The sequence below is a fragment of the Dermacentor albipictus genome, unplaced genomic scaffold (assembly GCF_038994185.2).
Source record: "Dermacentor albipictus isolate Rhodes 1998 colony unplaced genomic scaffold, USDA_Dalb.pri_finalv2 scaffold_15, whole genome shotgun sequence".
Lineage (NCBI taxonomy): Eukaryota > Metazoa > Arthropoda > Arachnida > Ixodida > Ixodidae > Dermacentor > Dermacentor albipictus.
The window spans coordinates 5,822,501-5,940,000 of NW_027225569.1; the positions used below are offsets into that span (position 1 = coordinate 5,822,501).

Below are 117,500 nucleotides of genomic sequence, written 5' to 3' on the forward strand. Positions count from 1 at the left end.
AATCGGGGAGACTATCGCCCCCTGCGGTGTTCCTTTGTTCGGCACGTCGATCGTATCCGATCGAGTCTTGCCTATTCCGATGGTTGCCGTCCGGCGGCCCGTCAGGAACGATTTAACGTAATTAAAGATGCGCTCTCCGCAGTTGATGTTGTTCAGTCCCTTGAGAATGGCCTCGTGAGAGATGTTATCAAAGGCCCCTTTTAGGTCGAGTGCGAGCAGGAGGTGTTCTCCTCCCTTCGGGATGCCCTTGAGAACTTCTTCCCTTAGGATTAGGAACGCATTTTGAGCCGAAAGTCCCGGCCTGAAGCCAAGCATGGTGTGCGGGAAGAGGTCACCCTCCTCTATGTAATGTTGGAGGCGGGTTTCGATGACCCTCTCGTACAGCTTGCCGAGGCACGAAGTCAGCGAGATGGGACGCAGGGTGTCGATCGCGGGCTTCTTGCCGGGTTTGGGTTTGGGTTTGGGAATGGTCACGATTTCCGCGTGTTTGCACTCGTTTGGTACGTGGCCCTTGCTCCAGAGTTCCTCGTTTAGGTATTCGGTCAAGTCCTGGATGTGCATCGGGCTCAGGTTTCTAATCATGGCATTGGTGATTTTCTCAACTCCGGGAGCTGTGTTGCGCTGTGAGGCTCGTGCCGCGGCGTACACCTCTTCCTCCGTGATGGGAGCGTCCAGTTCTGCTCTTGGTTCTCCTTCATATTTTAGGAGGCAGGGTTGTATGGGGTCGCTACCCAGGTATCTGGTTTTTAGGGTGTCGATCAAATCCTGGTTGTTTCCGGGGAACTTGTGAGCGATTTCTAGAAGCGTCCGACTAGTTGTCGATTTCGCCTTGTCGGGCTCGATCAGGCAGCGTAGGATGGCCCACGTCTGCGCCGTACTCAGGGTACCCTTGAGCGAGGTGCAAAACTGTACCGAATTTTGCTGCGTCAGCTCGTTTGCGTAATTTCTGGCTTCGTCTGTTATTTTCTCGATTCGAAGACGTAGCTTCCGGTTTAACCGCTGTCGCTTCCACCGTTTGAGGAGGCCCTCACGGGCTTCCCACAGGTGTAAGAGCCGGCGGTCGACTTCGGGCGTCTCGACCGTGCGCTGGATGGTTTTAGTGGTTTGGATGTGGACGTCCCGGAGGTGCTGCATCCATTCCGCTATGTCTGTTATACCGTTTTCGGGCGGGGGGCACTGCCTGAATGCCTCCCAGTTCGTAAGCCTAATTTCGCCAATTGTTCTCTTGAGTTTCGGCGTGGATACCGAGATGCTGAGGATATAGTGATCGCTGTCCAATGTTTCGCCCAGGTGCGCCCATGAGTATTCCCTTACGTTTTTGACAAATGACAGGTCCGGAAACGTGTCTCGACTTACACTGTTGCCTACTCGGGTTGGTCGCGATTCAAAATGTGATTGTGCCTCACTAGTTTTACCTTCATTGCGATGCAGTCGCTATCATGCATTCATGGTCAGATCGCCATGGTAATGCCGCCGTGGTCATGGCATCATCGTCACTTCAGCCTCTTCATCCGACTTTCATTGTGCGGTAGTCTTCATGCCACCGTCGCCATACAGCTTTCGTAATATTCATTGCTCCGCCAATGCCATCATGCACTCTTCGTCATCCCATTGTCTTCGTGCGAATGTCATGCCAAAGCCATCATACAGTGCATGGATTTGCTGTCAAAGTGTTGGCGTCATGGTCGTTCCAATCATCACTGTAACTTCGACATCCGATTCTTTTATGCCGTTATCGCCATACCGTTGTCGCGAGCGCGGTCGTTTCACCATCGTCATCACTTCGGTGTCGTCATGCCACTGCTGTTATGCCATCGTCGTGAGACCCACACGGCGATCTGTCGACGTGATTCCTTGTTGGTAGAGTTATCGTAACCATGCTTTCATCATTCAGTGGTAATTAGTCCACCATTGTCATCTCATGCTCGTCACTGTGTCGTCGTTACAGACACTACCATGCATGCGTTGTCGTACCATCGACGCCATGCTGTCTTGGTTATGCCGGCCTCGGGATTCCCACCTGATTTGCTTGTCGTGTTACCGCCGTCGTCATCTCACTCTCCTCACGTCGTCGTCGTAACGTGATCGTCGTTACTCCATTGTTATAATTTAAGAATCTAAATCGCATTGTCACCATGCTGTCTTCGTTATACATGTAATGAGATTTCATTATAAAGGTTATAGTCATTGTATATTAGCCTAACAGCAACTAACAGCACAAGCTCTCTCGCAATCACGGCACGGGTCGTCATCATCATCGAGCTTCCCCAGAAAACACAAGGCGCGTTTCATGGCGGTAAGTACTAACGGGGCTGAGATCCTAGAAGCAACGGAAAGAGAAGCCACATCAGGTGTCATCGGCGAGTGGGAGAGTGCGTCAGTATCGGAAAGCTTTCGTCAGGAGCGGTTACGACACGAATATCGTATTCCTGCATGCGAATCACCCAGCGGCGGAGGCGACGTGATGGGGGTTTCAAGGAGGAGAGCCAATAAAGGCCGTCATGTTCATTGATGACGCTGAAAGGTCGACCGTAGAGGTAAGGCCAAAACTTGCTCAATGCCGAAATAATGGCTAAGCATTTCTTCCCCATGACGGATTAACTCGGCTTTCTTAAGGTTACGGCTCGCATAAGCGACGATGTATTCGGCATTCGTGGATTTCCGTTGGGTGCAGACCGCACCAAGGTCGACACCACTGGCGTCGGTGTGAACATCTGTTGGCGTAGTTGGGTTCCAGTGGCGAAGAATCGATGCAGTCAACAACATGCATAACTTTTCAATGGCTTCATCGCATGCTGATGACACGCGGAAATGCCTTTGTAAGCAAGTTCATCAAGGGTGTTGTTATATAAAGACGAAGTTCTGGACGAAGCGCCGAAAATAGTAGCATAGGCCTATGAAACTTCGCAGGGCTTTAATAGATGTGGGATTTAGAAACTGAGTGCCTACGCGAAGCTTGCCGGGGTCGGGAATATTGCCATCTTCCGAGACAGCGTGATGCAAGGTAGGTAATTTTCGGGCAGCGAAAATTAACTCGACACGTCAATAAAATTCTACGGGGAAAACTAAAGTCTGGGAAAGTTCGACGAGCTTTCCGGAACTGGGCTAATCAGTTTCCCTCGACCACGCATAGGCGACAGTGACCATCCACGTCGATAACGAGGACGGCGACTGTCTGAGCGGCTGTCGAGATCACAGGGTCTCGGCGGCAAGCCAGCGGCATCTCGGGAACAAATTTCGGTGGCATGTTGCGGCGCGTAATAAAACTGGACGAAGACGTAATGGTTAGAGTGGATGTTACGATGACAGAAGCACACAACGTGACCAGCAATTCCACAGGCGAAGCAAACATGCTTGTTGTCTGGCCTGCGCCAACTATTGGCTCAGCAACGAAGCTGGAGTGACTGCCGTGGAATAACACTAAGGGGTACCCGGTGCGTTGGCTGTGGGCCGAAAAAATCACCGTTTTAGCAGCCTTGCGATCGCATTAACATCCTTGAGTGGGGTAGGCGTGACCGGAGATGCGTAGTCAGCATAAAAGGGCTGTGCGATCACAGAAGCTTGTGGGTGAATGGGGGGGGGGGGGGGGTGCGTAAGATATCTGGGCATGCATGGGTTCCATGGCCGGAGCCAGTGTTGGGGTGGGCTCCTGGCTACGAGGAAGCAGTCATAGCTGGGGCGCCACTTCCTTACGATTGAGATCCTTCAGCTGAAGTACAAGAGCAGAAGCATTCGCATGGCCAGCGGCAGCTGCAATGGCACAGATGGAGTCAGCCTGTTCGACGTTTTGGGACGCGATGCAATTTGAGTTGGCGGTGCAATTTGACGAACTCTGACAAAGGTTGAACAGCATGGAGACAATGGTTGGACGCTTGGCAATCAGCACTACGAACCGTGTCGTCCTCAATGCCCATCAGAATATGTTTGGTCTACTAATCCTCGATCATTGCTGGTCTAACATGACTGCAGAGGTCGATTATATCCTCAATATAGCTGGGAAAAGCCTCACCCGGCTGCTCATCTTGCTAACGTATACGTTGTTTGTCGTGTAGCTTGCGGACAGGGGAGCGGCCAAACAGTGTGCGAAAATGTGTCCTGAATGCGGGCGAACTCGAGATGTCAGGTTTGTAGTTCTTAAAAAACAGCGTCGCGACGTCAGCAACGTACAATATGATGTTGTTAAGTTTCATGTGGTCGTCCAACATATTGTGAACGCTTACACGTTCACAGGAGGACAGCACAGTCTTCAACGTCTTGTTCCCCGGTTCCGCTGAAGTTCGCTGACGCAGAATGCCGACGGGAGTGACAGTGACAGCCATGGGTTCTGTTGGCGCGTTGGTCACATCAGTAATGGTGTTGGTGGGCAGCCTAATAGTGAGGAGCTCTGGGGTTACTTAACGGATTCAGCAACCTCCACATAATGTAAGGAGGTTGCTGCAAATATAAGGAAGTTTGCTTAATTACATAGGTGATAATCGTTGGAGATCAGCCTAGTAGCCGAGAACAGCACGAGCTCTTTCATGCTCACAGCACGGGCCGTAGTCGTCGTCTTCGACCTGCCACCAAAAACACGAGGAATCTACATTAATTACATATTGTCGCAGCACTGCGCGGCTGCGGCTGAGGCAGAGAAAGACGAAGTAGAGTGTGCGCGCGTGACCTCGCGGTACTCTGCGCCGGCTGGGCCTGGCCTGTAGCTTCCCTCTCGGACCTCGTTTCACCGTTTCGCCCTGTAAATAAACATCATTCGTAACATCTTTGGTGGAGGTGCGGGGTAAATCTTGGACGATCCTGGACGACCCAGCTCTACCAACTGTCCGACGGAGTAGGCGCTTGGCCGGTTTACGACCACAAGCAGTGGACATGGCCGATTCCGGAGAAGGCAATGACGACCCCATCTGCGGCGGACCAGACAGCAATCACGCAGGTCAGGCTGGCTACTGGACACCGCTGCGAGAGCCACCCACCTTTTCGAGGAAGGCCAACGAAGACGTCGACGACTGGCTGAAACACTACAACAGAGTGAGTCGCCACAACCACTGGGACACTACGAAGCAGCTCGATAACGTGATTTTTTTTCTCGCTGGAATCGCGCTCCTCTGGTTTGAAAACCACGAGAGCGTTCTAACAAGCTGGGCCGCGCATTCACGATAGTGACTGACCATCATTCACTCTGTTGGCTGGTTGGGCTGCTTGACCCATCTCGCCGGTTGGCCCGCTGGGCTTTGCGCCTTCAAGAGTACAGCTTTTCCGTTAAATACAAGAGCGGACGCTGTCACACCGATGCAGATTGCCTATCCCGTCTCCCTTCGCCGCACACTAAAGCTGAGGATGATGACTTCGACGACTACCTAGTTTCCATCTCTTCCGACTTTCCAGACCTGCGTACCTTCGAGAGCGAGCAACATTGCAGACCTTACCTTGGAATCCCTACGGGCAGCTGCACGTGAGCCAGCAGGCACAACATCGTTTACTTTTCGTAATGGTTTGCTGTACAAAAAAAAATTACTCGGCTGATGGTCCCCCATTGCTTCTAGTTGTGCCCGAAAACCTCCGCCCTGCTGTCCTTCGTTCTATGCATGACGATATCACGTCCGGGCACCTTGGCTTTACACGCACACTGCACCGACTTAGACAGAGATTTTTCTGGCCCAAGCTCTGGAAAACAACGAAACAGTATGTCGCAAGCTGTACTGTTTGCCAGCGCCACAAGCAAACGACGACGGCCCCAGCAGGCTATTTACAACCAGTTAACCCACTGACGTTACCTTTTTAAAAAGTGGGCATCGACTTGCTTGGCCCGCTCCCACAGACGTCAGCTGGCTACCGCTGGATTATAGTATGCGTAGATTATCTTACTCGCTACACGGAAACGGCGGCACTTGCATCTGCCACTGCAGCAGATGTCTCTTCATTTTTGTTACATCACGTCATACTCCGTCACGGCGCTCCCCGTGTTGTCATCAGTGACCGTGGACGGCAATTCACCGCCGACGTCGTTGAAGAACTTTTGCGGCTTTGTGGTTCTGCATATCGTCATGCCACTCCTTGCCACCCGCAAACCAATGGCCTCACGGAGCGGACAAATCGAACCCTTACCAACATGTTATCAATGTATGTCGCTGCTGACCACAAGAACTGGGACGCCGTCTTACATTTTGTAACGTACTCGTACAATAGTGCCAAGCACGAAGTTACTGGATATGCACCGTTCTTTCTGCTGTACGCACGCGCTCCCCAGAGCTTTCTGGACACTATTCTACGTTTATCGTGCCAAGAAGATCCTTCCATCGCCCAAACTCTGTGTCGCGCTGAGGAAGCACGTCGACTGGCGCATCTTAGGACGTTGTCCTCACAAGGCAACAGCAAGATTCGCTATGATGCGCGGCATATCCCCGTCAGTTTTTCTCCCGGTGATTATGTTTGGTTGTGGACACCTGTTCGCAAAAAGGGATTGTACCGCAAGTCTCTCGCCACTTACACTGGACCATTCGTTATACTCAACCGCTTGAGCGATGTGACCTATGTCGTCGCCAAAATGACGGCAAGTAATCGGCGTTCACGGGCGACGCAAGTTGTTCACGTGGCCAGACTCAAGCAGTGCCATCACAGGTCCCTTTAACTCGCTCAGCGAGCTTCGTCTTCCCCCGGGGAAAATGTCGCAGCACTGCGCGGCTGCGGCTGAGGCAGAGAAAGACGAAGTAGAGTGTGCGCGCGTGACCTGGCGGTACTCTGCGCCGGCTGGGCCTGGCCTGTAGCTACCCTCTCGGACCTCGTTTCACTGTTTCACCCTGTAAATAAACATAATTCGTAACAATATATCTTTGTAATTCCATCTTTGCAATAAGAATACTCGGCATGGTAATCGAATCTACTGGCTCTAACGCGCAAACGATAATCAAGCTCACGACCAAGACGGACAACGCAGTACGTCTCATCCGAAGTGTGGCTAACCGCCATCATGGCCTTAAAGAAGATAACCTGTTACGGTTGGTTAACGCATTTGTGCTTTGCCGCTTTGCCTACGTGGCGGCTATGCACAGATGGCAAAGAGCAGAGAGGAACAAACTCAACACGTTGCTCAGGAAAATAACTAAGCGAGCCCTGGGTATACCGATCTTCACCAACACCAATCGCCTCCTCCAGCTAGGTGTGCATAACACTCTGGAGGAGATTGCAGAGGCTCAGGAAAGAGCGCAACTTGCCAGACTCTCCACGACCGCCGCCGGCAGGAGGATATTACAAGAGCTCGGCTACCCGCCATCTGCAGAAGCACCAAGAAAATGCCAGTTAGCACGGGACATACGAGATTTGATCTCCGTATCGCCGATACCAAGAAATGTACACCCTGAATTTAACAAGGGTAAAAGGAAAGCAAGAGCTTCAAACATACTCAAACAGATCCAGACAGAGGGGCGTAGAGCCTGCTTTGTTGACGCGGCCGCATATCAAAAGGGGTGCTCCTTTTCTGCAGTAGTGTTGGATTCCAAACAGCGACTCACGAACTGCGCATCTGTACGAACCGGAGATCCGGCGATAGCCGAGCAGGTGGCCATTGCCTTGGCGATGCTTGATGACAGCAGCGACGTCATCTACAGTGACTCACGGTCAGCCATTAGGGCATTTCAGTGTGGAGTGATCTCAGAACAGGCTTTTGGGCTGCTTCGTAAGGCAGGTTCGGATAAAATCAAGCATCACTTGCTTACTTGGTTCCCAGCCCACGTTGGGCACATGTCGGATGTCCCAACGAACCTCAATGAGACGGCCCACGCTGCCGCGCGCGCACTGACTGACCGCGCTGGCGCTGTAACGGCCGAAGAGAGGGTTACGCATGGTAGGGACGCGCCTGCCACTTATAATGAACTTCTTAAACACTTCTATCTCTCGCGGCGACAATACCCTCCTCCTCACCCCAAGCTCACTAGGCCTCAGGCACTGACATTCAGACTGTTGCAGACAGAAACTTATCCCAACCTGTCCACGTTACATGCGATATATCCGGAGATTTACACTGATGACGCGTGCCCTGCTTGCGGGGATAAATCAACACTTTCGCACATGCTCTGGGGATGTATCTCTATAGCAAGCCCTGACCTCAGCTCAGCTAGGTGGGAGGCGGCCCTCCGCAACCCACTCCTGGCTGAGCAACGTTGGGCTGTCCAGCAGGCCCACGATGCGGCTGGCAGGCTAGGCCTGTCGGTCCCGACGTGGGAGCGGCCCGCGACGTGCTAATACGCGTTCTGCAGGACTGTAAAATAAAAGTTACTCAATCAATCAATCAATCAATCAATCAATCAATCAATCAATCAATCGATGTCAGTCCTTCTTCATCATTCTATCATCACTGCGTCGGCGTCATACGGTCTACATGCTTCCATTCTTATGGGTGCCATTAGCAAGCTAGTAGCATAGCAAAGGGGCACATAACCGAAGCAACAAAAGTCTCCTAATTACCATGGCACGTGTTAAATATACTTGAATTAAAGAACATCGTCTGTCACTACAATACGCGATTGCTATTCGCATTATCGTCGACAGTTATCGTGAGATAAGTTGTCCTAATTCCTTTCATGCAAGAATTTCGCTTCTTCAGCGTAGCTGTGGTTCTGCTTGTCTAGTAGTCCACTCAAGCTTAACAAATCTGTTGAGCCCCTCACCATTTCCCTGGTTAGCTTATTACGCGAAACCATTAATACCCTATGAAGCCGAAAATCCGGCGAGCGTCCGGCGCTAACTGCCGACGGTAAGAAAACCCACATGACCTAATGATCACGCCAGGTTCCCGGCTTCGGACTTGCGGCGGCTCGCACTGCCAAATTCCACGATGAACAGCCATGGCGTGAGACGAATAACGTGCCCCCCCCCCCAAAAAAAAACACAGCGCCTATGCACCCCGTAGAGATGGTAAACCAGCGAAGCTGAATTGTGCAGCCTCGGTGTTGTTTATGTTGACGTCGACGTTGTGGTTGATCTGCCTCGCGGATCCGAACCATATATAGGGATCCTCGTCCCTACGTCACCGCTGGCGATTTCACTCGGCCGCGACGTCGGCGGCGTAACGTTGCCGCTTTCGCTGCACTTCGCGAACTATCTCGGCGGCACGAGCCGCCGGGTCGGCCCGACATTGCCACTTGCCCTCCGCATCACCGCCCCGATCATCTGCCTAGGCGTTGGCGCAACGCCGCCGAGCTCTCTCCCGCTCCTGCTCTCGGCGCTGTTGCTCGCAGGCAAGTTGCTCCTCGGGAGAACGAACGATGCGTGGCCGTCCCGCAGCAAAGTCAGAGAGACTGCTGCGCGCGCCCTCTCCTCAGTGTTGCCAGGTCGGACAAGCCGGCGTAGCCCAAAGCTACATAAATGGTAGCCGAATTGTAGCCAGAGACAAAAAAGAGCGAAACAAATTTGTAGTCAAATATAGCCATTTTCATTTGCAGTTTTATATGTATATACATTTACATATTTGACTGCGCTAATCCCTTTTTGCGCAACCCGTCGTAACAAAATGTCCTTGACGCCGTGACGGCTGACCCTTCGACATCGTGCTTGCACACAGAACACTTTTTGGTTGGCCCCGGCATCTGAAGTTTTAGCGTATTGCAGCAGAGGGCGAACCTCTCGAAATGAATCTCGAATGTAAGAAAACAAAAAAACTTTGTGGATGCTTTAAGGGGCTGACAACTGGCGAGAATGTGTTGTTAGACGTTGATGGAAATTAAATGACCCTGATTTATAGTGATAGAATCTAGCAGGCTGTTCGCGATTGAAGCAGGGATTATAATTTTAAATAGACAAAGAAAATCTGAAAATCCAGTAAATGACGAGGCCTGTCACATAAATCTTGTTAGTTCGGATGGTAGTGGATGAGATTGCTGTGCGTAAGTCGGCTGTTATTAAGCACACCATAATAATTGCTTAAAATTGCAGCTGCTATATTATTAGACACTTGCGTATTATTCTATGCTTCGGAAATCAAAAGTGCACGCATAGCTACCGCAACACGCTGAACTGCGTACCACGTGTAAAATTGTCCTTTTCGTTTCTGATTCAATTGGCTTCGTTTTGACAATTGAAATGCCAAAGCAGGAGAAAACACCATGAAAACACGTAGGTTTTACTGCAGAAAACACTTAACACTTTGGTAAACATCAATCGCAGAAACGTTGACTTGATAGACAAAATAATACTTTCTCACGGTTATCATGTCGGCGTCGATATCGCTCTCACCCATCACAACTTTCAGCATGCTTCTACTGAACGACTGCATCCTCACTGCAGACCGAAAAATTCTGATAAAAACATTTTCCACTACGTTTTCCGCGTTACTACTTCATGATTCGACACTCTGACCGGTAAGCTTTCCATTGCATTAAAAATGATTGCAATGAAAATTGATTCTCAGTCCCTTTAAGCATTAAAAAATCTTTGCTTCTCACGCCTCCCGTGAACCACAACAAGACGGCGAACTCGGCCGCGCGAGGACTAACGAACCGCGCATCTGCAAGCACGGCCGACTCGGAGTGTTGGTCGCGGTGCAGTGCCAACGACAAGATGACCAGCTTCAACGAAATAGTGAAGTGGTACAGACTGAACAGACAGACTGACGGTGAATAGCAGTGGATCGATTGTATCTCCCTGTCTGACGCCTTTTTTATTGGTTTTTTTTTGCTTTCTGCATGGAGGACCACGGTGGCTGTGGAGCCGCTATAAATACCATTCACTGTTTTTACATATGGCTCATCTACACACTGATTCCGTAATGCTTCAATGACTGCTGAGGTTTCGACTGAATCAAACGCTTTTTCGTAATCAATGAAAGCTACATATAAGGGTTGGTTATATTCAGCACATTTCTCTATCACCTGATTGAAAGTGTGAATATGGTCTATTGTTAAGTAGCCTTTACGGAATCCTGCCTGGTGCTTTGGTTGACAGAAATCTAAGGTGTTCTTGATTCTATTTGCGATTGCCTTAGTAAATACTTTGTCGGTAACGGACAGTAAGCTGATCGGTCTATAATTTTTAAGTCATTGGCGTCCCCTTTCTTACGGATTAGGATTATGTTAGCGTTCTTCCAAGATTCCGGTACGCTCGAGGTCATGAGGCATTGCGTATACAGGGTGGCCAGTCTTTCTAGAACAATGTTCCCACCATCCTTCAACAAATCTGCTGTTACCTGGTCCTCCCCAGCTGCCGTCCCCCTTTGCAAAGCTCCCAAGGCGTTCTTTACTTCTTCCGGCGTTACTTGTGGCATTTCAACTTCCTCTAGACTATTCTCTCTCCTACTATCGTCGTAGGTGCTACTGGTACTGTATAAATCTCTATAGGACTTCTCAGCCACTTTAACTATCTCATCCATATTAGTAATGGTATTGCCGGCTTTGTCTCTTAAAGAATACATCTGATTCTTGCATATTCCTAGTTTCTTCACCACTGCTTTTAGGCTTCCTCCATTCCTAAGAGCATGTTCAATTCTATCCATACTATAGTTCCTTATGTCAGCTGTCTTAAGCTTATTGATTAACTTAGAAAGTTCTGCCAGTTCTATTCTAGCTGTAGGGTAAGAGGCTTTCATACATTGGCGTTTCTTGATCAGACCTTTCGTCTCCTGCGATAGCTTACTGGTAACCTGTCAAACGGAGTTACCACCGACTTCTATTGCATACACCTTAATGATGCCCATAAGATTGTCGTTCATTGCTTCAACACTAAGGTCCTCTTCCTAAGTTAAAGCCGAATACCTGTTCTGTAGCTTGATCCGGAATTCCTTGATTTTCCCCCTTATCGCTAACTCATTGATTGGTTTCTTCTTCATCATCATCATCATCATCATCATCATCAGCCTGGTTACGCCCACTGCAGGGCAAAGGCCTCTCCCATATTTCTCCAACAACCCTGGTCATGTACTAATTGTTACCATGCCGTCCCTGCAAATTTCTTAATCTCATCCGCCCACCTAACTTTCTGCCGTCCCCTGCTACGCTTCCCTTCCCTTGGAATCCAGTCCGTAACCCTTAATGACCATCGGTTATCTTCCCTCCTCATTACATGTCCTGCCCATGCCCATTTCTTTTTCTTGATTTCAACTAAGATGTCATTAACTCGCGTTTGTTCCCTCACCCAATCTGCTCTTTTCTTATCCCTTAACGTTACACCTATCATTCTTCTTTCCATAGCTCGTTGCGTCGTCCTCAATTTGAGTAGAACCCTTTTCGTAAGCCTCCAGGTTTCTGCCCCGTAGCTGAGTGCTGGTAAGACACAGCTATTATATACTTTTCTTTTGAGGGATAATGGCAACCTGCTGTTCATGATCTGAGAATGCCTGCCAAACGCACCCCAGCCCATTCTTATTCTTCTGATTATTTCTGTCTCATGATCCGGATCCGCAGTCACTACCTGCCCTAAGTAGATGTATTCCCTTACGACTTCCAGTGCCTCGCTGCCTATTGTAAACTGCTGTTCTCTTCCGAAACTGTTAAACATTACTTTAGTTTTCTGCAGATTAATTTTTAGACCCACTCTTCTGCTTTGCCTCTCCATGTCAGTGAGCATGCATTGCAGTTGGTCCCCTGAGTTACTAAGCAAGGCAATATCATCAGCGAATCGCAAGTTACTAAGGTATTCTCCATTAACTTTTATCCCCATTTCTTCCCAATCCAGGTCTCTGAATACCTCCTGTAAACACGCTGTGAATAGCATTAGAGCGATCGTATCTCCCTGCCTGACGCCTTTCTTTATTGGGATTTTGTTGCTTTCTTTATGGAGGACTACGGTGGCTGTGGAGCCACTATAGATATTTTTCAGTATTTTTACATATGGCTCGTCTACACCCTGATTCCGTAATGCCTCCATGACTGCTGAGGTTTCGACAGAATCAAATGCTTTCTCGTAATCAATGAAAGCTATATATAAGGGTTGGTTATATTACGCACATTTCGCTATCACCTGATTGATAGTGTGAATATGATCTATTGTTGAGTAGCCTTTACGGAATCCTGCCTGGTCCTTTGCTTGACAGAAGTCTAAGGTGTTCCTGATTCTATTTGCGATTACCTTAGTAAATAGTTTGTAGGCAACGGACAGTAAGCTGATCGGTCTATAATTTTTCAAGTCTTTGGCATCCCCTTTCTTATGGATTAGGATTATGTTAGCGTTATTCCAAGATTCCGGTACGCTCGACGTTATGAGGCATTGCGTATACAGGGTGGCCAGTTTCTCTAGAACAATCTGCCCGCCATCCTTCAGTAAATCTGCTGTTACCTGATCCTCCCCAGCTGCCTTCCCCCTTTGCATATCTCCCAAGGCTTTCTTTACTTCTTCCGGCATTACGTGTGGGATTTCGAATTCCTCTAGACTATTTTCTCTTTCATTATTATCGTGGGTGGCACTGGTACTGTATAAATCTCTATAGAACTCTTCAGCCACTTGTACTATCTCATCCATATTAGTAATGATATTGCCGGCTTTGTCTCTTAACGCATACATCTGATTCTTGCCAATTCCTAGTTTCTTCTTCACTGTTTTTAGGCTTCCTCCGTTCCTGAGAGCATGTTCAATTCTATCCATATTATACTTCCTTATGTCAGCTGTCTTACGCTTGTTGATTAACTTCGAAAGTTCTGCCAGTTCTGTTCTAGCTGTAGGGTTAGAGGCTTTCATACATTGGCGTTTCTTGATGAGATCTTTCGTCTCCTGCGATAGTTTACTGGTATCCTGCCTAACGGAGTTACGACCGACTTCCACTGCACACTCCTTAATGATGTCCATAAGATTGTCGTTCATTGCTTCAACACTATGGTCCTCTTCCTGAGTTAAAGCTGAATACCTGTTCTGAAGCTTGATCTGGAATTCCTCTATTTCCCTCTTACCGCTAACTCATTGATCGGCTTCTTAGGTACCAGTTTCTTCCGTTCCCTTCTCAGGTCTAGGCTAATTCGAGTTCTTACCATCCTGTGGTCACTGCAGCACACCTTGCCGAGCACGTCCACATCTTGTATGATGCCAGGGTTAGCGCAGAGTATGAAGTCCATTTCACTTCTAGTCTCGCCGTTCGGGCCCCTCCACGTCCACTTTCGGCTATCCCGTTTGCGGAAGAAGGTATTCATTATCCTCATATTATTCTGTTCCGCAAACTCTACTAATAACTCCCCCCTGATATTCCTAGTGCCTATGCCATATTCCCCCACTGCCTTGTCTCCAGCCTGCTTTTTGCCTACCTTGGCATTAAAGTCACCCATTAGTATAGTGTATTTAGTTTTCACTCTACCCATCGCCGATTCCACGTCTTCATAGAAGCTTTCGACTTCCTGGTCATCAAGACTGGATGTAGGGGCGTATACCTGTACAATCTTCATTTTGTACCTCTTATTAAGTTTCACAACAAGACCTGCCACGCTCTCGTTAATGCTATAGAATTCCTGTATGTTACCAGCTATATTCTTATTAATCAGGAATCCGACGCCTAGTTCTCGTCTCTCCGCTAAGCCCCGGTAACACAGGACGTGCCCGCTTTTTTGCACTATATATGCTTCTTTTGTCCTCCTAATCTCACTGAGCCCTATTATATCCCATTTACTACCCTCTAATTCCTCTAATAGCACTGCTAGACCCGCCTCACTAGATAACGTTCTAGCGTTAAACGTTGCGAGGTTCATATTCCAATGGCGGCCTGTCCGGAGCCAGTGATTCTTAGCACCCTCTGCAGCGTCGCAGGTCTCACCGCCGCCGTGGTCAGTTGCGTCGCAGCTGCTGTGGACTGAGGGCCGGGGTTTGATTGTGTTGTTCATATAGGAGGTTGTGGCCAAGTACTGCACCAGGGTGGCCAATCCTGCTCTGGTGAGGGAGTGCGTTACCGGTTCTGGTCACCGGGATCAGGCCACACTCCAGGCCTGTTTATGCAATTTTATCAACACGCGGATTTTTTTTTTAATCCGGTGGAAAATTGCCTGCACCGGGATTCGAACCATGGACCTCTTGCACGCGAGGCGGGTGTTCTACCTCTACGCCACCGCTGCACAACATTGGTTTCTTATGTACCAGCTTCTTCCGTTCCCGCCCCAAGTCTAGGCTTATTCGAGTTTCTACCATCCTATGGTCACTGCAGCGCACCTTGCCGAGCACGTTCACAACTTGTATGATGCCAGTGTTTGCGCAGAGTATAAAGTCTACTTCATTTATAGTCTCGCCGTTCGGGCTTCTCCACGTCCACTTTTGGCTAACCCGCTTGCGGAAGAAGGTATTCATTATCCGCATATTATTTTGTTCTGTAAACTCTACTCATAACTCTCCCCTGCTATTACTAGAGCCTTTGCCATATTACCCCACTGACTTCTCTCCAGCCTGCTTCTTGCCTACCCTGGCATTGAAGTCGCCCTTCAGTATAGTGTGTTTTGTTTTGACTTTACCCATCGCCAATTCCACGTCTTGATAAAAGGTGTCAACTTCCTGGTCATCATGACTGGATGTAGGGGCGTAGACCTGTACGACCTTCAATTTGTACCTCTTATTAAGTTTCGCAACAAGACCTGCCACCCTCTCGTTAATGTTATAGAATTCCTGTATGTTACCAGCTATAACCTTATTAATCAGGAATCCGACTCCTAGTTCTCGTCTCTCCGCTAAGCCCCGGTAGCACAGGGCGTGCCCGCTTTTTAGCACTATATATGCTTCTTTTGTCCTCCTAATCTCACTGAGCCCTATTATATCCCATTTACTACCCTCTAATTCCTCTAATAGCACTGCTAGACCCGCCTCACTAGATAACGTTCAACGTGGCCAGGTTCAGATTCCAACGGCGGCCTGTCCGGAGCGAGGGATTCTTAGCACCCTCTGCTGCGTCACAGATCTGACCGCCGCCGTAGTCAGTTGCTCCGCGGCTGCTGGGGACTGAGGGCCGGGGTTTGATTCTTGTATTCATATAGGAGGTTGTGGCCAAGTACTGCACCAGGGTGGCCAATCCTGCTCTGGTTAGAGAGTGCGTTACCGGTTCTGGTCACCGGGATGAGGCTGCAGTCAGGCTTGTTTATGCAATTTTCTCAACACACGGATATTTTTTCCGGTGGAAGATTGCGCGGCACCGGGATTCGAAACACGGACCTCTTGCACGTGAGGCGGATACTCTACCGCCACCGCAGGAGTTGTACGCCTCATTTAACCTACAGTGGTGCCTTCTTCGATCAGTCAAGGTGGACCAATCTCAGCTCGGTTAAACCGCACAGATGGCACTCAACTGGAGAAACCTGGTAGTTTATGACCAGCGCATGAGTGGCCATACATATTAAAGGAGAATTTCTCTTTAAGAGGGTCCCCGTGTGGACGGTCGTGGCGCAGATATGCAATTCCCTCTCATAGTAATACACTAGAAGAAAGGAGATAAAAAAAGGAGGCAAGAAGGAAGAGAACAGGGGATTTGAACTCATAACCCTTGGACGTTACCCGGAGAGATAGCTCAGTCGGTTGGCCCGCCAGGCCCCAGGTTACAGTGAAGCGCCATAGCTCCTGTCCAGAGCCTCGTACTTACGTGGAAATAGACTGATGTTGTCCGTGATGGTCGATTTTTGCTATTCCAAGTGGTTGGAAGGCATACATCTTGGAAAACATGGCCGCCCGTCGATGAGAGGGAACTCGAGCGGCTCTAGAGACTAGGACAAGCTTAAGCATGTGCGAGCGCGTCACACACAGCGTGGGAAGCTGGCCCGAGTAACTCCATATGAAATGTATATTCGGCATAAGCCGACCCCGTTTGGTTTGTAACGCCAAGTGAAAAAAGAAATTGTGGCTGGTGACGTTACGATGCACGTAGAGCGGATCCAGTCTAAAGTTGTCTAACAGAAACAACCGATGAAGTTGTGCAATCCGAGATGATAAACCGTGCAGCCAGGTGCTACATTCGCACACTGTTATTAAGTATTCCCTCTCGTGAAGAACTCTTGACACCAGAATAAATGACAAAATTGTGAGCAAACAATTTTACCTTAATATTTAAATACAATTTTTTGTTAATATCATTTATGCAGATAAGAAACAGCAGAGACCTCAACAGAGACCCCTGTTATACCCCAGGCCAAACCCCCAAGTTTGCATGTTTAACACTATGAGTCTCCAAAAACTGCTCACAATTTTATAAGTGGGGCTGAATGCAATGCCCCTATGTTCCTGGTAGTCGAAATATTTTAAGCGTTTCCACTAAAATAGCATGCGGTATACAATGAAATGTCTTTGGTAGGATAATAATTATTGTGTAAACCTACTGGCGATTCTTTATAGGTCTGCCAGAGTTCTGTAGTACAGAAATAAATTGAATTGTTAATGTAAGTAGTTTATAAAAAACATGCTGGGAAGCAAAAATTTTTTTCTCCTGGTGTCCAGGTATGCGAGTAGAAAAATATGCTCGAAGAGCTTACAAAAAGCGCTTATTAGAAAAATAGGTCTATAATTGCCTGAATAAGGTTTATCGTATGCTTCAAACGTACACCTGATATTCTTAGCTTCTATTTGAAAAAACTGTCATTTGTTGCAGTCGCGTTTATTTTCCACTACAATTGCAACATATGGCTTTACCCGACGCTCAGTCATAAACCACAAGCAAAGGTTTATTTATTTATTTATTCCTCAAATGCCCCTGGAGAGGGGCATTTGAGGAGGCTTTGTATACAATGTGCGGGACTTCACATCAGCAGCGCACGTTGATAAAGCTGTGTGATATTGCGGTTACTGATAACTTTGTGTGCCGAAACTTGATCAATAGCAGCACTGTTTTGAAGCGTAAACATTCGAGAGCTACTCCTCTTTGAAATAGCCATTGCAACGTGATGCAATGCCCAGCAATCTTATCCTTGTGGTGAAGATAGGCAATGGCAAATGCTGCAAGTTGGTTATTACATCGATTGTGCCTGTCCCACACACTTTGTAGGGCTACTTTAGAATCTGTGAATACAATCCATGTCTTTGGCGGCTGCTGTCGAAGCACGTACTCAAGCGCACTCTTAATGCCATATAGCTCAGCTGACGTTGAAGGTGTCGCTCGCTCTAGACGAAACGAGAATCGTTGTCCCGTAGAGGCATCTGTTAAAATGTGCGTTGCGGTTGCGATTTCTTCGTGCATATGTTCCAAATAAGTCTGATCCGTTGTTTCCCGAGGCATTTTCTTTTTTGCACTGATTCTAGGGATATATGACACAACTTGCAGTGGTGACAGTGTCCAGGGTGATATGTTTCGTGGCAGGATTTGTGACAACTGAGCAGGAATCGAAATAGATGTGCTTACGACAGCCTGCCGAAAGCTAGATGCAACACGGGTCCTAGAAATATCGTTTAAAAATTGGGTCATCGTATGACCGACGTTTCTGAGGTGAATGCCAAGTGCCCCCTGCGAAGTTAGCCGGCATCCAGCTTCTGCTACAGTTCCTCAGCAGGACGACCCTTACAGAGGGCCAAGACAAACTCAAAAACAATTGCTTCATGCTGCCTCAAGTTTTTCTTGCTTGTGCGAGACATTTTGTGCAGGATCGGTAGGCAATAGAGTAGTGTTGCGTCAACGTAGGCCCTATGGAGGAGCGCCATTGATCGACAGTTCCTGCCCCAAAATGATCCGGCTAAAAAGTGGAATGCGTGCGACGCCGAGGAAATCTTGTCACTCAGTTTTTTTAACTTGAGGCGACCACGTGAGATTCCTATCGATCATCACTCCAACAAATCTTTGCCATGAAGTGTGAAAGGGTGTGACCACGCAAGACCTGTGGATATTTTTTTCAAACACCTCCGCGGGAAACCATAGCAACGCTTTTGTCGGGGGACCATTTCAGACCCCTTGAATCTAGACAGTCCGACATATTAGTCAGCGCTCTCTGGAAACGTTTTTGGGCCGCACTCTATATGCAGATTCCATCTACATACAGTGTGGTGCTGACGCCACGGGGCAGGTTTCTTTTAAGGTGGACGAGGTTTAAATTAAATAATAGCGGGCTTAACATTGCTGCTTGTGGCACTCCCTTTTCTTCGGCATAAAGCGCCGCGGGGCCATACGGAGTACACATGAAAAGTTGGTGCCCTTGAAGATAGTCTGCAATCTATGCGCAAAGCCGTCCTCCATAATCAAGGGTTTCCAAAGTGTCAGCTATTGCTTTGTGACAGACGGAGCCATATGCGGCCTTAACGCCAAAAAATAATGCAGTAGGTGTGTCTCCACGAACTAATCACTCTTCTATTGATGAGAAAAAGGCAATGACAAAGTCATTCATTTCCCACGGGCAAGCGTTCGTAGTTTCCAGGAACCAATTTGGTCGTTCGTGAATCATTTTTATACAATAGCTTCCCCACGCAACTAAGCAGATATGTGGTTCTGAAGGAGGCGTAATTTCTTGGCTGTTTCCCCGGCTTCAATATAGAAATCTTTCGCAAGCTTCGATTCAGTAGGAATGTCCACATTTATCCATGAGGCGTTATAGTACTCCAGAAGACGTACGCGAGCTGTGCGGCACAGATTTGCGCGGGTTTCATAACTCACAACGTCATGGCTAGGCGATGATCGCTTGTTTGTGACACCGACTTCGACCGTGAGCTCTTCAAATGTAAATGGTAATTCTCAGTCAGGAAGGGTCGCTCGAGATGGAATAGGCTGATGACTTGTAATTTGTAAGAAAGCTTTTGCCCCGCTGGAAATGAGCTAACAATACTGTTCTGCCACCTCTTTCTGCGATGCGCACTCATGTGATGACAGCGCGATAAAAGGGTAAAGCTGTTGGGGCTCTTTGAGAATGCCACTAACGACTCGCCAGACTTTCTCAACGGTATTCGTATGTACAGCGTCGCACAAAAGTACCTCCATCTTTTTCAGTTCATTTTGCTGATTTAAGGCCGTATGTGTATGGCACTCGCCGACAAGTTCTGAGGTCCTCGATATATTTAGCACGCAGAGCCTTCATTTAGGCACGCCTTCGAATGGCACACAAACTTTCGAATTATTCCTCGTTAGTAGGTACATTGCAACGCTTAGTGGCAGAGTTGGTACGCGATTTCAGGCAGTGAGCTATTGTCGGCATTAATTCTGCATTCGTAGTCGAGGCTGTGATCCCGTTGCCTACGACTGCTGTGTAAGCTTACCAGTCTACCAACTTCAGTTTTACTTTTCTGGGCGTCGTCCGGAAATAAAGGGCAGAGACTAGGATCCGGTAGTGATCGCTACCCCTAGTCTCGAATTCTGTACACCAGCCGAACAGAGAGACAACCTGACTCGATGCGAACGTAATGTCAATGCAGCTAACAGTTTTCGGGTTTTTCAAATATGATATGCTGCCGTCAATTAAGGCCTCTATATTGTGTCTGCAAGAAGGTCACATACGTGTGCAAGATGCACATTTATGTGAGCTGCCCCAGACGCCGCTGTGTGCGTTAACACCACCACAAATAATATGTGGGGATTGAGTGCTTGTCAAACAAGTTTGGGATACTTGACACATCGAAAGGTGAGCCTGGTTCCAAGTAGACGCCACCCAGGGTGAAGACTTTGTAAGAAATCACTGGGGTTGAGCAAAGATATTCATTCTTCTCATGTGGTGCTATATAAATCCCAGAGGCAGGCACGTCGTTTAGAAATCCAACGAGGAGTCTGCAGATTCCATTTTCTCACCATGAATGATGAAAGTAACAACCCTTTATCCTGAACTGCTCTGCGACGCGAGACTCGGAAATGACTATAAAGTGGGATCGTTACACTCGTGCAGGCAATAAAGAAAGGTAGCAGAACTGATAGTTGGGCGAGTTGGTACGAATTCATAGTAAAATATTCTTGCGCGCACAATTGACAAGGACACAGTGAAGGGGACGGTGTGTCCCCTTCACTGTGTCCTTGTCAATTGTGCGCGCAAGAATATTTTACTATGAATAAAGAAAGGTGTCAGGCAGGGAGATACGATATCTCCAATGCTATTCACAGCGTGCTTACAGGAGGTATTCAGAGACCTGGATTGGGAAGAACTGGGGATAAAAGTTAATGGCGAATACCTTAGTAACTTGCGATTCGCGGATAATATTGCCTTGCTTAGTAACTCAGGGGACCAATTGCAATGCATGCTCACTGACCTGGAGAGGCAAAGCAGAAGAGTGGGTCTAAAAATTAATCTGCAGAAAACTAAAATAATGCTTAACAGTCTCGGTAGAGAACAGCAATTTACAATAGGCAGCGAGGCACTGGAAGTCGTAAGGGAATACATCTACTTAGGGCAGGTAGTGACGGCGGATCCGGATCATGAGAAGGAAATAATCAGAAGAATAAGAATGGGCTCGGGAGCATTTGGCAGGCATTCTCAGATCATGAACAGCAGGTTGCCATTATCCCTCAAGAGAAAAGTATATAAAAGCTGTGTCTTACCAGTACTCACCTGCGGGGCAGAAACCTGGAGGCTTACGAAAAGGGTTCCACTCAAATTGAGGACGACGCAATGAGCTATGGAAAGAAGAATGATAGGTGTAACGTTAAGGGATAAGAAAAGAGCAGATTGGGTGAGGAAACAAACGCTAGTTAATGACATCTTAGTTGAAATCAAGAAAAAGAAATGGGCATGGGCAGGACATGTAATGAGGAGGGAAGATAACCGTTGGTCATTAAGGGTTACGGACTGGATCCCAAGGGAAGGGAAGCGTAGCAGGGGGCGACAGAAAGTTAGGTGGGCGGATGAGATTAAGAAGTTTGCAGGCACGGCATGGCCACAATTAGTACGTGACCGGTGTTGTTGGAGGATTGCAGGATCGAGGGGGCCATCGTCACGGCCACCCGCGGTCACGCACGCCGTATCTTGAAAGCGATCTGCCGACGGCTCGTACCTTTGTGGGTGCTGCTGTCGCCGCTCTTGCGTTGCAGCGCTGGGCAGCACGAAGGTCACTTCGAGGGTTGCTGCCGCCGCGCTTGCTCACACCAGCCTTTTGACAACGAGTGTCCTCGCCCACCGAGTGTGATGTATTCATGTTTGCTTGAGCGCGCTGAAACCATGCTTGGTAATTCACTCAGTAAACGAATGTTTAGAAGTTTATACAGCTGATAAAAGTACTATCCTTACTTCGTGTAGGTGTCTAGAAGTTTGCTATCGCAATCAACGCTTTGCTTTTTGAGCGAAACTGCGACACTTGTTTCTAAACACAGCCAGTAAACACCTTACTGAACTCACTCACTAAACATTCCCCTTCCGCTGAATCTCCAGTTAAGACCACGAATTTGACGGGGGGGGGGGGGGGGAGGGAGGGGCGTTCAACTACCTATAGTATTACTTTCTCTAAACATGTTCAAAACGCTTGACATTTGTCTTGATCCCACATTGAATGATGCAGGTCGATGACACGAAGAGCGGCACCTATTTCGCCCGTGTACTACGTAGCCGGGCCGACTTCACGCTTTACTCACACCAGCCGCGCCACACCTGCTAGCTCAACCACGACATGGGTACGTTAAAGAAAATGTGACATTGCTACTAGCAAAAAATGTGAAATATAGAAGAAATATTTTGCGTGACTTAGCTACTCATCATGGAGAGCGAAGACCTGTTATGACTCGAGTATATACATGATAGCGTGTGTAAGCGCAACTGAACGAGGACGTAGAATGAAACAGACACACAGAGACAGGGCTAACTTTCAACTGTAGATTTTATTTTTGCGCGCATCGCTAAATATACGTCGTACGTGCGTAAGCAAACCAGGCAGCAAAAAAACAACATTCAGTGGTGCATGTCGATGAACCGCACACGTGTCCAAGGCACGGTCAAAACACACTCTGCAATAGTTACACTTTCATAGGCCTCCACAATCGTCCTTGTCATCTTGCTATGAACCCTATACAAAATAGATGTACTGTCAAACATTGGTTTCCCGGGACAATCTCGACAATGAAGGCCCAAGTCACCCGAGATTACCATAGTGACATTGTACTGATGCTATTTTAGTCTCTCATTGATGCATGTGCCAGTTCTTCCAACACACATTCTTCCGCACGAAAGCGGAATGGCATAGACAACGTTATGAGTGCAGGCTACAAATTGCGACGTTGAGTAGAACATGCGTTCCTGAACATCTAAAAAAATGTATAACCTGCACGCATAACGTTGTCTGTGCCATTCCGCTTTCGAGCGGAAGAACGTATGTTGGTCAAAGCCGGGATGTTGAAACATGCTGTGCCTATTACGTTGCTTTTCGCGTTTTGTGCATGGTTAGAGTGGCGCTTAGGCCGCGTTATCATGGCACTTTTGTTATCCATGTGATCAGGCGGCCTTGAAGGAGGGGTAATAACGGTGGCGTAGAGAGGAAGCGATAGCTGTAAAGCCACGAAACATGCCTTTGGTGCTCCTTCCGTACCATTACCAAGGTGATGCGCTGTGTCTTCGGGTTTCCGACAGGCAATGCAGTTTGCTTTCAATCAGCTCATTTGAGGGCGTTGCCTTATTATGCGGGTGGGAGTGGAGTCACGTGGTAATTTTATATTTCATGAGGATTTTTTTGCCAGTAAGCAAAAAATTGCGCGCATTTAGTATGTCGGTGAAAACACACCATTTAGGTGTCATTTGAGGGTGCCTGGGGTACCTACAAATTCCTCATTAACACTTTGATTGTTAGGAGAGTACTTCTAGAATTAGATAATTACCTGCGATTGTAGAATTAAATTTCAGGAATGAAAGAATTACTGGTGGCTACTAATTTCAGGAATGAAAGAATTACTGGTGGTTACTCCATTGTACTGGAAACAATATGCACTAGGTTTTCTTCGAGTAACGCAACTGTTCTTTAAGTCTTGGTGCATGATAGTAACCGAAATGGGGCCAAGCCGGATTCACATGCAATAGGAATCAATAGCAGTCATGCGCAGGAGCGCTTATACTCGGACTCAAAGCAAAAGAAAAAGAAAAGACAGAAAGAGGCTGCAGTTTGGCCGGCAAGGCGAAGCAGTATAAGTGATAGCGAAGTATACGGCAATTACTCGAGCGTAGATTACACCACCGAGAGACGTCAGGTTCTTGGTGGTGGGAGAGGACTCGGTCTGTGAAATTAACCTTTCTCCTACTATGAAGTCTTGTAAATTCTCATATGAGGCCGTCACTTCAGTGAACAATTCTTCGAGGTCACAGGCAGTTTCTTCATGTGCAATAAATATACAGGGTGTCCCACATAACTAGAGCCAAGAATTTAAAAATGAAAGGCGCGTCGCAAGCAAGTTTAACCGAACACATACTATTCGCAATAACCTATATTAACTCAGAATTTTTCCCCTATAACACACCAATTAAGTTTTATCACCCAACCTTTTAATTATTGGCTGAGGACCCCAAGCATGATACGCTGTTGATACGCAGCATGAGAGCACCTTCAGAAACAACGGATCGAGTTGTTTCCTTTACGATACGTCTCACCTAGTCCTTCTTTCCGGGTTGCAAAGCATATTTAAAAAATCACGTGACTGAGCGCTTTCGCACTTGTAGCGTGCGAGAGCTCTCCAGCGTGCATTCGGTGAACAAGATCGGCTCCCGTCGGATGACGGCTAAAAAAATTGGAGGACGCTTAAGCTTCGCCTTCAAGAGTGGAACGCGATAGCGTTCCCGTCGACCCGCCAATGGGTGTAAGACAATGGGCTACAGGGCAGCCATCACTTACGAGGCGCCCCGAATCAGACGCGGTGAGCGTCGAGCCATATGGTCGAGCAACGCGGCGTTCGGCGCAGCAACGAAACGTGCGCCTGAGCAAGCGGAGCGAACCAAAGAACTCGGTGTCCCGGAGGGGGAAATGATGCACGCCAGCCAAATGCCGTGATCGGCACGGGCAGAGAGATAGAGAGATAGTGATCTAAAGAAAGGAAGGACGCTTGATTCTACAGAGGGAGCCAGGCGAAGCGTTGTCAGGGGAGAGAGTCCGAGCAGCGCCTCCTCTATAGAGGAGGCGCTGGTCCGAGCCGCGACAGCTCCAATGCGCGCGTGGCGCGCCATCTGTCGGGGCAGCGCCGTACATGGAGAGGAGGGGGTCTTCTGTGTTTGCCGCAAGATGGCTCTCCGTGTGCGGAAAGCGCAGAAGAAATGCAGCGAAACGCACATCGCTACTCGTGTAATTGCGACTTCTGTAAGTTACATGTTCATAATTACCGATATACACCACAGTATAACTTTCCACGGCTCGTTTCGAAGGCAACACCGCATTCACTAGAGGCGCGTTTGTACCTTTTGGAAGCATCGAAATCGTGGCTGAGTGGTAGCGTCTCCGCCTCACACTCCGGAGACCCTGGTTCGATTCCCACCCAGCCCATCTTTGAAGTTGCTTTTATTTATGGAGTGCCTGCCGTGATTTATCGCTCACGGTCAACGCCGCAAAACGCTGACGCCGACACCGACGCCGACACCGACGCCGACGACACCGGCTTTTCTGCGACACGAGCTCCTTAACGCTATCGCGTTAATACACGCTGCTGGCCGAGCGTTGCCGAGGAGATAAAGAACGCCCGGCCGCTTCCTCGTCGCCAGTCACGATGCAGCCGACCTTGTTAGACGAAGGCACGCTTGAGAGCAGCACGCTAACACTGCGCAAGCGCTCCGTCACGTGGTTTTTTTTTTTCATATTTAACGGGCTTTCTTTGCAATCCGGAAGAAAGAACTACGTGAGAGGTATTGTAAACGGAACAACTCCATCCATTCCTTCTGAAGGTGCTTTACAAATCTGCGCATCATGGTTCGGGTCCTCCGCCAATAATTAAAAAGTTGGGTAAAACAACTTCACTATTGAGGTTTCTGGGAAAGAAAACATCGACTGGGTTACTATATGCTATTGCGGATAGCATGCGTTTGCTTCAATGCACTTCCGGCACGCCTGTCATTTTTAAATAATTCGCTCAAGTTATGGGGGGACACCATATATATATATATATATATATATATATATATATATATATATATATATATATATATATGGACGCATGTTGTCCCAGGTAACTTGGCCCAAGATTTTAAAAATAGCCAAGAGCTCTAGACTACTATGCAGTACCGACTGCATAGTAGCCGTATTCGTATGTACTTACGGCCAGCATTTTTTTTATCACACAGTCTTAATTAATTATTTTAATCAGTGAACATCTTAATAATTTCTTGAATCGCAAACATATGAGAGATAGGAAAGAGAGGAAAGTTGTACAACGTTACAAAGTTGTAGGGCACCTTAAATAACCTCCGAAACAAGCATTTCGTGCTGAAGTGGTCCTGGTTGTTGTTGTTTTTTTTTTTCAAGAAAAAACAAAACCCGCGAAATACGGAATAGGCGCTCGCGCGCCCCTACTCAAGCACTATCAAGCGAATAGCCGCGGATACACGGCGTTACTAGCGGCGACCACTCGATACAGGGCTTCACGCTATTTGATGGTCGCGACAATCAAAAGACCACGCCGCTGACGCATTGATAAGCGTTTCGGGGCCTTGTACCATGCGGTCATAAGAGGACGCAGCCGTATATCTTTCAATGGTTGCTTGTAGGCGCTTGAGTAGCGGCGTGCGAGTGCGCATCTATTTCGTATTTCGCAGGCTTTAGTTCTTCCTTGGAATAAACAATAATAATAATATTTGGGATTTTACGTGCCAAAACCACTTTCTGATTATGAGGCACGCCGTAGTGGAGGACTCCGGAAATTTTGACCACCTGGGGTTCTTTAACGTGCACCTAAATCTAAGCACACGGGTGTTTTCGCATTTCGCCCCCATCGAAATGCGGCCGCCGTGGCCGGGATTCGATCCCGCGACCTCGTGCTCAGCAGCCCAACACCATAGCCACTGAGCAACCACGGCGGGTACTTGGAATGAACAACCAGGACCACTTCGCACGACATAAATGCTTGCTTCCGAGGGTACTTAAGGTACCCTAGAACATTGTAATTGATATGTTTGCGAGTCAAGCAACAATTAAAAAGTTATTACGTAATATTTCGTTATGAAAAATACGCTGGCTTAAGCACATACGATTACGGATACTATACGGTCGGTACGATCTCTCCGGAGCAACCGGGTATTTTCAAAATCTTGTTCCAAGTTAGCTGGGACACCCTGTGTGTGTGTGTGTGTGTGTGTGTGTGTGTGTGTGTGTGTGTGTGTGTGTGTGTGTGTGTGTGTGTGTGTGTGTGTGTGTGTGTGTGTGTGTGTGTGTGTGTGTGTGTGTGTGTGTGTGTGTGTGTGTGTGTGTGTGTGTGTGTGTGTGTGTGTGTGTGTGTGTGTGTGTGTGTGTGTGTGTGTGTGTGTGTGTGTGTGTGTGTGTGTGTGTGTGTGTGTGTGTGTGTGTGTGTGTGTGTGTGTGTGTGTGTGTGTGTGTGTGTGTGTGTGTGTGTGTGTGTGTGTGTGTGTGTGTGTGTGTGTGTGTGTGTGTGTGTGTGTGTGTGTGTGTGTGTGTGTGTGTGTGTGTGTGTGTGTGTGTGTGTGTGTGTGTGTGTGTGTGTGTGTGTGTGTGTGTGTGTGTGTGTGTGTGTGTGTGTGTGTGTGTGTGTGTGTGTGTGTGTGTGTGTGTGTGTGTGTGTGTGTGTGTGTGTGTGTGTGTGTGTGTGTGTGTGTGTGTGTGTGTGTGTGTGTGTGTGTGTGTGTGTGTGTGTGTGTGTGTGTGTGTGTGTGTGTGTGTGTGTGTGTGTGTGTGTGTGTGTGTGTGTGTGTGTGTGTGTGTGTGTGTGTGTGTGTGTGTGTGTGTGTGTGTGTGTGTGTGTGTGTGTGTGTGTGTGTGTGTGTGTGTGTGTGTGTGTGTGTGTGTGTGTGTGTGTGTGTGTGTGTGTGTGTGTGTGTGTGTGTGTGTGTGTGTGTGTGTGTGTGTGTGTGTGTGTGTGTGTGTGTGTGTGTGTGTGTGTGTGTGTGTGTGTGTGTGTGTGTGTGTGTGTGTGTGTGTGTGTGTGTGTGTGTGTGTGTGTGTGTGTGTGTGTGTGTGTGCGCGTGTGCGCGTGTGCGCGTGTGCGCGTGTGTGCGTGTGTGCGTGTGTGCGTGTGTGTGTGTTTGTGTGTGTGTGTGTGTGTGTGTGTGTGTGTGTGTGTGTGTGTGTGTGTGTGTGTGTGTGTGTGTTTGCGCGCGTGTGTGTGTCTATATATATATTTATATGGTGTTTGAAAGGCTGGTTGGGCCCCTCCATGGACAAATGAAGACTTTATTCGTATGTGGATGCTCGTATTTCAGAGGATGTTAGGCAATTTACGGTTCCCATATGTATTCCTAAAGCTCATATAAATATCATGGCGTCTGTCTATCTCGTGATCTTACATGGTCGTCTCAAGTAATTAACATAACAAATGATGCTAACTGCACCCTAGCTAATTTACCTCGCAACTTGCATCACACCCCGCACTATGTAAAAATACTTGCGTACCAAACACGGGAGCGACACAAACTCGAGTACGCCCGCGCCATTTGGGGCCCCATCAGATTACCCTATCAAACATGATGCAATCAGTCCAAATCATGCTGCAAGGTGAATTTATTCAGAATGCGCTGCCTGCAGATTTTTTATTCTGATTCTGATCTAACACGCATCACTGCACCTAAATGCCGGGCCAACCTTCTCAGTCATGAATGCCACCGCAAAATTTCGAGGCTTGCCACTTTTCACAGTTTTTATCACGGGTCAATGAGCCGAGCCGTAATCACTCCCGCCCACCGATTATCGCTTCTCATCAGTCACCAAAAAGCCGTTTATTCCTCACATGCGCATAATTCTGCGCATATGACTCCATTTTTCGCCAAAACAGCAAAAGGTCGAAGCAAGTTATCCGTAGGTGGTGTAAGCAACCCGTCCCCTCATAAATTTAAAGCCGGTCCGGCGGACTTTATTAAATAGTGCTGTGCCTTGCTCGCTCTTTACCTGTTGAAACGCGCGGCATTGAAATCTTTATATGTATGCATCAAGTGAACGAACATTTCTATTTTATGCACTAAATGTTACATACGTCGACACCTACTTATTTTACTGCTGTATGCGTTGTACTGTCTACCCGTTTGTATTTGTTATTCATAGGTATTTTGCGTTCCCGTAATCAGCGTTTCTTTCCTGTTGATAAGTTATTCCTATGTACGCTTAAGCATTCCTCATGTAAAACCACAGAACAGGGGTATTTTGAGGTACTCGAAATAACAAACTCGGGAAAACAAAATGGCAAATGGCAGTATGGGCTCTACTTAGTGTTAAATTCTTGATGTTTCATTGACAACAAAAATACTTACTGTGATAATTCTAATCTCAATTGTATTGCGCATTATTTACTCGCTGTCCGCCTGCATTTTACACGTCAGGTTTGTCCTTTGTAATGTTGCCCTTAACTCAGAGTTTTTGTCTTTTCTCTGCTGACTTCTCACTCCCTAATAGGGCTTGATTTCTCCGAGCACTCGATCGAACCCTTCGATGATTCGCCTCGCCGCCGCAGTGGCAGCCGCCACAGCGATTCTGCTGGGCACATGCGTTCTGGTTCTCTTCAGCGTTCTAGACTTCTGGGGAGAATGGGACAGCATGCTGTGCACCACTCCGGCCTGCAGCGAGTTCGACAAGCTCATCGCCGACAGTGTAGACCAGTCAGTAGATCCCTGCAGCAACTTCGACGCGTATGTCTGCAGTGGTTGGCGGACCAAGCGAAAGTACTCTGTGAACGCAGAGCTAGTCATGAATGCGGTAGACGTCCTAACCAAGGTCGTCAGCAAGGACGCGGGACCGGACACAACCGTACAGAGCAACGTCGACAAGGCCGGGCGCTTTTACCACTCCTGCGACGTGGTGCGGCGCGGCGGACGCGACGAGCTGCCCGTGATCCGCGAGTACATCCAACGTGCGGGTATCATATGGCCTCGCAGATCGGCGACGCCTAACGTTGCGCGTACGCTACTGAGCCTGAGCATCGAGCTAAACTGGCCAGCATTTGTTAGTGTGTTTGTGTCAAAGCAGACTATGTCGATTAGGGTTCCCAGCTCCTATTTCGCGGCTGCGGAAGAAAGAGGCACGTTACAGAACGAGGAAAGCCGGAAACGAAGCTTCCAGTTAATCAAAACGCACTTCTTCGATGGCCTTGAAGACGATACTGTCACATTCGAGGACACCACTGAATTGGACGAGGCGTTCTTTCGTCCCCTCGTAGACGTCCGGAAGTACACTGCTGAACCAGTCATGAATTATACCGATGAACACAAGTGGAATTACTTGCTCGCGGAATTCAACCTGACGGCAGTAAGCAGATTCCAGAGCGACAGCGTCGATTACGTGACTGGTGGCCTCATTTCGATGGAAGCCAATGCAAAAGCGCCAATTTAACTTAGATTTAGGTGCAAGACAAGGAAACCCCAGGTTGTCGTAAATATTCCGACGTAGCCTGCAACGCATGCCTCATAATAGAATCCTGTTTTTGGCACGTAATACGCCAGAGTTTGAATTAACATTCCCTGCATTCGCTGAGTACGCTGAGCAGGATTTCAAAGGAAATAAGCATGAGAAAGCCAGGCGAGTATTTTTATTATACAGGGCATCAGTGAATCAGTTTTCAAAATGCGGTATATTAAGCCAGAACAGCGTCGAGCTCAAAACTTAGCAGGGCGAGAATATTTTTTTTGGCACGCAAGTGGTCTGTCTTCCCAAGTGCACTTACGCGTTGAAGTGGCCGCACACCTGAAACAGTTTGAAAGGAAAACATGGTAATCGCTGCACGATAGTAAACATGCTTTATTTTGATGCACTGATAATTGTTCGGCTTTTCTTAAGGCAATCAGAGAAACTATTTCTGATCGTCGCACAGATAGGTTAGCAGCTAGGGGCTACCATCGCGTAAAACATCAAACCACAGGTCTCACACGAAGCTTTATCATAATACATATGTGCCAGCGCGACAGTGTTCATGTTTTTTTCTCTTCACAGGTTCATGGCTCCTAGGAAGCCATTGTTACTATACACCAACCGCATACTAGTGCCTTCTGTTCCCGGATCCCTAATTTAAAGATCCACCAGGCTGAAGACAGAGTTCCGTGCCTTCTCACAATGCCAACAGACGAAAGTTCTATGTTCCATTAAATATACCCCAGTTCGAATGACTTGTAATAAAGTTCAAGATGAATACAAGATGCAACAAGGCCCAAGGGGGCTCCGTTCTAGATTTGTCTTTTGTAGAGTATGACCAGTGCAGAGCGAATTGCTAGGCTATGCAATACGAACTACTGCCTCTATACTACTCTTATACATACCCCATTATGCACAAGAAAAGAAGATGTGCGGTAAAGCTGGTTGCCACAAGGCCGGAGGAGGCGAACGGCCATGTATCTTCCATCTTTCTCCTTCTGCCCTGGTGTGGCACTGATATGCGACAGTTCCGTCTAGCGACGACTATGAACTATCATCATGCTTGCTTTGCCATTCATGGTCTGGTTGGCACTCTCAGTTCAGCACTCTCACGGTCTCTTTACGACTACTCTCAGGTTTCATTCATTGACGCAGGTGCTTGTACACATCTTACCGGCAAATCAATTGCGTGTTGCGCTGGATTTCAACTAGAAAGAACTGACTTGGCAGGGTCTTACTCTGTCGTCCTAGTCTGAAGCTCCGATACTTTTCTCGATTCAGTACCTGTGGTTTCTTCTGTTGAAGTGGACTCTGGGAATTTATAGAAGTGTGCGACGACCTCTCTGTCTCTGTATCAATCGTGCTTGATTGCCGTCATTTCATGTGGTCGATGTGGCGCCTGAACAACCTGCCAACACCTGTCATGACATTTTAAGATCCCTTTACATACTTCCACTTAAAATCAGGCGGTAGCCATGCTGGTTAACAGAAAACATTCTTAATCTTTACTAAATCACCGGCGGTGCCAAGTATTCTTTTCCAACCATTCCTGATATGTCATTCCATCCTCGTCGTCCGTGTTGCAGCTGCTTTATTACTTCACAACACCGGCGGAGGTGAACCGACATCAGCTGCGTATCTTCCCTCTCTTCTGACATGCCAATGCTAAGGTTTGTTTGGCGGCTTTAAGAAATTTCACTACCCTAATTGTACAGACACGTAGCGAAACCAAGGAATCAAAAGGCCGCATATCCATTGCATCGGCCATTTTATTGGCAGCAAACTCGTCTGTTATTTATACATGTATTCTGTTGCATACTTTCTTGTAGAGATGGACGATTTCTTATCATTGCGCAATTGACGAATTTACATCGCAACAGAAGGTCTAGCAATGAATGACTGGTCACACGGTTGCATACACAGTATGTACATGCGAATTTGTTGGTAAGTTGCTTCTCCTTATTCGTTAGGAGGAAAGCATGGAGTAGCGTCCGGTTAATTGTATACCACAGAAACAGTATTCGTTTCAATATTGGACAAATTGTCTCTGCGAGAAAACCAATTTGCGGTTCTCGCTTTGAATACTGAAAGGCAGGATTGCCTCACTGTGGTGCTGATGTACACGCACTGTGGGTAGAATGGTGGCCTACTGGATATTTACGGACACGAGTAAATTATCATTTCATCAATCTATTTCCGGGGAGCGCCTTTTACGCGCTAAGAACTCAAATGTGTCGATCAATGGAGGGAGCGAATTACATGCATCGGGAGTTTCTTGAATGCTGTCGTTGATTCTATTTGTTGTCCATGTTGTCGCCGAAACTTGTGCAATCAGAATGCATGCGCGACACGAATAATGCTGTACTTTCTTGACGGCACGCAGGCACGAGCGATAGCGCTGGAACACTCAACGAATCACGTACAAAAGAGGACGCGCTTGACCCGCAAATGACCCGCCGACTGTGCTCACTATTGTTGCGCTTTAGTGTTTATTTATTTATTTATTTATTTATTTATTTATTTATTTATTTATTTATTTACTTACATACCTACAGCGCCCAATGTTGGGCATTAGAGTAGGGGGAAGGAGTATACAAATGATGGAAATACAGATGATTGATGTTACAAAAGGATAGATCTAATACACAATACAACAAAATATTGATATTGAAAACACAGTACTTAACACAACATTACACTAGAGGTTATTATGAAATACAATATAAATACACTTTAGTACATAATACGACCCAATGATAATATTAATAATAATTATAATTAGAATAATGTAATGAAAAAAAAGAACAGCGAGTAAGGCAAAAAGCCGCGGACAGGAAAGGTTAATCTCCTATTCTGTCCGAAGCGAAACACATTTTAGAACTAAAGATATAAATGTTTCGACAACAAAGTTACGAACACAGATGGCGTTGCTGTAACAATTTCGAGCGGCAGTTTATTCCAATCATGTACAGTTTTTGGAAAGAAGGAATGCTTATACAGGTTGATACGGCATTTGTACTCTTGCACCTTTAGCGAATGATCTGTTCTAGGCGATATGTAGCTTGGGTTCTTTATGTATGTGTCCCTGCACAAACCAGTCTTGCCTGTGTAAATATTGAAGAAAAGTTTAAGCCGCAAATATTTCCGTCGGTTCTCGAGAAGTGGCCATCCCAAGTTAACACGTATTTGTGATGAGCTCTGAGTGAAATCATAGTTGGCAGTAACGAACCGGGCGGCGCGTTTTTGTATTCGTTCCAGTTGGTTAATGGCTGTGTTTGTCTCTGGGTCCCAGGCAGAGCTGCCGTACTCTAACATCGGACGAACGTTTGTTAAATAAAGCGTTTCCTTTACCTTATGGGGGGCTCTCCAGAAATTACGTTTTAGAAAATGTAACATACGACTAGCCTTTAACGCCACGCTCTCTATATGGTCATTCCAAGAAAGATTATATTTAAAGACAACGCCTAAGTACTTGTAACTATTTACCTCGATCAATGGTTCACTGTTTAGAAAGTAATCTTTAGCAAGTGGTACCCTCTTGTTAGTGAAGCGAATGACATTGCACTTGGCAGAGTTTAATTTCATGCTCCAGCTGTCGCACCACGTGGACACTGTTAGAAGGTCATTTTGTAAGATACATGAATCGGCAGGGGACGTAATGGTGCGATATATGCAACAATCATCAGCATACAGGCGTATGTGACTGGAAAGATGCGTTCCTATGTCATTTATAAATATTAGAAATAACAGTGGGCCCAAGACGGACCCCTGTGGAACGCCCGATAAGACTTCAGTCTCTGATGAGGTCAGTCCTTCAAGCACAACACGCTGCTTTCTACCAGTAAGATACGCCTCAAGCCATTTCATGAGGGATGCTGGAATTTTGATGGTAGACAATTTTATGAGTAGAAGGTTATGTGCAACAGAATCAAAAGCTTTCTGAAAATCCAGAAATACGCAGTCGACCTGGTGTCCGTTATTTATTGATGATGCGATATCATGGGTGAACTCGATTAGCTGAGTGTCACATGAGAATCCCCGGCGAAACCCATGTTGCGTGGGGCAAAAGAATCCGTTGCTCTGTAAGTGACTCATTAAGTTGGTATAAATTATATGCTCTAGTAGCTTACATGAGACGCTAATTAGTGAAATAGGTCTGTAATTTTTTGTCTTTGTCTTGTCGCCGCCTTTGAATACAGGTACTACGTTACCACTTTTCCAATCTTTAGGCAGGGACCCCTCTTCGATAGATGCCTGAAAAAGAATTACTAAAAATGGGGCGACAGATGCAGCACAGTTCTTTAAGACATAGTTTGGAATGTGGTCAGGACCAGATGCGGAGCTAACTTTAACGTTCTTGAGCAGTGAAGCAACTCCCTGTTCTGTTATTTCTATGTTTTCCATTTGTTCGAAGTCGGTAGGAATTGGTAAGTCTTTCACAATAGCAGCAGTGCCGGAAAATATTGATTGGAAGTAGTGATTGAAGTGCTCAGTTTTGCTGGTTACGTCATCACCGTAATTTACGTCATCTATAGTATCAGGCACAGTTACTTTGTTGTTCCCTTTACTTTTGACATACTTCCAGAGATCTTTCGGATTAGATTTTATTTTATCACCTAATGTGCGCAGGTATGTAGCCTCAGCGTTCCTCATCTCTTTGTTGATAGTCTTGCTTAGGTATTTCATCTTAAGATACGTGTCGGAATCCGGGCATGTGCAATATTTGCGATATAATCGGTGCCTCCTGTTAATAATTGATCGAAGGTTGCGGTTCATCCATGGCTTATCAGATTGCCGTCGGGACGATACAATGCGTGATGGGACGTAAACTTGAACTAATGACAATAGCTTAGCTTTAAACAAACACCAGGCAGAATTAACGTCGATGTTTGAGGTGTGTCGACGAAATTCAGGTAGAAAGCCGTCAAGTTCCATATATAGCGATGAGTAATCTGCTTTATTATAAAAGAACACCTTCCGTGGCGGTGGGCTTTTTCGGCGCATAGCAGTACACGTTAGTTTTGCAGTAACGACTTCGTGGTCGCTTATACCGGGAATTACGGTGACGCTGGACACAAGATCTCGATCGTTACAGAGGAACAGATCAATTATGCTTTCATTAGCTGATCCTAACCTTGTTGAGCGCTCAACAAACTGGAACAGAGAGTTGGCTTTTATCAGCTCGCAAAATGCTGTGGAAATAAGAGACGAGGAATTGTTTTGCGGTTGAAAGTTTTCCCATTTAATATGGGGAAAGTTAAAGTCGCCACCAAGAATAATATATGTCGTGTTTAACGAGAGCACGATGTCATTAATTTGAAACAAAGGCTTCGGTGAACTGCAGTTTGGGGGCCTGTAGAACGATCCGATTGCTACAGAGTGGCCGTTTGCGAGCATCACCCTACACCAGACCGTTTCGCAAAGGCAGCTTTCTATGTTGATGGGAGTGCTGCTGAGACTGCTGTGGATCAAAACAAAAACGCCACCACCGTGGCAGTTGCGGTCTTTTCTGTAAACAGTGTAGTCTGACGGAAATAGTTCGCTGTTGTAGACTGAACTATCTAGCCATGACTCTGTGCCAATGACTACATGTGGTTTTGTCGATTCCAAAAGAGATTCAAACTCATGTTTTTTTGTTTTTTAGACTTCGACAATTCACGACAATGAAATTCAGGTTGTGAGCCGTCTTCTGAGATGTAGCGAACTGTGATGGCTATCCGTCTAACTCGATTACGTTATCGGAATCAGCATTGTACTTGTATGTCTTTTTACCTATTTTGAGCTTATTGAAGATAAGCTTGAAATCACTGCCACGTGATTTAGCAAACTGAAGCAACTTCTTGCGCTCAAAGCAAACCTTCTTAGAGTAGTCTTCACTAATGCCAAATCCTGTTCCCTTTAGTCTTGAGGCGGCCTCAAGGACGCGTTGTCTTTCTTTAAATGATATGAATTTTACTATTAATGGTCTTTTCTTGTGCTCAGAGTACCGCCCTATTCTATGTGCTCTCTCCATAGATTGTAGTTCAAGTGACACATTTAATTTCTCTGCACAGAAGGACGTAATCTTTTCTTCTGATTCAGCCCATGTTTCCTTCGCGGTGTCGGGAAGGCCGAAAAAAATCAAGTTATTCCGTCGAGACCTATTTTCTAGGTCGTCTTGGCTATCACGCATTGAGGCAAGTGCAGAAGTGGCCGAGTCAACACGACATGAAATCCTTTCTATCGTGGCATGCAGTGATGTGACGCGTGATGCGGTTTCCTCAGCGAGTTGAACTTTGACACTCAAATCGTTTATCTTTTGTTCCATTGCTTGCTGATTAGCTCGAAGGCAGCGGATCTCATCTAGTATCTCGGACTGCCCTTGCATCATCAATGGAATTTTCATAATAGCTTGAAACATTTGCTGTTCTTGTTCAGTAGAAAGGGGTCCTGGATTTTGTTCTCCATCTCCAGAGAGCAGTAAGTAAATCTTAGACAGACAACCAGGGCTAAAAATGCAACTTAACCCAAAATAACACAGTTTGCTTGCAGCGAACAGTAAGCATGCAATGGGATCTGACGCCGATTTTTTAAATGGCTTGCCATTCACGAAACGGTAGGAGTAACTAACCTGCATAAACAGTAGGCGTAAGTTTCTGGTGGCCATGTCGGCGCCAGATCCCAGAGTGGCATAGCGAGGCCGCTGCTTATGTAGTTTTCTGTCCAGGGCTGACCCCTGTTGCCAGCAGACGAGTTGTTCAACCATAGGTGTCGCTGTGGTGTCCAGTGTGCCTTGTGGATCCGAGAAGCGAAGAGTCGGGCAGGTGCCGTCAAAGTCGAAAGGTGTCGTGATCAGCGCTCCGCGTCCATCCGGAAAGCGAAGGGCCGTACTGCTGTCGGTCAATCCGGCGCTCTCGGCGCTCAGGGGACACGTCAAGTTGGCGAACACGTAAGCAGCGTACGTCATCTGCATAAACAGTAGGCGTAAGTTTCTGGTGGCCATGTCGGCGCCAGATCCCAGAGTGGCATAGCGAGGCAGCTGCTTATGTAGTTTTCTGTCCAGGGCTGACCCCTGTTGCCAGCAGACGAGTTGTTCAACCATAGGTGTCGCTGTGGTGTCCAGTGTGCCTTGTGGATCCGAGAAGCGAAGAGTCGGGCAGGTGCCGTCAAAGTCGAAAGGTGTCGTGATCAGCGCTCCGCGTCCATCCGGAAAGCGAAGGGCCGTACTGCTGTCGGTCAATCCGGCGCTCTCGGCGCTCAGGGGACACGTCAAGTTCGCGAACACGTAAGCAGCGTACGTCATCTGCATAAACAGTAGGCGTAAGTTTCTGGTGGCCATGTCGGCGCCAGCCACAAGTTCACCCATTAACGAGGTAGGTTCATGACTCGTAGTTATGTCACCATCTTATTTTTAATGTGGCCACAATATGAGAATATGGGCCCTAGAACGCAAAACTATTCCAATATGTTTCTATTCCAATCTCCTGACGTCAAATTTGCGTAACCACCGACGCAAGCACCGGGCGGTCACCCGCAGGGTTGTCTGTACAGACCAATCAACCACTCTCCTAGTTCATAGGAGGTCCCTTTGTTTGCTTGAAAAACGAATAACATTGCCTACACTGAGCGGCTTGTCGTATCTAATTGGGTGACAAGAGGCGAGGAGAACGCTCAAGTAAAGAGGGATCCGCTGGGGCAGAGCCAGTGCACTGAAAATCGATAACCGGATGAAGAGGGCGGTGCCGGCGCCTGCGATTGGTTGGCTTTCCCTTACTTAGCTTGTGGTGGCTGGTCGAAAATCACGACGGCATGCAACGGAAGCTTAAGAATGACGCTAAAACTGACACTCAGCAAAGAAGAGTTGGCAGAATGAGGTGGTAAACGTGCCGAAAGTGCTCGAAAACGTTACACGGCCACGCAAGAAGTTTTATTATACGCAATTACACCCATGCTCCCTGGCAGGTGCGAATAGCCAGCGTCTCAGCGATCGGCGGCAGCCATCTTTTATTCCTTTCGGAACGGGGCAGCCTGCGGCTATTCCAAAGAAAATTCAGTTTTGTTCGGCCTATTAATGCATCTTTATCGCGCACACATTACTTTGATGCGGTGAGTTTGTGCTGTTTTGTGACGTTGCGTGACAGGCAGATGAAGTGGGTGCAGCCCGAAAACATTTTACTAATTGCCGAGAGCTAATGGCGAAAAGGGGTCAAATCAGAAATAACTGTTTTTTCTTTTTTCTGTCGAATCATGCATAATCAGCGTGTACACATCATATCAGATGGGGAGCTGTCGAGGTTTTCGTGACGTCGAGCGACAGACAGGTGAAGCGAGGGTGGTCGAAAAACGTTTTTGACCAATCGTGGAGGGCTGATAGCAGAATTGGAATAGAACATTTTGGAATAGTTTTACGTTATAGCGCCCTATCATTCTGTAGACAATCATCAGTCAAAGTGGTTCATGTGGTGCTAGTTAGGCCTTGCGGCGATTCCTGACGCTCGAGGCGTATTCACACCGTCGGCGCCGCCACGTTCACTGTCATGCGGACCCACTAGAGGGAGCTCGCGCTGCTTTTCTTTTTAACCAGAATTGAAGCACTGCCAAAGACCAGAGACGACAGAAGTAATATGGACTGACGCCCTTATGTGCCCGTGAGTATACCTGTATATCTAGTCTGTGTTCCACCAGAAATTAATTAGTGTGTATGTTCATTCTGTGGTCCCTGTTCTTTTGCTTCGCCATAATCCTAGTAAGAAAAAAATCAAGCCCCCCCTCCCTGCTAAGTGTTTCATGTCGACGAACTGCTCGCGCACGTAGGGTTAGATGGTCTCTGGAGACATGAAGTTTGCAGGAGGGGTTGTTGTGCGGGTGCCTGTGTGTCTCTGTCGCTCCACTTCTCCGCATTTATTCCCAGCATTGTTCTTCCCTTTACATCTCGCTAGTGTAGGTTAACAAAACCGATGTTTCTGTTCTGCTAAGCTTCCCTGCTTTTCTTTATTTTTTACATCTCGTTTCTCTCTCTGCGCTTTATTGACACTGCAGTATTCTAATATTATTTACCGGAAATTCCTGTATACGCAAGAATTCACCACGGCTACTAGTACGAATACAGCCACCTCGACAACTCGATCCTCGGCTGCTGACGAGCGTGTAACGTGAACTCCAGAGTTGATAGAAAAAACACTTAATAGAAAAAAATAGAAAAATAAATGGTTACTCACGCCAGGTACAAGAGCTTACTTAGCACCGCGTTAGTATGATGGTGAACTCACGATTCTCAGATCTACCACTTTGTTGGGCAGAGGGAAGGCGTTCAGGCCACTCAGTGGTATCTCGGGTGCATTGCGCCAGGGCCAGTTTGTGATCACGGGCACCTTTACTTGGTGTTCCGCGTTCGTGAAGATGTATCCCAGCCTGTATACCTTAAGAAGGCAAGCAGTAAGGCCTGCAGAATCAATCCTTCCCACTTCTTTGTCGAGTATCTTCAAGTAAATTCTGGAATACAAGAAAATCACCGTATCTACTTTACTGCGAATACATGTTGTACAACATGTCCGTTCCGTAAAGGTTCTTACGTCCTGTTGACTGGGTAACGCAAGACCTTCCTTGCATTGCTCGGTGAACGTTGTGTTAAATATTCGTATAGTAAATTCGTATAGTATATTCGTATAGTAAATATTCGTATAGTTCCTGCAACTGCTTGAACACCCGCCGTGGTTGCTCAGTGGCAATGGTGTTGGGCTGCTGAGCACGAGGTCGCGGGATCGAATCCCGGCCACGGCGGCACCATTTCGATGAAGAGAAATGTGAAAACACCCGTGTGCTTACATTTACATGCACGTTAACGAACCCCAGGTGGTCAAAATTTCCGGAGTCCCGCAGTACGGCATGCCTCATGATCAGAATATGGTTTTGGCACGTCAAAATCCCGTATTTTTTAACTGCTTCAACGGAATACCTAGATATGTTTCAAATTTGAATGAGCAGTACGTATTACTTTTCTATCGTAGAAAGAACCGACAATATCAACTGCAACCCTCAGGCGTTTTGTACAAAGGTGGTCATGCTGAGGGCATTGCATAGTCTCCTCTTAAATGGCCGTATCAGTGGAGATCCGGAGTTTCCTGAGGGTTAATCAGTATGTCTTATCTACTCCGGCTGCGACTACGTATAGTGCTGCTGACCGCAGCCCCGTGGGCCCTATTTTGAAAGCCATCTGCGGTGGGCACAGATTCTAGGCGGTTTAGGCGCGATGAGTACGCGCTGTATTCTCGACACTTGGTTCACAGTTGAAGCGAAAGGCATCACGAAGAGCATTTCGCTCGTTGCTGCTGCCATTCTTCCTCACGCCAGCGCCCTTACACTGAGTGTCCCCGGTCATTGAGTGCGTGTTCTCATGTTTTCCTGCAACTGATGTTTAGCGTTTTGGTCGAAACCGCGGCATTTTTATTATAATCCGAAAAAGTTTTGGAAAGTAATTAACCCTAAGCACTCTTCCCAATCCACTATACCAATCGTTAATAACGGTGTGCTACTCTCACCATCTGAAGCTGCGACTGAATTAAACTCGTTTTTCAGCTCTGTCTTCACAAACGAAAATCCAATTCCACCTGACCTTACGTTTCCTTCAATTAACTCATCTATGAATGATCTCATAATTACACCAGAGGGAATAGAATCGGCCATCGATCGACTTTCGAATAACTCAGCGCCAGGTCCAGACGGCATCTGCACAAAGATGCTCAAAATGACTAAACCTATAATATCTCCCGTATTAGCCGCTCTTTTCCAGCAATCAATAGATACAGGAATTGTACCAGATGACTGGAAGGTCGGTCGTATCACTCCCATATACAAATCAGGTGACCGATCAGTGCCCTCAAACTATAGACCTATATCCTTGACTAGTATTCCATGTAAATTACTTGAGCATATCATATCTTCCGCAGTTATGAAATATTTATCTGAACATAACTTTTTTTCTAACAATCAACATGGTTTTCAGAAAGGACGCTCATGTGAAACACAGCTTTTTGAACTTATAACTGATCTTCATCAAGCTGTTCACGATTCCATAAAAATCGATGCCATATTTATTGACTTCAAGAAAGCATTCGACAAAGTTCCCCATTCTCGCATAGTAATGAAACTTAGCCGGCTTAACATACATGGTAAAATTGTTAATTGGATCTCAAGTTTTTTAACCAATCGCTACCAATTTGTTTCCGTAAATGATCGCTTTTCCGCTTTAGCACAAGTTAAATCTGGCGTTCCTCAGGGATCCGTACTTTGCCCAATCTTATTCTTAATTTACATTAATGACATCAGTAACAACCTGACCTCAACAGTTCGATTGTTTGCAGATGACTGCGTTCTTTACAGACAAATTATCACCTCTGAAGACACTAATATTTTACAGGCCGACCTAAACAAAATTTCACTTTGGTGCGAGCAATGGCAAATGGAAATTAATGTTTCTAGAACAAAAACAATGACATTTACCAGAGCCAGTAACGTTCACTTAAGTTCATATTTTATGAACAGCATATGCATAGAGAATGTGTCTACATTAAAATATTTGGGAGTCCATTTAACTTCTAACCTTACATGGAATGATCACATTGATGAAATAATTTCGAAAGCAAATAAAACACTTGGATTCATTAGGCGAAATTTGTATTTAGCAAATCAGTCAACTAAATTATTAGCTTACACAGCTCTAGTTCGCTCAAAGATTGAATACGCTTCCATAATATCGAATCCAAATCAGACTTACCTAATAAACAAGCTGGAATCTTTACAAAATAAAGCAGCACGCTTCATCACTAAAACATACTCTAGAACATCCAGCATCACGGCTATCAAAGAGTCCCTCCAATTACCGTCTCTAGAAACACGACGACTGTTAGCACTACTTTCCCACTTCCACAGATTGTATCATACCCCGTCATCCTTTACAGCATCCCATATCAAACCCCCACAAAAGATTTTCGCCCGCCTCGACCATCCCTTCAAAGTGCGTCCCATGTTTGCGCGTACGAATCTCCTGCGACAATCACCGCTCTTTCTAGCTATTCATCACTGGAATAAGCTGCCAAAAGAAATTGTTTCTATACGTGATCATGACTCATTTGTAAGTAATTTGAAGCGCAGTTTTACGCATGTTGCGTAAAAGCAAAAATTTATGCCTTTGACGCATTGTAAGTGTATCTACATGCTTTGTACGGAGTGTTGTTGTTGTTGTTGGTTTTTTTTTTCATCAATGTATGCAATTCTCTCCTTTTTTTATTTTTATATTTTCTTGTTGTATTCGGTGATCTTTACTACGTTGTTCTATATTGCCTTGCCCCCCTAATTGTGTTTGAAATATCCTGTTGTTAACCCCCCCCCCCCTATGTAATGCCCACAAGGGCCTTTAGGGTATCTGAATAAAAAGAAAAAAAATTCCTTCGACTGCGCTTCGAGCTTGATGCGGTTCGGTGTCTTGCAGAATATTGCGCGTCGTAATAGGGTACCAGAGCAAGGGTATAGGAGGGGGAGCATGACATGTGAACAATAATTAATTCGTGCATGCGAGAGCAGCGTGAAAGATGGAATACCTCAGTGGCAGTGCCGAGTGCGGTCAGTGACTTGTGGAGTACGGGAGAACACGCCCTGCCTTTCCATCCTTTGTCCGGTGTAGCATAGTGTACATCCATTCGTGAAAGTGTTACAATGCCTAAGTCACTTTTGCGAGGAAGAATTCTATTGAATAATTACTCGCATATTTCAGATGGTTAATAACGTAGGCATTCGCCGTGGTGACGCAATGACTATGAGGCTGACACGTCATTCATGGTACCGGGAATGCAGGACTGTTTGAAAACAGCCATGGACAGGTTTAATTAGGTAAAGTTGCTGAAGTAACTCAGAGCCTAACTTTGCGCCCATTTAATTATTTGATTAGATAAAGCGAGAACTACACATTGTATGTTTAGTAGGGCTATGGTGACACTTTCAAAGTGTACAATCCCAAATGTAATAGAGTCACACGAGTGTTTACTGTGCAATTTTTCTTCAAAGCCTCTTTGTACGTTGCAGGATGAAAACCACTAAATGGGAGAACTATATTTGTGGTCAAGAAACTTGGAGACAAATATCTTCATATTGATGTTATTCCAGGCATGCCGGCAAAATGACTTGCTTTTTCATTCATCCACTTACTTTCATGAGCGCCGGGAACGTTCATATATGCAAAATATTTCAGCGACTGAACACTATAGAATGACAAAAATACTGACATTCCTTGCACGTTGCTACATAAAGTAAGCTCAACTGTATCGTGCTACGTTTTAATTATATTTATATTATTTGAATCACCGAATGCAAGGCCTCACAGATAAATGCCAAAATGGTCGGGGTGACTTCTCCCTGCATATACAAAGGACACCTGTCCACTATTTTCTTGGGTTAGAGGCTGTGTAAAACTCACATGATGTTTCTTGGCCATTCGGCTAAGTATAAAGCGCACCCGCCTATTACGATCGAGATGTTTTCGTGCTTGAAGGTGAACAGGCCCTGTAATAGAAGGAAAAAAGTTGCGCTTGCACACTTCTGCTGGAGTATTTGTTGTTTTTTTCGCTCACACGCCACGACAGTTCTTGTAACGCTTTTTGTGAGACAGCACCCTACCACCAGCAGTACTTTCATTGTTACGTTTGCGGCGGAAAATAGCCAGAAAGCTTCGTCATGCAAGAATACTTTGACGAAGCTGTTGCATCACGAATTCGCGGTAGTATGAAAAGCGCTACGAGTTGCTTCTCCAATAAATGGTGAACACGGAAACTTTTCTTACTAAAAGAATTCGAATATATTCTTACACTGCGCCTTGATATAACGAGAAATTGAACAAGACAAAGAAACACAAAAGAACGAGCAAAAATTAAAACAAAAATATCTAAACAAGCCAGAAAAAACATTGTCACCAGAGATTTCTCTCACAGAAAAACACTGAAGGGATTCAGCATTTGTTTCCAAATGTTCAGGGGAAAATGCAGCCATAAGATTACCTTTCCAGATAATAGTCGTTAATGTATTAGGATGCCTATGCATTGAACAAAAGTAAATAGACATGCATGCGGTTAAGTTCCTATAGACCACTATAGACCAAGTAAGCCTTTCTTATTGTTAAGGGAAGCTTTATGGCTTTATCACTGAGTTTCCATTTTCTGTCCTTGACACATCTTCATAAGTGGCTAAAAGTATTTATTGACGCATCAAAGGAAAGAAAACGAGCTGTCATTAGCTGATACTGCAAGAAGATTTCGAGGCCAAATTGTGCTCACACGTTGCGTCTTTCTATAAGAATTTACCGTATGTTTATGCTTGGGTTGTTCTTGTGGAGTAAACAGTTATCACCTTCCATGATGCGAAAAATTTGAAGCTATTACTTGCTTGTTTATCATATTATTTGAAAATGTTTAGTTTTAGTACGGCGTAAGATTCTTGTGTCAGCGTTAGCATGCGCTGAAACGATGACTATCCTGCACTGGAAAGCACGGCTCAAAGCTAACTTTTTCAATATGGCCTAACGGAAACGACAGGAGTGCTAACGTAAACGAGAGCGGTTATATTGCCACGTAAAGCCTTCCAGTTGCTTGTTTAAATGTTCTTTTCCGGATTGTCGTGAGTGAATGCAGCGTGCACAGCATGAACCACACTCAGGATTCTGAGGTTCACTGTTGATGAAGATCATAATAAAATACCTGTGGTGCCACCAAGTGTACAAAAAACTAAGTAGAAAACAAATCTATGTAGTATATTACATCTGAGATCTGGTAGCGTTCGGGGCTAACCGGGAGCGCCTACGAATTTCAGAGGACAGTACAGCCAGTAGAATCTACTTCATTAATTCGCAGAAAAATTTGAAACGAATATTGGGAATAACTCTAAATTGGTTCTGATACACTGCAGCCAAAGCATCATGACAGAAAAACATAAGCAAACACAGTGATACCCGGTGAAACCTGAAGCGAGTGGCACCCCCTTTGGCAGACGTTCCCAAAGAAGACAAACATATATATATATATATATATATATATATATATATATATATATATATATATATATATATATATATATATATATATATATATATATATATATATATATATATATATATGTTGGTCTTATTTTAGCACCTGTGTTCCGTCAAATGAAAACTGGTTGCTAGTCAGCACCCTTGTGTTTCTTTGTCCTGTCGTTTAGCGCACCACCAAACCAGATCTATCGCAGAGTGAAGAGGAACCTCCCCGTGTTCATTCCCGGTCTCGCGGTGCCATATGGATTTAAATCACGTAAACCTACCTATGCAGACAGTCCTTGGCTAACTTTCAGTAGTCTATGAACCGTATTCGCGCGCGTAGCACTCTCTTGGCTTCGCGTCATGTTTGAATCAATGTTTACAGCACTCTTTATTGTTTGTGTTCTTATATTTTCTTTCTTCAATGTTTTTGACTGCAGTGGTATACTTGTAACATGTTTGGCGCCAATAAGTCTTTATTTATTTAGGAGTCAGTGTCGTGTGCGTCTATCATTCTTTTCCTGTACCTATGTTCGTGGTGGCGCGCTGATCGTGCTACGCACACAATCTGATTCAAAGGCACCGACCGGCTTCGCTGCCGTTGAGCAGCTGACAAAAGCAGCGTGAATAGTCAGCGTGATAGAGACACTTACCTAGCAGTCAGAGGTATGTCATTTTGTTCTTGTTTCAGCTATTGAAATCCGCTTTGTGATCCTATAGAAAACTTGGAGGTGAACTAGATGCCGCATTGAGATCGAGCCCTTATGCAGAAAAAATATTACTCCTTTACAGTACATAACACGGCGACATGTCAAGTGTTCCAAGGGGAATAGAAATTCTACACGAGCACACTAAAATGATTAAGTCTGTGAAAATCGAATCCACAGACCACTCTGTTTTATCAATTTTGTTAAGTGCCTACCATTCTCTTCATAGCCTCTAAAGGGTCTGTCATGTTGCAGTGGCTCTCCCAGAAGACGAACGGGGCCTTGCCCGGCTTCTCTGTGTAAAATACGCGCATCCACTGCGGCTGATTGAGCGGCTTGTCGCCGGGAAACAACAGCTCGCCATCCAAGTACACCTGCCAAAGAAAGCATTTACCTGTTGCTACCCTTACGCCGGTAAAATACTCATATTCATAGTTGGCGGTCGAGACTTAGAGTAAGAAGGATACCTACTACAATATGATTTTCAGAAGTGAAATGGGTACGACGTTGATCTTCTCACAACGCCATTTTAGATGGAACTTTGGTTATGTAAAAAATAAAGATGGAGCATTTATGAGCTGCAGATGTTTCATAGAGACTGGGCAGTGACCAGTGGTTACCCTCTTCCCTTTCGTGTACGGCTCCCGAATATTTTTTGTAAGATACAGTTTGCGTACCTTGAGTACATTCGTTTTGCACAAATATACTTAATATAGTTTGCTCGAGCCTGTGTATTTTATTTCTAGCATGGTGGGGGGACCTATTTTATGTAACACTTTTTTTGTATTTGACACTGACGAACGTGAAGGACAGGACCCTGACGTACGTAGCGCAAGTGCGTACGTCCTACGTACGTAGCGCAAGTGCGTACGTCCTACGTACGCACGCAAGACGTACTTCCTCTACGTACGTCCGAGTCCTGTCCTTCACGTTCATCAGTGTAACACTAAGCGTGATATCATCATGAACGTCCGCCAACTAGCCCCATTCATTGCTTTTCTTTCGTGTTCACGAGCATTTTAATACGTCTACCTTCGTGTGCACATTATTCTAACCTGTCTTCAGCAAGTTTCATTATTCCCGCGGGGTCTTATATTTCAGGAGACATACTTCATCCCTTTGCTAGCATAAGTCGGCACTTATGACATTAACAAAAATGACGAATAGGACTGACTTATTAGGAAGCACCCACCTGTATAGAGCTTGCAGTTCGCCTGTATTCCACGACGTGGAATCCCAGTATGGCAGAGCTCACTTTGTTTACAGTAACTGGTACCAACCCGCCGTCGTATCTATGTTCAAATGCGTAGTCGGTGGAAAAATCAATCCTCAGGTAAGTTTGATCATGCCTGTTGTACAGGCCGTAGAATATTGGATATTTTTCGCTGAAAGACAAAAAAGCTTGAGATAATTCTAATATATAAGTATATAACGTGCAAATATTGAGTAGCCACTAGGAAAGAACTTTGCAGAAAAAAAAACATCAAGATTCGAAGCACATGTTCGAATCTGCGTCAATCAAATCTTTCGTTAATCAAATGGTATCTCCCTGTGGTGAATTTCTGGGTCACTAAGCAAATTCTGCCTAAAGATATCACCCTGCGTACGATCGCTGATTTTGCCGTCAACGCTTCCTGTGAGCCTTTCCGGTGTGCGAATTGTACTGACAACGACATTCGGAAAATGGTCACCCCGAATGTCACACCTGCGGAAGCTGAAGAGCTCTGCAGTCTATAGCTTTCGTACAAGGACATATTCTACCAGAACAACCGACGCTTTGGCCTGACGTCACTTGTCAAACATCGCATACATACAGGCGATAATGCACCTATCCATCGGTGACCCTACCGAGTTTTAAGTTCGGAGCGCCACGTCATCAAAACGGAAGTAGACAAGATGTTAGTGAAAGACATCATTGAGCCATCGTAAAATCCCTCGCGTCACGTTTCATTCAGGTCAAAAACAAGAATAGTGCATGGCGATTCTGCGTCGATTACCGCCACCTCAACCGCATCACGAAGAAGGCCGCCTACGCATTGCCTCGTATCGATGACGCCCTCGATTGCTTATACGCGGCACAGAATTTCGTCCATTGACCTACGGTCCGGATATAGACAAATGGGTGATGTCGATCGTGAAAAGACCGCCTATATAACGCCTGATGACCTTTACCACTTAAATGGTATGCCTTTTGGTTTATGCAACGCTCCGGCTACGTTTTAGCGTATTATGGACTCATTACTCCAAGGATTTAAGCGGTCGACTTGTCTCCGCTACCTGGATCATGTTATTGTGTTCTCGCCCTCATTAAAAACACACATTACGCTCTTTTCCGCTGCACTTGCTGTTTTTCGCAAGACGGGTCTACAGCTCAACTCCAAGAAATGTAACTTCGACCACCGTGAGATTACTGTCCTTGGACACGTCAATGCGAATGGCATCCGACTCGATAGTTTCCTGTTCCCCATTTCGCAAAAGAGGTCCAAAGTTTCGTGAGCCTTTGCTCTTATTCCACCACTTTGTTAAAGGCTTTGCCACCATAGCAAGCCCTCTAACACAGCTCCTGAATAAAAGTTCGCCGTTTTCATGGGGAGCCTCTAAGGCCACCGCCTTTTCTCGCCTTACCACCATGTTCACCACCCCAGGGCTCCTAGGACACTTCGCTCCTTCAGCCCTTACAGAGGTGCGCACCGCTGCCAGTGGCCACAGAATCGGTACCGACTTGGCACATGTTCAACACGGCCATGAAGGTGTCATCGCGTACGCTAGCCGTCTTTTGTCCCCTGTGGAGCGGAATTACTCTATTACCGAGCGCGAAGTTCGGCCCTTCTGTGGTCAGTAGCGAAATTCCGCCCCTATTTATAAGGCAGGCCTTTTTCTATTGTAACGGACTACAACGCCTTCTGTTACTTTCCGTCCATAAAAGATGCCACAGGGAGGGTTGGACGATGGGCTTTCCGGCTACAAGAGTATTCCTCTTCGGTGGTGTATAGGTCTGGTCGCCAACACAAGGACGCCAACGGTTTGCCTCGTTACAGGTGCCCGCCAACGCCGACACGCACGCACGCTTCCGCAAGTGCTCTTTCCATTTCTCATCTTTTGGACATGGCCAACGAGCAACGCCATGTCGCTACTTTGAGGATCCTGATTGGCCAAATGGAATCTGCTCCTACTGATCCAGCGTTACGGTGGTTCGTCCTCAGCCACGGGATATTGTACGGACGCAATTTTCGTCCTCATGGTCCTCCCCTTCTCTTTGTTGTTCGTCAACGCATCCCCTCAACCATGCTTCAGGAGCTTCATGAAGCCTCAACTGCTGGACACCTTGGGTTTGCTCGCACTTACGACCGCGTGCACTGCCGCTTCTACTGGCCCGGCCTCGCGCGCTCCCTACGGGGCTATTTAGCTGCTTGCAAGTCCTGTCAACATCGGAAAAAGGCAGCTTTGCTTCTTGCCGGGTACTTACAGCCGATCGACATTCCACCTGAGCCATTCTTTCACGTGGGTTTGGATCTCCTTTGCCGTTTCCCAGAGTCTAGCTCCGGCAACAGATATATCGCCTTCACTACTGATTACGTGACGAGCTATGCCTTCACTCGGGCACTTCCCACAAGCACCGCAAACGACGTCGCAGATTTCCTACTCCGGGATATCATTTGAGTACATAGCGTCCTGCGACAGCTCCTCAGCGACCGCTGCCGCAATTTCCTCTCCGAATTCCTCACCGATATCTACGCTCATGTTCTACCAAGCACAAACTGGTTACCTCCTATCGTCCCCAGACCAACGGCATTACTGAGCGACTTAATCGGACCATTACTCACATGCTATCAAAATACGTTTCACCCGACCACAAGGACTGGGATGTGGCGTTGCCTTATGTCACGTTCACTTATAATTAATCACGCCATGATACTGCTTACTATTTCCCCTTTCACTTGCTTTTCGTTCGTGACCCTGTATTAACATTGGGTACTTCACTCTCTTGGTACGAGATTCGAGGGCCGAGTATGTCCGCGACGCCATCGTCCACGCCGACCATGTGCGCCAGCTTGCTCGTTCTCGTTTGTTGACATCGCAGGAAACTCAACGGCGCGCTTACTAACTGCCGCCATCATGACACACACTCTTGACCAGGCTTTCTCCTACTTCTTTCGTCCCCTTGCTGCCGAGTGGGGCTCTTCGAGAAACTCCTTGCGTGCTACAAAGGCCCTTACACGTTCTACGGCAAGCGAACAATGTCACTTACGGGATAATCCCCGTGACCTCCGTCATGGCAAGCGGTCCCACTTTACCGTACACGCCTGTCGGCTTAAGAATTAGTATGCCCTTACCGATGGCCCGTCTGAAGAACCGGGACGGTGTTTTTTCCACCGGGGTTCCTGTTACGGTGGAAAAAGAGCACAATGTCCACGATGGTGAAGACGGCTAAGTGGCAACAACCTGTCGGGATTCTCTGCTGATGTTTGTGTATTTCTTGTAACTACATCGAGTAAATAGTTTTATATCTGTGTCAATGTTTACGCTTTCGTTATTCTTCTGAGTGCGCGATTGGAGGACCCGTTCTGCTCGCTCTCGGCCATCGGGGCTCGAGCAGGTCTCTCAGAGTCACCGACGTAACTCACCTCATGACGTCAAGGCCTGTTCGCGGTTCTGAAACCAGGTACGAGCGCTGTACTCGAGGCTGAAATACACGTTCCTTAATTTCGCCTTGTCGTACCACTCGTTCAAAGCTGCTACTTGCTCAAATTACTCCAGCCAGTCTTCCGCACCTTCAGAAAGGTCGCCGTGGAAGGAACCTGCATCGCAGGTTCTGCAGCGTGTAATGAGCTAATAGTGTCACGTCCATACTGTCCACCCTGTCCATTGTCCTCCCTGATGATGGGCGATCTTGGGGCCTAGTTCACGAATTCTCCTGCTGGCACGGTGCATTCGTGTAAGCTTCGGCATGCCGCTGATATTCTTGCTGCTCTGAGAGGCTTGTTGCATAGGTCAAGGTTAGCCAGCACCTCCACGAGAAATGTCACGTTCTCAGCTAACAGGCGAGCTCTAATTCAAGTGTTGAGCCCCATCTCTAACCGTCGACTGCGTGGACGAAAAACTGAAGCGCCCGCACATGGATTAGAAAGTTTCCGTCTGCCTCCTCACTGGCACCCGTCAAAGCAGGTGCCTACGTATGGCGCGTGGCCTGGTACGCGTTTTCTTCGCTTTCTAATTCTGCGGCACCTGTTCCAAGGTGTGACAATGTTGTTAATGAATTTATTAATACATTTATGAAGCATTCACTCGAACCTCAATTCTAAGCGCCGGCGATGAGACCATTAAACATCGACTTGATGCTCAGTTCCTGTTGTTGTAATCAGGGGGGGGGGGAGAAAATATTCGCTCCGTGGTTAATATTGGCGTGAACACATCGACTGGCACCGATGGTTTGCCTAACAACTTTCTTTGACGCTACTCCAAAATAATTTCTGAGTAACTGTACATTATCTTGATTGGGAAGGAACAGCGCCAACTAAGACGATCACAAGAGGGGAGAACGACACAGGACAAGCGCCATCCTGTGGCGCTTGTCCTGTGTCGTTCTCCCCTCTTGTGATCGTCTTAGTTGGCGCTGTTCCTTGCTAATTCAAGTATGCACCATCTAGCCCAAATGAATGTTCTCCTGAATTATGTTGATTGTAAATCTGAAAAAGTGTTTAACACCTCACGATTGGCTAACTGCCAAGTAAATACTGGGGCGCTATAACGTAAAACTATTCCAAACTTTTCTATTCCAATTCTGTTATCAGCCCTCCACGATTGGTCAAAAACTTTTTTCGACCACCCCCACTTCACCTGTCTGTCACGCGACGTCACGAAAACCGCGATACCTCCCCATCTGATATGAAGTGTACACACTGATTATGCATGATTTGACAGGAAAAGGAAAAGCAGCTACTTCTGATTCGACCCCTTTTCGCCATTAGTCCTCGGCTACTGGTAAAAAGCTTCGGGCTGCACCCACTTCACCTGCCTGTCACGCGACGTCACAAAACCGCAAGAACTCACCGCGTCAAAGTGACGTGTACACGATAAAGATGCATTAATATGCCGAACAAAACTGAATTTTCTTCGGAATAACCGCAGGCTGCCCCGTTCCGAAAGGAATAAAAGATCACTGCCGCCGATCGCTCAGACGCTGGCTACTCGCACTTGCCGGAGAGCATGGGTGTATTTGCGTATAATACAACTTCTTGCGTGGCCGTGTAACGTTTTCGAGCACTTTTGGCACATTTACCCCCTCATTCTGCCAACTCTTCTTTGCTGAGGGTCCGTTTTAGCGTCATTCTTGAGCTTCCGTTGCATGCCGCCGCGATTTTCGACCAGCCACCGGAAGGTAAGTAAGGGAAAGCCGGCCAATCGTAGACGCCGGCACCACCCTCTTCATCCGGTTATCGACTTTCAATGCAGTGGCTCGGCCCCATCGAATCCCTCTCCACTTGAGCGTTCTCCTCGCCTCTTGTCAGCCAATTAGATACGACAAGCCGCTCAGTGTAGGCAATGTTATTCGTTTTTCAAGCAAACAAAAGTGATCTCCTATGAACGAGGAGAGCGTTTGATTGGTATGTTCATACAACCCTGCGGGTAACCGCCTGGTGCTTGCGTTGGTGGTTACGCAAATTTGACGTCAGAAGATTGGAATAGAAACATATTGGAATAGTTTTACGTTATAGGGCCCCTGGTGTTTAAACCAGGCGATGAACCTAATCTTGACAATTATATACCATTTCGCTAATAAGCGCATGTTGTAAGGTCTTGGAGCATACTATGGCTTTTCACAAATCTAACCACCTGGAGTACAAAAAAAAACAAGTTTAACCGAGAACCAGCATGATTTTCCTCGAAAAATGTTACCAACTCAGTTGTGCGTCATACGCGATTTTTCCAGTCCTGTAAACGATCGGCTCCAAATTGATGCCACATTTTTGTACATATGAAAGGCATTTTACAGGGTACCGCATGCTGCCTTAATTGAAACGCTTATACTCCTTCAACTAATCGAAAAGGTAGTGCGTTGGTTCAAGGCCGGCTTAAAAGATTGTGAGCAGATTGCGGAAATTCGTAGTGTCAAATCTGAAAACTTGTCTGTTTTGTCTGGTGAGACAGAGGGGTGAGTATTGTGACCCCGGTTGTTTTCAATCTATATAAATATTATTGTTAAATATTTGCATCGAAATGTCAAGGTGAAATTATTCGCAGGTTACTATACATAATTTGTTCTCTTGTCAAGAGTTCTTCTTGCCAAGACACACTTAATAACAGACTTTGTAAAGCCGCGGACTGGTGCAACAAAAGGGAAGACCAGATAAGTTTTTCTAAATCAGTTTCAATAAAACTAACAATAAAAATAAAACCATTATATTACACTTATCACATTGGAGGTCGAAACAATAAATCTGTCACCTGTGCTAAATACTTCTGTTTATTATTTACCAAAAACCTTAGATTGGACACCGAAACGAATAGCATTTGCAACAAAGCATTAAAAAGCTCACCTTTTGACATAAAAAGTTATTCCCCTTCAATTTCCAAGTTGCAAGCTTATCGCTTCCTCGTGCACCCAGTCCTATAGTATGTTTCCATATAATATGGGAATCGCACTTACATAAGGACATTGCCAAAGTGGAGCGAATCTAGCGCCTGGCTGCACGCTTTTTATTCTGAGATTACACAACGTCATCATTAGTTTCTGTTATATTAGGCAAGCTAAAACTGGGTCAGCTCGGCATGCGCGTTAAAATCTCCAGGCTCAATTTTCTTTCAGCGGATGTTCCATAACCAAACAGGCTTGGCTAATGTCACATATATTTCCCATGCTCCACAGAAGTCATCGCACATTTTTTTTATTTCAAAGCAGTACAACCACACTTTGCCCGCCACAAAACCCTTTCAGAAATTATTCTCTCCACTTACGAGCGAAGAAAGCAATTATCTACTTGAAAGTGTTGCTGAGTGCCCATTAATTTATTTTTTTGAACAAGTGTTGGCAACTCATATCATGTAACCCTCGCCTACTTGGCAATCATCGCTGTCTGGAGTATTGTGTGAATGAATGAATGAATGAATGAATGAATGAATGAATGAATGAATGAATGAATGAATGAATAAATAAATATGTTCCTCTGATAAGAACATTTAATGACAAATCTAAAAGTTGGTTTCATAAAAATCTTCGCACCTTTCGAACTCAAACCATCGAGAGCACTATCGTAAAAAAAGTTGAATTTCAACATAATGGGCCATTGAACTTTGAGTTTGCAAATACGTTCAATTCTCATTTTATTGGTTCTGGTGCGTCTTAGCAAAATGATGCGCCGGTCTCTTGCACGGAATACATATTAAATCGACTTGGCTTCTACAGTGTTCTTGGCAGCTACTGAACAGCAAGACATGCAGACCGTAATCTTATTGTTAATAGGCTGTGCTTCTGGTGAAGATGACGTGGAAGTGAAGTTACTGAAAGCTGTCAGTGAAGTTGTAAGGAGGCCTCTTGCACATACCTGTAGCATCTTTTTTCCGAACGGCGTGTTTTCAGATAACGTGAAGCTAGCCCGAGTAACTGTTATTCATAAAAGCGGCCCAGTTAATAACATAAAAAACTACAAGCTAATCTCCGTACTTTCTGTATTCGCGAAAATTGCTGAGCATCTTATTAACAGAAGACTTCGTGGGTTTTTAAGCACCTACAAAATAATAGCACAAGAACAATGTCGTTTCTCCGAGAATAAATCTTCAGAAACTGCCTTTACTTGTAATAAACTAAGAACTCCTTGATAACATAGAGAAGCCAATGCTAACTTTAGGAATTGTTCTCGATTTAAGTAAGACCTTCGATTGCGTGCAACGTAATGTTCCTTTCTAGAAAATCCATCTTTAGAGAATCCGCAGTGTCGCATTCTCTTTAATAAAAAGCTGTCTCTCCTCTAGGACACAGTAGAAAACACTAAATCGAGGTAGTTCTGTAATTCAGTAAATTAAATACGGGTGCCGCAAGGATCCGTCTTATTGCCCCTTTTATTTTACTCTCTGAAATAATATCGCAAATATTCAAGGTTGTACTAGCATAATATTACTTACGGATCATACAACCGTGTTGTTCTGAGGAAGCGAAATAGAAATTTTTTTCTGAGCAAGCTAGCATCTGGTTACAGCAACTAACTTTGTGGCAAAATGCAAATAAACTCTAAATAAACATAAATAAAACTAAGTATTCAGTGTTTAAATCGAAATGAACAATAACCCGCTCTTAGCTACGACCGCAATTTCAGGCGGTAAATATCGAACAGGCACAAACAGCGAAATGTTTCGGAATTATATTCCATCAGATCTGTCTAAGTCAGTGGATGTAGATATTCTCAGAAACAATATTGCTTGTCCTATAGGTGTGCTAAAGAAGTTGCGATATTTGCTGCCAATAAATGTAAATCGCAATATTTTTAATGCGTTTATACATTCTCGATTAACCTATTGTTTTCTGGTTTGGTCGACAACTAAACAAAAGCAATTTAGATCCGTTCAAACACTTAAAAACGCGCAATGCGTGCAATAAGAAACATAGGACGTACTGACACCACCAACCCATACTAGAGCAAATATAGAATACCATATCAAACCTTCAGTCTTACAAGTTCTTGCTCGAAATTTCGCGGCAATTCTGGGAAGACAAATGTTCATACCAAAGCAAATACTATGGCAAAGCAACAAGACTCAGAAGAAGTATGATAGTAAATCACGCTGCCGAACAATACACGCACGTAAAAAACAAGCAGCTCAGCTTCCTAACCTTCCAAACGACTGTCCCTTAGTATTCGACCTGCTAAATTATGGAATTTCAAAGCAACGTTTTAAGAAAATGGTGACAGAATTGTCACTATCTCAAGACTAATGGAAATGTTAAAGTACAAATATAAAATATTTCGTATATGTTTTTGTTTTGTGCTTCTAGTGCTTAGCAAACTGCGTAAGATTGCTTTCTTTCTTTATTTTTTTGTTCATTTTGTATTCAAGTGTTTAAAAATGTGTACGAGCTTAATTTCATGTGTGTTCTCTTGAATATCTAAGAGCAAAACGAGAAGGTAAGAGCGGGAGCCAATGTTTCGACAAATTCCGTCTAGCAAACGGAATTTTCACCCTTTAAATATAAGACCCCTGTACGCTCCCACAGACGAATTAAAATATAGTATTCTTCCCGGATCCATTGAATTTCGGAACCAACTTCCCCCTCCCTTACGAAGATTGACATTTGATAACTTTGTTAAGCCAATCACTGGTTGATGCCCGTGGTTCCTAGAACCACGTATTATACACAATGTTTATATGCATATATGTATGTACTGAGACCATTTTTTGCATATTCCTTATACTAGTGCTTTGCTTTGTACCTTTGATTTGTGTGCCCCCCTTTTTTGTGTATATGGGTAGCAACCGTGATTTTCTACCCCTCTTCTGCGATAACCACCTTAGGGTTGCAGTATGTATGAATAAATAAAAATATAAAGTGGACCAGATACTGCTGCCACTGTATACGAGTGGCACGGCCTAGTCAGGCAACTGGTTGCCTTGAGCCATTTCCCCGAAGAGAATTTGAGTATTATCCTAAATAACTCAATAAGGAAAAAAGAAACAGGAAGAAAATGCTTAATTAAACATTTTTGATTTTAAAGATTCTTTAAAGAAGCGCTGCAATAAAATAGCCTCTGCTAAGTAAAGGTACTGGGCCCTATAACGTAAAACTTTCCCAATATGTTTTTATTCCAATCTCCTGACGTCAAATTTCCGTAACCGCCGCCATGCGCATCGGGTAGTCACACGCAGGGTTGTCTGAACAGACCAATCAAAGGTTCTCCACCTGTATAGGAGGTCACTTTTTCTTGCTTATAAAACGAATAACATTGCCGAAAATGAGCGGGTTGTCTTATCTAATTGGCTGCCGGAAATGTCACAAGATAGGACATGTGAGCGCTGTTTGTAGAAGCAAAGCCACCTGCTCGCGTTGCGGTGGAGAGCATGATACCACCGACTGTGGGGCGTCCTCATTTAAATGTCCCAACTGCACTGGCTCTCACGAAGCGACTTCGAAGGAATGCCCGAGCATGAAACAAGAGGTTGGTATTTTTCGAAAAATGGCAAGAGACCAATCTTCACGTAAAGAGGCTGCTCAATCTGTTCGCCAAAGTGACCAACGCTCGCGACAGAAGCTACCTAACGAACTACCTAAGAACTACCTAAGAACTACCTAACGTGGCACAGGTACCACGACCACCTCTGCCTGTGCGTGCACCAAGGACGTTAACGGCGTCTACTGGTAATTCAAGGTCGACGAGGGCACGCCGCCAACTTTCACCTCCACCGGCTGACACAGACACGCAATGGCCTTTGCTGCCCTCTAGGCCCACGGCCATTGCAGCCGGCACTAGTGGTCCTCTGCGCCATGGAGCCAAGAATTATAGGGCCAATGAAACCGGTGACACTACGCGCAAGCAAGGAGATGAACACAATGAGAAGGAGAGTGTACAAAAAATGCTGAAACACCTAGTAGAGTCAATCCGCGTGATTCTCGGTGGTCTCGAGACTCCGGCCCCTAAAAGTGCCCGACAAGTGCTCGCCGTGCTAGAGCCGCTTATCGCAGCTCTTTATATGCCATAAAGATTTTTTTGGTGCTTGTGCTGTTCACGCAGGGGAGGCCCACACACCAGCTACGTCCTAGCGCCTCTATATTTAAGTTCACTTTAATTGGTGAGTACAGAGTTGATCCGAAGCCTGATAGTGGCTTCATAGATGACATTTGTGAATGTTTGTCAGAGTGTTGAACTTGATTTCACCTCTGTGCATCCCTCTTCCTATATCATCATCATCCCTCATCACCCCTCTATGTCCCCATTCCTCCTCCCCCTGTGCGGAGTAGCAGGCTAGAGCGCCTTAGCTCAGGCCGACCTCACTGCCTTCTTTCAATTAAATCATCTCTGTCTGGCTGACAAGAGGTGAGGAGCACGCTGAAGTGGAGAGGAATTCATTCGATGGGGCCGAAGCAGTATATTGAAAATCGATAACCGGATGAAGAGGGTGGTGCCGGCGTCTACGATGGTCCGCTATCCCTTATTTAGCTTGCGGTGGCTGGTTGTAAATCGTGGCAAGATGCAACGGCAGGTTGAGAATGCCGCTTAAAAGGATCCTCAGCATAGAAAAGTTGGCAGAACGAGGTCGTAAACGTGCCGAATGTGACTTGCTAGAAAACGTGAATTGTAACATGCTAGAAAACGTTACACGACCAGGCAAAAAGTTAATTGTAGGAAAATAAACCTAAGCTCTCCAGCAGGTGCGAGTAGCCAGTGCCCGAGCGATTCGCGGCAGCCATCTTTTATTGCTTTCGGAAAGGGGCAGCCTGCGGCTATTCAGGAGAAAATTCAGTTTTTTTCGGCATATTAATTAATATTTAACGCGTACACGTCACTTTGACGCGGTGAATGTTTGCGGTTTTGTGACGCCGCGTGACAGGCAGGTGAAGTCGGTAGAATCATGCATGTTCGGTACAATCATGCATAATCAGTGTGTACACGTCATATTAGATGGGAAGCTATCGCGGTTTTCGTGACTTCGCATCACAGACAGGCGAAGTGGCAGTGGCAAAAAAACGTTTTTGACCAATCGCGAAGGGCTGTATGCAGAATTGGAATAGAAAAGTTTGGAATAGCTTTAAGTTATAGCGCCCCCTGCTTCCGTAGTCTGTAAATTCCCGAGAATTTCGGGTCCTAAGAAGGTTTGGTGAACTATTGTTTCTAATAGGACCATCCACTACATATCACTGCATATTCACGATGAAACGGAATTGCCCGATCAAGAGTGTGCATCTGAATTCAACAAGTTTCGACAGCATTTCCGTGTATTTAAGCCTCGTCGGTCAGCGCCTGTGATGTCTCCTCACTATCGCTCTCTATGTTCCGGAGCTGTCTCGGAATATAGGGGTTCTTTACACCTTTATTCACCGCTGAAAACCGCTCAAAAGCGCTGATTCTTCATGATCTCAAATATTGACGAGAAACTGTCATCACAGTCAAAAGTGTGGCACGCCTCATAAGTGCCATCGCAGGCTTCAAAAATATTCCTCCGCTGGCCTTGATAGCACGCTTAAATATATTGAAGAATACGCCGTCAATTTCTAATTGAATCCGCTGTAACACATTCACAGGATACTTATAGAAAGTATACCTGCAAGAGAGAGAGAGATAAAGAGGAAAGCAAGGAGGTTAAGCAGATACCAGTCTCCGGTTTGCTACACTACACTGGGGATGGAGATAGGGGTTAGAAAGAGAACAGAGTGGAAAACGTTAAAAAAACACGCATGAACGGAGGCACACACACAAAAGAGGCGTTCCAGTTAAAGGCATTCACAGAGGCCGGTAGATCGCAAAAAGCGCAATAGTGTTTCCACGGCCTTCTTCTGTGATGGTAGGTCCTTTCGATGGTGTAAAATCCTTTTTTCCGGTAGCGGTTGGTCGTCCAGCTGGTCAAATTCGTGGCGAAGGCATTCCCCCTGTGGACTGTACTGTAGGCAGGCGCACAAAACGTGTCAATCGATTCTTCATGGCCGCAGTGGTCACAGGTTGCGGTGTCGGTCATCCCTATGCATAATGCATAGGCTTTGGTAAAGGCAACGCCCAACCAGAGTCGACATAAAAGCGTGGCGTCTCTATACGGTGAAGCTGTATAAAGACGCCATGCTGATGCTGATGGTGCTGCTTGACGAATGGGCTTTTCCTGAAAAGTTGATGTTTTACGTCGTGAAGACCTTCGACGATGACGTCGTCTTCGCCGCACTTTCACATGGGCCTCTTTGTGGGTAGAGTTGTCTGTCACCATTAGTTTAAGAATGGTGATCTCTTTGTTGATCTGGGGAAAGTCGTTGGTAGAGGCGCAGTGGTCACCCTGACCGTTAGGACACTTCAAAGGTGTTGCGCTGCAGCTGTCTTCTGAACGGTGTTCGGCGCATCGAGGGCACACGGCCGAATTTCTGCGAACACCCTCCACATGGTCAATCTTCTGACAATTGAACGATTGCATTGGTTTGGGAATAAATGGTCGAACCTAGTGGCGAAAGTGGCGGACTTTCACGTACGATGGAAGGCAGTTACCTTTGAACGTTATCCTTACACAACGTGTGTTGCCGAGGCGACCAAGATGCACAATGACGTTGTGTTCACTTGCTGGTTTTATGAGAACTGGAAGGCCTGCATTTGGTATTTTATTGTCAATGTCATAGATGACTCCTGTTATTGTGGCACCATTCGATGGCACGAAGGAGCGGACCTTGTTGTTTCCCAGCTGCGTTACATGTTGTAGTATGTTCAGCACGCTTGGATTCATCACATCAATTACCAGGGTGTTTCGCCTAGTGTTTATCCTGACATTCTTGACCTTGTTCGGCACGGCGTTTTGAAGATACACGAAGAGTGCTTGCCTGTTGAGGACGCGCAGGTTGTCAATAACGTTCTGTGGCAAAAACAGGATGGAGTGAAGCCATCGTTGAGGCACTGTTTTCATGGTGTTCGAGCTGGACGCCGAAGATGAGTTTAGAATTCCTCGCTTGGCCTTGCGGTACTGGACAACTCGAAAGCTGTCTTCCGAGGACTCGTCACCTGATGCGGAGTACAGCTCTGTGTCCTCACTATCACTCGACGTATTTCCTTGCTTCCTCAAACCGATGTACGCGGGTGAACGGGAACCGGGAATGTGCTCGGGGTGTTGTACATTCATCACCGCGATAGAGGGGGTGGTAGACCCCACAGGTGCAGTGAGAAGTCTAGAAAAGCACAAAGAGGGGCGAGATGTGTTCCACAAGAGAAACACTTCGTCTCCCTCCTATATAAGACTTCAAGAAACTGCAAGAAACAAACTACAAGAAAGTCTGCGTATGAAACTACAGATGAAACAGACGAAATTCGGCGAGAAATTGGAGACTTCTATATTTTGCAGGGAGTTTGTGCATATTTTTTCCCAAAAGTTATAAAAGCACGTCGATTCTAACAACTCCTTGGTTAATAATCATGGGTTCCAACAACCTTTTGCATGCGATAGGCACTTACTGGAATTCAACATTCACTTAAATTTGACATAAATAATTGGCCTCATATGGTTTGAACATTTTTATAAGCTACTCCAAAGCATTCTATCGCGTCGCCTAAACCGTCTTATTACAATGTTATCTTCTATTGGGCAAGCTTTGGCACCGCTTTTTCGGTTTTAAGATTTCTTCTTTTCTGCATAGAGCTCACAGGAGTTAGTAATTAGTTTTTTTTTTCTGATGACGTGGCGTTTGGTATAGCGCAAGGCACCATTCGACGCTTTTTAGTCGATGCAGTTTCCATTACTGGCCCGTCTTCTAACGTTTAGTCTCCGATGTGACTATTTCCTGGCGACTGAATCATACATCGCACTCTTAAAGGCCCTGTGGACACCTTCTTCCTCCAAATTAAATTCATATAGCAACGTTGCAGTGTCTAGTGCGATGTCGTATATGTCTGCATTCTAGGATATTACATCTGACCTTTCAGGGAAAATGCATATTATCAGCACTGAAAATGCTTGATAAGCACTAGTTACGGCTTCTTGAAAAGACATTACGTAGATTTAGGCATTACATACATCACCTTAGGATTGAAAGAATATTTAGTAAGACTAATGCTTTCAATTCTTCCCGCATATTTAGATGCAAGTGCGCGTTAAAGAAGCTTAGGTGATCGAATGTACCCGGAGCCCCTCACTACGGCAAGCCTCATAACCAGCTCGTGGTTGTATCTCGTAGAAACCCGTTATATTATTTATATATTTTTTATTCGCGTCTGCAACAAATCATCGCTCTTTAGAATATTTTTCCAGGTACCATTGTTAATATAACTAAGCGACAACCGTGCCCGTGAGTATTTGTAAGCTCCTCGTCCTTAAAATGTACACTGATGTAAGTTTTGCCTACTAATAGTGACTTTTGTCGGTTATTCTTTGTGTTCATTATTGATTTTGTTGTTATTAATCCATCACCTCAAACTCTGCCAGGCACTTGTGATACAGCTATAAATAAATAAAGTCACTGCAGTAAAACACGTTGTGGGGCTAGTTGGTGCATAGCTTTCAATAGAATAAGCACCAAAAAAATGACAGCACACAATAAGCGCCTTGTCCTGCCTGGTTTTCTTCTTGTGTGCTGTCATTTTTTGGCGCTTATTCTATTGAAAAATAAAGTCACCTCGGTTGCCTTTAACAAGGCAACCGTCGACTTCCTTCTTTCTCCCTAATTTGTATGCAGATTATATAGTGTTTATGCGCAGATAGTGTTTTATATTAAAATAAGAAGATGCTCTTGGGGGAGAACCACCTAGAACAAATAAGGAGTTGCGTGGGTGAGCTCGAGGTAGCGCGACTGATTCCCGTCGCCGCGGCCGTGCTTCGATGGGGGCGCACGTCAGAAGCGCCCGTGCACTTAAATTTAGGAGCATCTTAAGTAACCCCGGGTGATCTAAATTAATCCTGGGTCCCTCGCTTCGGCCTGACTTGTAGTCTGACCTTGGTTCTGGGGCATAAATATCCAGAATTGAATTCATTTAGTCTTAGCGAGCACAATTCGCTTCTAGTATACCATCGGCCATCTGGAAATATTACCCTAAACGGTGGTCCTGTGTATCGTGAATGAAACATAAATAAGTAGTGCATTTTTGAAATGTTCCTTTACTAAAAAGCCTAAAAGAATTCTACCTAAAATAAGGAAATGTACACTTACCTTCCGAGTGGGCCTTTATATTCGAAAGCTATAATCAGTCTGCTCCCTTCGATAAAGGTGCCCGCGAAATCAAAGTTCAGCTGCTTTACGTCGGCTCTGTGTCCACTCTGCAATAAAAATATGAATAATTATTCAATCATATCCCAAACAGAAAAATAGACCTCAAGAAGAGACCAAGAGGTTTGTCATAAAATAACGCTCGACAAAATCAGTGTTTCTTTTCTTGCAAGGTTTAATACAGTGCCATCGATGTTCCAATATTTCGCTAAATATCTGAAATGGAAAATATAATAAAAATATTAATGTGAAGTGTGTTCTTTAGAAACCATGAAATGGCAAATTCTCTTCGATCTTACTACGTCAAATCTGTGGTTTCTTTCAACGACAACGCCTATTTCTAAAAACTTTTCAAGTGTCGCATACCTCTGCATTCTGACTATGTACCTGAATTGTCGCATACATTTGAACAATACTAAGAAATTTGATAATTCTGATACTAACAAATTTATAGCCAACTTCTCATTTGGCAGTGGCAGTTGCGGCAATTGTGCAATGCCCAAACTCTGCGCTTGTACTTTCAGTTTGGTTGTTTGCATCTTTGTTTTAGCTGCTTCGACTTTGTTTAGCCGCAACTGCTGCAATTTTCTTGTCACTTTTATTTTCTTGAATACTTTTTTTTGCTTTCCCACACGTTTGTTACGTCATGCCTACGTGTCAAGAACTCGTCGAAAAAATTGAACAACTGGAACAACATTTCAACAATAGGATGGAATCCCTGATGTTAAAAATGGGCTCTAAGATCAAACTGAAATTGAACGACTTTGGTCTGTCTGAAAACGCCTCGCTTCGCAAAAGCATTGACTTTATGAGCAACCTGTTCGGTGAGTTCAGAGCCAGGCAGCATGAATTGATGACTTCGAAGAAGTCCTTATTTGCCCAAAATGAAATGCTTGTGAAAAGGCTGGCTGATTTGGAGCAATATTCTAGGCTTAACATTGATGTTAAAGGAATTCCTCTGACAGAGGGGAGGACTGCCGAGCCATACTCAAGAGTATGGGTAACGTCATCGAGTGTCCTGTATCTGAAACTGACATTGATACAGTTCATCGTGTTCCGTCCAAATCATCCAATCAACATTTAATTGCTCGCTTTGTTTCGAGAGACAAGAAAAACGCATTTGTAAAGAGAGCCCGCAAGGCTCGGCTCCGTGCGAGCCACCTTGGGTTTTCTGGCACAAACGACACGGCTGTTTACGTGAACGACCATTTGACAATCAGTAATAAAATGCTGTTTGCCAAAGCACTTGCCCTGAAAAAGTAAAAAAAAAGTGGCAGTACCTCTGGACTGAAAACAGCCATATCAAAGCTCGGAAAGCTAGTGATAGCAGGGTGTTCCGAATTTCAGCCGAGTCGGATCTGCGAATATTCACGTAAGAGTGCCTATTGTGCTGATTACACGTGCCTGGTCACTTTTTCATCGCTATGTCCCTTACGTATTCTCGTGAACTTCGTTCTTTACTTTGTCACACTAATCCTTCATTGATTCGCTTTAACGCACGCAGTCTACGAAAGAATCACGAGGGGATAAATAATTTTCTATTTTCGCTTGCTCAGGATTTCTCTTTTATTTTGTGTTTCCGAAACGTGGCTTTCTAGCGATGAGAGTAACATGTACGGTTTTCATTCTTACAGTCCTGAATACGGTCACCGTTTAAACAGTAGGCATGGTGGGGCTGCCATCTTGTTTATCCGCGCATCAGTTACACTCGCCGAAATGATTTAAACTTTCACGTCGATTGCTGCGAAACGGTGTGGGTAGAAACTAACGAGCCCATTAAGGCATCCAGCAATAAAAGGTTTGTTCTCATTTTGTGTTTATAGGTCACCAGATTTTAACGTTTCGGATTTCATCTATGCTCTTGATAACGTACTTGACAACCTGCTATCGGAAAATAAGTGTGTAATGATTGTGGGAGACGTAAACATCAACTTGCTGGATGTTAATTCTAGTTTGTATACAGCCTACACTGACTGCTTCCGTGGCTACAGCTTTGAATCCCTCATTACATCGCCTACAAGATGCGTTGGTGAGGGTTCTCATTCACTAATTGATCATGTTTTAACACACCTAGACGTACCTACTTAGCGGGCGTTGTTAACACTGACCTCACTGATCACTTTCCGATTTTTGCAATCTTCGAAACACGCTTGGCCAACATGGTCACCTCTTACTTCACTACAGTACTCGACACAGATAAATTATTTTTTTTTATGCGAAGCATATTACGGGAGCTCAAGCCAGCTCCTCAGGCACGGCGGTGTCGCCTTCAATACCACGTGACACCGTGACGTCACGACAGAGGAGAAACGGGGCTCCAACTCGCGCCGTCGCTCGCGGCGTCGCGGCGGTATCTATGCAGCTGCGCTTGCCTCTGCTAGACACTCACGAGGTGAGATGCCTCTTGGAGACAGAGCTGCTCGTTGGAATGAGAAGCGAAGGTTGCGGCGTGCTACAGAGACTGATTTTCTAGGTGGCTTTGGCTCAACTCTTGCAAGATGGGCTGGGTGGGAATGGAACCAGGGTCTCCGGAGTGTGAGACGGAGACGCTACCACTGAGCCACGAGTAGGGTGCTTCAAAGCGGTACAAAAGCGCCTCTAGTGAATGCGGTGTTGCCTTAGAAACGAGCTGTTTCTCAGGCGTGCGTCTCTTGCTCAGGCGCACATTTCGTTGCCGCGCCGAACGCTGCATTGCTCGACGCTCACCGCGTCCAATGCGGGGCGCGTAGTCGCTGCGCCGTAGCCCATTGTCTTACACCCCTTGGCGGGTCGACGGGAACGCTGTTGCGTTCCACTCTTGAAGGCAAAGCAGAGTAACGCATGAGTTGTTTCTTCGTCTAGCCGAACCAAATATAGCCAAGCAACAGCAGTTCACCAGGCTAAACAGTGGTTCAACAACTAAAATAAAGGCTAGTATGCTTCGCATCCTGGGCTTAACCTTAGCTAAGCCACAGCCATTTTTACCATTAGCTCCACTGACTGGTCAGATCTGAATTTTATTGAAGACCCTATAGAAGCTCTTAATTTTTTCTGCAATTTATTCGCTAAAGCTATCAGTACTTGCTCTCGAACTGTGCGATGTAAAAATCGATTTAAACGCCCCCATAATCCTTGGATGTCAGATGGTCTGCTGAAGAGTTTGCGCAAAAGTTAATTTCTATAAGAAGACTAAAAGACAACCATTTAACTGTTCTCTAAGAAATCGGTAAAAAACATACTGCAACGTTCTTAACAGGACTCTCAGAGAAGCCAAAAGGCTTTACTATGAAACAGCGTTCTTGCAGAATATATAAAAACAACCCTAAAAAGCAATGGCAGTTCCTGAATGACTTTTTCAACAATGAGCCGCCTAAGTTTATCTCTAAAATTGTACGCGACAATCTTACTTATTGTCAGCCTGCTCAGATAGCAAACGCTTTTTCTGATCATTCCGCATTACCTGAGAGAAACAAACAAGCAACTTTTCACCCTAAAACAGAATGCCTGAGCCATTCATTTTTCCTTCATCCTGTCACGCCGCATGAAATTCTTTATATAACGCGTAATCTTCGTAACAAAAGTCCAGGAATAGATGGTATTGCAGTGCGCCACCTAAAGCTAGTCGCTTATGCCATACGTGAACCCCTGAGCGCAGTAATGAACCTGATCTTTAAATCTGGTGAATTTCCGCCGTTGCTAAAGCGTGCAAAGGTTATTCCAGTTTTTAAGAAAGGTAATAAAGAATGAATTTCAAATTAGCATCCAATTTCGATTCTTTCTTCCCTAAGTAAAATAAGTGAAAAATTATTTTTGATCAGATTAAGCAAGTATATGGAAAATTTTCATATAATTAAATCCTGCTGGTTTGGTTATCGGTCTGGAAGCTTCACCAACTTAGTTCTACTTTGCTTAACTGACTTTATTAAGAATAGTCTTTACAATAATGAATTCGTTGGTTCAGTTTTCTTAGACCTTGCTGAGGCACTTGATATTATTAATCACATGATTTTATTTCGTAAACTTGAAGCATATGGAATAACTGGCCCTGCCCTAGCCTTCTTAAGAAGTTATTTGTCTGATAAGGAATTCATTGTTTATGCGTGTGAAACTTTTTTCCTGTTCTAAAAAAACTTAACCAAGGGGTACCACAAGGCTCAATACTGGGGCCTTTGCTTTTTTCTGTTTACATTAATGGTATGCCAGACGTCACTGCCCTAAGTCATTACGTTCTATATGCTGACGATACAACTATATCAATAGCTGATAATATATCTCTTCTCTAGTAATCAAACTAAATAAGAATGTCGACCACCTAATGAATTGGTGCAATGACAACGATTTAGTCATTAATCCATCTAAAACGAAATGTTTAGTATTCTATTCGCACCAAACGTCACTAATTATTCCTCCTTCGCTAACCTTAGGCAATCATTCTATTCCCATTAGCGACTCCGTTTCATTTTTAGGGGTTATCCTAGACATCCATCTGAAGTTTCACCTGCACATCAATCATGTCAAGCTGAAGTGCGCTTTTAATATCCGTGTGCTTATCAAGGCACGACACTATTTTCTCCTTCTGCTTTGCTTTCACTCTACTTTGCGTTCATTCATTCACACATTAACTGCGGATTAATCGTTTGGGGTAATACATATCTATGTTATTTGTCTTCAGTCCAGCATATACAAAATCGAGCAATCCGTAGCATCACCCACAGATCACAGCGCTCTAACGCTATCGGCCTGCTTCAACAGTACAAAATGTTATGTAGAAAAAGATGATTCAACTACAATTTAGGAATTATGTTTTATAAATTGCTTGATTGCCAGCTGACCTTTCAATGTATTCAAACCAGCTCCGTTAGAAACACAAACCCTACTAGGTTCGCTTTCTAATTATAATTTTTTCTTACCATCAGTTCGCACTAACTATGGTAAAAAAACATCTACATTCGCTACCATTACAGTTTGGAATCGTTTTCCTGCTTCGCTTAAAATGCTACCTACATTCCAGCGTTTCAGAGCTTCTCTAAAAGCTTTTCTGCTAACCTCTGATAACGTTTGCTAACAAATATTTGTATTTTCACAGTCACCTAACTAGTAAGTATCACCCGTTCTTTTTTTTTTTCTTAGCAGTGTTCACATGCCACCATATTTTTTTCTCTTCGTTCGTTCTTCTGTTTTTTTCCTTTTTGCCTTTAACAATTGTATAATTCTTGTCGCTTCAGTTGTTATTTCTGTACACTACATCGATTAGAGCATAGTTTGTTGGGTTGTTTTTCTTTTTTATTTCGTTATCATTTGCATTTCTTGCAACTAATGTATTATTATGCTATCCACTGTTACGCTGCGAACAATTTTACAATTCTGTTGTAGTTAATAACCGAGGGTACCGTTTTCAGTATCATTGCTTTGGGACCCTCGTCTGTATATTACATTTATGTACCTATGTTTTGCATATGAATAAACTTCAACTTCAACGCAGCTATTTGACCACGTATGCGAAACATAACTCTTGTGTTGATATTCAGGGCTTCCCAATTTTGGTGAAACGTCGGATATCCAAAGCTGTGGGACAAAGAAAAAGCAAAAACGAAAAATAAACAGAAACCCTGCGCGATGCTTTACAAGCAGGCGGCGATCTTTTGTTTTTAGACCGGAAACTGTTTGTTGTGGCGTTGTTAGATGGGCCTAATCACAGGGCTACACGTGTCGACATGTTTTATTGATCACCTCCAAGTTATTTTGTCCACTCAGCGACGTCAATAATATAAGATAAAATATCTTTTTCCCCAGTAATTTTATTTCATGTATTCATAAAACCATTAGTGTGCTCGGAATTAAAAAATCAATCTCTCGTTATTCAGTGCAGTCAAACCCTGCACATGCCGCCTCAACAAATCCCTTTCTTTGTTACCCATTATTGAAGATAGAGCATTGACACACGTTGTATGCACGCTAAATCTACCTTAACGCGCAAATGCATAGTTGACTTTTGTGTATTAACAGCGAGAGGGAGAAATATAAACGCAAATACGCCATGATGAATGCGATAAGTTAAAGGAACACCATGGATTAAGGCTATTATGCTTTCCATGCCTCGCAAAAAGCCCTGTCGTTTTACCAACAGGGCTTCCCCCCCCCCCCAAAAAAAAAAATACCCATCGTACAATTGGGAAACAACGACAGACGTTGCAGCCAACCATCCTTACTCACGACCTCCAATTCAGCGGTACTCTCAAAGCATTCGGCTGCTAGCATTCTCATAGTGGGCATTATTTATAGATAATAAGAAAGAAGCATTGCAACAGCAAATTTTTGGCTGAATGTGCCACACTTTGCCAATAAAGTGTGGCATAGAATAGAAAATACAATAGAACAATAGACCAGATACAATAGAACATGCCGAATACGCCTGCGGAAATCTGCATTTCAAATCCGTGCTTCGTGAAAGGTAAAGAATGCCTGTGTGACTTGTTGATTAGGGGGAGAGATGCGAGGAGAATGAAAGACTGACTGTGAAGAGGAAAGGACACCATTTTCCTCAAGCCTTTCGGTAGCACAGCTTAACGTCTGGTGGGGCAAACAGAGAGGCTCAGTAGACTATTTCTATTTCTTTAGTGGGGAGAGGAATACGGAAATCAAAGTTTCACTTCAGGCTTTCTTGCGGATTTATTTAGTATCGTTGATATTTCCAAAATTCTAAATAATGACAGCTTTGTAGAGACGCAGTACCAGCGCAGCAATTACACCCCACGCACTTTATTGCGAATAGATAGATGTATAACGCGATATTTTTCTGTATGGAATGAACTTCCAAATCAGCAATTCATTCTAGAGCCAGAATCACAAGTTATAGACAAGAAACGAAACCTATTGTTAATACATCCAAGGGTGTTCTACTAGCGCGCCCATGAACGTGAGACAATTAGCATAATCTCCATTACACAACGCTGCATCGCACATTGTGAAGTAATGCACGCACTCTATTTTATGCAGGAGCACGGGGATCGCTAACGTCTTCTAGAATTCTCGGATACACCTCTGTTTACTTTTTTACAAAAGACATTTAGCTAACTCACCGTGTAGTAGATATGAGCACCAGACTCGTTCCTCGACTTCGTAAGAATGCTTATTTGGTTCGTCGTAGCGCGATGCAAGGGCGTGTCAGGTAGCGACATGGTGAATTAGTACGGAAATTCTAAGGCAGGATTCGTCAGGAAGTAGGCCCTCGGAGGATCACCGCAAGGTGCAGCAGATCCCAGACCAAACGGAACAATGTACGTGGCTTCACTGTACTTAGATTGCTTAAGCGGGGATCTTACGGGATGTTTACGACGTACTTGAAAGCTTGAACAACTGCGTTCCGTTGCGCTTCGGTGCTAAAGAATAGCTCATATATCTGTCATACAGGAAAGTTAAATCAAGCATTGGAGAGTTCTTCATGCGCTTACGCTAAGTGTTATCATGGCGGCCCGCACTCAATGCGATTTATGTTTCGGCGCTTGCGATGTATAGAAATGTCAAATGTATAGAGCCTTTTCATCGCTTAGACCGTACAGGCCATCATTAAGTCGACCGAGTTTGTACCTTTATTAAGGCGGCCACGGTATGACGCCGAGGCAACTTTGCGAGTTCATAATGTGTAGGATTCTCAGTAATGTGGAAATTTGGGCGAGTTGGTGACTAATAATCATACCGTATAGGTGAAGCAGCGCACTGACAAGGACAAAGCGGCGAGACAGGAGAATATACGACACTCGCTGCACTTGCAAGTGCTTTATTTGAGAACAAACACTTCATATTTAATACCGCCGCACACTCGGCCGTCAAAGATAGGTAGCATATCTAATATGGTGTGCTCTAATCGTTGAAACGATAACACACATTTTTTTATTAATAAGTGCATTCTAGGGCCTTGTCGAACGGGTGCCCTCATGATGTCTCAGAAGAAGGATTTATTATTTTTTATTTAATACAATAACTCGCATTCGCTCTCAGAGGAAAATAATTGGGGAGGGGGTTGGCGTTGTGCTTGCGTTTCTTTAAGCAACAACGCGGTTCAGGGGACGCGCGAAGTCAAACACGGCTGTATAACATAGTGCAATAAAACATTCTGTCATAAAATGCAGCATATCGAAACACGGTGATATAGATCCACAACACGAAAGCAAAGGAAAAAGAAAAAGGCATTTAGAAGTAAAAAGAAGTTCTTGAAAATTCTTGAAATGAAGATCATTCCTACATAGATGAAATTCGATTCTAGAATACTGATACGATCCAATGCTCACAACCTCTTCTGAAAGTAAGCTGACTTGAGAAGTTGTGGGCAGAAAAAACGAGTATGCTAGTTATTGGTTCTAGACATTATTTTCAGCACTTTGACGCCATGTGGTCGTCGTTAAGAGATGTGTAGTGGCGGTAATATACATTTTGTTTTGTTTATGCCGGTGCAATTGTGGTAAATGTTGTGAAAGTACTCTAGACGAAAGAAGCGCCTACGGTGGCCCAGCGAAGGCTCTAAAGCTGTAAATTTGCCTTCATCGTTGTGACACTGCTGAGACGACAATAATCACTGACGATAAATGTGGCGGTGACATTTTGTATGCTTTCATGAGAGTCGATTATGTTTTGCTGATTAGGATGAGAAAGTACGCACGCGTACTGGAAAATAGGTTTTATGTATGCTGTGCACAGAAGCTTGCCACGAAAGGTAGGGCCAACAACGTGAGAGGTTTATTCACCTAATGCTTGTTCTGGTGGTAATATCATGCCAGGAGAGAGTACTTGTGAAATGCACACCAAGGTACTTTGCCTTTTACATGCGGAAGTATAATGATGTTAATGCACAATGAAATAAAATACTGAATGCTAGCCTTACTTCGCATAGCTGTCCAATAATAATTAAAATATAGTTGTCTAATGCTTCGCCTTTCGGGCGAAACTGCATTTTTTTGCCATCTTTACCGAGTCAGTGAGATGCCCTTGCACAGGCACCCCTCTAGACCTAAGGCCGCGTATATTTGTTCAATGTGTTGGATGTGTTAGGTTCATTGTGGCTTATTCGCAGTCATTTTCACCAGGTCGTTTTATCGAGTATTCTGGGTTAACGGCATTTTCTGTCGGGTTGTATTGCAGTTCTAAAGCTCGATGCGTTGATGTCAGGTAAACAATGCATACAAAATTGTAGCGCAGAAATATTGGGAGCACAAAAGCTATCCAAATTTGTTTTCTGGGATTGGGTTGTTACACTGGTGCGGCACACCGCATAGCACACTGATAAACCTCGCATAGTTGTCACCTGCATGATACCTTATTATATTCGAAGACCGGACACCCAGTAATAACACGTTTCAAGTATTTTACTCATCAACGATGTTAAGACTTTTCTCGCCCCCTATTCGGATCACCGACAGACCTGTCGCAGCGCGTTTCAGCCCATTGCAGTTTTATATTGCGGCTGTATCGAAGCTCAAAGCATAGCAACGGTATGCTAAGAAGTTTGCCAATCGCAAGAACATGTTTACACGTCGCCGGAAAACACGAAAACTCGGAACTAGGCGTTAGCAGCACGTTCCATGCTTACCCACCAGCGCGATTCCACACGTCAGCATGGCACCGGACGATAGACGACTCAACATGGCGGCGCCGTCAATTAAACGGTCTATAGTTGTCTATTAATTTGCTATCGCAGAAGATGTTTTGATTTTCAAGCAAAACTGCTACTTTTTTTTGTTAACAACGAGTTTTTGTAACAAAGGTGAAACATAGTGTACTCGGCAGCGAATTATTAGGGTCGAGCAACTTCTTGCGTTCTATTCAGGTAGCTTTACAGTAATCTTGCGTTGCTGAAATGTTAGCTGCCTCGAACGATGCATCATAACATGTTATTTCATTTTAAACATACTTTTACCATCTTTTTAAAGAGCGCATTTCTAATGTACACGCACACACACACGCGCGCGAATGCGCGCACGCACGCACGCACGCACGCACATACAACCCGCCGTAGTTGATTAGTGGCTTTGGTGTTGGCCTGCTAAGCACGAGGTCGCGGTATAAAACTGCCTGCCACGGCGCTGTTATTTCGATGGGAGCTGAATGCAAGAACACTCGTTTAGGTAGATTTAGATGCCCGTTAAAGAGCCCCAGGTAGTAAAAATTAATCCCGAGTCCACTACGGCATGCCTCATAATGAGATCGTGGTTTTGGCGAGTGAAACCCTATAATTTAATACCACGCGCGCGCGCACACGTCCGCGCACCCACACACACAGCGCCGACTGTTGCTATTCCCTCCGCAACGCTGCGCGATCTTGGGGGCCATCCTGCTTGCTAGCCGCTGGTTGCGCTTATTTCCGCTAGATGGCAAAACAAGTAGGCTGGTTTCAGAACTCTATACTGGACTAGCTTTCGCTTGCTTCATGAAGCCAAGGTCCTTCAATATTGATGGAGCTTTCTTTGGGTTGCGCTACGCACATTCATTACACTTGCCAGATTCTTTGCCGTGTCACTAACAGATTCCACTGAGGGCCGTTTCCCCTTGAGTGACGCTTAAGTGCTGAGGGTGATAGATCGTTATGTCGTGTTTTTATTTCGCATTATCCTTCTATTAAAGCCAAGCTTTCTTTGCCTACATTTCTGGGTTTGGCGTAACTGATGGTTACTATTGAGCCCGTAGTTATCTCGGCGAATATATTTCTGGCTTTGAATGGGAAGATTATATGCGCGTGAAATAGAAGTTGTAATTTATATAATAAATAAATATAATCCTTTTGCGCCGACCAAGTATGGCAACTGTGATGTAAACAACAACAAAAACAAGACATCTATCTGCATAAAATGTCAAAGAAAATGTCGGCTCACAGGCATCGCTAAAGCACTCAGATCTGCTAATAAAATAGCGAATCACATTAAGGGATCTGTCATACTTGCTTAGAGAGCGTAGCGTAGCACTGCTATTGACGAGGTTGCGGAATCAAATCCCGGCCCCGGCAGTCGCACCTCGATAAGGGTGAAATGCAAAAACGGTCGCCGTCTGTTCTTTGGGTGCACGTGAAAGACCCCCAAATGGAAAAATTCCCGGACTTCGGCCTGCAGATCGTGGTTCAGACCGTGGTTTTGGCAAGCAAAACCCAAAATTTGTTTTTTTAAAGTTCAATTTAGCGGATTCTGTGATTCACTTAATTTTCTTTGATTTAGCCGTTTGCTGGGTGACACTAGGTGTCTCCGTTCTTGGCCAATCCTCTAGAATACGCATGGCCAACTGTGACAGAAGAGGTAGAGAAACCTTATATGTTGCTTAATATGGGTCACTTACTGTGCAAACACCAACAATTATAATTGTTCCCTCGACAAGCATCATATATCGCCTTAGTCCTTTGACCTTGCTGTGTGGACGTCTCACATTGTACATCCGCCTGATCTGAAGGTTTCATTTCCGTGTGGCTTGGGAGTGCTGTAGCGCATAAACATTAAAATCTGCTGCCAGTAAAGTTGTTACCTTTGTAAAGAATAACCATAAACATTCCATGAGATTATACGCTGCATAGCACAAAAGTAAACAAAGCTGTACGCACCGCCTTTAGTTATAAAGCAAGTATTTAACCGCGCCTCTAAAACTTGGCGTCACGAAGATGAGCGTAGCCTCTGCACATCTTTTTAATAGCGACATCGTTAAGAGAGCCATGCAGTGGACGGCTATTTCTGCGGCAGTGACTTCAGGGTGCGAGTTGATCCCTCTTCGTTAACTCGTGCCCATTTTGGTACGATGGCATGGTTTCTCGAAAAAGATGAGCCATTAAAAACGACAAAATATATTTTGACGATATGACTTTATTGTGCCCTCACATTCATATCTTCATGACATCTAGCGTGCTAAAATAGGGCTATGAGAGGACGCCATCAGCAAAGGCAAAAGAACAAATGACCTGGTGCTCATGAGCAGAATGGTGTAGCCACTGAGCCACCTCGGAGGATAAAAAACATTAAAGAACTTGAACCGGTGTACGGTAGCGCGATTAAAAGACGGGACAAAACAAGACGCACAGGTACACACACAGCGCTGTGTGTGCCCCTGTGTGTCTTCTTTTGTCCCGGCTTTTAATCGCACTACCCTTCAGCCCTTCTAGATGCATTACCAAGAAGCCCACATTGCAACCCTCGTGAATTAAAGAACTACACTGAAGGGTTGACCGTAGAGGCAAAGGGTAAAGTTATAATCTGCCCAGGTTATGACCAAACAATCCTTTTTTTGAGGGAATAATGAGCGCAATGACGTCCTCTTGGAATCCAGATTTGCGCTGAGCGAACACAGCGCCGACTCCGCCACCGCTTGCAGCGGTGTGTGTACTTTCGTCGGAGCTGGGTGAAAATGACGCAGCATTGGCGGTGCATTGACGAAACGACGCTAGTTTATGAAGACGTCGTCCACGAGCCGGCGACCAATATGAACCGCTCTAGTCGCTCCATAAAATCTCAGGCCAGGGTGCGGTGATGGAAGTGCAGCTACGAATGAAGCAGCGAAAGTACGAACCGAGTCAAAGAAAGATTATCAGTTCTTTCATGGAGGAGAGTTCTGAATATTCGGCTACTGCACGGAGCTTGGCGGCATCAGCAATAATGCCGTTTTTAGAATCCACATGACCAAGAATGGTGCGATGAATTTCGCCGAAGCAGCATTGCATCATGTGCAACTGAAGGCCGGTGTCAGTTTGACCACGCAAGACTTACTCTAGATGGCTGAAGCGGGTGGGGAAATTGGGGAAGAAGATAGCGAAATCATCTATGTAACACAGACACTTCTTCCTCTTGAGGTTGCGCAGATGATTGTCCATCATCTGCTCAAAAGTTCCGAGAGCGTTGCAAACCTCCAAAGGATTTAATCAAATCTCACATGAGCCGTCCGGTGTGCCAAATACCGTTTTAGTTTGGTCTTTTGGTCCCACAAGCATTTGCCAATAGCCGCTACAGAAGTCGATAGTAAAGAATAACACCGCACCTTGAAGGCAGTCGAGGGCATCGTCATCCTGGGTTAAGGATAAACCTCATTGCGAGTTATCTTGTTAAGACGACGGTAATCAAAAAAGGAGCATACATCCATCTTTCTTCTAAACAAGAATTACTGAGGACGTGCGTGGGGCTGTTAGGAGGCTGGACGACGCCACGCTTGAGCATACCAGCTACCTGGTTGTCGAGAACACGGTGCTCTGACACTGAGACGCGGTTTGGCCTTCGTCGCAGTGACGCACAAATACCCATGAGGACGCCGTGGCAAACATTTGACGCGCACCCCAAAGAAGCATGTTGGCAGGCGAAACAGACACGAAATTTATGTAGGAGACAGAATTTTGCCGCGTATGAAAGGTTTCACAGTGTTGGCAGTGGAGCGATTCAACGGTGATACCAGCGCAATGCCCAACCTTTTTCAGCCTATGCGAAACGTTTACGTAAGGCTGCACATCAGCATGGTTCGCTTTCATTTTAACGCTTGTTTTTTTTTTTTCGTTCGCGATAAGCTATCCACATTTTATGAACTTGCGAATGATCCATCTGCCTGCCGTGTTCGATGCGCTGTGAAACACAGAACGTGTTTAGCGCCGTGATTTTTGTGCCGTGATTTTCTGCCGTGATTTACCTGATTCCACTGTCCTGCGGGAAGAAATGTATAGGACCAGCAAGCAGGCGCCTGAACGAGCGTTTAAGGTTGCATCCCAACAATGAGGACGACACGCTTCAAGGCAACCTTGTAATTCACTGCCGTCACTGCGGCTGCGTCTCCCTCTTTCAGCACTGCGAGGTCTTCCCTAAGGACCGCTCGCACCTCACCTGCGAAATTATTGAATCGGATTACTTTAGAAAGTTTGAGAGCTTGTACTTAAGTTCCCCGTCAATTACGCTAACATAAAGGGAGATTACGTATCTCAATGAGTTTTAAACCTTGCCCACGTGGTTCATGCATTATCAACACATGGGAAATTATTTCTTTTTCCTAGTCATCGATGATGGTTTTAATAGCTCTCCCTGTTTCTGTCCATGCCTCCAAACCCTAACTGTCTATATACGTGGTCATTGCATCGTCAATAAAGTTGTTGGAAGTGCCTTTGTTTGTTTGTCCCTGTCTCTCGCGCTGCTCTTATTTAGAACATGAACTACGAACATGCCCGAGACTCGATCTACCCTTCATGACAACAGGCCGGCACGTAGATGTCTGCCACGAGGGAAAGAGATGGCATGTGAATGTTGATAGAAGGGTAGACGTCCAGTGCGCTCACCATGAAACAAGGTACGTGGACATAGAAACTGGTTGCAGACAGTACTCTGGTGACGCCGTCACTAAGTTCTAAGAGGGCAGAAGAGCACGGGGAACACTTGCGACAAACGGACATGGCCGGCGATGTAAACAGGTCCCTTGTATCCGTATCTGTTGCAGGACACTGTGGCAAGGCCAGTAGCATACCGTAGAAGCACAGATATCTTCCGCAACGAAGACTTTATCACCGCCTTTCTGAGCACCAAGAAATAGGGCGCCGCAGATTGCACTGCAGCACGCGAAGAGTCGACGACGGCGTCATTAGCAAAAATTCCCGCCGTAAAATATTATCGTGAGAACAAGAGCACAGCACCGGCATTTACACGATGCGACAACGTGGAGGAGTCGGTCTATAGCAACGCGGCCATTGCATGCGGCCGCAGGCGTGATTTGATACGGTTTGAGCTGACAGTGCGAAAGGAAATGCTTGACAGTAGTGTCGTAACGTTTTGTAGGAAGCTGCAAATTTTGGCCTTAAGTAGAGGAACGGTTGCACCAGTGTCGACGAGGGTGAGTGCACCGAAGCCGTCCACAGATACGTCAATCAGAATATAACAGGAAAGTAGAGAGGCCTCGGTCTTTTCGTCGACGACGCAATTTTTGCTTCGGGAACTATGGCGATTACTTTACTAGCTCGGGCGTGGGGGGACGATGACGGCATCGGCGAAAGTGAGCGACATCTAGACGATGGCGAGTGCTGGTCAGTGAGTGGTTGGTGGTCCGGGTAAGCTGATGGCTGGCTAGGTTGGTGCGGCTCACCACTGAACCGTATAGACGAGACTGATGCGGAGTACAGCGCATGGCGCTGTTGTTGTCAAACGCAGTGACACAAGTTGGCGTCAGAGCTTCATTGAAAAGTGGCACGTATCCAGTAACCCCTGGTGCTGATACCCAGTTGCAGATACCCAGTGGCCTTCGCAATCGGTCCACATTGTTAGACTGCACGATTCTCCGGCGGCGCGATGCAGAGAATAATGGCTCGTGTATATCGCTGGGCAGTTCGTTTGTCTGGGCAACTTCAACACGCTCGGCGGCATTACGGCGTAAACTACCAGGCTCCTTTGAAGCCACAGACGGAATACTGGGCAAGTATGCGTTCTGAACAAAGCGAACTGCAAGTACGAGGTTGAATCAGAAATATTTGCCCCTTTTTTTTCAGCCATATTAGGGCTGTAAATGCGAAGTCAAGATGTCCATTCCCAGCTGTGGACCTTTCTTGGACCAGCCCGGCCTTATCTGCCGGTAGCCCCGCAGCGCGGCGCTGCTGTCAATTGTTGAAGATGGCGGTTGTGCTTCATACGTGCACGGCGTACGAGCAGCGATGTGTGATTCGTTTTCTATAGTGCAAGGGACGAACACCCATCAAAATCCGCAGAGAGATGCAGCCCACGCATGGGAAAAGGTGTCTCGCTTTGAGAAGTGTGGGACGGTGGCGCGAGTTCGTAAAACGCCGTGAAAACTTGGATGACAATGAGCGTTCGGGGAGGCCACGCGCGTCGCTTAGTTCTACCACAGGGGCGTTTCAAATTTAGCACTGCGATGGGACAAATGTCTGAACCTAGGTGAGCACTTTGTGGAAAAAGATTGTAAGGTAGGTAGAATAGTAGGTATATTTGTAATTGCCTGAATGTACCTTATTTTGGCTAATAAAAATAGGCGCAAAGACTTTCTCATTCACCCTCGTACATGCGTCATGCTCTTCCCACTATTTCCCAGCCACTGGTAACATGCCCTTGTTAGCTGATAGTACATCGAGGCGAAGAGGCCTAATCGTGAAGAGGCTTAACTCGCACAGATTCGATTCTCAACCTAGTTCTGCCACCGGCGATCTCGGCGCAATATAGTTGAATTGAAAAGAATGTTTGCTGCCGTCAAACTCTATGACCGAAGTTTGCGTCAGAGAAGCTCATGAAGATTTGCAGACACAGGCCCTGTGATAGGAAACTGCATCGTCAAGAGCGCCCCCATATATAAGCTTCACACTGTTTTGCGATTTAGGCTTCTACTTAAGCTGCGGAGAGGCCAGAAAACGCCACTGCGTCGATTACGACTTGGTGTGGCGTACACTCGGCGATACCCCCATAACATTCAACGGGGACGGACTGCAGTGTCTGTCACACTGCCAATACAAAAGACCGTATACTTTGCGTGCGCAATTAATATGCGGCCGAGCGAAGGAGACTTCAGTTTGGTGCTAACAGCCCGAATACCCAACTTTTTCAGAAGATATTTTTGGGCGCATGGCGATATATTCATCATGCCCAACGAGCCATAAAATCTCTGCTGAACTTCCTGCGTGAGTCAGTTGGATGCTCATCTCCAGAACATCTGAGGTGTGACTACACCGAGGAGTGCGTTTCCGCAAGAAGGCTTTGAATTCTGGGGTTTTAAGTGCTAAAACCAATATTTGATTATGTGACACGCTGTAGTGGGAGACTCCGGATAAATTTTGACCACCAGCGGATTTTTTACGTACCCCCAGTGCTCAGGACATGGTAGTTTTTGAATTTCACCTCCATCGAAATGCGGCCTCCGCAGCCGAGATGCCATCTCCGTCTCGCTTTCCCTGTCTCTTGCATTTCTCTAACTGCGGTGAGGAGGGGGGGGGGGGTACAGACCAACACCCTCTAGAGAACTTAAGGCCTTCTGGCTGACCCTCTGTCCCTTGAGATATGTCACATAAAAGAGGCGAACACAGAAGTTCCGTGCAGCGTGCTACGAAGCTTCGAGCGGCGCACCTGTGTTGAAAATGAAGAGCGGAAGATATACAACGGTTAACCCCGGCTATACGGAAAAGACCTAGGGGACGACGGTGGCGACAACAATTGAAGTAGTTCCAGGAGCCCTGCCGGTCCTTCAATAGCTTCGGGGTTAAACAAGTCCTGGCATGCTCGGCCATGCTGTTGCATGCTTCAAAACGCACATTTTTTCTAGACGTGACCAGTGCATGTAGTCTCAACACTTGTGCTGTGCTTGCGATTGTGTGTACCGCGAGTCTTCATTGCCCCGGAATGTGGAGATATGCCTAATAAGTGCTGCGTGCCCAATTGCCGGAGCAATTACATGTACAAATCGGGGCAGAAAAATCATGTCTTCAAGTATCCGCAAGAAGAAGAAGCTCAGAGTGCCTGGATTAGGGCACTACCACGAACAGACTTCATTGTATTATCGCACTCCAGGGTAAGATGTTCGGAAATTCTTTAAATAGTTACTTCTGAAAAATACGGAAAGGTTAATTGCGCAATTACAGCATGTGCCTTCACAGAAAGTGATGATTCCTCAGAGTTCGACGCCTGCGAGGATCGACATAAATGTGAATTTGTGCTAAGGCACCTTTTGCGGTGTAGCACGAATATTTTATTGAAGAACTACTACTGCAAGATGAAGGACAGAATATTGGATGTCAATGCTAAGGCAAGGAAAAGAAAAGCTGAAACTCTGCGCAATAATAAGGCAGCTGTTCCCTTGTAAATAGCTGCACGAATGTTTTATATCCCATTTCTAAACTTACTTCCGCTGTAAATTAGTTATCTGCGGCAATTAGTGCGTTGAAAGCGAAATTATTCGTTTAAGCATAATCTAGGTTGGAATAAGTAGATGTGTCCCCAATAAAATTGTGCATTGTGCATACTCAATTGTGAAGCTAATCGGGTGCGTTACATTCATCATTGTCGTGCCATAAAACCATAAGTACAAAATACGGAAGGAAATGTTTTTATGGATTCAATTTATTTGAAGTAATAGGTATGAAGTATGGGTTATAATAAATAATAATAATATTTCACAAAAAAATGTACGTTAAAAAGACGACAAAGCGCGACGCTACAAAAAGCTTCTGGCATCAGTACCTGCACAAGCTTTACATAGCTTCGTTGTGTCTGTACCTCTAAATAAATGCTTTGTAAGGTGTCTGCTGCTCATTCCGCAGTTTCGACTGAAGAAAAAATGTGGAGTGGTCAATGGAAGCGTACTGCTGCTAGGTGAACCAAGCCGCGATGCCTTCATTCAACCCGTATCCCCATGCGCGCCGCTGGCCTCTTCTCCGCGATGTCACTCGCCGAGCACTCGGGCCTTCTTGTCTAGGGGGTGTTTTACAGACACGCTGCACTGTCCAACCCACTTTCCTTTCTCTTCATTAACATTTCCTCTTACTTACCGAAGTTGACGCCGTGTTAGAAGGCGGATACATGGGGACAAAGAAGGTTTGAGTACGCTTATCATTGGTGCGTGACGTCAGCGGTGATGCGTATTGATGACGGAGAACGAGCAGTGCAGCCAGCTGCGTCGGGACACTCGACCTGCGGCAGAGGAAGCGTCGTTTACTTGGTGCGCCGAGCATGCGTTCCGGCAAAATCAGTCTTCCGTCGTCCTGGCCTCCATCTCACCTTATGTCCGGTCCATCACCAGCGGCTGCATCAGTATCTCATACCAGGCCATGATTAGAAGCTGCAATCCAGCCACAAGTCTCGACTTTTGTCCCGGCTAATGATCAGGCCATCAACGGCAGCTGGAATCAGCCAAGTGGGCACGGCCTCTGTTTCGGCGAGAACGAAGCTGCTTTCTCCGGGTCGCCCGCATTCCTTGCGTCCTGGCCTCAGCTCGGGCAGCCAACAATACTGACAGTCGGCTGACGCCACTGGTCAGGCCTGCGGTTTCAACCACTTTTGCGGGCAGTACTGGGCACCTTCTGAGTGATTCCCAAGAGGTCTTTGAGCCAATACAGGACCTGCCGCGTCTACCGGAGCTCCGACTTCGTGACAGAGCGAACTGTTGTGCATTCCGGTCAGCTGACACTGACGACTGCATTCGACTGCTCGAGCATGATCGACAACTGTAACGATAAGGTGTAAGCTGTAACTCACAGCTCACCCAAGAACTGCCGTGGCACCACATGCCGACCTTTATGCATCAATTATGTCTATTACATGTGTCCTCGTCGCAATATACTGCTCTGTCAGCGTTCACTTGCGTTATCCTGTATTTCCCGACGCACGGGCCCCGACAGTTCCCGTCACAGCTACATACCCTGGCGCACATACCGAGTAGCCTCACGCAGGAGCATATATACCCAGTGCCCTTCGGGATCGGCTTACGTGCATATACCGCACTAACGTCGGAATGGACCTCCATTTTTGACTGCACTATTTTCATGATCGACGCACATTTTATGACCGCACTAACTTTGGTGTCGGGCCTCGGAAAGGGCGAGATAATCGCCAGATAGTCATAACGGAAAAGCTGGGTGCAACTCACCAAGAATGCTTCGCATCAAAATAAGTCATCACGGAATCCCTGACGGCACCATGCTATCGTCATCGTCGTGTTCTTGCTGCTGCCATCATGCACGTGTTCGAGTATGACACAACTGCTCATCTTGCACAAATGCGTTCGTCCATCAGGTGAGATGCTGGCTAGCAAGCTACAAGCAAAATACTTCACTTAAATTTTAATCCCACAATGCATTTTAGCGATGTCTTTTCTCCCGATTACACAGAATTTAAGTTCACGCGGGGAATTTCAGCCTGTCTTCATTTCTTAGTTGCCCTGCAGGCAGGCACAATGCCTGCCTGGTCTAGAAAGGAAAAGCACGGAAAAGGATAGAGAGTCATAAAAACAGTAAAGAAATAAAATAGAAGCGTGCACGCAAGCGAAAAAGAATAAGAAATGTGTCAACGAGCTTCCCTCGCCGAAGGTGCACCTCTCTAGAGGAGTGGCATAACCGCATTTAAATATGCTCGACTAGCGTTAGTTTTCTGCTCAACGCAGCTCGAGAGGTAGCATTTGGTGCCTCAAGTTTAAAAACGGCCGTTAGTTTAGCACCCTGAAACTTTTTGAAGCAATTACAAAGCGGCTGCGGGTATTACAAACGCAATGAGTGTGTGGTTCGTTTTCAGTTTGATCCGTGGTACAGAAAAAAAAAAAACGCATGGAAGACTTGCCCGGGTACCACGGACTCAGCATTCAGCCAGAAAGAACGCATATGAGGAAAAAAGAGGTTTACCGCGAATACGTGGCTCTCTGCATCCTAATGGCCTACACTGCGTGCGTATTTCATTGCTGCTACATCTTCATAAGAAATAAAGGTAACAGAAATCCGAGAAGAAATTCAGTGCAGTGTTTCTGTGCTGTTCTGAAGCACCGCTTTGTCGAGAACACTATTCGTTTCAACTTCGCTAGAGATTGTTTTCGTTGTGGAAAACAGTTCTCATAAGCACATGCACTGGAGGCGTTGCGGATGGGTGGCTACCGTTTTATTGCTCGTCTGAAAAATAGCGGAGGCGGATCAGCATTCTTAGAAACTCTCGCATTACTGCGAACTCGGTGGAACATTTACTTTAGCCTTCTCGAGAGGATTTTCTTACAAATGAGCGTGTCGGGAAATGTCCAAACTGGGCGCTCGTTCCACGGTAGCCGAAAGCACCACGGCCTTTACGACGACACCGGGGTGCATCGGTCGCAACGTAAACAGAAGCCGTAAACTTTTCGCAGCTTGCTTCCCCCAGCCGTGATATTTGCTCTTCTGGTGCTTAAGTACTCGTAAGCTGTTCCTTTGTGCTTCAATGCTCTAGGGTCGCTTATGCTTTATTGCCCGCGGAACGAAGGAGGCCGCGACCAACAGACATAAAGCAAGAATGTTTTGAGGCTAACAATTACGGTTCTCCGCAGACCGCGTTTTCTGTAACCTAAGGGGATGCTCTAATGTTCGCGATTGCTTCGCGTTCACTTGCGCTGGCCTGTTTGGATCCTCGGACCGCATTACGAGCGCAATGAGTGCGTGGTTTGTTTTAATTCCTATCCGTACCGCAGAAAAACAAAAAGATCGGTGGAGGCCTTGCCCGAGTGCCTGCTTTACGAGCACACGGTCACTGCAGAAAGTAGCCCTCCTGAATAGTGCGCGTGCTTCGATCGCGTGCTCACGGAGGACCCGGTCGTTTGCTCCTGGGTGAACTCGCGGCGTCGTGCCATTAGGGGAGCACCAAGGAATGGGCGGCATACCCGCCCCTGGACACTTGGGCTGCACGCTAGTTCTCTCCTCGCTCCGAAGCGAGGCCCTCTGTGGCGCGCGCCTTGGCCTGTCGCGTGCTCCGGCATTTGCCGCCGGTGGCTAAATGCAGGGGCACCTTCCGGTCGGCGGAAACTGGCAAATTTCAGCTCTGCACGCCTGTAGAGTCAGTCAAAAAGGAGCGCGAGCCAACGAATTCGCAAAATGATATAAACGTATCGGGCGATGCCTGAGCCCATAGCATTACATTCAAATCAAATGTTCTTTTTGTAGTGAACTTCGCGACCCACACAGTGTTAAGTTAAACAACAAGCACCACGCCTTAAACCAGCAGGATCGCACATTTCTTGTGGAACTCCTGTCGCGTAAACCTTTGTGGCGGACTCTACACTTGTGAGCTAGGTTATATGTACTTGAGAATAACTTCTTCTTGGGTGAGTTGGTGTTTACTTAACGTTTAGCTTTTTACCGTAAAAACACGAAAAACAAAGAATACAGTGAGAGCCGAAATGAAAGGAAAGCCGAGCTCTGCATTTACAACTATTTTCGAGCTTTCGCGCTAAAACGCAGCATGTAAGGTTATGTGGACGCTCACCGCTTAAACCAAAGGCAACGACGTTCTGCTACTTAATACAAGCAAGGTTGCGGGTGTTATTACCAACCTCATGGCTGCGTTAGAGTGTACTAGAAGCTACGTTTATAGGGGCGGAATGTAAAAGCGCTCTCGTATCCAACTTTTGATAAACGTCAAAGTTAGCCCATTTGGTCGGATTCACTAAGAGTACTGTTGTCAAGTAATTGCGAAATCTGCGTAGTACAACGGAGTACAAAACCTTTTTATATGGTTTTCATAAATTATGGGAGAGAGAGAGAGAGAAAACATTTATTTTTAATGAGACAGGGAGACTTCCTCGTAGGGTGGAGCCCATAGTTCAGGGCCTGATTGACTGGCGGCGTTCCGCGTGCCCGCCGGATCAGCCCTACTGTGGGCTTTGCTCCACAGTAGGGACAGTATGAGGGAAACTGTGTGGTGTGTAAGAGGGGAAGATAAAATAGGCAGGGAAATTAGTTTCAAGCTGTCGCCATGCGCCGACATCTTCTCGGTTAAGGGAATTATGGGGTGGGAGGGAGGTGTCTCCGGCTATCTCTGTAATATTGTAGAGTTGCAGTGTAGTTCAGTGGTTCTGTTGGTGCGTCGTCTGGGTTGGACATCTCTTACGATGGCGCCCGATTAGCGAGCACTCGGGCTACCACATTAGCGCGTTCATTACCATGCAGAGAGGCGTGTCCAGGTGTCTAGACAATACGCACCCTGTGTAACGCTGAGTGGTTTAATGATGTAAGGATACGATGTGTGCAGGGTGTCAGCCTCCCTTGTGCTAAGGTCCTGCAGGAGGTCTGTGAATCAGCGACCACTGTGATGGGTCCATCCGGTGCCGGTATGGTTGAAGTCTATACGATGGCTAGGGCGATAGCAGCCTCTTCCGCCGTGCCACTGTCTACAGTGTTGAGCCTGGCCGAAGGCCTTGGAATGTCTGTACTATCTAGTTCGACTAGACATAGTGCACGTCTCTGTGGGTAGCGGTACACATCGGTGTATAGGACCGGTGTGTTCGATGTGTCAACGCCAAAGAGTCGAACTAGAGCTTGTGCTCTTGCCTTTCTTCGCCCTTTATGACGGTCAGGGTGCATATTCCAGGGAACCGGGCCACGTGAATTTCGCTGGGAATCCTAAGCGCAAGAAATGTGCGGGCTTCCTTTTGTGGTTTTCTTGGTGTTTGTATTCTAGCCAGGATAGGGTGAGGCACCCTTGCATTGTTCGTTGGAGACGTTGAAATTGGCTGTTAACGTGACCTTCGACTAGTTCGGGGATTGTGTTGTGCACCCCGAGTCGTAGTAGGAGCTGCGTGGACGCAGGTTGGGGTAGTCCCAGCGCTGCCTTTAGTACTGTACAAAGGAGGCTGTCCATATGGTGCATCACGGTCTGAGTCAGGTTATGATAGGGGAAGTGGTAGGTTAATTTTAAATATGAAAATGTATTTGATTCCGTAGAGATACCAGCAGCCATGGGGACATTGCATAACCGAGGAGTACATGAGGCATCCGCGAGTACCTTAGGAAATATGTACAAAAATTCCACAGCTGCCTTATTCTCAACAAGAAAAGTAGAAAATTACCTATGAAGAGAGGGCTGAGGCAAGGAGACACATTCTATCCCGTGCTATTCACTTCATGCGTAGAAGTATTCAAGCTATAAGTCTGGAAATGGTTATGAGTTGGAATCAACGGGGATTATCTCAACAACCTACATGACATTGTCCACTTCAACAACGATGGGGACGAGTTGGAACAAATCATTGTGGCCGTTAACGAAGAAAATGTGAGTAACGTTGACGATTAAAATGCAGAAGACAAAGGTAATGTAGAATTACCCATTGAAGTGAACACAAATTGATGATTGGCAGTCAGCCTCTAGAATGTGTGCTGGAGTTCGTTTATGTAAGCCAATCATTCACAGAGACCCTGTTGATGAGAAAAAAAATTACACATCATTAAAAATGGCTTGCAAGCAAGGGAATGGAAACGCAGTTTAAGACGCCAGAAAATTAGGCGGGGTAATGGAATTAAGAAATTTTTAGGCACAACTTGGCATGAGCTAGGGCAATACAGCGGTAAGGAAATCGCTGGGAGAGGAATTCTTCCTGCATTGCAGGTAAATATAGGCTGATGATACTGATGGTGATGATGACTATTCTATGACGTCTTCTACAATCCATCAACAATGATTGTCGAAAAGCGAACAGCCAACCCTCACGAGAAATCCATTCACGTCGTAAGTTAATGGCGCACTCACCGATACATATTTGTTGCGATGACGGTATCTACGGGTGTTGTTTACTTGAGTAAATTTCGCAGAAAATGGAGCCGCAACACGAGGCGCATCTCTCACGGTAGCTCAAATGGAGAGCACGTGGGTACAGTGTACTAGAATACTCTACGTACACCGTAACGTGGGGCTCAAACACTACGACAGGTGGCGTACATTGTCGAACGCACCTTGAAACATTGGAACACAGTCGCAGCGCGAGCGCCTTTGCGTCAGCTACTGTGTTCGAGAAGTATTTTTTTGCATGCTAGTGGATTCATACTGAAATTCTTAACGTACTGCGTCAAATACTCAGTGTTAGGTGATAATTTTGTCTCTCCTTCCCGCACCTAGCGGTGAATATTTCGCGCAGCACGCCAAGAATTTCCTACTGTGTTTCAGCCACCGAAAAATAAAGCGAAACGGGGAAAAGCAAGAGAAAAACCTATTCGCGTTAAAACCATAATCTACTTAATGATTGTATATGGAGCTAGAGACGTCGCCAAGGATTCATTTGCATGCAAAAGGCGCGTCGTTTGAATGCGAGTACAGTGCTACACCCTTCGATCAAAGTTCAGGTTGCAGACTATGCAGCATGCCTTGGCCCTCAAGTAACCTTTTTTTATGAATGATCTAAGTCTCGCATTTGGTACAACAAACGAAATATTAAACAAATATATTTCTTTGTACGTGCATTCCAGTGATCTTTCCTTCGTTTACAATTAAGTACTTCTACACATACTGTTTATTTCTTTTTTGACTGTTTTAGGCTTGTAGCGCAGCTCAGAAAGAGCGAGTAAGGAAGGAGGTAGGGGTAATCAAAGGGAACGGAAAACAGGGTGAGCGCTAACTTCCAGCTGATGGTTTATTTCGTGACACAAGACTACTTCTACACTCGGCGAACCATGTGACATCAAAAGATTACAAAGAACGAAGCAACAAAACCGATAGTGACCAAGTGGCAACATATTCAGACAGCCTGTGGCTGCAGTCTTAGATACGCTAATTCATTGCTTGATAATGATAATGAAGGTGAGCTTACACATGCATGGCCAAGACCAATGATAGGCTTTGCTTCGATGATTTCTCTTGTGAGCTGATTACGACTATGACCTAGAATGACGCATTCCTCTAAGACAGGTTCGCAACCACACGTTTTGCAGTGCTGCGGAAGAAACCCCCCAGCTGTAATCCGACTGACTAATTGACTAATCTGACTAGCTGACTAATCCGAATAATGTAGCTCCTCTTTCCTGTGATAAGAACCACAAATATAAGTTCGTTAATTGCGCACATTGTTTTGTTTATTGTTCTCCATCAAGTGTGGAAAACGTTACGTTGGTCAAACTGGCCGATGTCTAAATGACAGGCTGCGCGAACATGGTTACAATGCCAGGAATTTTATTACAGCTGGGGGGTTTCTTGCGCAACACTGCAAAACGTGTGGTTGCGAACCTGTCTTAGAGGAATGCGTCATTCTAGGTCATAGTCGTAATCAGCTCACAAGAGAAATCATCGAAGCAAAGCCTATCATTGGCTTTGGCCATGCATGTGTAAGCTCACCTTCATTATCATTATCAAGCAATGAATTAGCGTATCTCCGACTGCAGCCACAGGCTGTCTGCATATGTTGCCACTTGGTCACTATCGGTTTTGTTGCTTCGTTCTTTGTAATCTTTTGATGTGACATGGTTCGCCGAGGGTATAAGTAGTCTTGTGTCACGAAATAAACCATCAGCTGGAAGTTAGCGCTCACTCTGTTTTCCGTTCCCTTTGATTACCCCTACCTCCTTCCTTACTCGCTCTTTCTGAGCTGCGCTACAAGCCTAAAACAGTCATGACATACCAACTCGCCCAAACTGCCACGCTTTTGACCTTCTTTTTTGACGTTATATGTCGTTGAATCCTCTTAGAAGGGATCGCTCACTAAAAGCGCATGTAACAAAAACGTGTTATAAGAATATTGCTTATTTCTTTGTAACCGTCTTACCAATATTTCTAACTTTAGCCTGGCTTTGTAGAGGAAACAACCAAATACTCGATCGTGTATGTGTCGCGTTCGCAGAGGTGCCATGCATAACGCGATTGTAGTCAAATTTAGCCTCGAGCGTCGCGTTCCGAGAGGCATAGCTCGGCAATACATTTGTATGTCCGAGTAGGAATAGTCACGTTCGAGAGAATCACTATGCCATAGTAGGTAAAATTTATCAACGTGAAACCGGTGCTCAATGGGAGTTATAGGACTCACAAGTGGGCAAATGTTTGCACAAATTTAGCGCTTGCATGGTTACAGCCCCACTGCGTTCAATACGTACGGCGCACAAATGTCACGAAGAGACTCAGGGAGCGAGACAAGGGGACATACAACCTCTTTGAAAATGGCGGAACATGCCCATCTCCATAGCAAGAGAAAGCGCTATTGGTGGAGGGAGGCAAACCCAACCCTCTGCGAATGCGACGGGCTCCATCGGCACAGGGCGATCGGCTCAGGCGCCACCAGTAGGGAACCACTTGTTTACCCAAGTCTCCTAGCACCCTCTGTAAGATAAGCGGGCTCATGAAACATAGGCATCGAGTACGAGGCAAACTTACACCGCAAGACCCCTTCTAGCTCTACTGTAAGTTAGGCATGCAGGCTTTGTAGTGCGTATATAAAAGTAACTTGTGTGTTTGGTTTCCTCATTCCTGTACCCTCTAGGACCAACGTATTGTTTACAGCACGCGCAATACGTTTCACGTTCCTCGATGCGGCTGGGTACTTGATACACCCAGCCATTTCTTTTATTTAGAATTAAGAACACTTCTTGTTTAATTTGTAGTGTGCAACACCCAAAAATCCTAAAAGAGCGCGAAAAAGAAAGACGTAATATACTCACGTGTCCTTTTCAGTCATGCATTACAATGCACCGAGAAATGTTTTATTCACACATACTGTTCCAAGGTGCGGCAGATACTTTTGAAAGTAACGTAATATTGTAGAAAGATCATTCCTTCATTTTCCAAGGAATTGTTGTAACTTCAGAGCAATTATATGGCTAGTAAGCGTGCAGTCAGTAATGTGGTATTTTCCTTAGAAATATATTTCAATCACAAGCTCAGAACTACTGCAGGATGCGAGATGTGCGGTGAAAGGAAAAGCTTCTGCCTTACCATTACCGGCGTAAAGCTGCTGCCGGGGCATCATTGCGTTCCTTGTGTCCGCCGGCGCCTTCGAGAAAACTGCGCAGCGCGGTCAAGCCTTAGAGCTACTGGCCTTCCCGGGTGGTCGAAGACGACAGTGCCCCATCTTCAAGCATGGCATCGTAGACCAGCAGCACGCACTTCTAGATCGTGAGCAACTCCCGGTAGCTTTTAAAATTGTATGACCATCTTCGTCTTTGCGAGTCACCGGAAAATTTTCTAATTACAATGTACGACTGCCCTGCAGAGCTCACTTATTATTTCAGTGACGTTCTGGGGTCTACGTAACGCCAAACCTGTGTAAGAGCATTCGATAAATTCTACAATAAATGTTCAAACCGCGAAATCGCCCACCTTGAAGAAACAAACCGGCAGGGTTCTCAAATAATGTTTGAAAAGAACGCACGCCATGGCCCACTCCGCGTATTAACACGCTTCATTCTTTAGGCGAAATTCCGCCGCGACACAAATAGTTATCGGGCATTATCCAAGTATTTGGTCGAGCATAGCAGCCCTTAAGATCCACCTGTTTCTCCTTTCTTATAAGCCCAATACAAACTACTTGGGAACAACACTCGATAGGGTTCACGAAAATTCCGAACCACTAATGACAGCAGTTGAAACATGGGATGGGGTCACTGATGTCTTGCCTTCGGTATCCTGCGATCCCTTGTATGCATTGCGGCTTTTATTTGCCTCTTGCGGCGGGAACGCCTCCTCAATTTGGGGCGGGGCCTAAGCAGTGCTTAATTGCGTCAACCACCGGCACCTGTTGCCCACCGCGGCACTCGTAAAATGCGATGAACGCTATATCGAGATTTATGCTAAGCTCCGAGTGGAGAAGTCCGTCCCGACGCTTTCTCGAAAACAATTACAGTCCCCGCCGCAGCGACGCCTTCGCCGCAAAGAAAAAGACAAGATCTTGGCGCCTATGCAAATTTTATTGTGGGTGTTGACGGCGTGGCGTCTCCGCTGACGGAGGGCTTCCCGTTCCCGTCCGCGAATTTTCGGACTCTCTTGTTTCGGAAGCACCCAAAACGCTCGCCTGCTTAATAGCACGTTTGCTTAGTTGCAGAGCAAACATTCCCTAATGGTGACCTGTCAAACGGCGTCGACGTGACGGATGAAGTGTAAGTCAGTTGAATGACAGTCATTACGGCTGCTCGCCTTTGCCCAAACCGGAGACTTACGCGACTTACCTTTAACTTTTCTCCAGCGCCACTGTTTGGTCTTTTTCTCAGGCGATTATTTGCACGCGTTCTTAGCGTCGGCCAGTATTAGTACCGACTTGCGTGCGTGCTCACATGGAGAATGTGGCCATTTATTACATCTTTCTACAATTTTCTCCCACGAAAAGAAAGTGAAAATGCGTTCAGAATCTGTTTGTTCAGCCCGGAGCCTAGAATTTTCTTTAAGTGGCAAAAGGTGCAGCCGCACTTGCTTCAATAATGAACGCCTAGTGTGTGCACCTATAGCGCTGGAGCTACCTACTTTTCAGTTAGTTCCATTCATGCGTCCACTTTCTGGCTGCGAGACAAAGACAAAGAACAGAAGCCCCCGAGCACTAGTCGCACATGGCTTCCGGGCTTTTGGGCTGTGTGTGCGTGCCCTCCAAATGAACGTAAATTATAAGGGGAGGATCCTCGATAGAACAAGACGCGCGCTTTCGTCTTTCGGGGTAGGATTTCTATAGCGTTTATTGACCGAGGAATGCGCTCCTATGGTGGGTACAGAATGTGCTCAGTGCGTGTATGTGAAGGTGCGTGCGTGAACGTGGGCCTGCGGGGGGAAGCGTGGTTGCGAGGAAGGGTATCAAGCCTTTCCGCCTAGCTGTAAGCATTGCTAAGAAAGTCCGCAATTTGTTTGACGATGCCATTTGTAAAGCTTTGTTACCTTTACGTACAGCATGAGAGTATAAACCAAGTGAGAAGGCGGACTTCCAAGTCAGAACGGCCTAAGGCATGCATTCTCTCCCCGCAGATACTACAACGCCATAGGAATCGCTCTCGATCGACCAGGTTTTGCCTGCCTTCTTACAAATATCCATGAATGTTACAACCGTTTCTTTTAGGAAAGCTATAATAAGGAATTTGGGGCAAGGAGCCTTCAATACGCCAGGCACGTACCCAGGATTCTTTCAGGGAAGGGGGGGGGGGGGCAACTCAAGGTAACTTTCCTGTACAAATAACGGAGGGGGGAGGGGTACCTTTACAAGATGATTAGATTATGGGGTTTTACGTGCCAAAACCACTTTCTGATTATGAGGCACGCCGTAGTGGAGGACTCCGGAAATTTCGACCACCTGGGGTTCTTTAACGTGCACCTAAATCTAAGTACACGGGTGTTTTCGCATTTCGCCCCCATCGAAATGCGGCCGCCGTGGCCGGGATTCGATCCCGCGACCTCGTTCTCAGCAGCCTAACACCATAGCCACTGAGCAACCGCGGCGGGTACCTTTACAAGTGTAAATATGAATAATGCCCACCGTTCGCCATAAGAACACGTAATCCCGCAAAAGAGAAATAAAATAAGGTGTATCTTACAGGTATACGCCTGTGAGATGGACCTATGCTTTGCTTGACAGACAAGGAACCACATCAAATGGATTCGCGCAGGAAAGAAGCACAGGAAGAACACTGCCGAGAAGAAGTAAACAAACGAAAGTGTGATATAACGATTTCTAGTAGCGCTCTTTTAATTAGCTAAGGAAGAAATACAAATAAATATATATTTCCGGAACAATCACAGTTCTTTTGGATCCCTCGTTTAGTACTCTACCCAGTTTGAAGTTTGTTTATAGTTTGAAATTTGAAGACTCCTATTGTTATTTGGGAAGTTGCGTAACGATGCGCGACCGCCAGTCCCATACATCCACTTAGAGCGCAGGACGCTGCGGTTATAGTAGATGTATGGGACTGGCGCTGGTAGATGGTAGATGTATGGAGTGATCCTGCACACATCGTACTCCGCCCACCAGGCATGTTAGAAAAACATCCACATAAGCATAGCAGAGAAGTGGCTACATGACTGATAACGGTAGAAGCTTCATTTAAAACACACGGAATCCTTCTTCACGTCCGCCGGCCCGTTTTCGCTACTTCCTTCTTAAATAAAAAGGCGTTGATCAATAAATAGCTTCACAAGCAGCGGTTAAATGTATTAATTTTCGTTTTTCCTTCCTGTTTGGCTGTTGCCTTGACTCTCTCCCTTGGTAGGTCGCTTAATTTCTCAACTCCTTGCGACCCTTGTTTCCAGTTCGCACTTCTGCATGAATAGTGCTGTACAATTAGGGAAAAACCTGCCGAGGTAACGGGTGTCATTCATATTGCTTATTGGTTTAATGGTTATTGAAGGGTTTGATCATGGACGCTGTTTCGCATGATTTTACTCTCCACCTTATCTAACCTATATTACGGGTATATGGTTCCGACGTATTGCCAGCGTCGCGGCGAGCCGTCACTCGAGGAAGTAACGAAGCAAAAGGAAAAGTTAAGCGCAACTAGGATTAGACAGTTTCAGAATAGCGCTTGCCGCCTTACGTACGGTAAACGTAATCACGTGCTTTTGCGGGACGTTACGGTGCACGTCCTTTCAAGTCTTTTAGTTCACCGTACGGGAACGCAAACGTAAGGAAGACGTCATAAAACAGGGCACTGTCTAGGGTCTCTTGCCAAATTATCCAATCCAAGACAATCCATTACCAATCATCCTGCTGTTGCTATGCATACGCGTCTAGTTGCGTGCGAGCGCCGGAATCGCTCAACGAGCTCAGAAATTGGACGCGCTATGCACTCATAACTAACATTTCAGGTGAGGTTAGAGAAAGCGAAAGCTCATTTCAATAGTTACTGGCGAGCAACGCGAGTCAGAGCGCAGCCATCACGAGAATTCACGCTGAATCAGTAGCCATGGGTACTGCCGTGTTCGACAATGCCATTTCATAGCGTACGTGATCATTCGAACGTTAAACTCGTACGTTATCATAGCGCACGTAAATTGCAGAAACCCAATAATGTTGAGAGCATGCGCAGTGATGACAAAGCCATTTTTTTACGTGCGTAATGCGTTTACGTTTGATTCCAAACGCTAAACTAAAACTGTCTGTCTCCGGGCGCAACTCGTACTACGAGCATACGGACCAGCTGACTAGGAAAGATTTCATTTCCTGGTCACTGGATCAGTCTGAACAAAGAAGGTTCAATTAAAGAAGCAACAGCGATGCGCGTGACTGTTGCGGTGGATAGTGACAACTGAGCGCATATATCGAGTTAATCGCGTGGGCACCGAATCGATGAGAAAACTGTTCTTGAACCTTTAGGAGTTGCCGATAAATACCGCCATCCAGAAGGAGTGAGAAAAATTTTGACGGCTGAGTAGCTGTCAAGACTCAAGAATGATTTGGCGGCGCTTTAGGAATGTGTGTGAGGAGTGGCACTGGCGGCGCGGGTAGGGGGTGGGGGGTATGCGGCTTAGATCAGGCGGGGGCGTAGGCACTGCGCACCCCCCCCCCCCCGGTGGGTATGTGCATGCTATACACATATCAATTTATTTGGGATTGTAAACACAACCTATTGGGATGTGCTTTACTTTCCAGATAAGCCTTGTTTAAGTGTCCGGAAACATGAAAGAAGCCCGCGAATACACGCAAAGTGCATACGCGCGGTAATTTGGCGCGTGTTCGCGGGCTTCTTTCATGCTCAGAAGAACACTTTGATATATCACGTATTCAGCAACTGGAAGCTGTATCGGGAGTTTTCCATGTTGGTCTACAATTTTCTCATCGAGAATGTTAATCTTACCGTATTATTTGAGAAGTTCATTACCTCATTAAGACTAATTGCCTAATTAGGCGGAATGCAAGAAATAATCTGAGTATCTCCAAGTGACGGCAAACAACACTACCTTTGTTCGGTCCAGCTACATGAGATTCGCGTATTTTTAATCTTTGGCTCAATACCAATACCGCCTATCTGGTGTCTCGCAAAAGAACGGACTCTCTCGCGTGGTGCACTCATCAGAAAACTGATACATATCGTTTTCTTTAGTTATATCTGTTCTTGTTCTGCATCTTCATTCGCATACGTCACACTGGCGTCCACTGGACAAACGAGAATCTTTCGGGTGTTCATGGCAATCAATCAATCCGTCAATTTTTAGCTCTGACGAAGAGGTAGCACGAAAGCTTCATGAAGTCAGCATCCTCAGTGAGAAAGTATTTCTTTTTCCCAGATGGAAGGAATCGAATATATGTTGAGACATCCACTGCTCATTTCCCAGCTTTTTCAGAGGGCACGACATATTCCCATGACACAGAATGAACAAACGAATACGTTTATGTAGTTTAGTAAAAATAATAATTTGCGAAAAGTTCGAAACATCTCAAGGTTCGCCGGCATGCTTATCCAACTGCACGAAATTCGTACAAACTCACGTGTGCGCCTATGCTGGAATAACAATATTCCTTAATCGGAGCATTTTATACTCCACTTTATATGCAAAAGCTTTTCTGGCATTTCTCCGTGTGATGGACTAACACGTGATCAGTGTGTAATGCGATGGATACAGATCCTATGAGGCGCGTGAAACAGGTATTAGAAGACGTACTGAGAGAAGCAAGATTTACCGGACGACCACAATTTTCTGACAAACATATCAAACATATTTTGCTTCATATGAAAAAGAACTGCGCAGCTCAGCTACACGCTTGCCAGGGTGGTTAGAATTTCTGTATTATGGCAAATGAAATATGCGGAAGCCCTCAAGGTAGAGGAAAAGTCATAAAGAGAACATTCTCGTTGACTGTAGCAGGAAATAACACTGTAGTACATGGAAATATTCCCTTTCCAGATGTATGTATATTGCAAGTTTTTGGCGTGTTCAATGACATATATGGCCATGTCAATTAAACACAATATTCTTCCGAAATGCTATAGTTCGTCTACAACTTCCACTAGTGTTTCATGATTTGCAATATAACCGAAGTATTTGGGAGGAGTAAAAAAGCTGATCAATTCAGACAATCCTCAAAATCGGCTGCTTTCGCGTCAACGCGAAACAGTTGCATTCTTTCGTTGGCCTGAACAAACCAGCCGATTAGGATGGCTTCATAATTAGAAAAAAAAACAAAAAAAAACTCGCCAGCTGGCTTCCAAGCTGGCACCATGATTGCTTATACAGTACAAGGCGCTCTATTTCTTGTTTCTTGTATGAGCGGGTGCTGCAATCAAAGAATATTATTCACACTACCAAATTAAAATTAAGCCATCGCTATTTCCATCTAAGTCACTACAACGCATATCGACATCTGCATCCGTGGGAAAGGTGCCTGCAGAGTAACCGAGCGCTATATTTTTCCAATTAGGAGAACACGGCGTGTCTAGCAAGATAGCTGAGTCACACTGCAATTTGTGTCAATCGCTACATGCTATCACGAAATCGCCTTGAAGGGGCAAGCCATAGCCGAAACGGACGCCGGGCCGCAGGGATGTCTTACCAAGCCGCATATCGTTTACGCTAATTATCTTTGCTGCAGCGGACAGCCGATACATCGATGAACTAAGCCTACCGGTTATCTGCAGGGCGAGAGACGAGTCTTCAATTAAACAACGCCCGTCCACCCCGGCAATAAAGCTTGGCTCGCTTCCAATGACGTCGTAATCAAGAAGGCGTCTTTGTTATAATACAGGTTTGCCGCCTGCTGAAGAGAAAGAGTCGGCTCGGCGTTCCTGCCCACATCCTGTGCCCAAACCGGCTCTCGTAGCCTCGCCATGCCGTTAATCATCGGCTCGTTTGGTTCGGCTTTCCCGTGACACAGCGCGCGCCCGTTTCATGGCACGTCCATATATAATGCTGTCTGATTACGTACAGTGCAGCGCAAGAGCATCGGGCGTGACCATTTCAATGGCAGGTGACACCACACAACCAGAGCATCACGTGTTTAATAGCATAAATTGTTTGTGGTGATCGTGAAATGATATAGCGAGCAAGGTGCTTCTCTTGCTGCCAGGCACAGCTAGCCTGAAATAGCTTATATTACCACAGAAATGTGACATTTTCGGGCTCGCCAGTAAACAGCCGAAGTACGTCTTCACCGTATATAGCTCACCCGAGAGACCGAGAGAGAGAGAGAGAGAGAGAGAACAGAAGAAGGAAAGGCAGGGAGGTTAACCAGTCTGAGACCAGCTCACCCGGATAACGACACTACTTCCTTGGGGTACCATCTTCGAGTAAGCGGATTATTTTCAATTCCCTGTTTACGTCATACTTCTAGCCGGCTACCTAAGTCAAAAGCTATATAGAGATATTGAGGGAGACCCTCGTGGCTTTCACAAAACAGATACAACGAAACAGAGAAAGAAATGTGGTCATAGCGGCGACGGTTCCTGGGTCAAAAAGATCCTAATTTAAAATATATAAGCAGTGTAGTACATAGACTGTTCGGAATTAAATATGCCCAACCATAGCAAAATTGTCAGAATTCGAACAATAGTTGCATGTATCAAGCTTCTGAAAACTTACCATCAGAAATAAAATCGAGAGCTGGACAAATTTGCACATTTTTTGTAGGACTAAAACACAGCTCAAGAAGGACAACGTATGATTAGGGAGGCAACACAGCCTCTTAGAAATGAAGCTATTTACGAGCAAAATATTTGTGAGAACGCATGAATAAATAATCGTCTTACTGTAGGACAGAGTTTACCAGCCCACAATAACCATGAGTGCGCTCCGGCCAAAGCAGCTTCGCATAGTTCAAGATGAATTGTTGAATTTGTGTCAGAGGTTTATAATACCATTCACTAGGATCGCTATGCAGGTGGCGGTTATGGCATCAAAAGAACAACGCTGATTCATGTACCCATGTCAGCACAGTAACACCTTTTAGTTCGTGGATGACGTTTATTGTGGAAGAGCGACATAGGCACAGTGAGAAGTTTTATAAAAGGACGTTTCCTACCTTGACCCAAATCTGACAAATCAATTCTGTGAAAGCCCGCAAGGTTCATGCCGATTCATAAAGAAGAATGTCATCCACCGCGCGATAGACAGAAAAAAAAACAATTGGTGTTTCTTTGTAGTGCCTCCACAGAACGACTGCTACTACACCTTCCGACAGCACAAATGCAGCTTCAGAAAACGAGGCCTGCCAACCGCAACCTGTTTCGTCCCACATGCACTGTGGAATTCAGCATACCTGATTTCCAAAGAACTACGGCGCGATGGCATAGGCACCTTTTTTCGGGCCTAAAAACATATTTTAAATTGTAAGCTAACAAAGGGCATTGTCACTTGTATTATCCCTTGTATTTGTGTGTGTGACGTTCCGTAATGTAGACGGACCTTCGTATCATAAGGTTTCTCACAATTATTATTACAGTGACTAAGTATGGCTAGGGCAAGCTTCTAAGTTCAACAAATCACGTCGAACAGAATTTTCCTAGGAGGACCGGGTGAACATTATGTACACACCTGATGTGACGTTCTCGTGCGTGGATTACTGTAGCATGACACGAAAAAAAAAGCCACTCTACAGCACCGACTTCCTGCAAATAACTAATATTTATTATTAGTTACAGCTCTATAGTGCCTAAGCCGAGAGCATGTCATATAACTGCACATGAATTTTACTCGGCCTCTCTAAGAAAATTGAATTGGAAGATTGAACTTCAGGCTAGCGCTCGGTGCGTTTTAATTCCTCTATCCGCGAGTGTAATCCGCCAATGTAAATTAGGGCGATTGCACTTGGAAAACAAAAATGATAGACAAGACTCGGGCCGTATTGTCTACTGTATGTGGACGAATAGTCGCACAGTAAATGCGCAAATGATGTGAAATGCGCATATTTACATGTACTTTGTCGTACGCGGCCTTACGACTTGGCCAATTAGTAGTTTTTAACAAAATATCGCGTTGTAAAGGCAACAACTCTCAATGTGACCGCGGGTGCCTAGAGAGTTGCAATGCTGTGTGTAGAAACGATCTAATGATTGCAATTTTAGAAAGACAGGCCGTAATAAGTAACACCGCAAGAACGCCTGAAGCCAATAGCAAGAAGATTAAACAAATCCATACTCTAGCCATCATTCTCATGATAACTGCATGAACGATCACAGCGCCCGAGATGCCTTCGCTATTTTTTGCGGGAAAGAATTACGCCTGTCCCAGCTAACGTTCCCAAATGGTTCAAAGAAAAAAGAATGATAGAAACACAGTACGAGATACGATTTTAAGATCTGCGGTGTTCGGTCGTCAAGCCTCGGGCGACCGATCATAATACGTTACAAAATTTTATCTTGCACAATATTTTTTAATAATTCATCTCTTTGAACAGCTTGGCTGACGTTAGATGGGAAACCTTATATATGCTCTCTATCGGAGGCAGATCGACTCACTGGTTACGCTCCGAACCCGCCTGCCCCTGCGGTCGAGGTTTTTGACGCATATCAAGCTCGACTTCCGAGCTTTCAAGTCACGTCGACAGACGTTCGCCAGCAATAGGCACCGCTCGAGCTGCAAAGAGGCATTGTGCCACTTTTCGGTTACATTACGCCGTTCGTTCGCGAATTCTCGGCTCGCCAGCGCTTTTTTTTTTTAGATATAACTTCAGCTCTACTCATTCTCCCCGTATTAAGTTTCTCGTGTTCCCGAATTGCGTATCATAAAATTGTGCCTGCGCAGCACTTGATGTTAAGCGAATAGAAATCGTTGAGAATTTTCTTCTTCTTCGAACTCGTTGCCTTCTGTTAAACCAACGTGGCTCCTCCCCGCCCCCTATTTTTTTCACGATGCTTGATTTGTACTGAGCTGGTTACGAGCCATATTTTCTTTCTGCCGCCTGTGTATTTCCCTATAATAGAGTGCATCTGCTACCGTGAGAGATAGTGTTTGTGCAACACAGTCCGTGTTCGAAACCATACCTAGATTTGTTAAGTTGGCTCTGCCGCCTGCCACTTTACTTTGTAGGGATGGTCACAGCCACGTGGGTGACTGCGAATAAATATCTGCTTTATTCATTGAGTTTAAGCACGTATTGCTGTTTGCCGTAAGCGCTGCGCTTTAGTGTCAGTAAATACTTATGGCACCGTGCTAACTGGCGGAGCAAATGAAGGCCGGCGCGATGTTTGGAAGTGAGCACTCCTCGAGAAAGATTACACATGATTACGTGCTCGTAATATATACCTAATTATAACCTCTCGAGCAATTAAAAATGCACTGCCCGCTTCATTAATGGAGCAGTTGTGCACTGTATGTAAAAACTACGCAATAAAGAATGAAAAGGGAATGTAAATTGTCCGGAATAAATGAAAAAGAATACTTTATGCGCCTGGTGATCGCAGGGGGCTTGGCCGAAGGCCTTCGGCAAAGCGTACGAGATTTAATTGTGATGCAAATACAAGAGGTACGTCGTTAATTACCGTGCACCGCATTAGCTAGGAGTTTCCAAATGGTTCTTCGATGTCTGACGTGGTGAGTCATGCATACAAATCAGTAACCTGCTCTCTCTCTCTTTTCTTTTCAAGCAGGCGTGCTGAGTATCAAATGTACATTGTTCTATTGACAGCACTGCTTCTCCACGCGGTGGTCTGCTACTCCGAATGAGACCCAGGTTCGAATGCCTACTGCGCTAGCCAGATTAGAATGCTAAACCTGTCGCGCACTTATGTTTAAGTTATGACGAGTATCCTTTCTTGAAAATTTTTTAGGTAGCCATTTTTTAAAATTCTCTTCACCTAAAAACGAGGAAGCAGCTGGCATCATCCATGATGCTTACATCCCCTGCACAAACACTTTTTAAAAAATTTGGAGGATGCTAAGGCTTCGCATTAAAGAGTGAAAAACCATAGCGCTAAAAGATATCTTGCTGTTTCTTACGTTTACCGCTCATGGACAACTTCACCGACGACGACACCCTATTTTCTGCAACAAGGGGCCCTTAAGGCTGTCGCGTTAAAAAAAAAGCTATTGTTTTGTGCCAATTGGCGAAGCATATTTGGAAAGGTGGAGCACAGAATCCTGGGCGAAAATGAAGATCAGACCGGCGGGGCAGCCGCCACTAACAAGTGTGATTACGTCCATTTGAAATGTGTTCGCCACAGCAGGGACGCACGGCGCATGCGTCCAGCGCTTCATGAATCCAGCCACAACATGTGCGGATAACAGTACAAAAAGCAATCTGTGCATAATTTAGCTACGTGATCTGATATCCAAGCAGCACGCGTTCATCGTGACAACGCACAATGTATTCAGAAGGCTTAAAACCAAAAGGGAAAAAATAATTGACTGGAAACTTCAGCGGGCAAAGCAGTTCTGATGCGCCGGTTCTCATTGGTCATAAATATTGTCACACGAGCGCTTTTGCTGTTCGCCCCCATCTAAAATACAGTCGAATGCGAGTGGGAAACCAACTTCTCTGTCGCATTCATGAGACGCGCATCTTTGTTTTAAGGTGCCACCAAAGCAGCTCTGCGCCGATATCTGGCCCCCTGTTTCCCCCATTACCGCTGGCTTCGGAAAGTTCATTGTAGTTTCGTATTTCCACTTCTTACTGTTAAAGAATACCGGTGATTTCCGGAAACCCTGTTCTGATCTCACAGACAAAAAAAAAATTGCCCAAAATATTACTGTAGGAATGACTACAAACAGGATTGTTTCCCTATATTACATGGTATTGTGCAAGGGAAAATGGCTATAGTTTTAAAGAGAAAGCTTGTTACCTGATATATGGAGCGCGATCGCAAAACCGACATAAAGATTAGCACAAAGACATATAGTGAAGATTGGTCGCCAGGATATCTTGGTTGACGTAACTGAGAACTATGTAGTGATTTTCTGTGAAAAAGAAATTTAAATACGCGAACGAACTAGCAATCAAGCGAACACGACGATTTTAGCCTTTGAGTTACGTTTTCGACACAACTGAATTCCATATTCAGAGGAAAAATAATTGTCATGCTCCGTATGATAAAGGGAACATTGTTTTATTGGTACGCAAGAAGCAGTGAATGGCTTACAAATCCTGGAAGATTGAGCAATGGCGGAAGTAGCAAGAACAGCTTCAAGAAAAATAAAATTGAGCATGACGTATATCCGCAGGAAACTGGAATCACATCGATGAAGCACGTTTGGTATGTAGTTAAAATTGTATTGACTATTGTATGTAATATATATATATATATATATATATATATATATATATATATATATATATATTTATTATTTATTTTCACATACTGTCAATCCCTCATGGGATTATAACAGGAAGGGCAAGTACATAGGGTAGTGTTTGCGAACAAGGAATATAAATAGATTATATAATCATAAGTGTGTTATTGCAAAGGTTTTGGTTTCACTAAACAAAAGAAATAAGTAGTTCATCACAAATGCAATATTTAGGCACAATATACTATAACAAGGAAGAATCTGAGAAAACAAGAAACCAAACAAGAAAAAGAAGAAAAAAAACACCTGAAAGCACATGTGATATACAATACCTAATGAACATGACAAACAGGATGCAGTCATGCGTATGATGCATCATACAAAAGGCACACTCATAGACTAAAGTGTTAGGCTATGAAGATCGGTAACAAACCTGGCTATGTGTCAGAGCTGTAAGGCAAGGAGGTGTTCTTCCACTGAATTAGCAAATGTATCTAGTGAGGAGCTGTTACTAATGGATTCACTAAGTTTATTCCACTCTCTTATCGCTAAAGGAAAGAAGGAATTCTTAAAGCAATCGGTATGAAAAGAATGCTCATTGAGTGTTTGTGTGTTTTTATGCCGCGTCGGCCGTGTTTCATTTCTGGAGATATATCTAGAGGTATCGATATTAAGCTTCTTATGTAAAAGCTGGTACATAAGTTTAGAACGGGCTAGTACAGCTCGGTTTTGTACTGTTAGGATTCCGGCTTTGTTAAGTAGTTCGGTGGGCGAGTCTGTTAATTTATGTTTATTGTATATATACCGTAGAGCTTTCCTTTGTACACCTTCTAGTTTTTTAATTAGTTGTTTAGTGTGTGGAAACCAGATAACATTTGCGTACTCAAGGACTGACCTGACGAAAGTTTTGTAAGCCAGAAGTTTTGTATCGGGTGGCGCTAGTCTGAGGTGCCTTCCAAGAAAGAAAAGGCGTTTCATTGCAGTTGCTGTGACATTATTTATATGGTAGTTCCATCTGAAGTCATGTGTTAACGTTAATCCGAGGTACTTGTGTTCATGAACTCGTATTAGTGGCACGTCGTTAACTGTATACGTAAAGCTCGAGTTATTTTTTTTTCTGGTGATTGAAAGAACAGCAGATTTCTTAGTATTGATGGTCATCTGCCAGTGGGCACACCAGTTAGACACAGCTTTCAAGTCGTTGTTTAATGTTATATGGTCATCATACGAGTTAATATTTCGATAAAGGATGCAGTCATCTGCAAACAGCCTAATGTTTCCTGTGATTTTTGCGGGTAGGTCATTAATAAAAATTAGAAATAAAACGGGAGCCAGAACGCTTCCTTGGGGGACTCCCGATGTTACCCGGGCTGTCTGGGAAATCTGTCCATTCACTTCCACAAACTGGGTACGGTTAGTAAGATAGTCGCAAATCCAGTCAGTTATGGGGCCTGTACCTAATGTAGCCTCAAGTTTCCTTATGAGCTTTTTGTGTGATACCCGATCAAACGCCTTCGAGAAATCGAGTAGGATGAGGTCTGTTTGTCTGTGTTGGTCGATATTAAATGATATGTCGTGGGTTAGTTCCAGTAGTTGAGTGATTGTAGAAAGGCCTCGGCGAAAGCCATGTTGATATGGTGATATTATACTCTCCTTGTCTAAGAAAACAGTTATATGTTTTAGTATGATGTGTTCTAGAAGTTTACACACGGTACTCGTAAGCGAAATCGGCCGAAAGTTGGACGGGTCGTCTTTGCAGCCTGACTTTTGTATTGGGACAACTTTTGCGGATTTCCAATCCTGTGGAAGAACAGATGATGATAATGATTTGTTAAATATTATACAAAGGTACTTCGTCATCCATTCTGCGTACCTTTTCAAGAAAGCGTTGGGTACTTTATCCGGGCCTGGCCCTTTTTTTGTGTTCAGGTTTAGGAGAAGGTTCAGTACTCCGGCCTCCGTGACGGTGAGGGGGCTTAGTGTGCTGTTAACGGTGATGTCAATTTGGGGTAGTTTCCCATCGTCAGATGTGAAGATAGAAGAAAAGTAGTTATTTAGTGAATTAGCGCTTTGTTTGCTAGTTTCGGGCGACACTTGGGGATCACTTGATGCCTTAGGATTAAGGTAGTTCTAGAATTTGCTTGGTGAATTTCTTAGAAATCCTTGAAGTGTGTTTGTGTAAAAGTTTGACTTCGCTGTCTTTATTTTAGATTTCATGTCTTGGATAGCCAGAGTAAGATTACTTCGAGATGAAGGTTTAGGTGCTAGTTTCATTGATTTTTTCAGACGTTTGACTTTACGTTTGGCATGAATGATGTCACGTGAGATCCAGGGATTGTGCTTTCTCGTTTTTTTTAACTTTAAAAGGTTGTGGTGTTCTCGTCCGCTACGCTCACGGCGCGTCGGCGAGCGCCGGACGACCACCACCGCGGGTTCGAGCACTCCGAGCCGCCACGCACGCAGGGCACCGCGCGTCCGCGCCTACTCCAGCCCGCTCCGTGTGCCGACGCGCAGCTGCGCGCGTACGCGCCCCGCCGGCCCCACAGCTTAGGGGAAGGCGAGACCGCGCGCGCGCAGCAAGGGAGACCCTAGGCAAAGCTCTCAAGAAACAACAAAGAACATTTATTAACCTGGGACTCAATACAAACACACGTTTTACCCGCACCGCGACAGAGAGAGAAACAAAGAACAAAGAACCCGATCAGTAAGAATTTGCCTATCCTTCGGTCAGCGCCTGCCGTCGTGCGCCCCACAGCAGAGAAAAGGGAAATAGAGAGAAATGACAGACGAACAGACGGGGGCACGATCGGCAGACGCTGCCTCAGGACATCGAGACGACGGAAGAGTGCGCGCACGCCCGCCGAGGCCGGGACCCCGACGAGCCGGAGTAACCATCGGCCGGCGGCGGACAAAGGGGGCCGCCGCCGGCAGAGAGGAATACGTACGCACCTTCCGACGCCCCGATGTGGTCTCTCCGGGCGCCCGTCTTGCGCGCGCTTACCCGGAGTGCACGCTAGCGGGGCCCGAATCCCGCCAAAATGTCGGCCAATGGGGAAAGCCTGTTGACCTTCCCGTAGGCGGGATGACAGCAGAGTGACAGTGTTTTATGACCCGCTGCCACCCCGTCCAGGCAAGGAGGAGAGGGACACGGAGCCCCCCGGCAACACAACGCAATGGATCCCTTACAACCATCGCGAGAGCCTGAAAAACGCCGCGAGAGCGCCAGAAACCCCACAAGGTACATACTTAGAAATACAATGAAACATAATTTTTTTGAAACCATGCCACAATGTTTCGATGTTTGTAGTGGAACGTATTGAAAGTTCTTCAAAGGCGGTAAATTCGCTAGATAAGTAGTCAATAATACTCGTATCGTCTGCTCTACTGAAGTCATGGTAAGTGATGCGTGGTTGGGAAGAAAATGTATTATGAGCAGGCACAGCACATAAAGTAATCTTATGATCAGACATGCCATTAATGAGTTCAAGGTGCGTTTGCTCTAACGGAAAATGATGGCTCAAAAAAACTAAATCAAGTGTGTTGGAAGTGGTTCCTTGAACACGTGTGGGCTCTGTTACGATTTGGCTAAGATTCAGTGAAAGCATAAGTTCGAAAAGCATATCAGCACTTGGTGAGTGGTGTTCAAATCTTTGCCAGTTCACATCAGGCAAGTTAAAATCCCCTAGAAGTATTAGTCTGGCCCCCAAAACGTTATTTTGCACATACAAACACAGTCTTTCCATCACTTCAACCTCACATGAGGGACTACGATAAATACAGCCGACGACAATATTGCATGTAGAAAATGTTAGTTTACAAAAAATTCCTTCCACTCCTGTGACATCAGGTAATTCGATATAAGGGATGTCCTTTTTAATCAATAAGGCGACGCCGCCACCACGTGTTAATCGGTCTTTCCGTACGATTACGTAGTTTGGTGGTGTGATTTCAGCATCCCTGATATCGATTGTTAGCCAAGTCTCAGTTAGAGCAACAAAATCTGGTTCGATACCAAGAAGTAATGCCTCAAGGAAGTCAGTTTTCTTTAGTATGCTACGCGCATTAATATTGCAGAAAGTTATTTCTGACGTGGCGCGTTGCGCCGAGTGCGCGTTGTTTGCCTTTCTGCTTCCTGGTTTTTTTTGCTCGAGATAGCTGAATGCGTTTGGATTAGGGCCATATCATTTGATTCGTCATCCCATCGGTAGAGGTCATCATTGATACGCAATTTGTCGTAGGACAGCGATACCTTGTCCCCAGATTCTTTTCTAGCTTTCGCGTAGTTCCACAGTTTCTTCCGGATGTTTCTTACACGCCATGAAAAATCTTCGCCGATTGAAAAACTGCTCCCCTTGAGCTTATAACAGTTGCTTAGGATTTGTGTTTTGTCGCGGTAGTCCAGGAGCTTCAAGATAACCGGTCTGGTTTTTTTAGCTGCTGGCCTGCCCAATCTGTGAATCCTTTCAATCGTTACATCCTCGACTTCGAGGACACTTTTAAGAATTTTTTCGTGCACTTTGTGTTCAAGTGAGCCTTCGTTTTCCTTAGCTTCCTCGGAAAGACCGTAAACAATTAGATTCGATCTTCTTGAGCGATTTTCAAGATCGTCCACTTTTAGTTCAAGCGATATTAGTGCTTTCTGGAGGCTATTAATTTGTTCCATGCATGTAGAAACCTTGGTATCGAGATTGCTTAGGCTGTCAAGTTTTAAGTCGATGGATGTTAGACGTTCTTCCTTAATAACACGAATGTCGTCGGAAATTTGTTTTAGCTGCTTGGAAAATTGATCAAAATCAGGCCCAGGGTTACTTTCCACATCCCCTGCTATAAGCAGTAATTTAGAAACATGCACGCAAAAGTCACATAACAAATTTGAAAGCAGCCTTGGGCATGGCAGCACAATTAGGCACAATTCATTGGATTTTAGGCATTTCCCGAAACGTTTGCTCACCTGTATGGCAAAAACAAACGGGTTTGAGCTCATCGTGCCAGCAGCGCTACCATGCCCAGTGGTCCGTCGCAGTCTGTCGCCTCCTTTTATGGTCGGTGGTGCCCATAGCCTCGCTGTGGTGGCGCTCAAGTCCATGACGTCATCCAGCGTTGTTGTTGCACTGTAATGGTGCTGTGGATCGGGCTTATCCCAATAGAATGGCGCGGTAGGCACTTCGGATCCAAGATACGCTGGAAGATAGGTCGAGTTTGTTTTCACATCCCGGCCTTTTCCTTCGTACCCGGCTGGTGTGAGCAGTAGGGCGGCGATCTGTATGGCAAAAACAAACGGGTTTGAGCTCATCGTGCCAGCAGCGCTACCATGCCCAGTGGTCCGTCGCAGTCTGTCGCCTCCTTTTATGGTCGGTGGTGCCCATAGCCTCGCTGTGGTGGCGCTGAAGTCCATGACGTCATCCAGCGTTGTTGTTGCACTGTAATGGTGCTGTGGATCGGGCTTATCCCAATAGAATGGCGCGGTAGGCACTTCGGATCCAAGATACGCTGGAAGATAGGTCGAGTTTGTTTTCACATCCCGGCCTTTTCCTTCGTACCCGGCTGGTGTGAGCAGTAGGGCGGCGATCTGTATGGCAAAAACAAACGGGTTTGAGCTCATCGTGCCAGCAGCGCTACCATGCCCATATATATATGTGTGTGTGTGTGTGTGTGTGTGCGTGTGTGTGTGTGTGTGTGTGTGTGTGTGCGTGTGTGTGTGTGTGTGTGTGTGTGTGTGTGTGTGTGTGTGTGTGTGTGTGTGTGTGTGTGTGTGTGTGTGTGTGTGTTACTGCGACTTTGTTGGATGAAGGTTAAGATCATCAAAAACGTTGTATTAACTATATATTTTAGGCGCAGGAATCGGTTGTTTGTGCAGTATTTAATAGTATGATTTCGTTGCAGCAGTGTAAGGGAATCATGCAAGATTTCGCTTCCAATATAGAAGAGTAAACTTTCCATTGCGATCAGGGGACCCCAGTTACATTAAGTGCAAGCTTATACTAACCTTAACCGTGCGTTTTTTTTAACTTTTTTTTTTACCAACACGGGCGATCGCGATACCTGGGTCTGTCATTTGCGTAGCTCCAAATTTTATGGGTGAGAGCGTTAAAGAAAAAGCGACATATTTTAAATGTTGTAGAAATTCTACTGCACGTTTTCGCATGTAAAAGAAAGCAACAAGCATAAATGTTGTGCAGCTATTTCCTCTTGATACTAAACTTGGTTCCAATGTACCGGAAGAAGGTGCCATTGACGATATAGTGACGTCATCAAACATGTAGAAAAGGTTGCTGACGACGTGTAGTAACATGGATATTGACCGCGAGGTCGAGTGGCATCGCCGCCTGGTGGACACTGACTTAACTACGCATAATGTGGATGGCGCGTCGCATCGTCTAGTGGCGGCTATATGTTTACACGTGCGCGTGAGGCAATCATATCCTTCAAAAATGGTTTGTCTTTGGTTGAAACCCAGTCGTGAATGCTGGTATGCATCTTTTCTTTTTTTTGGGCGGTATGGAGAAGCGTTTGGCTTTGCGCTGTAGGTTTGCCGCTGTAGTAGGATGAGAGACGGCACGATTCCAGCAAGCGATTTCTCATTGTCGAACCCTCCATTCGTCCCGATTATTTCAATCTTAGTGCCGCTTTGTGTTTCAAGCACGTCAAAAAATAAGTTTGGCATGGTTTTAACCAAATAAAGTGGTCGTTGCGAGAAAGGGTAGCAGTGCTTTAGCGATTCCTTGTTGTGATGTGTTGATGATTCCGCAATATGATCGACGGAACATGAGCAAGGTAGCGTGACTGTCACTCAGAAATACGAAAACAAATCATAAGCACTTAAATGGTCCTCAAATGGTACAGTCGATCCTGAGCGTATAATTTCGTGACTCTCACATAGCAGTTGCACGTTTATCCTTAGCTTTTCCTGACGTGTCCTTCTATTTGCATATGCCACTACGCAAAAGTAATTTCGCCTCACTAGTGAGTTGTGTGCTTTATTACTTTTGGTTCTCTTCTACGATGGGGAAGGATAACTAGAATATCACAAGAGGATCATGTGTGAAATTGCAGTTGCTAGACGGTGGACGCGAGAACAGCGAGTTTCTGGAGGCTATTGTAAGGCCCTGTTTAGTGTAGCGTTGTTAGCTTGACGAAAGCAGTGGGCATTATTTGTTTACGCAGAGAAAACGACATGTGAAGTGTGGACATTAAAATAATCAAAACTACTACTCATCACCCTCAGGAACATTATCACGATAATGCGTTTTTATGACTTAACGGCAATTTTTTGGTGTTACTGCAATAAAAGTAAGCGCATGCGAGGCCACATGGCCATCCTGCTAACCCTCTGTCCGTTAAGCTGGCGGACTTGGAAATTGAACTTGGTAATTATTGCCTACTTCACAGAGAATTGAAGAAAAAAAATACGCTCAGGTATTCGCACCAGCAGTGAAGTAGAGCGCACATTAACTAACTACTTTAAGTTCATCGAAACGTAATGCATGAAGATTTATAGCCAGTGCAAGAATAGCAGAAACCCGAAATGCGCAACGGCAGCGTTAAGAGAGTTGGCGGAAGGCATGTTCAACACGCACTAAAAACGCCCATGATATGCTGCAAGCTAAACTGCACTGCTTCTTTTTTTTTTTTGCACGTATTGTAGGAACGTTCTGCTCGTTTCGCGTAAGAATGCGGCTAGGAGGACAATATATTCTTATTTCACTGCAGTTAGCGCGTTTCCTTACCAGAGAATCAGCGAAAATTGCTCATATCGAAGCGCCGCCAAGTGCATTTCAACGCGCGCCGCAGGCGACCTATCCGCACCAACACGGCGAGGATGCTGCCGCCCACAGCTCGACCCCTCGGCCAATAGGTGTGGTCACGTTACCTACAAAAGCGTGCAGAATGGGGCTGCGCAGCTCTTTTGACAATGACAGCGTGTGGCGGTCACAGTGATCAAGGGAACAATGGGACGACAGGACGCTTGCAGCTTCTCGTTACCGAAACAGAAGCGACAGAAGTATACTATGGCGAAATATTTGCGACGCCCCGACTCTTGCCAGTTTCTTTTTTCAGAATTTAGCCTTCGTTCAACGGAAAAGGAAAAATTCCGAGGGTGCCTCAGCACTTACGAGTTGTAAAAGTTGTAAATGCAAAATCATTAATGCCTACTAGAACGCCACTGAACGGCGCTTATGGTTATGAATTCATCGCGAGCAAGCGAGTGCGTTGAGACGCCTTTGACACGTTTCGATTTCGCCTTACCGAGGCGCAGTTAGAACAGAAGCGAGGGCATACGCGGATAACACAGGCATCCGAAAGCGAGAGTGATGGTGACGTGGCGTCGCGGCGATGGCCTCTCACTGCATGCAACACATGGGGCATGTAGGAAGACCTGCGGCAACAGGTCTTCCTTTTCGCCCGCTCTGCTCCGTCGAGGCGCGGTCGTGACGTGGCGTCGCAGCCAATGGGGATATAGGTTCTGTTTCACTGCTACAGATGCAGGATTTTTCACTCAGTGAGCCACTTGATGCCTTCTGACATATCAGAATAAATTATCACAACTCCAAAAAGTGGAGGACATTTAGGCTTCCCATATAAGAGTGAAACGCGACAGCACTCAACGATCCCTGACTGCTTCTCACGCTTCCCGGCAACTGCAGCTCTAGCGACCGTAATGTTTCGCGGGAAACGCTGGCGGCGAACGCTGTGCATGAAGGGGAGCTTTCTGGTAGAAACGCGGCCTCTTGCGTGGGCTCATCCCGGACGTTGCACACGGCTGCGCCAAAAAAACATTATTTTCAGGTTTCTGTTATTGTTTCGCACTTTTATTATTTGAATGTGACAAAATTTAACATAAAAGCCATGCGTTGTCGGTGTTTTGTTTCATGACATTTGTTTGTGCGCCGTCATTCTCAAAATTCCGAGACATAATTTTATCAAGAAGGTAAGACAAGGTATGAGCAATTTTAGTGACCGAATGGTGTGGCGATATAACCCGCATATACCGCATGCCATATAGCAAGGCGTGGCATATACGTATACTTAAATATATGCGGGCATTTTCGCTCATGGACGTTGACGCTCGCACCGGATTTTCTGGGACGCAGGACTTTAACGCTTTCGCGTTAAAATTCGCGTCAATATTTCTTTAACCTTCTTTCTTAAAGTAAAGCCATGAGCATGAACATCGGACACTGAAGGCGCAGGCAGCGTCCGAACATCAAGCCAAATACAAACCGTGAAGAAAATAAAGTATATATCTATATTGACCGGCAACAAAGACGCGAGCCCCTTAGCAGCCTTTGTCAACCGAGGAGGTGTGAGGAGAGACAGAGTTGTGTGAAGGCCTCCTTGAAATCTGCCTGGGCAGAAATGGCACGGAAAGTACTGCTATGAAGTGCAAAACGAACGTCATGGTACACCACAGTGATAGCATCCCCCACACTGTACTCTATTTGACATTTCTACTTTGCTTGTCAAGTGAACTCCTCGCCCTTTAATGTTGGAAGGGGCTTCTGCACAAGCGTGACCGGAAGTGGACTCGGTTGGCTCCTTCAAACACGCGCGCGGCTGCCGTGGAAAACGTTTTTTTTTTCTTTGCTTTGACAGGTACCGCATACACATCTATTTTTCTTTTCATCTTTCTCCCTCTCTCTCTGACTCTTTTATTTCCTTTTTTTGTGTGTGTTACCATAGCTTGAAGCTTCCCTGCTGCTTTCAGCAACAAGACCTTCGTCCACACAATGCGGAGCTCAGGACGGGGAGAACCCCAGCAGGAAGTGCCGCGTCGGGTTCGCCAGACCAGCGGTCATCTTGACCTTCGCCTGGAGCACACAAATCGAGGCAGGCGACCCTGACCCAGTGCAGCATTAAGCAGGTTGTTTGGACTCTCCATTATGTACTGTCGCTCCTCTTCTTCCGTGTCCACGTTCCTCATCTTTTTTTTTTCTCCTTTTTTCGACTCAACGTGACGTACCCGCTGTTTACCCTGAGCTTTCCAAGTTCTGCTGAAAACTCAGGCCCACCGCGGCGCTCCGACCATCGTGTGTTGTTCCGAGCGGAAGTGCTTTGGGAAGTGGAGCCGACGCAGCGTGGGTGGCTGATTGAGTGGAAAGCAGTCGAATAAAATGAAAAGGAAAACATCATGGCGGGTCTCGTGCAAGATTGCCATCAGAGACGAAGTGCGCAGATACGGTCGCTTCGTATCAGTACGAACTGCATAATGAATACCCCTTATTGTGTGTGAGGGCGCATTGTTATTTTTCTCATTCGTAGGTTGCATTAGCTGTTGTGTGCCGCTACAATGTTGAAATAATTTACCAAGCCAGCATGTGCTCTGTTTTTATGTGTTTCCGTATTTTGTGCCTTGGTGCCTTAATTCCTAGTCCATATGCTTGTAGCTTAGTGATTATTGCATCTTGTACTAAAGATGCTTGTGCGAGTTACACTTCCGACCATGGTGGACTCTCTGCTTCGAATGAAATGTCAGAATGCCTGTAGGTGAGGAAATGTGGGATGATGTTGAATATCAGGTGATCAAAATAATGCAGTGCATTTAATTACGGAATCAGTCAAAGCCAACTGGAAGTTGGGGGCGTCTATGTGATTTACTCCTATAATTAATTAAGTCGCAATCTGTTCCTCCTCCATACCTACCTGGGTGCCGTCCTTACATTTCGGATGCCTCCGAGATGTACAGGCAGAGGCGGTCTCCGCAGGTGAAGATTGCTGCCTCTAATAATAGCGGCGATAGGTTGGGTGGAGGCTTCAGATGGATGGAAGCACGCACAGATGGCACTTGAAGGCACTTTGCATTTGCCCCCATTTACCCACACATTTAGTAAGATGCGTTTTGGCATTACTGACGTACGCATGGTAAACGTTAAGCGGAAGTCACGGAGACAAAGCTTGCAATGTGATTGAAGATAAGGCGAGATTCAGGCACGTAAATGTATTAGCGCGCACTCAGTGCCGATAAAGCCTCCCTGTAATTCGGAATATCTCACTTAGCGACATATTTGTCTAATCACGAATACACGTGAGGACAATATTCTAGAAATGACACTGACCAAACTATCTATACGCCACTAACAAGACAGTGGTGCCGTTGGCTGCGTGTGTCCAGTACATATACGTAATATTTCCGAGAATCGAACTTGCTTTCGAAAGCTAAGCAGGGATATTCAGAATACTGAAACGCAAGAGGTTATGAAGCACGCGTCTCCGGTGAAGTCTGGCCTTATTTGGCCGTATTTTTTGGCCAGGACAGCCATAAAGTATGTATGCCAGAACTGTGTTGCATGCATTTCTGAACGCCTGCGACATTGCTGACAGAACTCAGTGCACTTCTTCGGTAAGCGCATAATGGTTACTGTCTGCGTCGATACTGTAACGGATACCCCGATATCGGTGATATGGTTTCGGAGCAGCTGCGTGAAGAACCGAACACAGCTGCGTGCCTTTAATTCCACAGAAATGGTTTTCGCACCGAAGTTAGTTCGAAGATTGCGTCAGAGCAGTAGCTTTCGGCAAAGCCGCTTCCATCGTAGAGGCAAGTCCAGCCTTTAAAACTCAAGCCCGCCACAGCCTCAGCGGCCACCCAATCCAGCTGTTGGGTAACGCACATGAGCCGCAGCTGGTGGCGTGCGACGGCAGAGCCCGAGTACGTGAGCTCAAAACGCAACATCGAGCCTGCCGAGCCAGAAGCCGACTACCAGCCACGCATCCCGGCTGCAGCCCCAAATGAGCGCCAAACGACGGCCGAGCTGCGAAAGGGCACGCGTAACGCGTTCGTGGCCTTCTCACGCGCCCAGCGCGGTGCTGAGCACGATCTATCGTTACTGGCGACACGTGTGAACTCACGAGTTCCGGATTTCGGCGACAACCCTGATCCCAGGCCCGGATATATAGATGGATAGAGGCACGGAGTTCAATTACGCCACCTTCTCCCCTGGCGATTCGAGTGTGTATATAAGCTTCGCACGGACGCTGGCGCCAAAGTGCAATTAGGCAGGCCCCGCGATATTAGTAAATATCTACAAGTCTCCAATGTACCAGAGGCTTGCCGACAAGCAATCTGGCTCCTGCAAGGGATAGCATAGCTGGGCGAGTGTGGGAGCCGGGGCGGCCGTAATTTGGGTGCCACACGACGGCCGGCCACTTGAAAGGAGCCGCCTCGCCCCGAAGGCGTTTATCTCCCAGGGCGGCCGCCAGAGGTCGTAACCTACCGGGCTGCCTCTGACGGCTTTATCCGGGGGTCGCGTAGGCCTGACCTTTGCCGCGGCGCGAAAGAAAAAGTAAGAGGCACCACGCCTTCACACTCTGGCTAGTTGGGGCGTTTGGTATCCATCATTTCTTTTCTTTTGTGCGTACGTGTTTATCACAGTTTATTATTTTGCATACCGCTAAGAGTATTTTCACTGCTACTGCCAGGAGGATCAAAGGGTTAGACATTCCTACCATTTTACGCCGAAATTCGGCGGTTGTTTAGGAACTGGCGCAACCAGAAAGTATAGAAGCACCGTCACTTCCTCTCGCTGAAACGGATGCGTGTCCTCTGTAACACTGACATGCGGCTGATGCGCTTCGAGAGGGTGCTGTCCTTGATAACTCTCCCAGTTCTTGCATGGCTTCCATTATTCACCCCGTGTCTTGTGTAAAGGCTTGATTGTTTCAGTTTTCCTAACCTTGTCTTATGTTCACCTCGAATGTTCCCTTTATTTGAATTTCGCCAATTAAACTTTCTTATGTTCTCAATATTGGACAAGACTGGACAAGACTGTTAAAACATATTCGCTAACTGGCTTTGGCTACAATCTATGCAATGTTCACGGCGTTATGCATTGGATAGGTTCAATTTGTTTTCCACTCTTCGCATTATTCTGAGAAATCAGATCTTAAGCTAACTGCATTCCCATACATAAAGAAGCTCTCTGGTTCTCTGCTATACTGCTGCTTTTGTGAGCGCCGGAAAATAGGCAGAATACACCATCTTACCTGCCATGGAGCATGCGTGCACGACAGTATTGTCAGTTTGGAAGCTCTATCGTGCAGTATACATATAGCATGGTGGTTCCTTACAATTATTGTTTCGGTTTCAAATTATGGGGTTTTACGTGCGAAAACCACTTTTTGATTATGAGGCACGCCGCAGTGGAGGACTCCAGAAATTTGAACCACCTGGGGTTCTTTAACGTGCACCTATATCTAAGCACACGGGTGTTTTCGCATTTTGCCCCCATCAGAATGCGGCCACCATGGCCGGGATTCGATCCCGTGACCTCGTGCTCAGCAGCCCAACACCATAGCCATTGAGCGACCGTGGCGGGTATTGTTTGGGTTTTAGTCAGCTACTAGCTTTACACGTATCCTCATCAAAGTATCTGCAGGGATAAGCGATAAGCATAAGGCATTCTAGAGCAACACGTGCATATTATTTAGGCGTGTGATGTTCTCACAAATTTGTCAAGTGTAATTCGCTCTCACGGCTCATAGACCAACCATATTAAGTGCAGAGTTTATCGAGTTGTCTTTATCACCTACATCATACGCTGTTTTGTGCTTAATGCAACCATGTGAAACAAACAGACAATGAGACGGGAAACGTACACGGGAAATTATCTGCTATTTTTTAGTGATATGCAGGAAGAAAAATGAAACAAGATATCAGCAGACTTAAGCTATTTTTCCTGCTATGAATTCATTGACTGCTACAGCAGCATTCCCCCGAAGTGAAGACCACCGCCTTATTATTGCTAGCTTGCTTCTCGACGTCAAACGTTTCTCAGTTTGGTCTCCATAGTAGATTCTTTTGCTGAGACCGCACGCAAGGAAAACATGTAATGACATTATTGCCTATATCTTTGTAACCGCACTACGTATGCGTTTTACTTTGGCTTAGTTGAGTGTCTAAGTGAAGCCATTACTTGTTCATGCATGAATCGTTTGCACAGAAGTCGCCATTATTTCTCCACGCATGACGTAGTCGAAGCTAAATATGGCCTTTCGATGGGCGCTTAGAGATGTATATAGCTCGGCACTACGTGTACAAATACGAGCAGGCGTGGTGGCGTTTGGGGAGCTTACTCGGCCATAGTTGGCATAATCCATAAAACCCAAACTTGTGCACATCAGAACTTGTAAGTTTACGAGTGTGCAATTTGCTGCAGATATTTTACGCCTTCTCGGCTATGACGTCATTGCGTTCAACACGTATAGGTTCCAGAAATGGCGTGAATTGAGAGTCGAACAGTAAGACCGAGCGATGTCAATCCTCACCAACGCGCATTGACCACGGCAGAACGTTATAGTCAGTTTGCATGCTGTATGGTGCAGCATGAAAAGAGCGTACGAGTCTATATAGGGCGCGCAAGCGCAGGCGGCAGTTTCATTGGTTTTCGAAACTTGATTTCAAAACTTACGTCAGCGCGCCACTCAATACTAAGTGTAACATAGGATAACATGTAAGTATGGCAATACGTGAATGCCTAAGTTATGTATTTGGTTACAGTCCTTTCAGTACCCTAGTGGCCACACACCCTTTGCAGCAACGCATAAGACACTTCGCGTACCCCACTGCGGCTGCGTCCCCGACACAACCTACACGATTTTTCCGCTTATAGCTACGCTAAGTGACTACGGGGAAAAGGGCAGGGAGAGAGTAGTTACAGCGTTCTTGATTCAGGGAGGGGGGGGGGGGGAGCGATAGGGCATAGTCAGAAAAATAATGCGTTAATTTTTAGTATAAATGGGGAAAAATGACATTTTGAATTTAATGTTCAAATTATAATTTTGTCATGCGTGAAATCACTGAGTGCCATCTGTGAAATTAGAGCTAAATACTTTATTCTTTGTACACATTTGCAGTGCCAATATATCGGGCAAGTTCACGGCTCTGAATGCGTTGAGCTGTTATGCAACGAACCATGTCGCATAACTATCATCACGACGCTGTTGGTATCGACGTCACTGATACTTTCTTCGCCGTCTACTACTAACAGCAAAATTATCGACGCCGCCTCTATTCTGATAATCTGCTGATTTGAGGCTTATCATCACCATTATGCTGTATGCCTGTTTCGTGCATTCAGCTGTTTTTTTCAACCATGATAACAAAGAATTACACGTCAACGAAC

At 45.7% G+C, this 117,500-nt stretch overlaps 1 protein-coding gene across 3 annotated transcripts; it reads right to left on the bottom strand.

The window, feature by feature from the left end:
- Window positions 1–29,621: 29,621 nt before the first annotated feature.
- Window positions 29,622–70,200, bottom strand: LOC135918539 (uncharacterized). Of its 3 annotated transcripts, none has more exons than XM_065452154.2 (7): window positions 69,946–70,200; window positions 62,831–62,937; window positions 47,213–47,405; window positions 46,236–46,394; window positions 43,724–43,809; window positions 39,474–39,747; window positions 29,622–30,612 (listed from the first exon to the last, which is right to left on the bottom strand). In XM_065452154.2, exons 1-6 carry the CDS (start codon window positions 70,042–70,044, stop codon window positions 39,504–39,506), a joined length of 888 nt encoding a protein of 295 aa, XP_065308226.1. In that variant the 5' UTR covers window positions 70,045–70,200; the 3' UTR covers window positions 29,622–30,612; window positions 39,474–39,503. The 3 variants fall into 3 exon arrangements, with proteins under 3 accessions (XP_065308226.1, XP_065308227.1, XP_065308225.1); XM_065452153.2 differs by having other exon boundaries at window positions 29,629–30,612; window positions 39,525–39,747; XM_065452155.2 differs by lacking the exon at window positions 46,236–46,394 and having other exon boundaries at window positions 39,525–39,747.
- Window positions 70,201–117,500: the final 47,300 nt, after the last annotated feature.

Bases quoted from the DNA above. Each gene is read 5' to 3' on its own strand.
- LOC135918539 (XM_065452153.2), bottom strand. From the start codon at position 70,044: ATGTCGCTACCTGACACGCCCTTGCATCGCGCTACGACGAACCAAATA. The intron at 47,406-62,830 runs GTAAGTGTACAT...TTTGTCTTTCAG, and splicing joins TATAAAGGCCCACTCGGAAG to CGAAAAATATCCAATATTCT. The intron at 46,395-47,212 runs GTGGGTGCTTCC...TTTCTTTGGCAG, and splicing joins GAACTGCAAGCTCTATACAG to GTGTACTTGGATGGCGAGCT.